Here is a 109,089-nt window from a genome sequence, read left to right on the forward strand (position 1 = left end):
CCTAGACTTCTGTTCATAGTTATGCTGTAACCCAGGATGTAAAGTTCTTTGGCATAATAAATATTACATATTAGTCACAGGGCAAGAACAAATGTTCTTTTAAAAATGTTAGCCTTACTGATAGCATTTGATTGCCAGCCATTAAGTGCTCCTGACTCACTTGTTTGATTTTTCTCAAATCAGGGCAAATGAGATTTCATTAAAGTGGTCTCATCACATTCCTGACAAATCCTGGGATCCCTTACATACATTTTTCCTGAGTTTCTTTCCTGCTATCAGCAGTAGTCATTGTTCTCAGAGCACCTTCACCTCTTTCTACTGATTAGCCTCAAGCTGGAGGTCTGTTTAAATTGTGATGATGTCTCAATTTTGCTTCTACTTTTCCACTTTTATTACTTCAAAATTGACAATTCCCCTGTCCTGCCTTTCACTATAAAACTTGGGTAGTATCTGAGGTGTTACTCTCTTCACATTCAGGATTTCAACTGCCTCTTGTTACTTGACCTCCCAAAATCTCTTTCAACGATTCCTTTCTTAAATCCTCATTCATTACTACAGTTCTCTTTTCTGGCCACCTCACTTTTCCACTTCCTTTCCAAACTACCTAACCACAGTATAGCGCTGTAGCTTCTTACTGCTCTGATCATATAGCAATTGTGAAACTTGTAATTGTTCTTTTCCTTTTCATATGAAGTTTGAATCCCATGTCCTTACGCAGCACAACTGCCCAACTGTACCTCAGTCCAAGTTTCAACATGTCTCTCTTCAGTTTTGTTTCCCCTTCCCTGTCTTTTTGTATCATGATCCTTGCACTACTTGAATTGTCTCCAAATCCTCAAGATCTTAAACCTTGAAGATCTCCAAGTTCATCCGATCCAAATCCAAAGTCAGCAGGATTTTGTTGGCTTCACATCCCAAATCTGCCAGCATTCTTCTCATACTTAATTGTGCAGGAAAGTATAGGCTCAGGTAATCAATAATGTAATCAATAATGTATTAATTTTAGTTCACAGTATGGACAAGCTGTGACTGTAACATCACTGTCTTGCTACCAATGCCACTTTCTGAAATGCTAATTTTGTTACCCATAACTAATGTGCTTGCTGCTCACATAATGTAAATTCAATTTACTTTCTTTTGCGATGCTTTATTCTAAGATTTTGAGATGTTCTCTCTCATTTCATTAACCTTAAAGATTATAAATTATCTGCCATTCATGTTTTCTTTTATTAGACCTCCTCCCTTCTTACTTCCTCTCTTCTTTCCCAAGGATATAGGGTATACACACCTCAGAGAGTTCTGGAGTTCAAACTATTCCTGCAGCAGACTATGCAAATTTTATGACATATGAGAAAGATATCTAGGCCAAGGTCCTAATTCTAATCTTTAAAGACTACAGGATAAGATTTGTAGCTGTTCCCGGAGTTGCTTGTCTCTCCATAAGCTGTGCAACAGCTGACCACTAAAGGGACAGTAAGGCCTTGTCTCCATTGAAAAGACCAATTGATTTCACTGTAGAGGGCAGAAGGCGGATTTGGACCTGGGAGGTTCAGCACTTGAGACAGCTGTTTCTTTGACAGCTGATAGCTGTCATAGCAATTTCCCTCAAGATTAATTTTAAGGCAGCACTAATGTAGATTGAAGTGATAATGTAGAGTCATGGCAAAACCTTAAACTAATGGAAGACAGATAGTGTGAACATAGTGGTGCTTCACCTCTTGCAAAATAACCGGCTGAAACACATTCGCCTTCCAAAAAGGCCAAAGGCTATCATAGCGAGGGATGACTCCCCTTGGGGCTGAGAAAGGCATTTTAGTAAAGGATATTCTGTAAGTGATGGAGATCAATTTTGTGACCGATAGGGTACAATGGTGGATTTACCATTTTACAAATGCCAGCCTCTATTAACAACAGCTGCACAATGACCTACTTATAAAAAAGACAAGTGAAAATTCCATTTCAGAAGACAGCTGCATAGAAATTAATATTTCCAAATTAATGTGGAGAGCCTAAATACTACTGCCTCAGGCACTTATGCCAGAAAGGTTAAGTGGCATGTTTAATAGATAATTTCTATGATTAATTTATCAGAAAGAACCAAGTGGCTAATTTCCCCTAATTGAAATTTTCTGACATGAGAAAAAATTTTCATATATAATTCCACTTCCATTTACATCCATTGTACTAACTTATTTTATTATATGAAAGCAAACAAAACTAGTCTGGAATCCTGCTTTCGTTTTCCACTAATAAAACAAAATACTGGAGTGGCCACAGAGAAAGTAGTAGAATGGATTCTTCTGAGGACTGGTAATAAAAAATGGGACCAGACTTTCAAATCCAGTCCCAGGTTTCAAATACAAAAAAAAAGGAGACAGATTTGCAGACTGCTTTATAGCCATCAGCTTTTCGTTTTAGCAGTGGGAGAAACCCGAATACATGCTCACTACACTGAATTGGATGGAACAGGGCTTACTCGGGTCAGCAAAGAAACGTACTTTATGAGACTGGAGCAGGCCTCAGGAAAAAAGCACATAGCAATCTGAGGTCAGGACTGACTGTGTCAAGGTGCTAATTCTGAAATATTTGAGCTGATCGTCTACACCTACATTTTAAAGTATTTCTAATAATTTTAAGTACCCTAAATTTTGAAGAAAGGGATGTCTTGCAAGGAGAGGTAATCTGTGATAGATAAGAACTCTTATTCAGATCTGGCACAGAGAAAGCAAACTTCATGCTAAAGACAGACAGGAAGAAATTGCTCATAATTTAACTTTGCTAGGTAAATAAGTTAAAGTTGAGGAAAAAAAAAGGGGTACCTGGCATCTCCAAGAGTAGAAGAAACTTGCAAGAGGAAAAGCGATATGGGTCTTATGCAGAACAGAGAACAGCAGTTACCCATTTCCTTTGGGCCACGAAGTGGTATGTGTGTGGAAATGTCAAAGTATTGTAAAATCAAAGTCTCCATTATAGCCATGTTTTTTATGCCCTGTCATTTTTGTTCCTTGGCTTGTCTTTTCAGAATACTTTAAAAGTCTTTCTTGATGGTCAGGACAGCAATCACAGGTGGTGATTACTTTGTTTAAGGCTCCCACTGCTCATTCTTTATGGAATTCTTTATGTTTTATGGAATTGATTTCTGTATGTAGTAATTGGTTAGTTGTAGTAATTGTATGGTTCATATAGTCCTCATAAGGACTTTTGGTTCATTAGATAAAAAAAAATTTTGTAATGTGCATGCTCAGGAAACATGGATATTGATGGATCTTGTGCAGAGGTATCAGATCTTGAATCCACTGTACAGATGCTTGGCACTCCTGAAACTTGCTGCAGAACATCTCAGCTTGACAGTGCTGAAGAAGTGGACCTCTGCATGGTTCTCTGAGGGTTTCCTAATGAGTCGTTGGAACTGGAACTCCACACTCCTGATTCCAGGTCTTGAGCTTTATCTTTTGTACTAAAATGTATTGCCGTTTATCAGATCGATGATACGCAAACACTTCTTGGCTAGGAAATAGAACTGTGTTTTTAATATACTTTTTATCCATCATAGGTTTTACAGGTTTTAAAATTCACACAGAGAAATTTGGCAGATTCCACTCCCTTCTCTTTACCCCTCGGAGAGGTGGAGGGGATTCTTAAATATTCCTGCTGCAGACCTGCCTGGTCTTTGCAGACTTTGCCCAGGGTAGTAGCTTCAGATGTGGAACAGGACCTGAAGCCAGCGCCCCCCTGTCCTGCCCAGCCAGTTCCGCAGCAACGCAGCAGTACAGATCAAATGCCCTGCCAAGGAAACGCAGCCTCTCAGAAGCAGAAAATAGGAATAATCTACAGCAACTCGGTGTGGCAGTTCATCGTCCAGGGCTTTGTAGCTGTTCCGCAGCTTTGCTGAGCACTCACCAACAGATGGCAATACTGCACTGGGTATTCGCTATCTGTCTGCCGCTCCATGGACTTCACCCTGTCCTTCCCAGGGAGTTCCAAAATGGGTTTTAAACTCCTCTCATAATGATGTCACACAAACATAACCGTTCTGAAAAAAAAGTTCTGAACATCACTTGTTTTGATGATTATACACAGAAGCAGTGCTTCTGAATGCCATCGGTGTGGCCCATCTCTTTACCCACTGAAGTTAATGGAAAATTCAGTAGTCTCATTTTTTGAAATATGTCACCCTTAAAATACTAGAGTTTTGTCCAAAGTACCAAATTATTTTTTTTTTACACATGTAAAACTCAAGTTTCAAACCTTTGAAATTACAGGGGTTTTTAATAAGACATCTTTCTCCTTTTAAGAAATAAATATGTGGGCCAAACCCCCCATAACGCAGGCATCCTGAGAACGTAAGTTGTACTATGGTGGGAAAAAAAATTCCAATTATGTCAGAGGCATGGTCCATAATAGAGAAATTTTCTATACGTTTCTTATTATTGCAGATAGAGTTTCATCTGTGAAAAAGGGAGCCACAGTATAAATGAGCATTAAGCCACCATATTGTAATTACTTGGTATTCTAAAATGGGTAATGGCAATAAGAGTTTAAAACACAGGTAGGAAATGGGCTAACTTTCTCAGAGACAAAAATTGTCAAACTAGATCTGAAAAGGGAGCAGCAAAATCTGTAGATGACAGGTTATTTATATTAAGATTAGAGAGGACTAGAAAAAACTTCAAAAGACCCAATTAGACAACATCACATGGGGAGACTGATGGCAAGCAAACTAAATTTTGATAGCAAAGTATTGTGCTATGGAAGGGAAGAAGAGGAGTTATTTTTGTGATTCACAGCATTCTAAAAAGTGTATCAGCTTAGAAAACAAACTGAGGTAATATTAAGCTGTGTCAGAACAAGTAAACAAAATGTTGGGATGCATTAAAAAAGGGATAATGAATAAGTTGAAGAGTGTTAGAGAAATCAATATTTATATCTTCTTCTGGAAGAAAGTGTAATTATATGGGCTGCAAAGATCTCAATAAGGGATACTGCAGAGCTAGACAAAATTAAAAGAAGGATTAGAAGAATGACTGGGGCCAGGGAAAAGGCAAACTGAAAGATACTTCATTTTTACCCTTAAAATGAATCAGGCCTGACAGGCCTATGATTAAAAGAACAAAAAAAAATTACAGAATATTACAGAAAAGGTGGATTTTGAACTTCAGTTCTTGCTGTCCTGTAACAGGAAAACAAGAGTAAATTTGTTCTGAAATGCAAAAATAACAATAATAAAATAAGCATGTAATTATATCACAAAACTTACTGTTAAGGGAAATAATTGAGACCAACAATTTCACAGGATTCAAAAAGACATTCAGTGGTTAAATTGTTACCAATAATACTTGAAAGCAGTGATTTCTCTGAGTAAAAAATTTTGGGAAGTATATGAAAATGCCATGCTTTGGGTTTTTAACATTCAAAACAGATTTAAGATTAAGTTGAGACTAGTGTGTACAGCAGATTATTCATTACCTATGGGTCTTCTACCCTTCCTCAAAATCACCTGCTGATGGCTTCTGTTGGAAACAAGACATTAGGCTAAATGTATATTAACTGAACAATTCCTATACCCACACTGCACAGAAATTCTGTTGTGAGTTGTATTCTGCAGCGATCATATTCTTGAATTATACTGAAATCACAAACAGATTTCAGCAAGCCTTTACAGAGATGCATTTTGATAGACCTAACAGTGGCTTCCTAATTTGCACATTATTTACCCTAGTTATAGCAGGCAACTTTTTGGAAAAAAAAAAAAAATTAAGTGACGCAAACCCTCACCTTCCTGCAGAACCGCCAACGGTGTCTCTGTTCTTTCCTTGAATATGCAACATCGTCAGATCCCTAAGAACACTGCCTGGCTTCTTACCTGTCATATTTGGTCTCCCAAGTGTCCAACACAAAGCTTCAGGCTGCATTAACGTCCTACTTTGGGTATGACTGAGGTTGTTCACAGTCTCTCCCAAAATTGTTCCTGCTCCTCTTGGACTAACTTGATGGAAGATCCATGGAGATCACTACCGCATAAGCAGTTAATGTCTTGGTAAATACCTGATAGGGAATACATGTGGAAGAGAACACCAATCTCATCCTTTCTGATGAACTTAATATTTCCATGCTTCAGTTATCAGCCCACAAAATGACTGTAATCCTAACAATTTACATGAATGGTAACTAGTTAATTAACATTTCTTAAAGTCCTGAAACCTCAGATTAATAGTGCTCTGGAGTATAAAGACATAATATTATTTCATCGAGCATTTGTCATTTTAAAAGCTCTATGCCTAAAGCTTTAATCAAACTCTAAGATGAGAGCAATTTCCTTTTTTGTCACATTTGGGTCTCTCGTCTCTGTTAAGATGCGTGTGTAGTTAAACTATGTATTTCTTTTAAGAGGAGCACAGGTACTACTGTTTATTCGATCATCAAAGCCAAATCTAACAGTAGAATCCCACAGTTGAGAGAGGTGTACAGTTCTTATATGAGTTCTTTTTAGAAGATACATTTCCTGAATTCACAAATTATGACACTATCACTTCTATTAGAACAGAAAAAAAATCTCTTCAGCTAACTATTGTTTTGCTAAAGCTACCAAGTCACAGTGTCTCTAAGATGTCTTGTTTCTAACAAAGACCTCTATTTTTTGTTATATGAAAGAATTACTGGCTGACAGATTTACATCTGTTTTTGTAGCACAGGAATACATTCATCTTGGGTACAGTCCCTCTATATATAATGGATTTTAACAAGGCAGGAAATTAATTTATAATTGACAATTATGTTATGTTAAATACTACAGAAAGCAAGGATATTCTTTTGAAAAGTGAGCAAAGAACCATGAATTTTCAGGAATGTCCACTGCTACAGAAATCAGGGCTTTTAATGGTGGTCAGGAACACTTACTTGAATAGTACAAAATAACTTCAGATATGTATGTGTGACTTGAGGCTAAAATTTCACTGTGCCATAAAGATTAATATAGGCACACAACTGAAAACGTTGAGACACCAATGACTTCAATGGCAATAAAATCAGGCCCCATGCAGTAGCTGTTTTCAAGCTGCAGATGACACTGTGGGGCATCAGACTGCTGACTTGGACCCCAGTTTAATGTCCATGCAAAAATCTTTCTATTTTCCAAAAGACCTGTAGCAAAAAAGATAATAGACAACAGACAATTGTTCTTCAAGCTTCATCACCTGGCTTAGCACATAGCATCAAAACATTGCTGCATGTACAGCGCAAACAGCAGCGAAGTCTGAGGCTGGGGGCATGGTGGGACTGCCCCGTTCAAAGGCAGCTCAGATTTCTGCTCGATCAGAAAGACTGCGTGATGACGGCCTGCAATCATCCAGGTTCCAGTGGCTACACAAAACCAGCTCTGAGCACACATAGTCTTCTTGTGTATTCTGGGAAGCCAACTGTATGCAGAAAGCTTTTTCTGCTTTTTTTTTTCTGTAACCAATACTGACAGGTAAATTCCTTATGAAGTATTTTTAGATATTACATATAAATCTCACCCAGTCTCTTGCAATTCAGTGTTTCTTTCCCTTTACAAGCAGAGAAGCTGAAATAAGATTTTTACTCTGAAAGGTGACTGGAAGAACAGCAATGGTGCCTCCTCTGATTTTTATATTACATTTGGTTTACAATTTCAGTAAAGATCTATCTATTTACCAGTTGTCAGCCTGGCAGTTACTATTGCTGACTTCAATATAAAAAATTAATAGAAATTCTGGAAGCACAATTAATAATTCTGCTAATGATGCAATGGCCGAGAAGCTTACTCTCCTGTAACTGCATTAGTGGTGTCACACTAATAATACAAACTAGCAGGAAAAATACTCATCTAAAAAGAAAGCAAGGAGATTTTTTTTCATGTAGAAGAATAGCAAAGTTGTTAAATTATGCATACTTTTGAACTATATTTGCAGTAAAAGCACTTGCCAAGCTCACAGAGGAAATCATTGCGCAAGCGTGGTGTGCAGGTCTGCGATCCAGCCATCATTGTCTCTTGTTTTCATAAGGTGAGCCAATCAGTTAAGTGAAACGCGATTCCACTGAAAACAATGGGATATTTATTTTGATGTTAGTGGAATTATGTCAGTTCCCATAACTATTACATTTTCAAGTAACTGTTATATTTATTATATATTAGATTAGCGTTAATTAAATGTTAATTATTACAATTATGTGAAATTATAATTACATAAATATTACATATTGTAGTTCTTTTGCATATATACTATACAATAGAGGGGAAGGGTCTTAAAACATACTGTTTAGAGAAAACGCTATGTATTTCCATGATAAAAGTACTTTTCATAATGGAAATGGTTTAATATAGACATTTAAGTTACTTTGGTTTCTAGAAAAATACATTTTTACAGTCATAGGGCCTGATCTACTCCCATTAAATTTACCACAAAGATTGTCGCTCATCTTAAAAGCCGCAGAACCAAGCTCTCGGAATATATTCTTTAAAATATGCTCACTACTTTAAATGTTCCTCATTGCTGCAGTGAATAGCATACATGTCTGAGGATTAGGAACTCGCAGTACCAAAACAGGAGGTGACTTTAACTTAGGCTGTTTTGGTCATGTGCCTATTCATTCACAGTTCTAGCAAATTCCCTATGTATGTTTTTTTGATTGTAAGTCGAGTCCTTAATGGGAAGCAAAACCAGCTTTAAAGTACCATTCACATGTAATTCTTGGCAGCTGACCCACTAACGCAGAGTTTTGAGAGTTGTGCTGAGCACCGCTATCATTTCTGTGACTCGTTTCCTTCCTCCCCTCTCAGTGGGGCTCCTGCTGGGAATGTAACACACATCACTGGAGTAAGCAGTGATGTGCCAGTCTGCATCTGCTACAAAGCAGCCTAAAAATAAAACGCAATTGGACAATGACATTTGGTGTACAGCAGCACATAGTCTAGTAACGTAAACCAGGCTGTCAGCAAAGATAAATGATTGTTCAGCTACATGCCAAACAAATCTCAGGGTCTTTAAAAACCCCAGAAACAATCAATTGATATTCATTTATCAACTTAATCTCTCAAGATTTATTATCATTGCAATTTAATGAATTTGCATCAGTGAAAGCATAATAAGAATGTCTCATCAAAATTTACTATTAATATTTTAAGAAATCAGTCAAGCTTGCAGCTTGTTTGAGTTCAAGGAAGTTCTCTGGTAATGCAGATTTTGTTTTAGAAGATGTTTACCCTTCAGGTTGACATTTTTTCCTGTGCATAGAGATAAGCTTGGTTCTTTTGCCAGTATCTCTCTTTAAAATCCCAGTTCTGTAGATTGAATGTTTTCGAATAGATCTACATGTTAATGTTGTTCTTTCTATAGCTTTGAAAATGCCTGTTTGTATTTTTTGCTTGTGTGTATTACCAGACTACTTGAATTTAAAAGGGTGTGGTCAGACAGAGGGCACAAGTGACTACAATGCAAATAATTGCAGGCTCTTAAATTACAGATACAACTTTGTTCCTCATCCTTCATGCTAGCATCTGATTTTGCAGGGGAAAACTCTCCAGATCTTTGCATTTTTGAGGTTTTCAAATTCCTATTGATTTACATTTTGAGGATATTTACGACTATTACTCTTAATTCATAAATTGCTGAGCTTAAAACAAATGCCCATATTTTCTTTATGTAAAATGGGAGTGAGGTTAGACACAGAATATTAACTGCAGGTCCTTGGCCTTCAATGAGATCTATGTATAAATGGATCTCACTGCAAGATCAGCCCCATGATTTTTAAAAACAGTAAGTAAATACATGACCAAAGCTAACAGGCTTTAAATATCTTTCATCACTGCTACTATAGTTATGGCTGGAAATCTCCAAATTACATGTATACCATTGTACAGCTCGAGAAATTAGTTTAACAGAGATTTCTGTTTATGTATTTTCAGAAAAATTATTACACACTCTGAAAAACACAGGGTATAAAACCACTACAGATTGAACTTCATTCTTATTATGTACTGTGCTGGTTTGCCAATTCTACATGCACAAAAACCACGAGAGAGTGTCCCAAAGTATTATGAGCTTGATTTTCTCAGGAAACCACCATTCTTAGAATTGTGAGACAAAGCAAAACATGAAGTTGCATGGAATTTGCAATCAGAGGGCCAAAATTAGCAACTCTGAAGACAGTCAGCATGTTATTTAATCTATACGAGGAGAAAATCAAAACTCCTGTCAGGAACAAACGTGTCTCATCTCCAAATCCTACTTTCCTGCAACCATAATTGGGGTCACCCTGTGTACATAGTTTGTTCGTTGGCACAGGGGTCAAGCTCACATGTTTGTGGGCAATTATTCCAGGAAACAGCAAATGATGTTACCTCAACAACTCCACAGGTTATTTGTTCTCCAGAAACAGTATTGAGTGGACTGGGGGATAGATGTGCATTTTGTACGTTTTAATTTAAGAGCACAATACTAGAAGTTCTTCACTACTTTTATGATTATTATCTGATACAGTCTCTATGACAGGGCAGAATTGTCTCCAAATTTGTACAGATGAGAAAATACAGATCTGCATTATGTCCCTAACTCAGAATGCTATTTATAAGCCCCAATGCTACTGCAGTTTATTTACCATATTCTTCTATTTGTAGCCTTCAGTAAGGTGAAAAACAAAGATAACTATGACAAATCAACTCTGTGTATTTTTATCATATCAGTATTTGCAAAACCAGGTGGTTTATGTCTCACAATATCTGTGGATATTAAATTAAAGATAAGCAAATACGTGTGTGTACCTGTGCAGGTACTTACGCGTTCCTTGGCATGCTTTAAGATTGTCATTGAGCTGGATAAAAGCTGATTATAACTAGCATTAGTGACATCAAAAATGATGGGCTTATCATTCTATATTACCTTTATTTCATATTGAGGCAGCATGTATTTAGCTTACTTAGAGGAAGCTGAGCATAAGCTACTTTATTGTGATAAATTCACAAAAGGTTCCCTCACTAATTAGTTCCCTAATTAGTTTTTAAATTTCCTATATGACTACGCATTTCAATGTCTTTTCTTCTCCTTTTTCTTTTATGCTACATCAAACGTCTGTCAACTACATCACCATGTCTGAAATAGTCTCCCATTAAAAAGGAAAAAGAGTATACTCTGTATCCTATTATTTATTGCCTTCTCATCTTCCTACTCTTGGAATTACAAAGATCCTTTAGATGTATGTACAGTATGTTGACACTCAATACTACTATCAAAGCTTAACTTTGAAAGATCTATATCATATCATATCATTTCCTCACTCTAACTCTCGGAATTCCAAAAGAAAACTAACATATGCAAAATCCAACAACAGAAAACAACTGATGTATAGAATTTGTATGGCCTACAGATTGCTTCACTACTCCCTTATCTTTTAGTAATTGTTGGCTTGATGTCATGTGCCTACAAGGATCTGAAGTATGTATGTTTGGGTTACAGTATCTTGATTCATCAGTGTGAAATTAAAAAAAAAAAATGCACCTCTAGGTACTGTTTATCTGCTTCTTGGAATTATTTAGCAGTGCACACACAAAGCTGAAAATCTTTCTTCCCCTCAAACCTCAGCTGTCAGTTGCTACAGGGCTACTGTCTCACAGTCCCTCACGCTGACAGATAACGATAACTCGCACAAGAGTTGCATACTGCATATTGTGCAGTTCTTGTGGGACTGATGTTTTTGTTCCCTACCTCTCACACCAGTGAGAACTGTGATACAGGCTTGGTAGCTTTTTACACCTCCTTTTACAATACTGCAATTGATGGGATGTCATGCAAAAGAGCTGGGAACCACAACTATCAATTGCAACAAAGCTACACGCAATTTATAGTAATGACAGATGAATCAGGACCTTTGGAGCCAAACAACAGTAGAGATTTGCATGTGCCTCTTGAAACAAGGAGGACATAGAGATTGAGAAAAGGGATGCAGAGAGCACCTTTAACTAGTCCACTCAAACCTAAAGAGCATCTATCTGCCTTAGATGCCCTGGCACGTTTGGAAGATGGTGAAGGATCTAAAATTATTGTGGGATGCCAGAGAAATAACTTCTGATAGCCCTTAAACTTCAAGCGAATGAATACCAAACCAAGGAATTTCTGGGCTGTGAAAAAGACAACAGTAGAGTAAACCATAAGCACTGTGAGACCTGCTCCTGCATGCTTGGCATGTGTCCGGCAGTGCAGGGTATTTGCATTAATAACACAGCCAGTTGTGCACCATTTTGGCTGAGGAAGTTTAAAAAGCAAGCAAGCAAGCAAACAAACAAACAAAAATCACTGGGCACTGTATCATCAGCTTTAGTTTAGTGATGAGGAGATTGAGCTGCTCAAACCTGATGTCAGATTTATCAAGGAGAACGAGGCCCAGGTGGAGAGCCACAACGCAAGCAAACCAAATACACTTTTGGCAGCAGTAACAGAGAACGTATGAAAGCACTAGAAGCTGACTAAACAAATCAAGAACCTGAAGCCAGCCACTGAGGTCAGCTACGTTGGCTTTCCAGTTGGAGCCAGAGGACAACGGTACTCAGCCAATCAAGCATTGCTAGCTGCACCGGTCCCTTGGAAAACAGACGAGACTGGGTTGCCAAGTTTTAGTAGATAAGTCCCACTCTTCTCTGTCAACATCCTAAATATCTTCTCAAGCATAGGACAGACAGGTGGCCAAAGCTCCATCATGGCCAAAGACTAGCTCACAGGCATCTCATATTTCATGATGTCACCCGGAGACCTGAACTGGTTGGGATAGGACACCCAAAGAAGGTACAGAGGAGTTTAGCAAGAGTAATTTATGAAGGGAGCTTGGAGTAATTTGTGAAGGGAGCTTTGTCCATCTCGTATTTTGTTGTTCCTGAGAAATGCCTTCCCTGTAAGTGTATTATTTAAATCCCAATCCCAGTCAAGGCCTTTGAGTATTTCTGTAATTAATGAAAAAACTCTAGAGGAAAGACTAGTTCATTCATGTGTCATGCCTGCATCAGATCACAGCTTTATCTACTACACTTCTCTGTATGTTATCAAGTAATTTACTAAACTTTCAACCATGAGATATTGGCTTACATGTTTCTCTGTTATCCTTCTGTTCAGCCTACTTTCATAATTCCGTGTTCTCCATTACAAAATTACTCCTTATTTGGCAATTTTCCAGAATACAAAATAATCTGTATAACCAAAAGGTAATAACAGTACCACTAAGGCAGCTGAAATTAAGTTCCCTTCGTTACAGTGCCCTAACAGAAACTAAGGCAATACAATAGCCTTCAGTCCCCTTGCAACAACCCTATGTTGCAGGAACTACCACATGGAAATTCTTTAAAACTACCGTTTAGGCTTCTTTCTAGACCGCTTTAAATATTCATATGTATTTACAAACATATATATTTTTTTTCTGTATTTATATAAACAGAAGTTAAAAGAAATAATCTAAAATTCACCATTCATATGGTAACATTTTTAGTATAGACTATTAAAATAAGAATTATATGTCCAAGATAAGACACTTACTAAAAAAGTAAAATTCTGTTATCTGAAACATATATGACACCTTATTGCAATCAGTCATACAAGGTCAAACAAACAAAACATGATTTGCCAGACAGCCTCTAATTTCAAACATTTAGTAAAAGGGACACTATTTTTCTATACCTGTTTATAAATCTTCTAGAATATTACGTTTCACTCTTAATCTCAACCTTACAATGGAATATGCTTAAATGCTATATTCATTTTTAAGTTAAAAAAAATCAGTCTAGTTCTCATTCACACATTTACAGCATATCTTAGAATTGTTTTATAACAGTCTTCTAAGATCTAGTATTAGAAAATGTGCACAATAGTTCTTTGTGTCTCACAAATATTCTCTCAACATGCCCATATTTGCTGCATACTTTGAACAGTTCTAAGCCAATTGCTAATGGCTAACTAACAATAAATTAATAATCATTTGCTCCTCATCAGAATAGTTTTTTTAAATATAAAAACTTCTCCAGTATTTAGATGGCCATGCAAACTATTTTACCACAGCTGGCTGAGAAGTACATTTTTGTGGTTTTGCAAGCTGATTCCTTTTTGTGAAAGTTTTCAGGAAAACAAGCAAAATGAGATCCCAGACATCTGAATCACCAGACTTTCAAAAAAAATGATACATATGTTTAAGTAGTTGACTTCCTGAAGCAGAAATATGAAATTCTAATGACCATTTTGTGCATGCAGTTGGGACTTCTCCATTCCTGTGCCCATCTAGCTGGTTGCAACAGGCAAAGAATTTATTTCAGAGTCTAGCCCTCCATTTCAGTACAACTGAAAGACAGATTTTTAAGCAGAACAGCAATTTAAAAACAAACACATCTTCTGCTTCATCTCTGGATTACAGACACTGACCTTAAAAATATCTGAAATTCTTCCACTGTCTAAAGAAAAATGGTCTGCAGGCTGTCACGATCATATGTCACTCCTACAAAACATTACTTGTTGGCTACTTTTTGGAAACGTTATTTGCTGTCAATCAAGTGACAAGTTCTGCTTATAATAATGGTGATGACATCAGACTCGTAGAAGAGAAGATTAGTATGGGGAGTCTAAATATATAAACTAGAAGGTCATGGGACACATCCAATGTCAAATGAAGTCGATGGCCTCCATTCACTTCGATCAAAACTGGACTGATCCATGTAGGATTAAGAGATTTATAGATATATATTTATTTTCCCTATAGCCAGTATCATTGACTTGCAGCCTAGGATTTTTTAAGGTGACCTGGATCTTTGATTCGTCTGACGAGAAAAGGTGATTGTCCCTATTTTTATTTTTAGGTGGCCATATATAGTCAGTCATGTTCACTCTTTCCGAAGTGGGACTTGCCCTGTGGAGCTAACGGGCAAGAATTTTTCCAAACAGCAGGCTGGGGGCTCTAACCACACATTTCTTTTGCCATTTGGTAGTGTTCACAAAGAAGCTGGGCAAGAAGCCAATTCTCATTTTAAGCCTCAGGTTGGACACAATGGTCGGTCAATGTTCTGAGGGGTATAAAGCATAGGTCAGCAGCTTTCCTGTCAGGCAGCAAATAACTAAATTTCACTTGTCTGAAATAGGATTTTAGTTGTCCAGAGCTGCAGGACAAAAGGACTGTTCTCACCCTGACAGCTGGAATGGATGATTTGTGAAATGTATTTTTAGAAGTCTTATTTGCCTACGTGTATGCCTGCATTGTCAAACATTCAGACAGCAAGAGCAAGCTAGGGTATGAGCCGCGAGGACTGTGACATACTGTACAAACTGTGTAACATATCTAGATCTAAACCTGCATTTTCATTACTTCTCACCCTTCAACTGCAAATTTACAGTCCAAATATTAATGCAACACTACTGCTGTTCTTCCTGTACTTCAACATACTATCACTATGGCATTCACAGTAATTAGCTACTACAAAGGGAAAATCACTGCTGATACAATATGACATTAGTGACCAAGTCTGTTTTCCAAAATCACCCTGGTTTTCCCCACATTTCCTTTTCCTAATCGTATCTCTATCTGATGAGCAGAAACAACAACCTCTTGTAAATTAGCTTTTTCCTTTTTCCTTTAACAAGACAACCCCCTCTTGAGGGATTTTATTACTAACATTCATCCTCCTAATCTTATTCCACACCTTGCTGATACGCATATCCTTATTAACATTTGTACATGGCTATTGTACCAGTGCTGCTTTTTTTCCGAGCTAATGACTTCTTCCTCCTGCAGCCCATGACATCAAGTTGCACTCATAATACATTTCAAAGCTGGTTTCCTCTCTCTAAACAACATTGTTACTTTTTTCTCTTTAAACAGTGCACTGGTTTCCTTCCCCTCTATTCAATGGAGGTCTTAGAAAGCACTTTTCACATATATGTAACATTGACAAGAAAATCAGAACTGAATACATCTACTCTATGCTGACTTACATACGACTTTACGAAATAGTTAATCATACTGTCTTTAAAAATATGTAGAGAGTTCACAAAATAAATAAATATAATATTCAGTATAAATATAGCATTGTAAGCATTGAGGAAAATAATTTTAAGGTACAATGTCACAATAGATATCTACAGTACATATTTTCTAGTCCTTAAGAGTTTCCTCTTGATTCTGCATTGGTTATTATGCACTTCTGCTGAACTGAATGTTTTCATACTCTCTTCATATTAAGACATGTGAACTTCCTATTTATTTCTCAGTCTGTCTTAATTTCCTACCATCTGGTCAAGACACACTAGCTTTAAGGCTAAGATTCTTACCAGTCTTCTGTGCCTTTATGCTCTTAATCTATAAGCTTCGTCTGTAATACATTTCCAATGAAATGTCTGATCTTTACAGCCAGTTATGTGTTAAAAGTTGTATACAGCACTGTAAAAAAAATTACAATAAGTAAATAAGTCCAGCAAGTCAAAATAAAAAATATGCTTATTGTGTGTAACTCTACTGTTGGTGTTGGCAGAACCAAATTCTGCACAGATCCACCAAATACAATTAAATCACTAGGATAATAAAATATGGAGCAGATTTTGACACCTCCTGAAAGTGTGGAATAACATATTTGTGCATTGTACTGAACTGTAAGACTAGGTCTGTAGAACAAATTTCTACCTGTGAATACAGTATGCTTTAGTCAGCGTGGCTTATAAAGCTTTGGGATCTATTGGTAAAACTGCATGTTGGTAAAACACAGAGCACTATTAGAAAAAGTTCTGGTGGATGGCCATCAGCTACAGCAATATCATTTGCCAGCTATTTATCAGGGCAGGAGATTGTTGTGATCCTTTTAATGCTGTATCATGCTCTTCAGATGACCAAGAACTACAAGGTATGTGGCTTGGAGAGCAGAAGGGTTTCTGGAGAGCAGGACAGTTTGCAGGTCGGAAATGTTAGTAGCTCACCAGGGGTTCTAGACTTCTTTTTGTGCAGGCCTGGACTGGACATACAACAAGACTCAACCCTGAGTTGTAATGTTTGCCTCAGTAACTCCTGATGGTTTGCTTCTTCCTGCAACAATCCCCAACACTGCTCTGCACTGGCTGAGAGACAATCTCAGCACAAGAACAACTCTTCTGCTCCTGGAGAGCTGCTTGCAGCTAAAAAGCTCCAGACTGGCCACCCTGCGTCCCAAGGACGGGAAATGTAAGCATCCCTAAAAATACGTCTGTTTGTGTGTGTTAATCTCTCTCTCTCTTAATTCCTTCAGAAAAAAAAACCCAAAACCCCAAACAACATAAAAACATAAAACCAAAAAATAGGCCATGTTTTGTGGGCTTCTTTGGATTACTTTTAAGATGCAGCCACAGTATCTTGCCTAGAAGGAAGGAAAATCCATCCCAGTATTTTATTTTCTCTTTCTCTTCCTCTTAGCTCCTTGTGGACTTCCTTTACACTCAGTTTTTCCAATTCACACCCATACTTCCTTCCAATCAAAAACCTGTTGAAACCTTAACAGTCTTTTTTGTCTTTTAAAAATCAATGTTTCATCTACCATTTAGTTAAAAGCAACAAACAAAAAAAAAAAAAAAAAAAAAAAAAGAAAGGTACCTTCTCCAGCCTTTATTGAGCTCTTCCAGTACAAAGAATACCCTGATGCTTCCCTCTCTTGAAGCAGCCAACAATATGACAGCCTTCTGTTCCCTTGCGTGCTTTCCAAGTATTTCCCAGGTATCTCTTAATTTGAGGACTAAATTTACTAGGAAGAGACACGCTTAGTAGACATGCAAAAATCAGAAAAGTTCGGAGGGAACGCACTGATGAGAAGCCCAGTCTGCCAGCAACCATCTGTTACGGAGAAGGAAACAAAGCCACAGATTGCTCCTAGGCAGCTCCCCACAGACACTGCTTGAGGACTATTTCTAGCTTGTGGCTAGAAGGTGTCCAATAAATTGACAATTTCACTTCTTCCCACAGAGTTTTCTGATTAGCAGCACTGAAAGCAGTGGAAATTACTCTTGTTTTCACTTTATTAGTATTATATCCAAGTGTGTGGGTTCGGGTTTTTTTTGGGGATGAATTAGAGCCAGATGATCAGATGCATAGCCCTATAGAAAAAAATGTTGCTTATATATATATATCAACATTTTAAAACTATTATATATTACCTTATTTTCTAACTTCTACCAGCCATTTCTGTATGTTATTAAATGTTTGTTCCATTTAAAATGTAAGATTCTAAATAAGCCTTGGAAATAAAAAATAATAACTTTCTACTAAGAGAGATGGGATTAACAGAAGATTATTTCTATGGAAATAGGATTTGAAAATACATTGCATTGCACAGCAAACTTTTCTGTTTAAAATCTGCATTAAATCTGAGAAATAATAACAAACCAGTTTAAACTTACACAGCAAAGCTATCATAGACCAGGCCTGCTCCTGAACAATTCCTAAAGCTGGTAGCACCACGACAATTTTGTCCAAGGGATCAATTTGAGGTAATTTTTGTGCATTTTACCTAATTCCCAAATAAATCCATTTAACAGCAGTGTTGAATCCTGCAGTTTCTCCAGGTAGGGATTTTGAAGGGAAGAGGAATACGGTACTGTGCAGGTGCCACTGGCGATCTCCATCACAAACTGCTGTACTGAGGAAGGACACCGCACCTGACCGCAACACAACAGAATGAGAAACCTCATTATTTTAGCCACATATAAAATATTAATTGATTTTTTTTTCCCCGTTCTCCCCTTTTCTTCTGCCTGGTGGTGCCTTATGCTGGTTCCCCTGCACCCCTCGCAGCCGGGGCCCGCCCCGGGAGGTCCCTGTCACCCCCTCACCGGGACAACCCCGCCTCGCCTCACCCCCCGTGCCCCGGCGGCCCCCCCTCCCCAGGGGACCCCCTGTACCGCCGCTGCCCGCCTCCCCCTCTTCCTCCTCGTCCCCACCGCGTCCCGCCCGCCGCCCCCTGTCCTTCCCTCACCCCTCCGCCGGCGGCCGCCCGCCCTCTCCCGCCTTCCCCTTCCCGCTGTCACTCGCGGCTCCGCCCGCCCCCTCGCCCGGCCCCTCCCCGGCGCCCGGCGGAGGAGCCGCCGTTTCCGGAGTACACAGAGCGGGGCTGGCCGCGCGGCGGGGGCTGTTGCGGGCAGGTGAGTGAGCGCTGCCGCCGCCGAGCCCCTGCTCCCGCCGGCCGGCCTTCCCCCAGCTCCGCCGCGACGGCTGTCCCCGGCCGCTGCCCGCCCGCGGGCGGGCGGGCGGGCGGCGGCAGCAGCAGCAGCAGCAGCAGCAGCCCCGCAGCCCGGCCGGCGGGGCCCTGGCGGTGCGAGGCACCGGGCTGGCATGGACGGCATTACCGCCGCTCCTCCCTCCCCGGGCGCTGAGGGGGCCGGGGCGCGGAGCAGGGCGGCCGGCGCCCTGCGGCCGCTCGGGGGAGCCCCCTGGGCCGCGGCGGGGGGGCGCCGGCGAGGACTGGGGCTGAGAGGAGCCGCCGGCGGCGCCTGCGGGGAGCCCCGGCCGGGAGGAGGGCGGCGGCGGTGCCCCGGGGCGCGGCTCGGGGGTTGTCGCCGCGCTCCCGCGGCGGGGCCGGCCCTGTAGCGGCGGGGGCAGCCTCGGCACGGCGCGGGCGCTCAGCTCGGGGCGGTGGCGAGGCTGCAGCCGCCCCCCCCTCACCTTCCCGCCGCCGTGACCCGTGTGCGGGCAGCGCGGCGCGGGCTGGGACTGCGCCTGCGGGAATTCCTGCGCACCTTCCTGCTAAATGGTGACCCGCGGCCGCCCGGGGCGCCAGCCTGCCCCGGCCCGGCAGCCAGACCCCGCCGCGGGGGCCTCGCCTCAGGGCGGCGCGGCGCTGCCCGGGCCCGGCCGGCTCCCGGCGGTGAGGCGGCCCCGTTGGCTGTGCGAGCCTCCCCCGGGCGGTGCCGGCGGGCCTTGCCCCTCGGTGGGGGTTGTGGCGTTGGCCTCCCGAGAGCACGCCTCGTCACGGTGCCCCCGGGGGGGTTTTCTTCACGGCCCCCGGCCCGGAGGCCTGCGGGCAGGAGCGCCTCTGCCTGGGCGGCCACTGCAGTGGGCTGTGTTTGTACGGGTTTTTCACCTGATGGTAACTGGAAGTGCTGTTTGTTGTTATCCAGCCTTATGCTTCGTGTGTTGTGTGCATATGGTAACTGTGAGCAGAAGAGGGTAACTCATTTGGGGGCGTAGCTTAAAACTTTACTGATATACATTTGCTTCTCACTGCTTGAGGGGTTGTATCCTCTGAACGGAGAGGAAATGGTGCAGGTACATATTTGTCAGGTGCATGTTGGCTTAGAAATTTTGAAGAAGTTGAAAGATCTTTGTTTGTTTTACCTGATATAAATCGGCCATTATTATCATCATTATTGGTTTTATAGAAGAACAGATGTCTAGGTGTCTTGAAGAGCAGTGTATGTCAGTCGTGTGTAGCTGCAGTAAACTTGCCTTTCAGAGTCCGTCAGCCTGTGGCTCCGGAGGCACACGCAGCTGGCAAAAGGTTGAGGCTTGGTTCCCAAAATGTCACTGCATCTTGTAACTGCCGGTGTGGCTGTTGGATAATCTCAAATCTAGAGGTTGGAGAAAAGGTCACTGTGGGTTTCAAGGCTATTGTTGCTTGCTGTTTCTGTTTTCTCACCCCAGTGCCATCTTGCAGAAGGGCAGCGGTGCTCTTGAGGAACTGTTGTTGTCTTCTGTGGGCGACGTGTGGCTGGAGCTCCCTTGGTACGCTCCCTGTCCCTCACCTCTCTGAGGTATGTGTCGTGTAGCTCCCAGCCACATGAAGGTTTTGGTATGCGGCTCATGGGATCAGGAGTGTTGGCCGATCTTGGTATGTGTACAGGTGCTATTTGAGTATGGGTGTCAACATGATTTTGCACTTGGCTGGAGTCTTCTGCTAGGCAACATTTCTACAGAAGATAAGCTGGACCCTTGTTCTATAAAGAATTGCTATTTTTCCAAGTTCAAGACTTGCACAAGGTTTTATTTTCTTTCCTGTATTTTCTGCTCTGTACTTTCCCTCCTAGAAGGAAGGACTTTCTAATTATTTAATCTATGGTTATTCACAAGGTGTGTTTCCAGTCAACATATGTGTTTCTGGTGCTTCATGGAACGTTCGGGGTGTGAGGAACCAGGCTGGAAGCAGCATGGAGTCACTACTTCGCATGCGTCTTGTGTTGCTTCCTAGGCCAGCGTAAGGCATAAAGCCTTCGGTCAGCCTTTCTCATTCTGAATCAGGAGTTACGTGGGGGTGTTAGGAAGCTAGAAATAATGCATACAGGGAATGTTTTTCTAGTCGAAAGTATCTTCTGAGACTGTGAAATTTGATTAACGTGTAAATAATCCTTCATACAAAGTAATAGGAAAATATCTGTTACAAATCCTTAAAAGAGAAGTCTAGCTTTCTTCCATTTCCTAGGCATCAACTTGGTTTTGATGATTGAAATCTTTCTGCACTTGAATCTTATTTTTCTGTGGGGTTTTTTTCCTGCTGTCTTCAGCCTGAGAGCTTTTTTCCCTACATCTTCCCACTGTTTTTTTACTTTTCAACACCTCTTCTTCCTCAGCGTACAAATGGTGGCTAGTTTTTCTTTGCGGGAGAACAACTGTATTTTTGCTGTCCTATAAGGTGTAAGTAAGCTTCCCTTTATATCCTGAATCGACTGTAGTTTTAAATGCTGTCACTTTGTCTCTCATTACTCCGAACAGGATTGTGTCGAGAGAAATTGTGCTGCTGCTTTTGTTTATATAGTAGTACTGTAATAGGAAAAGACTTTTTCTTCATACAATGAATGCTGGTACACCAGAAATCCTGCTAATGATAGTGATTAATGGGTGCTGCTCAAAATAGCAGCTGATATGACTAATTGTGCCCTATGAAAAGAGCTTTTTTATTCCCAGTAGTCTCAAGGTGTTTCTACAGTTTTAGAGAAATGCCTGATCTGTGCAGACAGATAAATGCACAGTGAAATGCAGAACTTGCAGTGAAGTATGGCAATTCTTTAAGAGCTTGCTGCTGCACTGCAAAACCACTTGGGGCTGAAAATGAAGAATATCTTCTTGTGGTTACTGTAGGTAGATAGAATATTATTACTGGAATTGGAGGTTAGCCAGAGCAACACCCTACATGTTGCAAACAATGCCAGGGTATTGTTAGTAGCTATAGAAGGGGTTTTATATCATACATGAAAGATGACATTTCCAGCAGCATGGGTAACCTCATCACAAAACATTGTGCTGGGGCTGGCTCAGAGGGCAACTGGCTCTGCTGGGCTTGACAGAATCTACATTATAATCGCACCGATCCTCCTAGAGCTTGGTGCTACGTCTGGATTAGTGTTTCTTAACCTTCATTGGCCTTTGGGTAACAAAAATTTATTAGTAACATGCTGCAGGCGGTCTTGTGCTCTCCCGGCAATATCGTGTTCTGGGTTCTGTTTAGGTTTTGTTTGTATTGTGGCTGAAAGCAATGCTGGAAGCTTATATGGGGACTGCAGATCTAAACCACAGAAGGTGCTTTTTCTCTAAAATCTGAAGTTCTGCCTGGTAGGATAAAAAAATATTTTGAAAGTTAGGTAGAATTTGTTAAACATGGGTTCCAAACTCACTGAGAAGAAGCTAGTAGTAGTTACGTTTTGTGCCTCTGGCTTTGCGTGTGTTTCTTCTCTTCTGCTATTTGTGTACCTCAAGATAATTTTATGGGAGGTGGGGTGCCATGAAACATTCATCCCTTCTGCCCCTGAAGAAACTGTTTGGGGGGGGGGGGGGGTCTGTGGGGCAGCAGGAGGCATTCATTTCATAAATACTACTTTGCAGGTTAATTGCTGATTTGGTCTGATATGATCCCGGTCTTCTAGGGTTCTGTAAATAAACCATTTTGGTCCAGTCCTTGAATTTTGTCGAAACAGTAATTAAAAAAGGAAAAAAAAATTCTATAAAACTTCAAAAAGATGATGTTGGTGTTAATGAGGTGTGTTTCACTTTGAAGTGCTCTAATGTGACAAGACAAATTATTTTGAGAGCTGTGGTCTTGAAATATAAATCTTGTCTTACTCTGCTGTAATTGATGAAGATCAGTGTGTTGATTACTTAAGATAAACTTGGGGCAACTGATCTGTGATTCCGTTAAGGTCATAAACCTTGCATGAGGCAAACTGAGTTCCAGGGACCCAAGTTGGAGCAGCCTTGGAGTGCAGGGGAAGGAGAAGGGGATGTGTGGGCAACAGCAGGACAGAGAGTCTAAAACTGCTGGTTACGATTTGAAAGGGGGAATGCAAAGTTCTTCAGGTATGGCTGGGGGGAATCCTGAGCTATCTGTGAGTGAAGATCAGTACGGATGTGATGGAGGCTCTGTGAGACTTTCAGGCGTGTTCAAGAGCCTTTGTAGCATGTCAGACGTTTTTCCAGCTGTGGTATCGCATACCATCGGTGATACAGTGGTTTCAATCTAATGATAACATACAACAGCTTATCAGAGCAAGCACCTATTACAACTTTTTGTTAAAACAATTCAAGTTTGAAGTGGGATATTCTAGAGCTTTGCTTTGAAGAACTGTTTTCATGAAGGAAATAAATATCCTCTCTGAAAGCCCTCATAGGAGAACATGGTAGCACTAGTAGATAGAATTTTTGCTATATTAGCTAAAAAACAGAACAAAAACTTTAAACAGTTTTTGCTGTAAAGTAGCTATCAGTGTATTTTAAAATATAGTTTTACCTTCTGTGTTTTTCCTGTTAGGGTCACATCAGAGAAAATAATTCCTTAGGAAACATCTTTACAATACCTCCCTAAATTGCGAGCAATTGCTGCTTATGTTTTTAGTAAAATTTTCTCCTTGAAATGACTGATGCATATTTTCTGGTTTAGGTTAGCTAGATTTTCGTTGTCTTGCAACACAGCTGTATTCCTTCTTTGTGGTCTTTCGTTTCTTGCTTTTCTAACAGTTTTTCTGCTTTTTCAAGTGGTTAGGGTTTTTTGGTCAATGTGACTCTGTTTTGTTTTGTTTTATCTAGTCATGTTTCAGTGGAGTACTTGTTAGATGCTAATGTTTTCTGGTAAGTATTTCTGTACAATAGTATTGCAAAAGACTGATTATTTGGAAAATTTCAACAGGAAGATCCCTCCACCACCTTGTCAGCTCCCTCTTCTCAGGTTTGGATATTTTTTTTTTTTTGTTCTTTCCTGACCCTACGTGTGTGTTGGTTAGAAAGTTACAAGGGAACATGTCACCTAGTTGTTTTACTAACAGTCTTTTTGAGTGTGATTTTTTTTTTTTGTTTAGTTGTATGCTCAAAGTTGACATTTCAATGATACTGTCCAATTATAGAAAATTCCTCAAAGGCTCTGTGCAGTGTACTCTGCAGTCTGAAAATGGAACAAAACTCCTCAACTTAAACAGTTTCTGAATGTAAGGGAAAATTTGTTTCCCTTGGTAGAAATAATAATATTTAATTTTGATTCTTTAATACTTTATTCTAACATACTGCATTTTTGGGAACTTTAAAACAGTGTGTGGAATGTGTTGTAGAGGAGAGGGTAGGAGAAGAGTAGGAGGAAAGGACTGTGATGGACCTCCACAGGCGTCCCTAGTGTGATTCATACATGTGAGAGTTGTCTAACAATGAAATATATCTTTAATCCTGTCAGTAACTGAGTGTTTTTAGTTTCCCAAGTAGATTACTTCACTGTGATAACTTATGTTTGTGAGTTTCTGGATGATATTGGGAATTCCTCTGGATTTACTGGGGTAAAATTAGATCCTTTAAAGCACGTCCACATGGTCTATCTGATACCAGAATATTCAGAGCAATGTTTCTAGGTTTTTTTGTTGTTGTTGTTTATGAAAGTTGAACTTCCTGCCTTCTGTACAGATTACAGAACTTGGCTGATTGTGCCGTAGAAGAGCAGTTTGAGTCTATGCACAAGAGCTTCCCTGGAGAAACATAAAGCACCTGAGTGCCTACAACTCACATTCCAGAAAAATCTGGAGATCTTTTAAGTGTTTTTTCCTAAGACTCTAAGTACAAGGTAATATTTTTTAAAGTTCCTTAAAAATACTTGAAGCTAGTAGTCTCATCCTGAGGAAGCTAGACATTCTTTTTATGTGGCCTAGCTGAATAGAAGTGCTGAAAACCAGTGAAAGCTGCAGTGACTAGAGAGGACAGACGCAGAAACACTCTTCTTGCTGTTGAAAGACTTCCCTTGTGTCTGCATCCTCACAAGTAAAAGACTTGAGTATCACAGGGGAAAGATCACTTTGGGTAAATGTAATTCTGTGCCAGACTCCAAAAGATTTGGGGAACGTAATCTCTTTCTGTTGAGTATTTCAAAATCTTTCTCAGAATGCTTCTTGCAAGTCTTGCACCAGATGGTATTTTGTAGAAGGACGAGGAATACAAGGAGGAAAAGGCTACCTAAAAAATTAATTATTGTAGTTCTACATGTTCTTCTGCATGCGTCTTGCAGGGTAACTTCAGTGTAGGATGAGTTCATCATCTCCAAATGCTCAGAAGAAACCATGTTTGTCAAATGAAGGTAAAAATGAATGCAAGTTTTCATCATTTGTTCAAGGCACCTGTGTTCAGTAAACGATGAAAAGATCCTGAGGATAGGAAACTTTTTTGGCAGGAGGGAAGAGGAGTAATATTGCCTGCTGTTGAATAGTTTGCAGTTCTTTGTCCAAGCAGGAATTGAAGGCCAGATGGTATAGAATAGTGTTAACTAAAAATGTGCAAATATGTTGTTACAGAATCCAGGTTCATCAGTGCATGTTTCGTAGCTCCAGAATAAACTTTATTTAGCCTCTTACCAAAGACATAGTAAGATATTTGTGGTTTTTTGGCTAAGAAAAACAGTTTGTAAGTATTTAAATAATGAGATATACCCTTTTTCCTACATGAGATGCATGTTTACAAGCAGATGATGTAATCAAGGACTTTACTATGGTGCTGGAAAATAGGTCTACTGCTAAATATGGATGTATCATGTAGAAAAGCTAAAACCTTTATTAAATATAAAGCAGAAGAGAATGAAAAAAATAGTGTAAGATTGGTAGTGATCAGAATTTTGTTTTACTGAGTTCAGTTCTGAGTAGTGCAAATGAAATCGAGACTGCCAGGTTGCCACTGTCAGTAGGAAAGCAGAAGTTTGAGTGGATACTTGTGCATTCTTCATCTACAGAGAGCAAACTGGATGTACTTTACTAACTCATAATGGAGTACAAATAAACTGTATTTCTACTAGTGTAGATACAGTAGTTAAGATATGAGCAAGGTTTTGGTAGTATTACAATTTGCACTTCTGTTTCAGCTCTTTTTGAAGACAAGTTGCTGAGGTTTTTGTATAGAAGAGCAGGATAGGTTAACTAAAAATTAAATTTCCTAAATTAATGCAAGTGTAAGTGGACTTTTAATTCTGTAGCTTATTTTTCTTAAGAGGCTTCTATGCTGATGAAAACTGCGTGGGGTGCTGGAAGGAAATGCCAGTTGTTGGAACAAAACCCTGAAAAAAAAAAGCACATATATTGTTACTGAGAATATGCTTGTTTCTGTATTAAAATGTTGGAAGAGTCCTTGCTCAAAGAACTTCCAGTCTTTCTGTCTGTCATGTGTTGCTTTCAGAAGAGAATGAAAACATTTTCTCTCAAGCAATCCTATTAGATCTTATAATAAACTTCTTTGTCTAAACATTGCAATAATTTCCAGGGCAACAGATTGTGATGTCACATTCAGCACTTTGACCTCATTTCAGGTCCAGAGAGGAGTGAGTATTGTAAAGTTTTAGACCAGTTACAAAATAACTTTGGTAATTAGCAAACTTTACATAAAATTTGTCCATGAATTTAACATGGACTTGTTCACAGGTTCTTCTTAGCAAAGGTATTCTACAGATCCAAGTTATCAACCCCAGTTTAAATGTTATTCTTCATATAATATTTGTTTTAAAAACTGAAATGGTAATTTGGGTCATGGGACAGCATATGGTCTAGTTTGGTAGTCTTTGGTCAAGTGCACTTACTGCTTTATCTGTGTGGAAAAGTGGTACATCTGACCTGTGCTATTTTGAAATTAATCTATTGCTTGGTTTTGTGGTTAGAAAAGATTCTCGTCTGGTTAAGTGAAATCTATTGCTCTGCAGATGTTGCTGGACATGAAATCTGTTGAAAACCACTAATGATACATTTTTTGTTTTTATATAGGAATGTTACATTTTTGTGGTGATGTGTTGGTATGATAGAGTATATCTGTAGTTGACACACAAGATTTAGGGAGATGTTTTCTGGGAAAAGTGCGTTTTCTTCCTTTGAAGACACAGCAGGGAAAGAGGTGTTTTTCTTTTTTCCATTTTAGTTTCTGGAACAGTTGCATTTCAGGAGGTTTGATTAGGATTATCTGATACAGTCAGACAAATGAATAACAGACCGTGACTTGCCTCTTAATTATGTTTCCCCCTGAACATGTGTTAAAAGATTCTAGCTCTTCTCTAATTCTGACTTCTCTTTTCATATCACGGTGACCATGAGGGCTGCAGAGGTCCCTTTCAAATCATAGTTTGTGTCTTTCAAGCATCAGGAGGTATTTTTATCACTGAATCTCTAATGCTATTTAAGTTGTCGCTGGTCAGATGTCAGTGTTACTACTCCAAAACCTTTCATGGTGTCTTTGATTCTGGATCCTTTTCTGAAGAGCATGCTTTAATTAGACATGCCGTTGGACTGAATACTGGGTGTGTGAATTGCTGTGGCTTACAGATACCAGACTTCATGGTTGACTAGCTTCTCTGACTTTAAAGGTACAATATATTAAGTATGATTTGTTCTTAAACAACTGCATCATTTGTTGATTGTGAAATACACTGACATTTGCGCCTTTTGTGACAATTTAGTGTGTTTCTAAACTAAACCTCTCAAGTCAGTTTCTGAGGAAATACCTATAGATCAGCATGTTGCTGTTGGTCTCTTCAGAATCCACCTTACCCTCTTATTAATTGTTCTGTGTTTTAATGTGTACTTCTACATCCCTTGCACTTTGGGGGATTTTTGATGGAAAATGTCTGTCTAGACTCTGCCTTCTCTTGTGTTTCAACACATTTTGCTATATTTGTTTTACTTGAAAGGCCTTCGTGGCCCTCAACTTTGTGTCTTGTGATAGATGGAGAAGACTACTGCTAATATGACTGATAAATTTTGACTCGACATAAACTCGTGGTTTTCTTATTTTTCCTGAGACATTCACATTTTTATGGGCTTTTTCAGCTTCACAGTGCAGCCAGGAGATGCTTTTCTCTGTCTGACACAGTATGTTGTTACTGATATTTTAAGTTGCATCCTGAAACAGGAGAAAATTATGTATTTCTGTCAGTGACTTTCTGCTAAAAAGTTGTATCTGTATTTTGTGCTGAAATTGTTTTAGTACAGATGAGGCAGTTTCTTTTCAAAAGCTCTTGTGGTTTCAGGGAAGTACTATATTGTGTGTTCCTTGCATATGCTATTTGATATATTCTATTCTGGAGCATGAGTTGCTCATCTCTGCACTGTTGTTTGTTTCCAACTGCACATTAAATCATATATCAAGAAAAACAAGGGTAAGTATGAAATTTCTACACTACATAATTATGCTCCTTTTGCTTTTAACTTCAGGTTTTGTAAGTGATACTTTCCTATCTACGCTTGTAATTACGAGGACTGTATGCTGTATTTTGATCCAGTTGTTCAGTGTATTGAGGAATAAATTATAATATAAATGCAGAGCATCTTGCATGCTATGCCTATGCTAAATATTTTTCTCTAAAATGATTCCTCATGTGAGCAAAGTTAAACTGGTGTAGCTTGGAACAATAGAGCAAATACGCAGCTAGATATGTGAATATTGATTATAGTGCTTGGCAGCATGTGAAAAACCCGATTGTGCCTCAAAGCACTGTTGACTTAGTGGACTTCTTATCCCTTATTTAGCTGTCTGTAAAGGTTTGTGTTCTGGGTTGTGTTTTTTTCTACTACTTTTATATCACGTCATTGACTTAAGACTTAGAGTTTGTTGGCTTTCACTTACCTTACGCTGTCACAGGCAGATAGCATTTTGGCCAAAGGATGGTGGTGTGAGGGACAGTACTCCGTCTGAAGACTCACTTAATATATTCTGAAAAAAAACAGGGAACAGTAATTCTAGTTGTAGAATACCCCTCAGGGAGAGGGAGCATTTGACAAGTTGACTTATATTTACCACTGTCTGTCCTCAAATGCAGGATACCCTTGTCTTGGAACTGTTGTGTATTCCAGCACTGCTGAGACCTTCTATATCTTTTAAATAACAAACAGCATTGTAGGCAGTAATACTTTGAAACTGATGCTTTGTAGTTGATGTGAAGGGAAGAATTGTTTTTTGTTTTCACTGGTGAAATTATTTTTTTTCTGAAAACTGCTACTTACTTTCTAGCATATGGAAGATATTGCCTCAGCTTGGACTGGTGGTAAGCTGTAGGTTGTGTGGCAGGTACTTGTGGTTTACTTGCACTTACATTGGAATGCTTCTCCTTCTACTTTCTTCTTTTCTTGTTTGTTTTCTTTTCTCTGTTCAAAGGTTTTGGTTTCTTGTTAAATACCTTCATATTGAAGACTATGGTAAGAAACATAGCAAAGCTACTACTCATAAACTCAATGAGTAATCATCAGTATTATTCAATGTAATCTTTTAAAATTAACACATAATTAGGTAAAACACTTTCCATTCAGTTGTGAATAATAAGCTTAAATCTGACACAAATGAGGGATAGATACCCAAATTTTTACAGCATTGGCATGTGGTAAAAACCTATATGCAGCAAGGCTTTTTCATTGATATTTTTTCTTGAGTAGTTATCTTCTAGGAACTTACTGGTATAGATTGTTTAGTACAGTACTGAAATTGCTTTTATTAGTAGTGAAGTAGTACCACTTCTGACCGCTAAAAATGTACTGTCTTGTCCACAATACGGACAAAGAAGCATCTATGTAAATGAGGTCTATGTGTTTCAACCTCAGAGGCAAAGAAATGCCAGCATAATCACCTGAAAGATATGAAAAGCAGTCCATGAAAGAATTTTCTATTCCAGGCAGAGAATAATACTTTAGCTGTAAGAGGAGATGAGACTCCATTTTGCAAGGGGCTGTACTGTTTAAAATTATTTGCTGATATGCATACAGCAACTCGGGCAGCAGAATGCCTTACTAATAGCATTTGAGAGCCCTAAAACGTAGCTTAATCTCCATTTTGAATGTCCTCCTATTGATACACTGTAAAGAAAAGCATCAGTTTCATTGTCAAGCCCACAATCATCTAATTTGTTACGCTGCTGAATCCAGTCACTCTCTTTTTCTCCCTGTGATTATTTTTTCCTGCTTTTACTGTTTTTTTTTTCCTGCTTTACTCTTTAAGTCACATTTTAAACTCTCCTGTTTGTATGTATTGCACAGTGAGGATTGGAATGTTAGCTGAAGGATGGGGAGAGAAATCTGCCGTGCTGAAAATGCGAAAGATTTCCTGTTGTTCTAAAGTCAGTTTGGTATGAGTGTTAGTGTCTGTGCAGCTGAAGCACTGCTTAAACTCTTCTGCTGCTCAGCAATACGTGAGTAGTCGTGGAGGATAAGAATCCCTTGATGTACCAAATAATATGCTGATTGTGGTTAATCCCAGTTCTGACTGCAGTACACACTGTTCCCAATAAAATAATAAATGCAAGAAGTGGCATGGTCTGCTCCAGCTGCATAGTGTTACTGGACACTTTGAAGGAAGGTAGTTATTTCTAGAATGGAGATTTTGAGAAAATGGCTCATTGAAATTCAAATCCCTTAATAAAGGAGAACATGCATCATATAATATGCACGTAACGGGTATTGTTAGGTGTATGCAGGAAATATATCTTTTGTGTTGTGGGTGAAAACAAGTAGTGTTACCTCAGCGTGCAGTAAGGATACATGTCTGATACTGTGTTTTTTTTTAAGCTTGCTGGAATGTATCTAAAAGTAGGAAAAATAAATTGAAAATAGAACCAATGCTTTTGAATTGAAAGCAAGAAAGATAGATGTATTTTTAGTGTTCAAAAATTGCGGGTAGCTACAGACTTGATATTGTAGTGAGGGGAGGGTGGGTTTAAAAGAAGATGCAAAAAATAAATGTAGCATGCCTATGTTTATTCATTGTAGTGTTCCCCGAGAGATTTCTACAGATATATATTTTTGGCTTATGCAGAATGTAGAAGTTGTAATTGCCTAGCAGAATAACTCTAAATATAGAGCAAGATCCTTATAGAGCGTTGGAAGGGAGGACTATTAGTAGGAGCAGGAACACAATTTGCTAGGTTTTTTGCATATAATGTTTTGGAGAACAGGAGTGGATGGAAATCCTTCCTGCAAAGGCGTGTTAGGTGTTTTGTTTGATTGTGCAGCAGTGATTTGCACTTCCTGCTGCCATCAATAATTCAGGAGCAGAGTACACACAAGTTCAGGTTTTTGTCAGAGCTTGCCTAACGGGGGAAAAATGTGGAAGAAGAGGTATTATCAGCAAATGGAGAATATAGTAAAGAATTATAGTGCAAGTTTGAGCCTTAGATCCTAGGGTCTGGCAGCAGGGTTCTTTCCAAGCAGTTAATTGTTCTGTGAGGGTCTATTACTGTTTTGTTTATCTTAAAACAGATATAAGGTGAACTTTTTGCCTAGGTAGTAATTTCACTTACTTTCTCCCAAGACATGTGTGGAAGGAGTTGCTTGCGTAATATTGATTATGAAGTAGTAGTGGGCATTGAGTTTTGCCGAGAATCGTGTCTCAGCATGTGATGGTTCCACTGGGATTGGGAGAACTCGGAGGCAGTGAATATGTGGGAATGTCTTAGACGAGATCTGTGTTCAAACAGAAGATCCTTGGCTGTGGTTCTTCAGAGGTGTTGATTGCAGTGGTGTCTGGCTGCTTGCAGGAGAGAGGTTTTGTAGCAGGGTACAGGCTCCCCTGGCAGGGAAACTGCGTGTGTGCTGAGTCAGATGTGTTGTGGAAGTTCGTGGCAGGTAGCAGACAGTCAGAAGGCACACTTTTTCTATTTTGGTTGCTAATTTTGTCTTAAATACAATATTTACTAGCCCATGTTAGTATTCTTTTAGATTGTGTTAATGTACTTAATATTTAAAATGGAATTGTTAAATTGATAACTGTTGTTTACACCGAACAAAACAATTAGCCATTATGATGGTCGGTGTTCGTTTCTTTACGCTGCAGTACTGACAGCATTAGTAACAGTATTGCTGTTAGCCCTATGACTTCACCTGGTGATGCTGATGGGCTATAAGTGCATTAGTTTTCAGAAATCCTTCTTGGATTTCCTTTCACAAATTTTAAAAAAGTTGCTGCATTTTCAGTGAGCTTAAAGGTTTTTGCAGATGCTGATTGGGTAATTTGAATGTTTCATATAAACTATTGTATGTTAAAAGGGTTGCTTTGCCTTAGTAGAATGTTTGTGTGCTTTATCCAAAACTAAGGCACAAATTATCATGCACCTTCAGCCTGCATCAGTGATTGTGTTCCAGGAGCCCTTTCCCTGTGAAGTAAGGATTTTAAAATGATATCAGGTACGGATTTACTTTGGTGCACGCTTGGTTTTCATTTTCTATGACTAATGAAGAATATCCTTACATGACTAAAACTACCTATACTGTGTTCCCACAAGTTTATGAAAGATGGGAGTAGAAACAGTTTTGAAAAAGTAAAGACTTTCTTAGTACTCTCCTCTTAGAGTTGCTTCTGTAACTTTTATACTAAAGTCAGAGACTCTGGGAAAACATTTTAAAAATTATATTCACATTGACAAGCAATATTAGTTCTTTAATTCTGTATTTTATGGACACCACAGTAATAAAACGCTTAATGGATTTAATATTTTGAAATAGTTGGGTTGTTGGACAGTGGTGGTGTGATACTCTTTTTCCGTTTGAATAACAGTATCCTTTTGAAAACATACTTGCAAATATTTTCCTAGTCCTATGATAAATTTTTGTGGCCATCGTTCATTGACTTGAGAATCTCAGTGAGGTTTTTTTGCGATGTGTATAGTCTTTGTTTTGGAGTGGGGTGGAGAAGCTTTCAAGCATTGACCCTTACGACTCAATGAAGTTACCATTCAAAATATGTTTTTTTATAACATCCTTTTTTTGCTGAGGGAAAGACAGTCCTGACTTGTAATTATCATTTATGTTGACAACGTAACTTTTTTTTTTTTTTTTAAATAAGGAAAGGAAGTATTGCTACTCCCTCAGTAGCTGCCTAGGAATGAATCTCGTGTTGGGCTACTTCTGATGGCACTGCTCCTGTTATTGTGCTAACTTTTGCTTCGTAGTATAAGTTGATCTGATAAGTAAGTTGGTGAGCTGACTCTTGACTTCACAATGTCTATATTGTTTTCCATTCCATTTAAAAATCCAGCTCTGCTACCTTAAAAAGTTCTCACACTTGTTTTTCTCTAGTGTGATTTGTGTTCACTTATCTGTTTTTATTCTTAATTGCTAGAGGCTGTCCTCTCACTTGCACTATTCAGTTTCTGTGAAACTACCAATAAATCCAAACGATGCCCTGCTGAGAATAGGGTGGAAGCTGAAGGAGTGGGAGAGAGAAAGGAGAACAAACTAACGGTGTTTACTAGAACTGCCTGTGCAGACCAATGCAAAACAAACCATATTTATTGTAAAAAATTTTGATAAGATATATATATTTAACAAAACACGTCATAACACTGCATGTATTAGTTCAAGGATTATTTTTCCTTTCCTAGTTTTGCTTGTGTGGTCAAATTGTCCCATAACTGATTATGTCTCAAATATAATTCAGGAAGTAATTTTGTGAAATACTAGGGGCAATTTCTTTGCTATTAGCCTCTTAGGCTGACTAATTTTCTGATTAATCAACAGAAAGTCATATCAATATAGTTGGCCTTGTTTTGAAAGGCTAACTACTAGCTTGGTATAAGCAATATAAATATTACATTAATATTTGTATAATAAGGATATATATCCTTATATGTAATAGAAGCAATATAAATAAATATAAATTATAAATGTGGGTACATTGGAATTCACTTTTTTATGTACTTTCACTGTGTGTAAGTGAAGATGTTCACTAATGCAGTGACCAAATCGGTTCCTCTCTGCAGGGTAAGCACACAGCCAGCTGAACTGTGACAGATGTTGCCTTCACGCTCCATTGGGATGTGTGTTCTGGGACTGAAATAGCTTATTTTGGGGTAGGCAGAATAGAGTTGGCGTGTGGCTGATGAAAACACAGACGTATGCTTGCAACTGTCTGAGAGGGCATGACTCTGTCCGACTGCAACCTCCAGGCTTGGGACGCATCCTGGAAACTTCTTGTTTTTCAGCACTTTGGAGACAGGAAAATATTTTTTCATTCTTCAGGGACCTGTTCTGTATCAAAGTGCTTTTGTGGGCAAATTTGCACATGAAGGAACATTTTGCCCTAGCAACTGCACAAATTTGGTATGATTGATAAAAATATGAGAGGTTCATGGATCGTGCTAATTAATTAAAAGTGGCCTAGATGGACATCTGATGTGGTAGGCCATTTTTATTTTAATTTGTGTGAGAAATGTTACAGAATCAAACAAACAACATGTTTTGTTATTGCAAAAAACCAAACAAGTTTAAGCACAGCCTTTCTCATAAATAGGTGGTGTCAGATGAGAAGACATCCTTTGTATTAAAACCCTGTAATTTGTAAGACTTCAGTTTAATGTCCACAGGTACTCTTCAAGTATCAGTATTTGCTGAAAGTTAATGCTTTGCTTTGCAAACTGCCCTGAAGTACAGATCTGTTGTATTTTTAAGTCTTATCTAAACCTTCTAACAAATAAAGCTATTTCATTACAGTGCAGTACTGACAGCAGTATTGAAAACCTCTTTGTCAGAGGAGGCTTTAAACCTATCTGCATAAATACTGTATGTTTCTAATGCTCTTAAAAGTAATTTAAAATTGTCCTCAACAAGAAACACATGGTTATAAATTTTGATGTGCTCTGTGTGCTATCCCGACTATAGGAAGCAGAGTCTGCAACATAGAGGGTATTTAATTTAAAAAAAAGAAATGGGATAAGGGTCGTGAATTGTATGCTAGAAATAGAAAATAAGATTAGAGGTTATGTTTCAGCCACGGAGCTGTCTCTGGGGGGGGGGAACAGAACAAGGTTACTTCAAGGTTTGGAGCCTGGTTGGGGGATGGGAAGAAGGGAGGAAATCCAACAGTGGCTAAAAGTGGTGCCTGGGGTGGGGGTTGTAGTAATATATGAAGTAGAAATTGCCAGGCGTCGCCTTGATGCTCAGCGTTGTGTATGGTAGCCTTCTTACCACCGCTTGCTGGTGCCAGATTAGTCATGGGCAGTGCTTGGTACCAGTGGGGTGGTCCTGGCTGTCAGCACGCCCTCTGCGCAAACAGCCCTGGTGGCGAAAAGGTCACTTTTTCCACTTCTAATACTTAGGAAATATATTTGAAAGGGGTCAGGCCAGATCTGTAATAGATGCATCAGCTGGTATTGAAACATTGCTTAAATGTATTTGGCATCTTTGCAGTGTCTTACGGCTGGCAGAGCTTTACTGTGTCGCAATTTCTGCTGCAGAAAGCCCTTTGTCAACATAAGTTGCTGGGAAGGACTGTCAGCATGGCTTAAATCACCTACACATCATTTAATGTAAGCCTAGTCTTTCATGTAGATAATAATTTTTAAATATAATTGACACATCAGAAGATACCACTTAAAATTTTAAATGTTTCTTTCCAGTCCTCATTTGTGAACAAAATTCAGCTTTGTTAATGAATATTGAGAGATGTCATTGCATGTACTTAATTAGGTGTGATGTTACGATCTTCCATGGGATGCATGCGTGTGATATCTTGGACTGTTGGTACTAGGTGCTTCAGGTGAGAACACGTGAGTTTGCAGAAAGATCTAACAAATAATAAAGTTTAAGCTTAAGTCTTCAGGTTTGCTTATCGATGTTTGATTTCTATTGAATAGATCAATTGCATCATGTTAATTTGTTTTATGGATTAAAACATAACATTATTTCTCTTTAAAGATGTATTATACCAGCATAAATATGCATTGTATCCTCTGCTGGGCAAAAATTTTCTTGCACAACTCAGTGCAGGAATTTTGGCACATGACCTGGTGACAAATCATGCCCATGATTGAGGGCTTAGTAGTTTATATAAAACTATCAGTACTTCTTCTTTCAGGATGTTGTAGGGTGGTGTAACTGTGCCTTATATGTTGTAAATTCGGATTGATGATTATTTAAGAATTGATAATTTTACTGGGAAATATTTGGAGAGTTCTTTGGGGAATAATTTTTAACCCAAGGACAATGCATTTTTTAAAGGAAAAACCGCATTACATCAGTCAAATCACATCGGGATTTATCTGAACATCAGTTTGACTGTTGTATGCCTTTCCATGCTGTATACTTGATGTAGCAGCTTAAGGCCGGAAGCTAGAAAAGCTATGCGTGCTGCTGAGACGTGCCGTCAGAATTGCACGTATGTATTTGTTAGCAATACAAAATGCAAAACCCCAGACACGAACTGCTTTTAAGACCAGAAATTTCTTACAGCTGTGTCAGTGTATGGAGTGGATGGAGAAGACCTAGGATTGCTCTAGCATTTCTCAGCCTTCAGCTTTTTGATTTTAAATTGACCTGTGGCCTATTTTGGCATTTACATTGTGTAGATAAAAGGCAACAAATTATTCTGTGAACTGACATAGAAAGCAGGATTACTGAAGCAGCTAAGGGAAGGCACTAGATACTGGAGTCTCGAAGATGTGAGCTGTTGCCATTGTGGTGAAGGTGGGGTGATGCTTGCTGGAATACAGGGGCTTGCTGAAGAAGGGCAAGAGAAAAATCCTTTTGTCTCTGGTGCTTGACTTAGGTTTGAACCAGTTGTTAATGGCATTTGCAGAAGATTGAGCAACTCAAGGAAGGATTTTTTTTTTTTAGTTGTCTGCTTTGTAAAGCAGGCAGAACAGTTGATAAGCACTAAGCTTTGGTTGTTCTTGAAGGGGGAAAGGTTATAGTTGGCAAGATTTGGCTATATTTTTCCTTTTGATTTATATTAGAGATTTAGAAACTGGAAGGGAGCTATATTTGATCTTATAACTAATCATGTTTTGACCTCAACTATGCAGGATGAGTAAGTGCTATTTAAAAAATCTCATCTATATTTAATTAAAACTTATAAATTTTGGTCTTAATGAGGATAAGAATGCTGTGCCCAAGACACACAAGCAGCTTTTTTGATTAGGAAAAATGAGGAAAGGTTATGAAGTATGCATGCTACTGTTTCTACTTTTTTAATCTTTATGATCTCAAATTACTTGCACCACTGTTCCTTCATCAGCTACAGAAATTGGTCCTACATAATCTAATATATTAAAAACTGTACACTTATTAGAAATAAAGCATTTTGACAGTTTCAAAAGTCTCCTGTTACAAAGATCTAGTTAAAGAATGATTTTTAGAATTAAGATTAAAACTATGCAACTACTACTATTTATGAAGTTGCTATTTACAGTTGTATTATATGGTGCTTTTGGAGTAGTATGTACACACTGATGTTTGGTTTCCTTATAGGAGGGAGAGTGTTATTCACACTGGGTTGCTCTGGTTTATTCATATCCTGTGACAGTGAATCAGATATTTCTGTCTATACAGGCTGAATTGCCAGCCAGCTTTGGGCCCAAATATGGTAAACATAATTATGTTCATTTGCTGTAAAAATACATTCTCCTCAGTTTAACATTTTCATGATTACAGTTTTCTGATAATTCATAATTTTCAACACGAGAGGGATATGAAAGGCCTAATCATCATGTCCCTCTCTTCAGTATAGAATACAGTTTGTTTTCCTGGGCAAAACTCCAGCTGTTCAGTGATGATTCTACTGCTGCTCAAATACAGTAAGCCCATAAACCGTTTGGAAAGTCTGCTCTCAGAACGCGGGAGTCGTGGTACAGAGACGTGAATCGCTGTATTAGCTAGATGACAAAGAGGCTCATGGCTGCAACTGTCATGAGACAGTAAGTGTGTGTGCTGATGTCAGTTTTTCTGATACGTACTCCTGTTTCCTATTTTTGGAAATGAATTTAATACAATTTTAGAATACTTAATACTTTTTGAGTAGAAGAGTTTGGAATGAATGAGTTGGGGGAGAAGGCAGACATTGAGATAGATAAAGCTTCTGCCGTGTACTGAAGAGAATAAATATATTAATGAAGAGTGGATTAGGTTTTAATTTTGGTCACAAAGAAACAGTATGGTAAAATACTTAATAAATACAAAAAAGTGAATAGTTTACATGTGGAAATGCGTGCTAATAATAGCCACTTCATTTATATGAGTGGGTTAGGATTAGTAGATTTAATACAATGAAGAAAACACATTTGTAGGGCTTTTTCTTTCTCTTTTTTTTTTTTTTTGATGCAGTCTAGTATAAAGAGAATGTTGTAGACTGTGGCAAGTGTTGAGAATTCAGAAGCAGCATAGTAATTTGGGAAAGGAAAGATTGTTGCTGTTGTGTTACTCCAAATGTTTTGAAAGCTTTCATCATTCTTGCTGCAAACAGGCCAAAAAAAAAGATGAAAAATCACATACAAGCTTTACAGGATTTTCAGTACATAATCTGTCTTATGTTTCTAGAACTCAAAACTTCCTTCTTCATAGAAAAGCTGTAAATGTGAAGATGATCTGTAATTTTCACTGTCTTGAAATACTACTCTGAGCTTGGGTTTTCTTTTTAAAGTTGCATAGCATCACAAACTCAGTTAAAACAGCCCAGAAGTTTGATTTAGGGATATTTATTTCAGTGGAAAAAATCAAATGTGTGTATGCTAACAAGTGTGAGAACTGCGGCATTCGTAAAATGTATCTATGTTTGCAAGAGCAGAATGGCTGGAAGCCTTGTCTAAAAATTAACAGCTGATTTATCAATGAGGGAATGCTGCTGTTTCCAGAGCAGCTGTAAACAGTATGTCATTGTGATATACTCCTTTCGATGATCATGAAGTTGGAGTGAATAAGAAGGTAAAAGTGGCCACTCTGATTCAGATTGCAAAATTGATCCGACTCAACCTTCTTTATCTCATGGAGGTTGTAAAGAGATACCTAGGGAAAGGCAAGAACAGGGTGAATTTGTGGGCTACACTAATTTAAAACTGTCTTCAGTGATTTGCTGCACATAGGATTTCCTGAGCCCGTGGTTAGTCTGTTTAGTAAGCCAAATGAGCCCCTCTGGAAGAAAGAGTGATAAGGAGACCAGAACTGCACGCTAAATTTGAAGTGTGGGTAAACCGTGGATTTATGCAGTGACATAATTTTGTTTCTGGCTTTCCCAATGCTGCTGCTCCCTTCCAAATTCCTTTACTAATAATTTGTAAAATAAGATTTACTCTTCTGACTCTACTATTCAGCATCAGGCTGACACTTTAGCAAAAACAGTCAGTTGTAACACAGAGATCATCTTCCTAAGTGGTAATAATCGGGCCAGAGCCCATCTTTTTGTATGTGAGGCTAGGATTGTTTTTCCATGTAGGAGTTGATAAATTTATCCATAATGAATCTGGTCTCTTATTTTAGTCCCTCAGTCCTGTAAAGTTATGCCATTCTTTGTATATGTGAATATATATTAGACACACACACGTGTGTGTATGTATATATATATATATATAAAAGTGCATGGAATGTGTCATGCCTAAACACTGTAAACATTTGACTTTGGCTCTTACTAGCACTTGTCTTTCCAAGTCTTGTTTAAGGTATGATTTGTTTGAGGCAATGAAAACTGCCTGAGAAGAACCCAGCTTTTGAAAGAAGATGTATTGAAGGTAGTGTTTATAGCATGTCTTTCAATTATTTCTCTAAGTACTTTGCCAAAGGGTGGGAATTATTCCTGTTTTTCTAGGTGCAGGAGATTTTTATGCAGTATTTGGGTCCATGGACAAATAATTTTAAGCCGGTAGGAATAAAGCTCTACATAGAGCTGTCTGCTTCGTTTCTTGATCTGTACTGACTCGGCAGTAACTGAGCTCTTCTAGGCAATTTCCTAAACCTCTTTTAGAAGTTTTAGTAGAAATTTTTAGCACATATTTTACAGTGTGTATTTAAAAACCTCTCTTCCCAGTGAATGATACTGGAAAATACATATGGCGTTTCCTTATGCTGGAAAGCTGCAATTCATGATTTGACCAAGGAGATTTAAGTCGCTTGAGTGTGTGAGAGACACCACTAACTTTATTGGATCTAATTGTATGCTGAAGTGAGCCCAAAGATTAAACTATTTCCAGGTTTAAGATGTCTGCTATGAGATTATACGATTGTAGGATTTTGGAGGTTTTTTGTTGTTTGTCGTATCATGTAACCCCCAACCATGTGAAAGCTGGTCTTTTGCAGAAACGTGGGAAATTGTGATTTTTGTAGTTGCCATTTCAGAACTGAGAAACAACTGAATTTTGTTTTCTTAATGCTTGTTTTCTGTGTTAAGTTTTAGCAAGGAAATACCATCCTAGACTCCTTGCGCTTACTGTATTTAGAAGTGAAACTGTGATCCGGAGTGACAGGGTGAAGAAGGATAGTCTAACGTAGGTGGCTTCTGCTGGAGCTTAGAAGGACTTTAAGTGCATGTTTGATCTGCTGGGTGGGTTTGCAAGGAAAGACTCGGGAGAGGGTGGGTGGAGGAGGCTTGTCTCAAATGGCCATAACTGGACCACGATGCTCAAGCCTGACCAAGTAATATTGCTGTTCCACACGTGCTTTAATTGAATCTATCTCGACTTCAGCCTTTTCTTCCTGCCTTCCCTTCAGCAGGAAATGAAATCTGTGGCTGAAAAAGGCCATTTATAGGAAGAGATGTTAACTTGTTTTCCAGACTTTTTTAGAAATTGTCAGCTCTCCATCCCTTCCCTGAAACTGTGGCCTTCAGTTCTCCACTACGTTTTGAAGAAAAGTGCCCTTTTTCTGATGACTGGCTGCAAGCAGCTGGCTTTCAGCGTGAGCAGGCATCTCTTCTCAAGCAGTTCTGCAGGTAGTGGCCAGCATCGAAGAATTCTGTAGGCAATCTATTCTGGGAGGCCGAGCTGTGCCTTTTCTGCAGAAAGTTTGTGCTGTTCGTGCTCACTGTCACTATGGTCCCATGAGTCTTTTCTTCATCTTAGCATGTTATACAGCTCTGAGAGAGCAAAAGAGAGTGTGCTTGTGGCTGATGTTAAGTGCATCCTTCTGGGAGATGGAGTCTTGAGTCTCCTCTGGCTGACAGTCACATTGCATGGGAATTTCTCATGCTGTGTGCAAATTGCTTTGTTAGGCTGCTGTATCAAAAGAATAGATGTTATTTTCTTTTCCTTCTCTTCTGCACCCACAGTGCCCTTTCAAAAGGGAACTGGTCCTGCTTTCAAAATAGATAACGTAAGCGCCTGTTGCCAAAGGAGGATTGAAGCAGTGATCCTGATCTGACACAGCCATCTATTTTTGACATTCAGGGAGGCACCGAAGTTTGAAACAAGGTCTAGTTTAACACATTCCTTTCACCAGCTTTTCCTTTTGCTGTCATATCTTATTGCTGAGACTTGAGTTAGTGCTATTTGGTGTGTTACGTGTTTTACTCCAAACAAAATCTAAGAGGTCTCCTGATGCGCTGACTGTAGGCTCTGCCTCGGAAAAATCCAACTTGGTATACAGAATCTGATTTGGAGATACCACCTTCCCTGTGTATTTCATAGGGAGCGCAGTTACACAGTTCAGTGCTTTGGATTCTTTTCTGAAGGGTTGAGTTTGAAGTGATGTGGGTAGTGCTGAGCAGCCAAGACCCTCGGTCCTCGCCTAGCTCAGAAATTTGGTGATCTTCAGCCATTTCCAGTTTTCTCTGCTTCTGAGTGGTTTTCATAACAAAGCCTTCAGTGATTTGGGTTTTTTTGGGCAGGACATGGAGGTATTTTTGTCTTTGCTTGTCATTTAGAGTATCTAGCATAGATGTGCCTCTAGAGGATTTGTCAGTGTAAGTGTGAAAGGCAGAAATTGGCACAAATAAGTTAATAGCTTTGTTTTAAGGAGAGTCATTTTGAAGGGAGAAAAGGCAGTAGACAAATACATAATAAATGAGTTTAGAGAGTGTCTGTAAATATTAGGTAAATAGTTCATCAGTGAAATTGGCCTTTGAGGGAATAAAACAAAGTTACTAGAGCCTTCCGCTTAGATTTAACAAATCTCCATGCTTCTGTATGTAATTGCCTCACTGGTAAATGAGATCAGTTTCCGTATTAATAAATAGGTCTGTTTAGATTTGTATATGTTTAAATGGGATGCTCAAGTTGGTGATTCTAGTTAAACTATGCTAATTACGGAGTCCATGTAGAGCATGTCCTGTGAGCTGTGGTCCCCAATTGGTGGGAGGGAAGACACTGATTTGGTTTTAAGACTGTGGCTATTGGCACCCATTTAACCCTGGAGTAGCCAGGAGAGCAGGCCAAAGCGTCTGGCGGGTTGGCGTTAGGAAGGGGAGACCCTGGAAAGAGGATGTTTCCAACAGGAGTTTCATGGGTTCACCAAGGATTGGCTTGCCTACTTTTTTTGTTTTGTTTTGTTTTTTCCTCCAACTGTTCTGGGCAGGCAGCCAAAAAGGAATCCCAAGAAGCAATTAATGAGCTAACAAGAACTAAAATGATACTGGTATAACAGGCTATTTCTGTCTTTCTTCCCTTTTCCCCTGTCCTCCTTTAATATGAGATTTCTGCAACTTGGATGACAAAAAAAAAAACACCCCACCCCTCAAAAAAAACACGAACCTGGACCTAAACAAAAAAAACCGCCACGAAATGAAAAAAAAAAACTTACAGGAGGTGCACAGGTCTTATAGTGGCTGCAGCCCACCCTATTAGAAAGGCTATCAGCCTTGAAAAGCGAGGTTGGTTTTCTTTTCTGGCTTTGTAGCTGAAGTACGGGCACCTGACCAAAAGCAATCAGGGTTTGGTGACGTGTGTTGCCTGCCAATAGACTGAGCTACCAGGACATGCGTCCTCTCCTTGCTGGCGTTGGCGGGCTGCTGGGGCTTTTTTGTGTGCCTGCATCCTGACAGCTGCGCGGAGCGAGTCCTGAGAAACTGTAAGCCTCGTTTGCCGTGATGGTGAAGATAATGATACTTGTCAACCCCTGTAAAAGCATTTGCATGCTTTAAGTATTTATGATGTGTTGGTATGAAATTACAGGTGCAAAATAACTTAGTCGATGTCAGAGATTAATGCATATTTTCTGCCAGTCAGCATTACTTGGAGGTGGCTGTTCTTGTCGACTGAGAAGTTCAGTTTTCAAAAGTTTCAGCTCTTGTATTGTTGTGAAAAGTTTTATGTCCAAGACAGCATTTAAAGATGAAAACAAATTTTAAAAGCCCCCACACTTAATTCTGTGCATTTTCTGTTTGTGGATGGATTGTATATATTATACAGATGTTGTTTTTAGGGAAGTTTTAATAGGTGTAGTGTATTAACTGAGAGTGGTGGAGATGATGCAGTTGAAGTCAGAATTTAATTTCTCAGGCTACAAGATTTGTTACTGAAATTATAATATTCTTTTATATTGAGTCTCTGATGTGTGGATTGCAATTTCTAGTATTTTTTTAATGGATATGGTCAATTTGTGCCCTGAGCACACTGGTACAAGGGCCCTATCTAGGACTCTCTTTCCATTTCTCCTGTTTGAGTACTGTGTCTGTGCTTTCATGTGGACTACTGGTTTGAAACCTTTTTATAGATGGGCCTCTCAGGGCTCCCTTCTCCAGAATCCCTTGCTGTTGTCACATCTGTCCTTCCTATCATTTTCTCCTTGCCTTCGCCCTTGCCAGTGTGGTGCTCAAGGTGATCAGAGTGGCAGAGCCTGTCCTGTGGTAGATACACTGCACACTCGGCTTTGGGTCTGAGCCGGATATCGTTCCCAGCCGGGAGTCACTGCTTTAGGCTGTTGAGTTTCCTTGGCCAGGACATTTGTAGTTGCTTGGGCCTTGGCTGGTAACTTTTTGAGTTCTGAGCTACTAGCTCGTGGTGGGGACAGGGCAGACTAGTCCTCAGGAAGTAGCGTACAGGCTTCCCCTGCAGTTCTGCTCCCAGTTTGCTGTTCAGATGTTGAAGACTGTTTGGGATATTGTTTGTTTGTTTTGGTTTTTTTTTCCTCAGGTACCCGTGTTTGGATTTTGGGTGGCCTGGCCAGGTGATGGATCTGCCGTACACATTAGTGACAGCAGAACTTGAAGGTGGAAGGATGCCTTTCATAGTGGAGTAACTTTTGGATTTGTATGAGATTTGAGTAACTAAATGTGAGAGGGAATTGGTGTGTTCTCAACAGGAGGCCCTTGGCTCTAGCAGCTTGCTGACCTTTTGGCCTTGCAGTAGGCTTTGTTTGTTCAGGCTTTTCCCTAGTAAGCAATCTGGCTGTTCTGGATTGTTTCTTTTGGAGTTACTTTTTTTGGAACATTAATTGAATTTAGTTGCTTTCATGTTTGTTTGTTTTACATGAATGGTGCTTGCAATGTTAAATTAATCCTGAGATTTGGAATCTGTATCTCATAAAATTAAAACCAGTGTACAATATCTGGAGGTGTTACTTTCAAAAAATTCAGCTCAGGCATTTTGGATCATCTTACTCATATATGTTGTTTTGCACATTCACTGAAAGGACACCACCATTCATAAAGAATACTCTTGCAAGCAGTTTTTTAAATTGAGATCAGAACCCTTTTTAAAGGGTTTAAAGGCAGTATGGCCTGCAAAGCATTCGTGTAGATAGCAAATGAAGTTGGCTGAAAGGAAGTTGATGGTGTGGGTAATTGTGTAACTACACTAACCAGTGACAGACCTGTACATTTTACTCGCTGCTTCCTCTGCTCAATTTCCTGTGTTGGTTCAGGGAAAAAGTTGCCTCTTCTAGCAGGGTAATCCCAAATGGGACAGATGGGGGATTAGACCCCTTGTTGCTGCTCCAAAGCAGAAGCTGGGAAATGCCAAATTCCACATGTCTGAAAGTCTTCCCTGTTAATTTGTCTCTTGCAATCAGCAAAGTTGGAGAAAATATGCTTTTCTGGGAAGTATATAAGGAAAAAAATTTGGATGTTACATTTTAAAAAAGAATAGTGAACTTGATTTGCATATGCACTAATTCTCATGCAATTTCTGTTTCCTGTATGTAAATGTGGCCATTTTTAGAGCAGCTCAGGCAGATGTCTGCTTGATTCTCTGTGGAAGTTCAAATAGTTCAAACTAGTAGCAGTTCCTTAACTATAGCATTAACTCCTTAAAGCAAGAACATAAACAATGTGGTGAGCTTTTTCAGTATTGTTTTACAGCTTTCAACAGGATAGTGTTCAGTGTGGAGCTTGTTTTCATACTATTTATAATGTTTAATGGTATATGAACAACACTGGTTTGGTCTTACATAAAGGAAGGAATAAAATTTCTTTATTTGTAGCAAGCTAACTTTTTTGATACTTTCTAGACTTGATTTCTGTGAATATTTCTATTTTCTGCAAAATGAAGTAGAAGCTTAAGGTTTATATTTTGGGCTGATAACATCCTGTTCTTGTATCACTGGAATGAAACATTTTGACACCCCCCTCCCACCCCCCCCACCCCCCAATATGGCAAGAGTTAGATTGGCATAAAGTTCATATAGTTACAGTACGGAGCACCCACTTTTAGTCCATGCACCAAGAGCAGTGGGGGAACTGTAGAGCTGGGAAAGGGATGGGAGAGCGTGGGAACATTCTCCACTTCACTTTTTCAGGAAAAGATGCAAAAGGAAGAATGTTTATTTTGTATGTAGCATGTTGGGGATCTCATTATAGAAAGTGTAAGATATGTAGCATTACCCACATGCCTAGGGTTGAGAAATGTTGAGAACTGTAGCTCTCCTCTCTCTAAATAAATGTCTCTTTAGATGCTGAAGATATAAGCTGTCCTCTTTAAGCTTTTATGTTTATTTTATTACAAGGGAATATTGAAGTTGAGGAATTTAGTAAGTACCTGCAGGTTTGACTGTGAAATAGTCTGAGTAAAACACAGTGATTTACCATGTTTACAGCTGTAGAGAATAGGACACTTTTTTCTATTAATTACATTTATATTCTTTTAGGATGGAGAAGTTTTATGTATTGGCTCAATATCAGACCATTTCAAATGATCAGTTCATTGTCCTAGTTTGATCCTGAAAGGCTCAGTGTGTAATCAGAATCACCAAATTGTAGCGCATCTCTAATAGGCTTGTCTAATTCAGAGCTGCATAGCTTGAAAACCCATTCTTCTTTGCTTTTTCTACTTCTGGCACTAATTAACATTTAGATGTTTCATCATCATTTCTTAAGTTCCTCTGCAATATGAAATTCATGTCTACTTAGGGAAAATAATCACCAATTTATTTATACAATGCATATAAATTAACAAACTTTTGTTATATGCTTTTATATGCAATCAAGAAAACCAATTTAATCATACTTTCTACTGTCAGGCACCATAGCTTGTAAAGCAAGGAGAAAACTATTTCCAGCTATGCATGATATCAAGACCTCCTAGAAAATTCCATTTTTAATGAGTTTATTACATTTTGACACATTTGGTGTGAATATGGAGAGACATATAAAGTAGTTAGGAAAGACAGTAATCAACTTAAAGTACTGTGAGATGCTGAAATGCATATGGGAGTTTCTGCTGTGTTTTTTTTCTGTTTATTGTGTTTTAAAAAGTGTGAATACAAAAGAAAATTTGCTCTAGATCTCAGAAGCAGAACCATCTGTAGCAATGACTTCCTGAAAAATGTGTGTCGTTTTAATGGGTGTGAGACTATCTGATTCTATATGTTGTTTTGTCCTGCTGTGTCTTGGCTGCTGCTTTATCTGTGGGATTTGTATATGATATGTATGTGCAAAAACACATTATGTGAATGAATTGCTGTCTTCAGACAGGTGGAAACAAGATATGTTGACTGAAGAGAAAAATCTTTCTTCCCCCAACCATTTTGACAATATTAATACAGATTTCATATCTCAAACTTAATAGCTAGAGGAACATTTTGTTGTTGAATTAAAGGGCTCCTTCCTGTTATCTGGATTAGTCTTTTAAGTGCTCAGGGAAAAAATCGTGTTATGGATTACTTCTTGATATTAGCTTGGTTCCTTGCAATTGCTGCTGTGAGGAAAAGAATGTCCTTATTTGATCAAATCGAGTTATGTGTATGTGTAGAAGAGGGAGAGAGTGGCCTAAAGTGTGATTAATAGCTAGGACTAGATAAACTGATTGAACAAATTGTATTTCTCCACATTATACTTTCTTTCTGATAATGTACTGACATTGTTAATTAGTGTCTTTTGCAGTCTCAAAAAATAGAACGTTTCCTCTCAAGCGAGGAACACTGTAGGAAGTTACCTGTTCAGGACACTGGTGTGGGCTTTCCTACCCTCACCTACCTGGTGGGATAAAAGGTAAATTAGGTCAATGCAGTTCTGACTGCCACAGAAGAAAGGAAAATGACTGAGGAGAGATTAATTAACAAGCTATAAATTCATAGTGCATTAAAAAAATCTCATCTCACACACGTGTATAAATATACATATATATGTGTGTGTGTTTATATAAAATGTGCATATAAAAGTTACGTAAATGAGCTCCTCGGAGAACTGTGACCATTATATGGACGTGTGACTCCAACCTGTAAACATGATCATGAGATGCCAAGCCAGTTAAGAGCTTGGTTTGTCCAGTTAAGAGTGGTGTTTGGCTAAGGGCAAGGGTTTAAAAATCTTTTTTTCCAGAAACTTCAGTTCCTTCAGCCTGGCCTTGAACATATCCTGCTGCAAACTGACACTTTCTCACTGCTGAGGCAGTGTTCACCTTCCTACAAATGCCTTCAATAAAGTGCCCTTGGCTCTTCAGCTGCACCAGTTTGCTAGCAGGTGCAGAGCAGTACTAGAAGCTGTATTTCCTCCCTACTTTCATGTCTGGTGAGAGTGTTTTTTAGGCCAATCTGTTAGGCAATTCTGCCTCATATAATACCTTTCACATGATAGATGCTGTCCGTCATCTGAAATGGGATGCGTATGTTGTATTTTTCAGCTAATCTTGGGATATAGACAGATTTGTCTGCTGTTGTACTGAAAAAAAAAATTAGGGACCTGTATCTGTTGATTTAGTAAATTAATAAAATGAATGGGAGTCTCAGATTTCTGCAGTAAATTATGGTGTGTGAAAAAAGGTTTCATTTGCTTAATTCTTAAATTATTTAAAAAAGGATAAGGTTAGAAAATATTACTCCCCCTGAGCTCTGCAATAATAGCCTTCCACAGTTCTTAACTGTGTAAGGGTTGCACTAGGGATTAATGATAGTCTTAAGTTTGTCAGTCTAGGATGGGAGAATTATTAAAAAATATTCAGCAGTGAGTTTAATAAAGGGATAACACCAACTTGTAACTGCTTTTAAAAAATTGTTAGTGCAACTTTCCCTTCCTTTTGATCTTGCGTATTGTTGACAACATATGCCTAGAGAAGTATACCAGGATGCTGCAGGAGTTAAAATCTTAAACCTTCTCATTATTCCATAACGTTTTAAACTTTTTTTTTTCTCCCCATTCACAGGAAATGACCTAGAGGCCTTACAAATACATTTGTGCATTTTTGTTCTGAGTGTACAGTTGAGAGCAAATGCAGTCTGGAAGCACCACTTCTTAATGTCACAACGGAAACAACTACCTCAACAAACAAGGAAAGGAGAAGGCTTGCAATAATAAACACTCTAATTTTTAATAGCTTATACTTGCAAAGTCTTCTGTAAACAGAGTCCAGATTTTCTTTTTCCCTCCAGTATTAAGAAGAGACACTACAAGTAAACTAATTTGGCAGACTGGATCTGTCACGACAATTGAAGATATTTGATCTGCTGACATAAGGATTTGCTTTTTCAAGGAAGGAGCCTCTGCACTGCTTTTATAATCGCTGTTGATCGGTGGTTTGCTCCACTCTTCCTGATATTATTAATGGGAAAATTGTATTAAGGGGTTGCTTCTAAAACTATTATTTGCATTGACAAAAATAACTTTTGTAGATTTAACAGCAAGTGACAATAATATGCTCATGAAGAAATCATAGCCGCTAACTTCTCTGCTCCAGCATTGCTTTTCTGTGTGCAGAGTGGAATACCAAACGAGACAGAGCATTATTAAGATACTTCGGCTTGCTGTTTTGAATACAGTTTATAACTGCAGCAGGGCTGCACTGAACACTGAAAATACAAAGTCAGCAAATCTGCTGCCTTTCTCACTGCTGATACAGATTATACAGACGCTTGCCTTTTTGAAATGCCTTTTGTGAAACCTATGTACACAGTCCTCCACTGTTACTGTACATAACCATATATTTGAGGAAGGAATTTGTCAAGTGATTGTTAATTCAAGAAATCTTTGGACAAGCACTCACTTATGTATTGCTGTAGTGCACAAGAAAGCAAAATGGACTATAAGCGGCGCTTTTTGCTTGGCGGGTCCAAGCAAAAAGTGCAGCAACACCAGCAGTATCAAATGCCTGAGCTAGGCAGGACCCTGAGCGCACCGCTGGCATCTACTACCCCAGCATCCCCTTTGGTCTCCTCAGCTGCTGCGGGCAGCTGCAACCACCCTGTGTCCCACACTACTCCGATCGCAGACATCCAGCAGGGAATCTCCAAATATCTGGATGCACTCAACGTGTTTTGCCGTACGAGCACTTTCCTTACAGACCTTTTCAGCAGTGTATTTAGGAACTCGCACTATTCTAAGGCAGCTATGCAACTGAAAGACGTGCAGGAACATGTCATGGAAGCAGCGAGTCGACTCACAGCAGCAATAAAACCCGAAATAGCAAAAATGCTGATGGAACTGAGTGCAGGAGCTGCAAACTTTAAAGATCAAAAAGAGTTCAGCCTACAAGACATTGAGGTAAGTTCCCTTGGGGGATACTGTTTTGCATATGAATTTGTGTCATTCCTTCTTAATTGGACTTCTCTTCAAAATAACTTATATGCCAAAAATTCTCTCTGCCTTACTTTGTATTTGTGGCAATGCCAGTTAAAAGAGAAGCTCTTCACTTCTTATGTTTTCTTCCTGAAAGTATTAAGTAATTTGTGGTGCCTGACTTTGAACTATGTTGAATGAAGCATTTAGTAGGTATTTCTGTGTAAGAACTTGTACTCCATTTAAAGATTTCACGAAATAACAAAAATGAGTTATAATTAAATTGTACTGCCTATATAATTCTAAATGGTAATCTTCTGTAGGATTTAAACTTATAACCAGCAATCCAACAACCTCTTTCTTCTTTGGAGAAACCGTGCTTAGTTTAAAAATAATAAACAGGGCAACATCCTGCCCCTCCAGACAAAGTAAATAAAGGTTTTAAACAATTTTTTGTTCTATGTTAGCTAGTACTTCTAACAATATTAAGCCATCGTATTCCAAATTAACCTATACTTTTCTTAGTATAATCTATTCTGACTGTAAACCTGAACGCCTGCGAGTGGTGTATTTTCATCAGTGTTTGTGTAAAACTGCGTATTAGTTGACTAATGATCAAAATTTGTGTGAAATAATGTTTTATTACTCTTCAAAACATTTCTGTCTTTTTGAGCTGTTGTACTTGAAAGGAAAATACCGTGCCAGCATGAGAGATTAGTGCTGTAATAATTTGTCATGACGTTGCTATAATTTCCATACGCTGGCAGCAAGTGCCCAACAGTCAGAATTCAGAGGTTTTAAGGCTGAGAGGATCCCCTTCTCTCATCATGCCTGGCTGGGTTTTCTAGGTATTTCTCCTCTAGTAAATGTCTTAATTATGTAACTGGCAGTGTTAAGTGATAAACACCAGGGATTCATATGTCAGTAAGTAGTTCCTCATGTTTTGACATATTTCTTTAGTTTACAGCGGTCTTTGCAAGGTTATTTCCACAGAATTCCATCTTGAGTGGAAAACTTACTTTTGAGTTCTCTTTTATTTTTAATTTAGATTTCAGGTAACTTTGAAGGATGAATGTTTTGCACACATGCTTATCAAGCATTATCTGCTTTCTGTGACTGCACAACTTATGGATGAAGTAGTTAAGTAGAATGCTATTTGTAGTACGTAACTGTAATGAGAAATATGACTGACAGTTGTATACTTAGTATAGAATGAATTAAGATTGGCTATATGTTTGTAAATGTCTTCTGTAGGCTGGTATTTTTGAAAGCAGTCCAATAACATTACTATGTTTAGCTAAGGCTGTAGGAAAAAATACCTTTCTAAAAATTTTTAAAATCAATGTGAGTTTATGTAATTAAAGACCTTGATAATACTTATGCTGAAAGACTTGTTTTAATTAAAAAAAAAAAAAAGCACAATCATATGAAGCACTGCCTGTCTGCTAGGGTTTTTGTGGACTTTGAAGCTCTGTCTTGCAAAGCGTTGGCAACTATCTGTGTACTGCTTTTATAACTAGTCGAGCAATTCCGGGTGCTAATTCATACCCTGCCCCACCCGTGGCGGGGAGAGTGCTTTTTCAGCACTGAGTGGAGTTCACCAGCAAAAGCAAAACATTGTTTGCATAAGTTTAAGCTGCCAGCCTAAAGCAAAGGTAGAGAAACTTGCTTTGGTCCCTACTTTGCCTGTGCAGACCTAACCTTTGTTCCTGAACTCCCTGTGCACCTGCAGTGCTCTCTTCACCAGGCAGCTCCGTCGCAGGAACAAATGTAAAGAGAGTGCAGGCAAAACAGCTGGATTGCTTGGTCATCTTGGGCATCTCTTGTGGAAATTGATCACTTGTCATCCTACTTTTCTTAGACCTTTCCTTAATTAAAACTGCATCTTGCACATAACTTCAAAAAAAGTCAGTATGCAGGATTTGTGGGAACTTTTGCATAATGAGATAAGTATTGCATTGTGCTTTTGCTTAAGAACCGGCAACATTTAGGGATTTGACGACTCACTTGGTTGTTTTATAAGTCAGGCAGGGAGCATGGTTTAGATGACTTGGGTGTATGGGCAAGCTAGTTGGATGATTGTGCCCTGTGATAACAGGGAACTGTTATCAGTCACTCGCTGTCGAAATGGACCTTGGCAGAGGTCAGGATAGAGAATACATTTCAGTTTGTAGGTGACTTGAAAGTACATGATATAAGTATGCTGAAATACCTGCTGAATTAAAAATAATCTTGAACTGAACAAATGAGTTTTCCAGTTTGGATGGAATTCAGAGGGGAAAACTGAATGTTATAATATTTCAATAGAAATTTTCAGCCTCACAAGTGGAGCCGGCTGGGCAGAAGTTCTGAAGAGCAGTTAGGGCTTATGGCAGTCTTATATTGGATAGGAGTCAGTGTTGTACAGTAGCAAATAATAAATTAATGTTGTTGCTCTTGTGCGAAGAGACAGTTGTCATGTATTTAACACGACTATAACTTGCAAGAACTGTGAAATAAGCATTAAACTCTCTTCACTTTGGTTATTATGGCCTTAAACGCAACAGTGCACCCATGCACCGCTGCTGTTGCACTTAGAGAAGTAGAGAGCAACTGGAGAGAGACCAGAGGAGAGTAGCAAGAGTAATCAGACATCCAGGAAATAGGACCTCAGAGGACAAATTAAAAAGGCTGACTCTGCAGAAGAGAAGACTAAGAAGGAAAATCAGAATTGTTCAGGTATGTAAGAAGCTGCCAGAAGACATGGCAGTGTTCTCTTCTTTACATTCACATAAGGTGGGACAAGAAGCAATGAACTTAAATTTCAGAAGGAAAGATTCATATTAGATGTTATGGAAATGCTTTGTAATGTTAGTGAAGCACTGATGTGAATTGCTGCAAAGGGTAGGGAGCCTCCATAATGAAGAACCTACAGAACAGGTTAAACCTGCATCTAGCAAAACTGACCCAGGTGAAATTGCTCCTTGCTTGGGACAGTAGGATGACCTTGTCAGAGTCTCTCCTCTGCTTTTCTGTGATTTGAAGACTGAGTTATTTATGCTGTAATTTTAATTTTAAAAGTGTGGCTTCGTTTTTTTCCCTGATCTGTAGAAAAGTTAACATTTCATAAGACGACCAGTAGGATTACAAACCTCACAATGGAAGCAGAAAAATGTAAAGGGCTTGCCAGACTTCATCAGAGTTCACTGACTGGGGGAAGTGGAGGAAAAGAGTGTGAGTGACTGTGTATTTTTTTTTTCCCTTGGAAGACACAGTAGTAGCTGAAGCTGCTTTTTGCTGCTTCTGTAGTAGAAGACTGAAAGAACTTACAGCTCTATCTGAGAAAGAATTGAGAGACAGTCAAAGTCTGAGCGGCAGCTCAGCAATATTTGATGAAGAGGTACTCCAGAGCCTCTTGCTTGAGGGATGGAATCTGGTATTATGGAAGCAGTGGGAGGTGAGTTGTAATTCACGGTGGAGTGGGAGGACAGAACCCCAGAGTCATGAGAAGGACGCAAGAATTAGGCTTTTTCTGTGCATGAGTCCAGCTAAGGAAACATACTTTTCCTAAGCCTTCCTCAACACAGCCTGTGTGTTTTGAGGAAGAATGAGCAACATAAGCAGAGCAGGTTTGGCTTTAGGAATTTAGAGAGAGCTGGAGCTCTTCTGAGGTGCCACACATTTTTTTATCTAGTGTGGTGGGCCCAGCCCCCATGGAAGGCAATATGAAGAAAACGTCAAGTTCTGATAAACATACACTTCCTTGCATTTGGACTAAAAACACTGGGCAATCTGGACTGTAGCAGCAGTGGGTGAGTTTTTAAATTTATTTATTGTTCTTAAGCAGAACAGGGCTTGCTGGTTTAGAGTGGTATGCCAAGATATGGAGCAAGGTGACTTCTCTTGATAAAAGTGTTGGTTTCAAATGGAGTTTCCCAAGGTTTCTTAATTTCAGAAATGCAAATGCTGATTTTTATTTTCTGCCTTCCCTTTTCCCCTTTCAAAAAACTTTGAATTCTCAGGTGTTTTGTTCCTGCGTGGGTGAGGAACAGCTTGGAAATCGGGGGGAACCAAGAGTGTGTTTTATGTTAAGTTTACTAGATCTGTTGTTAAAGTTTTGTAAGCTGGAAGAATGCAATAAAACTGTACTTCTGTTAGTAAAATCGTTAAAGGAAATCCTGGGGGGGAATTACAACTGGAAAAAAGTTTGTATATTTCCTCATCTTTTGTGAAGCTTCGCAGTAGCCTTAGTACTGCAAAATACAAAGGATGAATCTTGTTTTAGTCACACAGAGCTTGTGTATTGTCTTAAAAGTGGTAGTAAGGACAGACATGTACATGTTGCCTTCCTAAACAAAAGGAAAGCAGGAATGGGCACATGATATTTACTTGGATGCTCTGTTTTGTATTAAATTGATACAATTTTTGGCTTTTATGTGTATAAAATAACTGAAGATTTTTGAACAAGACGCTTGTGGGACAAAAATGTCTGAGTAAATATAAAATGTAGGCTTTCCTTAGCAAACATTTTAAAGCCCAATTTAAATATTATTTTGCTGTCTTCCCTGTGATTTGCAGGAATTGGCTTCAGACCTTTCTTAGTTGAGGAATGGTTAGCAGCAAAAAGCTCTTTCAGATCAGTAGAAAATGCGATGGCTTGCTGGAATGACATTGTACACTTGTTTTGGTCTGTAATTCAAGGTCTGCTCTCAGATCTGCTAACATTGTCTTTAGAAATATTTTGTATTGTGTCTTAATTTCTATTTTTTATTTTTAAAATGCTTAACACTGAAATGTGGGGGATTTGTTGTGTTGTTTTGTTTTGGTTTTTTTTTTTTTTCTAAGTGATAGTTAGCTTTTTAGTAGCTGTCAGTATCAGATTATCCCTACTGGGCTTTTAGTTTGACTGTTGGCAGAAATTAATCTGTTCAGTTGCCTGTGTCTCCTAATACTGTAGATGTAAATGTGCAACTTCTGCTGGAATCTAGTTTATCTTGTAGGTAACTCAGTGAGCAGGATCGTGCCTTCCCTTGGAGGTGTTTTGGTTGTGAGATCACTCTTCCGAACTGCAGGGCATTGCTACATAGTAAAAATGAATAATATTCTGCCCACCCTCGGTAATATGTGGGAAAGGGGGTTATCTCATAATCTGGCACACCAGTTTGAGTCATACCTCATTGTTAATTTCATTATATTGCTATTTTAATCTTGGCTCTTCAGTGGGTAGACCAGTTGTGCTCAGGGCTTATTGTTACCGAAGCCATTAAGAACTCTGTTAAGGGAAATGAGGGTAGTAGGAAACCACTGAATAAGCATGTTGCGGTGTTTTGGTTTTTTGAGGGTTTTGTTTGTTTAGGGAAATAGCCAAAAAAAAAAAAAATTGCAGGGCATCACTGTGTAGCAGTGAAATCTGGCAATTCTATGTATGCACTTTGCAAAATATTCCAAAGTTGATTGTGTGCCTCCAGTAGAAGAATAAAATGGGACAGAGTAACCTAACACCACATCTCCACCTGATGCTTCTGTTTGTATGTAACTAGTTTGATTAAACTCATGTTTAATCCTTGTCCCCAGAGACAAGGAAGTCTGAAGTGAGACCTCCCCAGAAAGTCCCACTGCTTCCAACTGCCTAAACAGGAAGACAGATTCCTTTAGGTAAGGTTATTCAGCTGCTGAGACAGAGAGCTGTCCTACCTCGTAACGGGTTAGGCAGGTCAAGGTACTAGGGCTGTATTTCTTGGGACAAAAAATTTGCAAGCTGAAGACCTCATTGCATATGCAATATAAAAGATTAAGAAAACATCACCACTACCCAAACAAACTTAGTAGTTGACACCTGTGATGATTCCAACTCATCTTTGATTACTGCATAGTCTCTAGGTTTTAGTTTTTTCTCATTATGGTCTAAAACAGGAGAGTCAGCTCTTTCACGTGGGCTAAGCAGGGAAAAAGAAACTCAAAAAAGAGACGGTGGTGTCTCCAACTGTGGAAAAAAATGCATCAATGTGCTAACATTGTTCTGTAGATTTTGCAACAGATATTTAGCATATGGCTTTTACGCACTGTGGTAATTACTGGCCAACTCTGGCTGTACTTGTTGAACTGGTGGCAGTTGTACTTCTTTCCCACAGTTAAGACACTTTCACCTCTTTAGAAGAAGATCTTAAAGAAATGAACTCTAAAGCAAAGTGAGTTTGGCATCTGCAGTGAGCGTTTAACAGTGCAAAAATCCTCCAGCACTTGGATTTTATTTAAGCAGTTAAAACCATCCTTACCAACTTCTGCAGAAGACTGAAGGAGGTTATTTTTCAAACAAAATAAAAGTTCAGTAAAGCAGATGTTACTATTTATCTTTACTGTTTAACATTGTAAATTATACTAGGAATGTGTGCTGCCACTTAAAAACTAAATCACTTGTTTATTTTGAACGTTATTCCCAGGCAGGGGAAACTTCAACCTCTGTACCTTAAATATTCTTTGAAACTTAATCAGCTTGAAATTCCTCATGAGTCCTAGTTTCTTCTTCCCCTGAGAACTGCCTTCTTTGTACACAGAAGTACTCAGATCGCCAGTTGTCTTTTCCCGCAGTTTTCTTATAAATCTCTCCAATCTTGTAGCCAGGAAAGTTGGGGTTTTATTCATTTTATCATTTGCTGAGTGCCTTTTTTTAATAAGGCAAACTCCACTTTCAGAGGTCAGTCAAAGTAGCAAAAATGTTTAATTTTATGCCTTGTACAAAGAAAGGAAGTGATTGAAGCAGAATGGAATGTGAAAAGGAGTCCAGATGCAATGGAAAAAAGTGTTGCCACCACTGGTTCTTCTGAAGTAGATAGTTAATGCATATAACTGTTCGTTTGACTGCGAAGTCTTGCCAGTAAGATCATTGTGTCTGAATATTTTTGTGCCAGAAGAATGTAGCTGAAAATAAGCCAGATGATTTATTTGCTCCACAACACGATGGTTTTGTACGTTATCTGTGTATTTTACGAATTATTCCTAAAATGGAATGAGTCTTTTTTTTTTAATAAATCAAAGTCAAATACACATTTTTAAACCACTTTGTGTGACAAACTCCTTGAAAGAAACAAAACACTTTGAATAGCTTTTAAATGCTTCCTGCAGTAACTTGGAAAGTACTTGATTCTTTGTTGTATTCCAGTTATGCTTTGTTGTAAGCTTTCCTCTGCTTAGGAGAGCATGGCCCTGAAGGTAGATGGAGCGCTTCTGTTCACGCTGCTTTGCTCTCCAGGTTGTCCTTCTGGATGGTTCTGTCTGTTCTTCCAGATGTGGTGTCTGCACCTGAATAGTCAGTTTGTGTGACTGGTTTTGTTTTGCTTGTAGTAATTAAGGCATATGTCTGTCTTTGGTCATAATTCTCCTTTGCATTGGTATGAGAGAGGGAGACAAATGGGGGATGGAAACGCGCAGGGGACAGAGGTCCAGGACATGGAGCCCAGCTCTGGCTGGCAGAGGTGGGCACCCCTTCCCCGGTGCGAGTATGGGGAGGGACTGGCAGCCCTTTGCTTCCCTGCCTTTCCTCGGGCTTTCCAAGTGAGTATTGCGTGACCCATTTCGGTGAAATATTCTGAAGGGATTTGTGCCAGCCTTAGCAGTTCCTGTCAGACAATGCAAGTGACAGGGCTGCAACTTTGTGTGTGTATTCTGCAGTCACTATTATATTCTAAAAATGGCACGATGTTGCCACTGTAGTATGTGGCAAAATGTTTCTGATGTTTATTACTGGTTACTTCTCTGCTTGGAAGATAAACTGCTGGATTGAACTTTTCTGATTTTTATGATAATATTTTAAAATTATTCAGATTTTTTTTTTTTGTTTAAGTGCTTTAGCATAAATTTAGCTACGTCTATGTGCAAGTGGGTTTTGCTGTTGACTGTGTGCTTGTGATAATATCATAGAATCACAGAATAGTTTGGGTTGGAAGGGACCTTTTAAAGGACATCCAGTCCAACCCCCCTGCAAGGAGCAGGGATATATGCTACTCCCATTTTTGTTTAGTTTCACGTGCTCGATATTGCTAGGGAATTTAACAAGCTTTTTGTTCTTCAAATAACCATAACTTGAGTGCAGAAGTAAAAATGACATGGGATCAGTCTGATCTCCCCTTAATTCACAGAAACCAATACTCACTCACTGTTTTATGTGTTGCTTAACTGAAGTGTTATTTTATTTAAAAAAAAAAAAAAAAATCTGAGGTTAACTTGGTTTTTTACCCCAAACACTGAACAAGAAGGAAGAAGGGGAACGTCCATGAGATCTTCTATTTGCTTGAAACCGTTTTTTTTTTTTTTTTTTCTTTTCTGGCAGGTACTTGGGCGGTGTTTCTTGACGGTGATGCAGGTCCACTTTCAGTTCCTGTCACAAGCTTTGCAGAAGGTCCAGCCAGTGGCACACTCTTGCTTTGCTGAAGCTGTAGCTCAGGAGAGAAAGAACGTTAGTGGGGCTGGAGCCTCAAATTTAAGCCCCACAAATGAGCTAGAAGATGCAATAAGATCATGGAGAGGAGCAGCAGAGGTATGGAGGTCTTGCTGTAGTGACATTATATTTAGTAGAGTGAGTGTTACATTTAGTGAAACCTAAATTCACGCTGGATGCCATACTAAAGGAAGAAAATCTCTGATTTTAAAGACATGCTACGTTTGAAGGGGGGAACATGGTGCTGTTAATTTCATATGCTCAAACTTGATTTACCTATTATACCTTGATTATACTGTCTTTGCCCTGTGTAAAGTTTTCTGTGTGATATGTTTGTACATAAAGTGTGCACAAACAGTGGAAACAGCTTTTTGTCATTAGTAATGAATTAACAATGTTCAAGTGTGGTTTGGCAGACAGAGGGAATTTTAAAAAACAACATACAATAAGCCTTTGCAAAACCAGCAAAATCTCGATGAAAAATAATTTAGATAATATCTATTTCTCTTAAATTTCAAGCATGAATTCTATTTTATGCTTAAAAATATTAACACTTTTGTCTTCATGCTGTTAAGCTTGATGTTGCTTGATCCATCAGTTGTTGGAACGTTAATCGTATTACTTAAATGTGCTGCTCTGTGGACTTGTATTTTCACAAACACTTGCCATCTGTGGAATCCTTACTTTTCCTTCTGAAAAAAGTACTTTACAAAGAAAATTAGTTTTATGAGCTTTTCTGCTTTCCCGCTTTCCCTTGCACTATGGAAGTCTGCAGACAGACATCAAAATGGATTCAAACACAGAGTGCGGGGTTTCCTTAAATTCAAGTAATTTGGAGCATGTGCTTTGGAAGGCTAATTTGGCAGCCCACACAAGCATGCTAATCATCTTGACTGGAAATCTTGTCAAGGTTTCCATTTATCAGCTAACATCTGCATGGTATATGAAAGCAAACAAGCTTCCTTTAGAACTATGAATGCACAGAAATTATTTGTAATTTTTATTGCAGCATAAATGTGTTTCACTGGATACAATAAAGATTTGGGAATGCTTTAGGTGTATTACAGAAAATCATAACAGGTCTAATGCTGGTATAGCTTTACTCTTTTTGCATAAAAATAGTTAATATTATGTTTAATATGCTTAGTTCCTTAAAACTGTGTTATAATTTCTAGAAATGCCCTGCAATTGCTATCAAGTTTGTGTAAAATGTGGTTAAAATTAAACTTGGGTGTGCAGAATCTGAGACCTTAACTTCCTTTTTTACCTCCTTAACAGCCTACTTCAGCTATGTCTGTTAATAAACCCTGTATTTTTAAATAGAGTTTAGTCCAAGTATTGCACTAATAAATCCTTTATTAAGCATACGTGGGGAGGAGAAGAGAAAAATAGATTCTCCCTACTTCCAGAGTAGCAATAGAAGAAGCTTCTCAATTTTTATGATTGACTAACGTAACTAATCTGAAGTAACTGTGAGGGGGTTTAGCATAATGTAAGAAAAATCTATGCTCTATAAAGAAAAAATCTTTCTCTCATAATTGTAGATAGGCTAATAGACAAGTCATTGTGACAGAAGGGAGATTTGAAATACCGAAATCTCTCCAAATTTTTACTTTGTGGAGAGGAAGGCAATCCATTATTTCTATATAAAAATAGCCTCTTTGGCAGGAGAATATATTGCTGTTTCAGAACAAAGTTTAAGATGATACTTTGACAGTAACTCAAAGCTATTTTTCCTTTTTAAGATTTTCACTTGGAAAGTGCTGTAATTTTGTATGTGTTGATGAGGTGAGCAATGTGTCTGTCCATTGGCTGTGGTATCAAAAATCCCCAGTTTGGACATCCTGCTGTAGAGCAAGACTCCTTCCTAGACTGAAAAATAAGCTGTGTCTGAGGCAGTTGAGAGAGTAGGTTTCTATTTGTTTCTCTCTGCTCAGTACTGTAATATTTTACGGTTAAAACTAGATATTTGGCTCATCCAAAACCATATTACATAAACCTATTCTCTCGCTAAGCTGATCTTAGTCTTGTGTGGCTCTTCTCAAATTGCGCTACAGTAATCACCCTTATATATCTTCTTATGTACACCGGCGTGTTTGTACACATGATTAAATCTATGTTCTGTTTCTGTGTCAAGTAATACCCTTATGTTGAAGTTTTAAGCCCCTCCTCTGGTAACCACAGTCGTCATGTGGCCCGTGTAACAGGATCCGGAGTCCTAAGAGGGAGCTGAAATAGTAACAGCAAACAATGTTGAATTAAGTTGCTAGCCAACACCTATATGCCATACAAATTACGTGAGATTTGTACTTTCAAAGTACCAGTAGAGCTTTAATAAGTTAGAATAAATAATCTCCAGATCCTTTCCACCAGCTGCTGCTTCTCATCTCCTTTATAATGTTTTAAACTCTGTGGGTTTTTTTATCTTTTTAAAAAATTTAATTAAGCTTAACCTGGTTTAATATTGAACCTCTTTACCTTGGATTTTAATTTGACATTACAGGCCACATCGCGACTGCGAGAAAGAGGCTGTGATGGATGTTTGGCAGGAATTGAAGTTCAGCAACTCTTCTGCTCACAGAGTGTGGCAATCCCCGAACATCAGCTCAAAGAGCTAAACATGAAAATTGACAGTGCTTTGCAGGTGAGTTTTCGAAGTCTGCTACTTCCATGTGCATGTAGCAGAGTCAGTGGGCCAAGGAGTGAAATGGGGAAGGAGTATATTAGTGTAGAAATACGTACCGCAGGCAGCCGTGAGGTATTTGAGAATGATAGTACTAGAATATTACATGATAATTGTGTGTATGCCATAGAGTAAAGCCATGTAACAATTCTTATATATGTATCCAGACAAAGTGGGTACATACATACACATGCGTGCTTACTTGCTGATAGCCTGTTCTGTCTCAACTTTTTGTTTCACGTCAGGCTTACAAAGCGGCTTTGGAGAGTTTAGGCCATTGTGAATATGCAATGAAGGCTGGCTTCCACTTGAACCCAAAAGCTATTGAAGCAAGTCTTCAGGTAGGATCTGCTAAACCTGTTCTCTTTCATCCCTCCTTACCGTGAAAATAACTTATAAAAAAATTGACTCGCATTAGGATTTTCTGCTCTGTTTCTTCTAATTGATCTGTTCTTTTGTATTTCAGGGCTGTTGCAGTGAAGCTGAAGCCCAGCAAACAGGAAGGAGACAGACTCCACCTCAGCCAATTCAGTGTGAACTGCCCACTGTACCTGTTCAGATAGGATCGCATTTTCTGAAAGGAATATCCTTTAATGAGTCTGCAGCAGAAAACCTGAAGCTGAAGACGGTAATAATCCTAAATCTAACTACAGAAGTGAAGAAAAAAGGAAAAAAAGAAAAAGAGTAGAACTCCTTAAAATTCAGAGAACGATTGCAATAGAAGTTCAGTGCCGAACTTGCATTTGAAAGTGTGTATTTTTAGCCTGACTTCCTGTGGAAACTAGATGTTGATAACATTGTAGGTCCACTCTTGCCTCTGATAATGTTTTAACCACCTGGGCAGATTCGGTCCAATCTGAGAGAAGCATAGAAGTCTAGGAGGTAATGAAGCTTCTGTGAACTTTTTGAAAATAGGTGGGTCAGGTATCAAGAAGAGCAGAGGAGAGTGAGCCCTTACAGATGCCCCAGCCAGGTGATGATGCACTTGAGCTTCTGTCTTCTTAGGTGCCAAAATAAGCCTGGCCCAGCCTAGTGCTAATGGAAGTACTTTAAAAAAATATTTTGTAACAAAGCTCCTTTTAACATCTTCTTACAAACTTTAATCAATTTCTTAAAAAAAATAATTCAAAATTGTGGAGAAGTGAGTTGTATTTTCAGTATAACGGCATGGAAAAGATGTCAATTCAGAAGGAATTTGGGCAACTTTAATCCGCATTTTCACTCTTTTTTTAAGATAAGCCCAGTTTCTTGCTCCTGAAAGAGTTGAAACCATCCACAGCTCAAAATGCTGCTTTTCTGTTGTCTTTGCCATGCTTTTTGTAGTTTAAATTAAAGGGGCTTGCAACAGTATAAGCAAAAATACTGTTTGTGATTTTGGAGCATTGTGTTCCAAATAGCAGAGACAGTAATCTGTATTTTTGTTCTGCAGTTGAGCTCTTCTAGTTATACAAGACTGTTTAGAGGTAACAGACATTATTATTGTTTGAAAAACATGTAGAACAATGATAAATAACTATGGGAGCATTGGTGTTAACATTTCTGAATCATACATTTAGTATGCCAAAGTTCTGATGGTGTGGTGTTTTTTGTTTTTTTGTTTTTTTGTTTTTTTTTTTTTTTTTGTGGGGTTTTTTGTGGGGTTTTTTTTTTTATTTTTTTTTTATTTTTTTTTTTTTTTAGCACACAATGCTGCAGTTGATTAAGGAAGCTGGATGCCATAATGGACTTACACCACGGGATGACTCTCCTGTTACTGAAGTACTAAATCAGGTTTGCCCTTCCACTTGGCGAGGAGCCTGCAAAACTGCTGTACAATTGTTATTTGGCCAAGCTGGACTGGTAAGTGACCATGAATAGGCTAAGCAAAAAAAAAGGCTACTTAAACATCCTGAAGATAAACTAGAGATTTTAAAGAGTTTGGAAATTTAATTTCCAGTGTCTTACTTTGTGTTTCTCCATTTTAACGCTGCAGCTAACTTGATTTATGACCAAAATGTATCCTTGCGGAATGCAAGTTCGTAGATGGGATCTGTAGTTGACAGGACCAGGAGAATGTACTGCGTGCTTTGTAGTCTCTGTTATTAGAGAGAACACAAGAAAAGAAACTTGTAATTAATTGTGACATAGAAAGATTTTCAAATCTCTAGATGACAATGTTAAAAAGAAACACCACCTCCCCCCCTTCTCTCAGATTTAGTTTTAAAAAACTGCCATTTTTTCGTTTCCTCTCTGCTTTGTATGGAAGCTGGGTTTCCTGCCCAACATAAACCGGGAAGTCCTCTGCACCAAGTAACGCTGCCAGCAATGGTAGTGGGAAGACGGTTGGACTAGATGATCTTATAGGTCCCATCCAACCATGTGATTCTATGATTCTATGATTCTATGACATGTCCAGCAGAGGACAGCACAAATAAATACCTTGCTGTAGATGTATGTGTTCTTCAGAAACAAAATCCATGGATTTTACAGTGTCTAAACAGTTGCTAAAAACAGATGCTGGGAACATACTCTTAATAAGAAAATGCATTTGTGCTCCCATAACTAATTCATTTGACTGGATAAATAAAATGGGGGCAAGAATGCAGTAAGATAGGAAGGAAATGCAAGCATAAAGGTACACCATAGCCTATGATAGTTTGTCACATATATTTTTTGAATCATCTTTAACCTACAGTGAGCTAAATGGTTCTTGTTGATTCATATTCTGATTCTTTGTTCAAGGTGATGGCAGGCCATCAGGACTTTGTAACTAACTGTAATTTCTGATTAAAAGATCCATATTGCTACATACTTTGTAAATACGACACTTTCCAAACAAATCACAGAGCTGGTTAAGTGACTTTGACCTTCTCTCCTAGTTGATTAAACCATATGCTGTATGTTTTTTGGTACTGTTAATAGGTTCTCTAATAATGGTGAGTGATTAATAAATTTGTTGGATATTTCTACTTTAGCATTCCTTTGATACTAGATACCAGACATTAGATATTCCCTTAATATTAAACATCTGTTAGAGAAGTAGGTTCAAATCATATTGGAACTGAGCTGACTTCTTAACATGAGAAGAAGGCCTAAAATCAGAGGGACGGGCCATCAATGCCAACAGCAGTGCACCTGCTATTGGTCCTTACTTCACTGTGGTACAGGGATTTAAGGATAGGAGATGGTAGTGCATTGACCACTTTGTATAAGGAAGTCTTCCAGGGGGGCCTAAGAAGGTGGTATCTCTGCAGAGACAGAAAGCAACCGTAGAATAGTAGGATTGATCTACTTAGGTGTTTTCAAGGAAAATGTGTATTGAATATAAAGAAATACAAGAAGAGCTAGAAATAAGGATATGGTTAAGTAGATTTGTGTCTTCACCTGCCATAGTTCATGGTAGGGAGCTGGGAGTCAGCAGCAACGTACAGGAAACGGGGCCAAGAAAGAAACTGTTTCTCAGCAGCTCTATGGGAGTGTGCTGCAACTTGGGAGGAGTTCTTGGCTCCTGAGCGTCTAGATGAAGAATGCCTTGGAGGGTGCTGCACCTCCTACCATTTCCTTTCCAGGGGGTTTCAGAGTTTTGCACACCCAAGTCCTGCCCTAATGAGATTTGGGGAGTGGCCCGAGGCACATTTGGACTCAGGAGTCTGGAAATCTCCTGGTGTCCCCCAGTCTAGACATAACTAGTTAGACCTGCTGGTAATTAAAGCGCTGATATTCTTCAGGTCTATTATAACATTTAGAGAGTTGTCAGCATAAAACTTACTTATACATACTCCCAGATGACAGTGCTGATGTAAGGAGTAGTACTTGTGTTGAATCATGAATGTCTGCAAAGATTTTTGCTTGAACCTCTGGTTCTGAAAGTAGCAGGTTTCTGTCTTCAAAGACACAGTAATGAGCTATGCTCATGACAAAATACTTGGGAGCCTTCTCTCCTTCATTCATTCTCACTTTGATTTGTTACAGTGTGGAAGGGTGTGAGGGTTGAGGTTTTTCTTTATGAACCATGTGCTGTAATTTTTTACACAATTCACTTATGCTTGTATGTAGCCTCATGCAATGATGAGAAATTGTAATTTCCTTCTTTAAAGTATTCTTTGGGTGGAGATGAGAGAGGAAACACCTGTAAAACAAGAACAATAGATGTCTGATGCACAGGAAGCTATCCTCCAAGCACCTACCAGGCGGGGAGGGAGAATGTGTTTATTTTAAGTTTATTTTGTGTAGAACTCAGATAAACGAATCATGGGACAATATTACGTAGTCTCTGGTTTAGTGCTTTTGGAAACTAGTGTCGGCATTAGTTCAGAATTGTGTGTAAAGTTGCCAGTTAAATGCCAAATTTAAAAGAGAACATTACTTGACAGACTCACTAGCTTTAGCCTGTCTTGCCATGTGCCTTTTAAGAAGAAACTCATTAAGAGTGGAAAGCGCAATGAGATGTGACTTCATTTGGTTATTTTAGGCTTTAGTTTTTTAACTTAAGAAGTTACTTTTAAAAGTGCAATTTTTTACCTTAGCATATATATTAAGAGTTGTATTTTCAGATTTGGGTCAGCTGAATAATCTGTTTGAACAAAAGCAACATGTATTGAAATAGTTGAATTCAGAGGATGAGTGGAAATAAAACTTTGGCCTCATGCAAAGTCATTAAGAGAAGGTTTAACTGAATCTCTGCCCACCTTTTTTGTGCTAATAGAACTTTCTGTAGCAAAAACCAACATGCATTTCAGAAGCACTAAATCTCCTAGCAGTGTTTAAATCCCAGATGTCATAACTCTGAACGTTGAGAAATGTAAAACTTTTTTTAAATGGAAGAAAGGTTGATTGAGGGCGTGTGAACACCCCCAACAAACCCAGACCATAAGTACTGCAATGCACCACTACCAGAAGCTGATCTAGGTCTGCACAAATCAGAATTTTAGTTCTGACTTACAAGTCTGAGATGCAGACAGTATTTTTCTTGAGAGCTGAGAACAATCACTCCTAAGTTCATCTCCTTTTATCTCACTTATAATTGCAATATACCTGAGTTGCAGATTACGGGAGTACAGAAAATTAAAATGATACAAATACAAGGAGAAAAGTAATGGAGTTGCCCTGTTATTAAATGAGAGGTACTTTAATGAGTGGATAATAGCACGGCATTTGGCATTTGTCACTGTGCTTAGATGTGTTTTACAAGTTTGAATAAACTCAGGCAAATGCTTAAAGTCAACTGAAGGAAAACTAAGGCCTTATGCTAAAATATCTAAGAGGTGGGAAATAGCGGTGTTCAAATGTCATTGGATCGTTTTGTTAAAACAGAGAGAGAAGAGGCTCTCTCAGCATTACTCATATTTCACATTTCTTCATAACCAGTAGTAGGCAACCAGTTAGAAGTAGAATCAGTGTAGGATGATTGCAAAAAAAAAGCCAGTAATATCCCTTGAGGCTTATTTATACCAGAGGACTTTTGCCATTTCAAGGATAAATGGTACGGCTAATCTGCTAGTCACTGAAGCAAGAATTGCTGACTGCTGCCAAAAAGCTGCTGGTTCAGCATGACCAAAATAGGAAATTATGGAAATGATCAAAAAGGCCAACCCATGCAGACTGGACAACAACAGAAAGCACGAACCAAATATGGAACTTACTATCACTGGTATTAAAGTTTAAATGAAACTGAAGGGAATCCATTCCTCCCCTGTTCCATAAAAAGAAAGGTTCATGACAGAAGGTTAATTTTCAGAACTTTCATCTTCCATATATCTTCATGGTGTCTTACAGAAGGCTCAGAATTCAACAAATTGAACATCACTTTTCTTTTCTTTATATAATCAGGACTTAATAATAGTACAGCTCCATTAAGTAGAACAGAGAAATGAGAAATGTTGGTGCGGAATTTTGTAACCTTAAAAGGAGGGGAAGGGGTGTTAAGAATTGTGAGCTATGTGAAGAGTTTCAGACTAAATACTACTTGTCTATCATACCATGCACTGCAGTTAAATTTTCAAAAGTATTATCATAAATAGGTGTTTGGGAGCCATTAAAGTAGTAACAGTGCCAAACCTCTCAAATGTAAGTGCTGTTATACGAAGCTATTGATAAATACCAGCTGTTAGGGAAAGCAGTTGGTAACTACGTAGCGATGCATGACTACAGTTTTAATTGAGAAGAATTAAGTCCTTGAAATATAGATTACTGTTTCAAACTAATCACTTTATATTTTTTCTTTTTTTTTTGATACTGAAATAGAAATAAACTCATAATGTGAGTTGATTTGTTTTTATCTGGTTATTTTTTGCATCTGTAGCCTGGCAGGGAGGTGAGACTGTTGCATCTTAATTACAGAGGTGGTAAAATACAACTAATTAAAAATAAATAACTAGATAAAATAACTAGAATTAATTCTTAAAATAATTTCCCTTTTTATTTTCATTTTATTTGCTAGGTGGTTGTGGACACAGCACAGATTGAAAATAAAGAAGCCTATGCTCCTCAGATAAGTTTAGAAGGATCCAGAATTGTGGTGCAAGTTCCATCAACTTGGTAAATAAAAATACTGTATTGCAGATTATACTGATAGCTGTGACTGAAGTATGTAAGGAAAAATACTGCAGTACAAATGGGAAAGAGAATATGGTGCAATTATGGCCTGTCTTAAGTTCCTTTATCTGGTTTGAATACCGCCATTCCTGACAGACTGACAGTCGTACTGTAGCTGCCTTTGTACTGCGCTGCCTCTCTTGGGAGCAATAGGAGAGAGGCAGTGCCGGGGCACCCAAACATACTTTTAAAGAAAAAGTAAAAGCTTGATGAAAGAGAAGGCTTTAAAAAATAAATAATCTAATAGTGTTCCTGTTATGCTGCCCCACAGCAGGTCCTCACAGCTGCTACATTGGGAAGGCCAGGAACTAAAGTGAGAGCTTTAGCTCTTTCTTCACTGAGCTGTTCTTTAAGTGCTGTCATGGACTGCAGAACTCTGTGGTCCAGGAGACACTTCCTACCAGTTTAGCTGACTGCCTAGGAAAGAATGGTAGGATTAGTCTGCAGTTTAGGTGAGGATTTCTTCCCTTTTGAAACAAGGATTTGGAGTTAGAACACTTACTTTCTCTCTTGCTTTGGAGAGAGCGCTGGGACTTTCAGTACAACACAGTTCATTCACGGAACCGTAGTGCGATGGTAGCCTGTTACTAATGGTACCCATGGTGCATCCAGACATACGAGTCAACTGAGAGTCTGTTTACCCAACTACATCTTTAATTCAGCTATAGAGTATAAACTGGCGCTTCTCTGCTGTCTTTATGTAAATTGCTCTATTATGAAAGAACTAAAAGAACGCAGCGTGGTTTGAGGCAGGCTTTGTGCGCTCTGGAAGAGCTCCGCCTGCTGACACGCCGTGGGAGTGCCTCTTTACTCCCCTCCGCTGGAAAGGCTCGTTAAGCACTTGACAAATGTGCTAATATTTAGATTTAAGTTATTCTGATTTCACCTCAAGTTCAGTCCTAAGCCTGTACCGTTAATGAGGGAAATTCACCAGTCCTGCATCTTCACAGCTCAGTAGAATCTTCCCCTTGGTTATGCTGAATCATTTTCCACAGGGAGTCTCTCAGGCTGCAGGTTCTTGGCACTGGACTCCAGCGTGCACCCATACGCTAGTGTTTTGTGTCAGGTTTGTTGCGTGCTCTTGCCATTTTCCAGAAATGGTCTTTGTGTATTTGTTATTTCTTACCTCAGCGCCTGAATTATGTCTGTTCAGCTGAAGAGCTAATAAGTAATCGTGATTTAAAAATAAATTATATAACTCTTAATTTTACAGTTAATGAGTTGTATATTCAACAGTAGAAAGAAACTGGGGCTGCAGGCGTAGTCGTTGGGAAGCCTCAGGCATTCACACATTACGCTGCCTTTTATTAGTTGCTCCTCTGTAGTAGTAGTAGTGCCTCAATTGGCCTTTTATTATCTGACTAGTATGGTAAAATTATTTAATGTAAAAAGTAAAAATTTTTATTTTTAAGTTAAACTTCATGATTACAGGTGTCTGAAAGAAGATCCAGCAACAATGTCTTTGCTACAGAGGAGTCTGGATCCAGAGAAGACTCTGGGACTAGTAGACGTGCTCTATACTGCTGTGTTTGACATACACCGGTGGAAGGAAGGAAGGTACATCTCCTCTTGAGCCTCGTGCTCTACTGTCCTAGTTTGAACAAAGCCATCATTGTTGGAAGGTCTGTACCGAGGAATTTGATAGTACCAGCTCATCAGAAGGGGAAAGCAGTAGTTAAACCAAGGGCAAGAAATTCGTAATGTGCATAGGTACTGTGTGGGTATGTACAGAGATACAGCAGTCTTCTTAAAAGCAAACAAGCAGCTTATCTTGAGTGTGCAAAAGTATTTTTCTCTCTTACAAAAATACTTGATTTATATTAAATTAGAATCCATTTAGGTCTTGAAGCACAATTAAATTTCTTTAGAAATTAAAAGTAGTTCATGCTATTGCAAGTACTAGTAATAATTTGCATTGTTACCGTAAGAAGTAGCCAATGAACTTGGCAATCCGGTTGTGATTCTTCCACTAGTTATTATCCAAATACAGATTTTTTTTTTTTCCTAAAAGGTACAAACTCAGTTATGTATTAAGTGGTTTGATATAGGTGTTTTTGTTGATGCAGGGAGCAAGCTTTGCCTTGTATTCAGATCCAGTTACAGCGTGAAATCTCAGACTTTGGGAATCAAGTTGACATGCCATCCGGAAATGGAAGCAAATCTTCAGGTGGTCTACAAAAGACATTCTCAAAACTGACTTCACGGTTTACAAAAAAAACTTCCTGCACCAGTACAAGTAATACTGGAAGTTATTCGATCCCCAGTACACCTTCCAAAAATGTCTTCATAAGTTCCAACTCGGAGGAGAAAGCTAAAATGCCCACTAACATAGATGCACGGTTACAAAGCATTTTGAACATCGGTAATTTTCCTAGGACCACAGATCCACTGCAGCCAATTCAGAGCACAAATAATCAGTTAGTGAATGGGTTTCTAGTTGAAAGACGGGACAACTTCTTCAAACTGGATGATGGCAAGGATGACAAAGGTATGAATTTACCAACTGATCAAGAAATGCAAGATGTTATAGATTTCTTGTCTGGTTTTAACATGGGCAAATCCCAGCAGACTTCTCCAATGGTGAAAAGAAGGAACTCTGTTGCATCCTCTACAGCAACAGAACAAAAATCAGGAACAGTACAACAGCAGCCGCAATCTGTGTCTCACACACCACTACATCCTTCTCAGCAAGGCTTGTCACAGCAACAACAGTCACAAAAGCAGCAGCAGCAGCAAATGCAGTATTACCAACACTTGCTTCAACCTATTGGACCACAGCAACGTGTACCTGCCAAATGGCTGACTAATTCTTCGCAGCAGCCAGCCCAAGCTGTTGGAGCTGGATTGTCTCATATAAACCAGTGGAACAATCCTGGTTTCTCAGATTTAAGCTCTGATTTGTACAGCTTGGGTCTTGTGAGCAGCTACATGGACAATATGATGTCAGAGATGTTAGGACAGAAACCGCAAGGACCTAGAAACAACACGTGGCCAAATCGTGACCAAACTGATGGAGTGTTTGGGATGTTGGGAGAAATCCTGCCTTTTGACCCTGCAGGTGTGTGTCTTTTCCTTTATTATGTTTTTTAATAAGGGTGCTTTTACCAAGAATATTGTTAAGTATTGCTAGCAATAACTGTCACTTCCTACTGCTGTCCACCAGATGCTAGGGTGCTTATAAAGCCAAGCAGGTATTTATATGTGTGCCTTTTTTCTTTTTTAACAGAGGTGAACTAAAGCACAAGCAACTCTTATTAATAAATAAGAATGAGAACAAATTCTTTGTTTCTTGTCCCAGTTGTAGTAGTTCTGACCTTTCCTATACGGACCACATCAAAGTACTGAAATAAATCCTTGCAGGTTACATCTCTCCTATTGTTAATTTGTAAAATTGTTTAAAACCAAACTCCTGAACTTGCATATTTTACCTCTTCCCAAAACGATCCTTCCTGCTCTTTGCCAGTCTTGCAGTCTGGAGATACAGCCAGATTGCATCTTTCCCATGTTCCTGCATTTCCCCTCCATAACTGTGCAAAATGGGAGTCATACTGATTCCTGTTCTACAGCTGTTCCTGCAGTGAAAACCATGGATGCTGAAAGATTAAACACTGAAGAGCAAGTGCCGTGTGGTTTGCCAGATGTTTGAATCGCCAAAAAAAAATTGTAAATGTAGAGGGATTATTGTCAAAGATGAAGTGAGATAAAATTTTACAGCCATAAGCAAATAGTGAAAGAGTAGGAAACTGACTGTAGAGTCTAAGAGGAGATTAATGAATTCTTCTGATAGTAGTACTGAGAACAACTTACAAATCTATTGTCTTGTAAATATAATTTCTGTTGGCCTGGAACATAGCTACAGAAACTTTGTAGCATGCATTTATGAAAACTGCCTGGAGGGAGGCGGCACGAGAACAGGAAAACCTTTTATCAAACCATGAATCCGTTTCCCACGCTCATTTGCACACGCGTGTGTGTTAGAACTGTGTAGGCGTCTCAGAAACCAGCTCATTTCAGCCATGATTTTTATAGTTATTTTGTCAACTTACGTGATACATTAGTGGAGTTTATAAGGCAAAAAATAGTTATAAAAATGTTATTAAATGCTTCTTAATGATTGTAAGTCTGAACTAGCATAATCTTATTTAAATTATACTTATGGTATATGCGTCAGGTTTATCACAACCTTTTAGGAAGGGTTACATTATTTTCAGCAAGCACCAATTACATGGATATGTGTGTGTGGGGGGGGAGCCTGTATACAAAGGACTGGCATTTTTAGCACTGTGAATGCGTTATGTTTCTGTAGAATTTTCCTTTCAATCTGCACAAAGGTACTTGGTTTGTTCCATTTGATCTGATGAACATCAAGGACTTTGAAAGTGATACTCTGAGAAGGTGACTTATTCAAGTTGATAAATGGCGCTTTGTGGATTAAGCTACGTGTTTTTTCAGTTGAAGTGATAAGTAAACAGTCTTTTCCACAGATCTGGAGTTTAAAAAAACCAAAACCAAACAAGAAAAACCCCTTCCAATCAAATAGATTTTTTCATTGGAAAGATAACTTCTTCATATACTTGGCAGGTTGAACTGATGTAGGAATTTTCAATTCAAGCTCTAGTTAGTGTAGTACAGAAAGCTTTAAAACACAAAATGCTCTTTCATTTCCAGACTTTCTTGGGACTTCGTACATTTATCATTTGAAACAAATGGCATTACTTTTTTGATAAATATTTTTAGAGCCTGAAAATTATGTCTCTTTTCAGATGCACATCTGCTAATTAAGAATTTATAAAGTTAATGGCTTTTATTGTCAAAGGCTTAACTAGCTACCAAAAATGTATTTTGCAGTCCTTTTATCATCTGTAAGAACTTGATGAAGGAATGCTGATACCTCCAGATCTTCTGAATTATTTTCAAAGATGTGAAAGAATAAAGTAAAAAACATATCTGATAAAAAGCTGTTTACCTGATATGTTTTTATTTAGGTAAAAAACAACACAGGTTGCTGTTTTGAATATAACAGAATTTAACACTTAATACTATCTACAGGAAAAAAAAAACTTGCATGCCCTTCAGAATCTGTGTAGACTCTGTCCTTAGATCTGAGGCTCTGTCTAGCTTCCAGCCTTATCTTAAATAAAGATATTTCTCAGAGAACAAGTGTTAGTGGGAATATTTTGTTTCTGTACAGCTGTCAGATAGCTGTGGCCCTTGCTTATATAATAAAGAATGTATAGAAACAAATTTATTTTCTTCATTGTCATTTTAATTTGCTTCCAACAAAACATTGTGGAGCACTTTTCTGAGAATGCAGCAAGTGAAAACGAGGAAACATTTTTTCTTCTAAATGCTGAAGAGAATATAGGGAAGCCATCACATGAAAGACTGCTTTCCAAGCTGTGCATGCTTGTTGGATGTTCTTCAGTCTTCACTCTTAATTTAAAATTGAGGCCAGCAGCTCTGTACTTCGTACTGCAATTAGTATGCAGGTAGTCTAGACACTTTCCATAAATCCAGTCAGACTGAGAAGTTTTCCCTCAAAAAAAAAAAAAAAGAAAAGAAAAAAACAACAAAAGAGCAAAAAGAAACAGAAGCTATGGAAACTCAATTACACTGACTCATTAACAGTGTTCTTTTTAATATATGAATTATTTGCTCTGATCAACTGAGCAAGATCACAGCATAGCTGGAAATCATGTTGCAATCTGGAATCAACTGTAATAATTGGTACGTTTTTTTTTCTCTGGGCTTGGATAAACGTACAGGCTTTAGTTCTGTCAGTGTCTGCTGACTGGATAGTGGACCTGTCAGTGTATAGACATGATCGTGACAGATACCATTTCCCCGATGGAATGCAAAGGACAGGTGTACTTCCATGTGAGAATTATTACCCACCATGTATGGATGCTGCATATCTACTTTTTAAAAACGTTTCCTGTTCAGTGTTCTCTGCTTCTCCATGAAAGACATGTTGTCTGTCTGTTGTCTGGCACTTATTATCAGTGAGGGAATTACTTTCTGTTGTGGGGTATGGTCAAGCCTAAAAAATTAAATGAGGGGGATAATTGCAGTAGAAATAGCTGAATGTCAGCAACTGACTTCTTGGTTTCTTTTCTTCAGTTGGCTCTGATCCAGAATTTGCCCGCTATGTTGCTGGAGTAAACCAGGCTATGCAACAAAAAAGGCAAGCACAGCATGTCCGTCGCCCAAGCAACACACACGGCAACTGGCTTCTTCCTGATGATCCTCATAAAACCTGGCCCTTTCCCGAGTATTTCACAGAAGGGTAAGAGATTGGACAGGCTACCTGTTTTTATTGTACATGGGTCTTTTTTACACACAAACTTGGCAGAATGTGGGGACACTGTGTTTTTTCCAGTTGCTGCTGCATCTCTGAAAGCTGCACTTCATTATGTCAGGAGTGAGAAATCTGAGCCCTTCCTGCTTTGCTGATACTGGAGCACCGACATTTGTTTGTCTTCTTTAGAGTGGAATGTATACTGACTTTGACTCGAACAGAGGAAATCAGGAATTTATAGCAGATTCATTCAGAACGGTTTTCTTTCTGTGTTTTGAAAACATTTAAGACCAGGTTTCGATGAAGTGATGCTATCAAAGTTGCAGTGCCTGACTGAATTCAGCTTTCCAGATTTTAGCCACTTAATGCTATAAGGCATGTACCTTACAGCAAGTACATTAGTAGTTTTTATCTCTTCTAAATAATAACTACTTATTACAGCAAAGTGTTTCAAGATCCTCTGTCCATTTGTCCATAATGTAAAAACCGTGATTCTTAAGCTTGCTTAACCAGTAGGACAAGTATGTGTTCTAGCTCAGTTTTGCAATGAAAAAGTCAAATGAAGAATCATTTCTTTCTTCTTCCTGTCTGAGAGGCAATTTTAACTAACTAGGGCATACAGTCCGGACCAGGCTCTATAAATACAAGGACTAATACAGCTTTTTGCCTTGCAGTGATGTGACAAATAGCTGGTCTGGTACTCAAGGAGACTCTGCCAGCTCAAGTGATGAGACCTCCTCAGCTAATGGAGACAGCTTGTTCTCCATGTTCTCAGGGCCAGACCTTGTTGCTGCTGTGAAGCAGAGAAGGTGAGCAAAATAAACAGAAATGCATACCCCTTCACAAGATTCTTCTTTTTCTGATAATTTCATTTGAGTAGCCGCACAAAGGAAATTCCTGCCGATTCAATGGTTATACGAACGCCAGTTTGTGTACTGCACTGATGATATGGATCAATGTATAGCACATCTGACTTCAATGCTGTGGATTCCCAAACTGAGTTATAGTAGTAGCTGTCTCCTTATACAAGTTAGCATCTGTGCAAATAGCCAGCTGATAGCTGAAATTCAGTATGTCTAGAAAAGAACTGATGCTTTCAGTCTTCTGAGATAATCTAATTTGGAGGCCACTGCTTTCTGAACTGCTGAGGCCTTAGCGGTCATCTTCAAATTGATTTTCTAAACTGTACTTTGCTGCAGCTTTGTCAGCCCCCTAATCTTGTGCGTTTTGATGTTTCCTGTCTTTTGGCTTGTACTGCAACTTCGTGACACTGAAGAAATACTGCTGATAATGTTGTGTAGACTTTTGTCTCACCTTGCCTACCACTGCTGTCCTTTATTTCTGATAATATGAAAAGGAGGCTTAATTGCATTCATAAATAAGCTTGGTAACTTAAAAGCTAAGCCAGCATTTTCAACTATGAACCATCCACTTGAAAGTACAGGTATGAATTACAACAGTTGCTTTCTGCTTTTCCAGAGGGCTGGAAGCCTGGTAACTTTGGAACCTCAGTGATTCCGTAGTAGAGGATAATTAAGAGAGAGGCACAAGATGAAGCATGAATTCCAACCCAATTCCAATCTGGGATCATTCTCTCCAACTACTTTTCAGAGCCTTTTCTAAAAATAAAATAAGCTAGTTCTGTGGCCAAATACTCTATTTTTGTTTAGATCACAGAATAATTCAGAGCCAATACATTTAGCTACAGGACTGTCTGTCTGCTCTTTGGTGCCAGGGTAAAAGTCAGTGGACGTACTACCATTTTCCTGCATATTTTACCTGGGTAGTTATTTTTATACGCATTACCAGAAAGGAAGTATACTGGAGTTGAAAATGATGAGACTAAGGCAAGTAGGTTGAAAGGAATTGACCAAAAGAGGAGCTGTTGTCTGAACCTCTACACTTACCAAGACTTTATATTATATAGAGAGGACCTGGATTGACCTTCAAGAAATGCTAAATTGAAATTAATGGAAGAGAGTTATCTAATAAGCAGTCACAGAAAAAGTAGTAATTATGTATGGGTTTTTTTAAAAAGAGGCAGGGAAGGAAAACACAATAAACTGCTATTGGGTGAATTAAATCTGCCAAGCCACCAGATATCCAGAGATTGATCATGGAGCAAGAAGAACAGAAGCTGTGCTTTATGTAGTTTTCAGAAGAGAACAGCAGAAGGAAGTTTCCAAAATGCGTGCCTCGTTAAATAAAAATTTAAGCTGAAGTAGCAGTACTACTGTCTCATGTTACTTTCAGAAAGAAGAAAATTCTACAAGCAAGGGCCTGACAAAATCCCATAGCTAAAACTGTACAGTAGGAGAAGGCAAAAGGGTTGAGCGTTCTAACGCTGACCTGCAAAGGACGGCTTACCTATGAGGGCCTCATGATTGGAGCATGGTGATATATATATATATATATATATATATATATATATCTTTTTATATATATATATTTTTTTTTTAAATTAAGGATGAAAGGATAAAAGATTCTGCTTTAATGTAAGCCTACCCACCTCAACCCCCACTCCCATAAAACCCCAAAACAAAAACCTTCCAGAATGCACCTGTTGGCAAGGACTTCTCTTTGATAATAAGTATCAGATCACAAACTTATACCAAAGGTATAACATTTCTCCCCAGTGAAGTCACTGTGCTTCAGCAGATGTTTCACTTGCTCAACTCTTTCTTTGTCTTGTCTGTAAAGTTATTTCAGAAAAGATGCTTTTTAAAAAAGATCCAAACAAGAGCAGATAACAGAAGAAAAAAAAGGCAATTTTGAGCAGACTTTTTCAAAGTGGGCAAAAGACTAGCCCACCTTCAAAAAATGTGTGCTTGTTGCTGAAGCTCAAAGAACCACTGCACTGTCAGGCTTGACAGTATCCAGTGGCCAGTTTCTTTCTGCATTGCTGCTTTTACCTGTACTGAGCAAAAATACACAAAACAAGATGAAATGTCAGCACAAGTTCTAGGCTGTTAAGTATGACAGACTAAAACTACAGAATGGTGTATGCTAGTGGCAGATTAATGTGGGTGACTTTTTTTTTTTTTTTTTAAAAAAAAAAAAGTAAACGTCTCTCTTTTTCTTGGGTAGGAAACACAGCAGTGGCGAGCAGGAACCTAGTACGCTGCCATCACCACCTCTGCTTTCTGCAGCAGATGACCGTAATCAGGTAAGCTGAAAATGGCTTTGCCTAGTCATGTCTGCTGTTTGCATTTTGGGGTAGTTTACAGTAGGAAAACAACTAGAATAGCATCTGTATCTCCAGATTGCTTACCTGAGCCAAAACCCAAATCATTTGCACTCAAGTAGTACTAGATGGTTTTATCAAAGTTACCAAGTTTAAATACTGAAATTGGAAGTCACTTAATTTTTTCCCTTGTGGCAGAAATTATCACAAAACCAAAGATTTCAAGTCAAGCTAAGAGGCAACACAGTCAATTTTAATTGTCTGTGCAGAGAAAACTAACGTATCCCCAGATCTACGATTACCTGTCTTACAGAAATTTTGACTTAGTGGGGCTACTGTGTGTCAAGCAAATGTGCTCAAGTAAATACAAAGCTTTTCTAATAGGCAGGTACTTTAAGAATTGAGGGTGCTATATGACCTTTAAAGGTCCCTTCCAACCCTACTCTGTGAGGCTATATACACGTGTCAGTTCTGCTTTCAAACATAAACTAATCTTCTGAAAAAGCCTTAAGGAGCGGATAAGATGATGTGTTAAGTATTGTCTCAAAAAAGGTGTGTTTTGGTATTAAAACAAAAACAAGCAAAAAACCCAACCCCCAAACCAACTAACTTTGTTTTCACAGGATAATAAAACCAAAACTTGGCCTCCAAAGGCACCCTGGCAGCATACATCCTCTGTCACGAACACGCTACCCAGTCAGAGTACATCTTTGTATCCTATGAGCAGCCCTGTCAGCCAGTGGAGCGACACGATGCAGATCCTCCAGTCGCCTGTGTGGGCGGCAGCCAGTGACTGTGCTCCAGGAGCAGGAATTTCCTCGAACTTTGCCTACGCGCAGCAGCAGCAATCACAACAGGCTTCCCAGCACAAACAGATGAATAAGGGCTTTAAATCTTTTCCAGTAAAGCACGAACGCAGAGCATCTTACCTGCATCAGTACTAACTGCTTTTCGTATTGGAAAGTGCAGCACAGGGCCAAACATGAATTCCGTATACTTTGTTTCACAATTGTGTATTGGCTGTACCCTGTTTATCTCATTAAATGTGCAACTGAGGGGTTTGGGTGAGATACACAAACTCTTGAATTCTGATGGACAGTGCTGAGCAAATATGGCTGATATGTTTGTTAAATGTACGTGAAACAGCCCAAAACTGTGATGTAGAAATGCTTTTAAAAATGTGTATATTGCCTTTACTTTCAAAACTTTTTTTTTTTTAAGAATTGCTGAAGGACTACCATACAAGAAACACTGTATTTTATAGCTATTTTTTCATATAGATTTATAGTTAAACATCTTACTGAAACACATTGAATATGTTGAAGCAAATATATAGTGGTCACTTTGCTCAACACTGTTTGTGATTCAATTTATAATGGACAAGCTGTAAAGCCTTTGTATTCTCCATAAATGGCCTGTGGGCAGCTTCTTTTTAAATTAAGTGCAACAGCAGCTCTGTGTGTGCCACACGAGTGAGTTCATTATGAAACTGTTGCAGAAACAGTTGCGAAATTGAGTTTGTGGTAGTTTCCTTGCTCTAAGTAAAGATCAGCAGAACCACTCAACCTTGTGTCACAAATGTTATCTGAGCTGCTTAAAGCAGGTGGCATCTGTGTGGATAATATGACACTGGTTTTCAGATAAATAAACCATTTCTTACTGCTTCATCTGGCCAAAGGCATTATCCACACAGTGCTCCTTAAGTGTGTGAAAGTATAGCCTAAAAGACTACTTGCATGTATTTAAAGTCTTATTTCAGATGCTACAGTTGATTAAAAATTGTGAGCTGGCTCAGAAGATACTAAACTGAAATGTGGGGTAGCAGTTAGTTAAAAGAACATTATTTTTTTTTAAGGAGATAAAGTAATTATTTGCAGTCAATATGTGCCATTAAGTGAACCTGTGGAATGAGGAATAATCTTCCAACCAAAGTGGATCCGGGAGAGTGACTGGTGCTTAAAAATTGAAGAACAATGGTAAATATATGTATAGCTATCCCACTGTATATTAATTGAGATTACAGAAGATTCTTTATATAGTTAGAGCTTATTTAAATTTTCATATTTCATCTTTGAAAGAGTCTAAAAACCACAATATTTTCTGGTATAAGAGTTTTGACAGTATTAATCTTATTTTTGTATTTTTCTTAAGTCATATCATTCTAATATGTTAACTACTAGTAAAATGGGTTATTAGTTCTAACTACATAATTTTTCAATGAAGATAAAGCACATTTGTTGTTTTTGTTTTTACAAACTAAGTACATCTATATCTAAAGATACCAAAAAAATAAATACGTTATATATATATATAAATAAAAAGTATACACAACACTAAAACTATTAAACATTTGGGTATTTAAAACCCATCCACCTTTTTGTTTGTATGGTGACGGGCTGTATTTGCAGGCCCAGATTGTTACCTTTTGTGCTGTTGATGCCAATGTTGCCTGTATTTATGATATTGTCACCATGTTTTCTGAAACTTCATACTTACCATGTTTACAAAGATTTGTTTGCTGTACATAGACTTTTTACAGTAATGTGCTTTGCACAATCAGTGTGGCTTCTGTCTGTAAATTGTCAATGGTCTGTACTACTATAATTTTGAAAACCCTCTGCTGAAAATGTTAGTGGTTATTTAACTTGATGAATGGTTTTGAGTTTCCTAAATCCTGTCATTTAGATCTAATATTAAATCCTAAATTTGGTTGTACTTACTGGTTATTCGTACTAAGACCAAAATGGAAGTCAATGAAAACACTTAATTTTGAACTTTTTCTAACAAGTGCCAAAATATTACTATAGTTTTTTGCAGTCTGTTCGTAATTACAAATGCTGGCAAGTTTCTGGACTTACAGAAGTGAATTGCGAAAACAAAGTCTGTCTGCATTTTGACCACGTAGGTGCTACTCTGTCCTTTGCTTCCGATTTGTTCTGAACACTGGTAATTTTAAGAATTGTTGCACTTGGCAAATGAGTCTTGCCATTAAACTTCACTTACACTGCCAAGTGCAAGGGTTTGGTGCTTAGTTAACTTACCCTTATTGCAGTGCTTCTTGTGAATAGCTAATGCTTCTGAACTGGAACTGTACATTTTGTATTTTAAAGCTTCTGTAAAAGTAAACTATTTGCTTTATTAAAGATACACATTTAATAGGTCATACTTGTTTAAAATATGCACCTTGCTGAAAATAAGCAGCACCTTAAACTGTAACTTTGGTTTGTAAACAGAGATCTTATTTCATTAACATGGGATTATTTAAGAGTTTGAAAATTGTCAACTGCCTACTTCCTGACTCATCATATAAAATCAAACTTTATGCACTGTACAATCTGAAGCATCTTTAAAGCTACTTTCTCAGGTAAATTGCACTGAAGAACATGAGACAGAAAATGCCTTAGCACTGTCTTTGAACAAGTATTGCTAAAACTTCAAGTAATTTGGTTTTAGCAATTACAGAGTAAATAATTTTTATGATAGTGAAAAGTTAACTCTACGCCCCCCAGCAGAACTCTTACCAGGGGTATTCGTTTAGCTTCTGTTAATCAAGCCACTGAAATGCACTATCCGAAGTGTGCAAGCTTTCTGACCATAAATGCTGACAAATACCCAGGAAGCATATGAATCCGTTTTGATTATGCGAGAATTTACTTGTTTACAGAGTCTGCAGTACAGAGCATTTCAAGCAAAAAAGGAAGAGTCTTGACACAACTGGGGCAAACACACAGCCTTCCCTCACTGAAATAAAGGCTCGATTTCTCCCTTGACCTTAATCGCTCCAAGTTATGCAAGTCCTGTCTTTCCTAGGAAAGTTAACATTTCTATTTCACTAAATCACTGAGCTGCTCCTTCATTAACATGTTACATTAATCCAGAATATACTATAATTTACAAAGAACATCTTTAGCTTATTAAGCACAATTCCTATGATACAAGATACAAAACAGTCTACTGCTATATTTATGGCAACGTATGACCAACTTTGTCATGCTGGAGGTAGAGAGAAGTTTCCTAGTTGATTTCTTAACCTATTATTATACAGCCTTCGGCATGAAACAGTCTCTGCTTCAGTGAGACTGCAGGAGTCCTCCAAAGGCATCGCTGGTAGTGCTGTCCTGACAACCAGGCTATTCTCAGAAGTATACTACCGTGGAGATTTTCAGGGAGAAAAAGAAAGATGTGCTTAAATTCAGCTTATGCTAATGGGGAAAAAACTAGCCTAATAATGACATCAAAAACTACAGTCACATTTTGAAAATGAAAGTATGGATGACCTCTTTTTACCTGCCTTTCAAGACCACACCTTCTCAGCTCTCAAAGTGTGACTCTAAACTAAGTACTTCTACAGATTCTTAAAGCATCACTCCTCGTGTCCAGGTATGCGCAGTCAGTCTACAGTCTTCTGTGTGCTGGGTGGTGTTGCGTCAGCAATTGTAGCTAAATAAATGAGGTTTCTATGGAGGATGTGCTGGTACCTACGAGAGGAAGAAACACATTATCTGGGAAATGTGGTCTTTTCTAGCAAACCGCTCACACTTACTAGTCACCTTTGTAATCTGATTGATATTTGCTGTTAGAAACGGCAAACTAAAAAGAATTTTAAAAAATTTCTGGGCAAACACGTCTATATCCTTATTTCTGCTCCAAGGCCCAGTACACTGCACTCTTCTACTTACCAACTCTGACAGTAAACATGCGCGTTAAGATCTCCGTATGATCAATACTGAAAAGCAGACCTGCAAGAGTTCCGCTCGGGCGGAGCAGACAAAGCTCCACTGCCGGGCTGGTCGGGACACGCAGGCAGCAGGCGCCCGGGCAGCCGCAGCCAGCCCGCCGCCAGCCAGGCGCCCGGGACCGGACGTGCTGCAGAGCCCGCGCCGACTGCCCTCCTCTCCCGTAAAGCCCGCTCTGCGTCTCACTCGCACTGCGGGGAAGGAAAACCTGCCCAGCAGAGCTGGTTTTCAACAAAAACCCTGACAAAAAGGAGCAGGCACCAAATTTATTCTATAGTGGCATTTCTGCTTTACAGGTAATTTTTGGGAAGCCTCTTTAAGCACAACCGCATTTTCTCCTTCACGGCAGGAACGCTCTGGAGAGCAGGGACCGCGCTTCGCTCTGCGGGGAAGCCGGGGCCTTTGAGGCTCTCCGGCTTCCGGGGTGGCCCGGAGCAGGCAGCGAGCGGCCGGGCCGGGCTCGGTGCCCGCCCGCCCCCCGCCGCCGGCCGCGCCCCGCTCACTTACTGCACACAGTCAGTGGCCCGGCCCTTGCTCTGGTACTCCACGATGCACCGGATCAGCTGGTCGTTCTCCTCCAGCAACTAGGGCACAGGAGCGCGCCGTCACCGCCCGCCTCACGCCCGCCGCGAGCCGCTCCCGCCCCCCGCCGCGGCCGGCAAGGCCGGCTCTACCTCAGCCGAGCCGGGAGGGCCCGGGCCGCCGCCGCCCCTCCCGCCCGCGCTCACCCGCTGCAGCGTCTCCTGGTTCACCTCCGCCTTCCCGCGCAGCCGCTCCGGCACGAACGCCACTGACATGGCGCCGCCGCCACCCCCACCCCGCGCCAGGGCTGACGGGAACAGGTGCCCCCGCCCCCCGCCGGCTCTGATTGGCTCCCAGGGGCCGCTCGCGCACGCCTCAGCCCCGCCGCCGGCGGCCGCCGCGCGCCGGCACGTCCCGTGCGTGGGCGGGCGGGCGCGAGAGAGGGGGCGGGGCCTCCCGCCCGTTCCAGCTCGAGGCGCGGCAGGAGGCCGCTCTCGCGCCGCCCGGGCGCCGCCCCGCTGCCAGCGGAGCCCTCGCGGTGCCCTCAGCCGGAGGGAAGAACTGCCCACAGACCGCTTTTATTGAACAGTTTATTCTGGTTTAAAATAAAATTAAAAAAAAACAAAACAAAACAAAAGATAAACCCTCACTTCCGTGGAGCAAGGTACGCCACGGCACGCTGCTGCTTCCCGGGCACAGGGCACCCCCGCCCACCCCACCGACGGGGGACAAAGCCAAATTCATCCCCGGCAGCGCCTACCCCGGGTATTTACAATGCATCGTGCTTAAATAAGCCTGGGACACCTCGTAGAGTACAGAGTTATTGCAACAGAACAGCACTGGCCTCTGCGGCCAAAAACCTCAACAGGTGCTCAGAACCATGATTCGCGCATCCCGAAAGGCGTTGTTGTTAACATGCAAAAAACATTACTAAACAATATTATCTAACTTCTACAGTTGCCAAATATTTGACCTTAATAAGGAAACCAATTACAAAATACTTCCTTGTAGTGCTATACAAAAGTTATAAAATTAAGATTCTATCAACCACTTTTAAATATTCCAATTTTCCAACAGTGCAGTTTTCCACATCTTTATCACCACTGAACATTTTGAACAGAAAATAAAGAAAAAAAACCCAGCAAATTAGATCAAAATGTTTTAATCTTTGGATCCCTTTATTCCTGTGGCCTTCATATACACATACAGACACAAATGACCAGGTTTCTATTTCAGCATATCAAAAAGTTGTAACTAGTCATTCAGAATTGGCAAAAAGTCCATACTATGTCATTTGTGACTTCACGGTCTTAGAAGCAGAGTCTTAATGTCTCCAAGCTATGGTCTATCAAAATGCAAACAACTTCAAACACTAAGAATTCTTTAAATTGCTTATGCCTACAGGTATTACAACAAAGTTAACATTTCAAGAATTGACAAATGGAGACGTACTTTTGTCCCAGGCATTCCAAGAGAATTACAAACTCGTGTGCCTGGTCCATTATTTTAAAAAGTTAATATTTATCACTAAGTAAAATTAATTGCAAGTTTTGACATAAGAAAATTTATTTTCTCCTTATTTGAAAATATCTCCTTAATTTGGTCAAATCCTGTGATATGCCAGAAACTACAAAATCAAATTCCTGCTAGAGAAGCAAAGAGTGTATCCAGTTTCGTGTAATGGAAGAACATTTTCAAATCTTCATTTTAGTCCAAATATAAAATCAAACATTTAAGCCTGAAAAGCTGCTAAAGAAAAAACCCAACTAATTCAGTGTTCTTCAGCCTATCAGCTTTTGCAATAACACAGTATGTTTGCCGACTTAAAAATGTTTATTCTTTAAAAAATTAGTTGCTTTTTATACAGCTATACAAAGTTTGTAATGTTTCTTTGGCAATGGGATATAATGGAATTTTACAACTATATAAAAAAAAGTTTCCTTTGCCTAAGAAACAGTATTTACTGTGTGTACATATTCGACTGACAAAGCAAGTTTTCTACTGTCCAGCACCCTAGTTGATAAAAGTACAACTATCTCAAAAGGGATATTACAGGATTTCCAAAAAACAACCTTCAGTGGATCAAAACGCTCACAGTATCGACGGCCTTCTGCATACAATTGTCCTTACAACTCGAAGCAATTATCAAATACAGTTTAGTAATAAGAAAAATCCTTTCAGTGATGAAAAAATACTTAAACTCCATCGAAGTACTGCTTTATAATTAACTATACATAAGAAATTACTCATCCTTCTGTCTCAAATATATTTAATGCTCACTGTTTTCAAAGATGGCCATTTTTCAAAAGTAACTGCGTTACACCCCTTTGAAATTAAATAGTTAAATCCCAGTGCTGGTGACAAGTATACAGCAAATTAACTTCATTCTTTGCAGAGATTGAAACTAATTATCTGGATCAAGAAGATCTAGACGTTCACCCGGTTTCAGCTTTCTTGTAGACTATGCAGCAACTTTGTTGTCTTTCTAGAGGGAACAACAGCAGAACATTAAAATTAATTTTGCAAAACAAAAGCCACAAATTATCTGGGCAGCAGCACTGGGAGAAGATGCACTGTGATGGCTACTCCCCATATCTCCAATAAGGAAACAGACCTCCCCGTGTGACCAGGTTTGCATCTGGTCAGAACACCCTCAGCCTGGCACACACGGCAGCAGCTGGGCACTTTGACCATGTGTGTGGCACAAACCCTCAGCTGTCACACTGCCTCCTACCCATCTGGAAGACTGTGAAATTATTTCCTTCAGAAATGCACATCTTTGATCTCCCCTTCATTTCAATTCATGCTCAGCTAACAAAGATTTCTTTAAATCACAGGACTAACTATTGCAAACTATTGAAGGAATAACTGAGGGACAGTCAGAAACCTGTGATTAGAAAAGCCTGTCCCCCTCTTTTAAAAAAATATTTTAAACAGAAAACAAAGATTTTGTGTTGCAAAACTCTTAACTGCTCAAGCAGTAAACTACTAGAAATAGTTCTTCTGTCCCAGTCAGAATTGTAAAAGCCTACATTTACTTGCAACAATCTGGTTAAATGTATTTGTTACTGATTCTTAATAGTATGCCAGTATCCTTTCTGTTCCTAACAAGCTCATGTTCAAGTTGAATATATACACTTAATGTCAAGAAAAATGGCTTGCACCAAAAAGATTTTGGTTTTGCAAGCAACTGAGCTCTGCTGATTTACATAATCTGTATAATCAATGACCTTTAAAAAAAAAAAAAAGTGCCCCTGAGATACCACTGGCTGGTAAGAAGAATAATTCAAGATCTTCAATAGGAAATAGAGAAATGGATGTCTTAATAGTGTTGTAAAAAGCAACAAATTGCATAACTATACTGTACTATTCTGCTTTTTAGCCATCACAGCTCTTGCAGAACAAATTACTATTGCTTTGCTTATGTGATTATGAAAGCATGTTTAAACGTCAGGTTACATCAGTTAGCAGGTTTACTTGGTGGCTTTTGCATAACGCTTAAAGGAAGTTTAAGCTTCATTCCTATTTAAATGAAGTAGTAGTACTTACGTTAATTTTTTTAAAAACACCTTCTCTATGGAATGGAAAAGGGACTTTTGAAGCTTTTATGCTGCATCTCCCACAGCTCCTTTTTACTGAATTACTGGCTGAAAAAAGTCAATCCTGCCTTAGCTTTCCCAACAGCTATTGCATATAACTACATAAAGTTTAGTTTAAAAAAACCAACAGTGTGAAATAGGACCTTACAGAACTCAAATATATTTTTTATCCTTTTTTTTTGCAAAAGGTCATTGCTACGCTTCAGTAACTTTAATTACTCTATTTTCAGGATTTTATAGGATCTTAGAAGTCTATAGGCTTTGTGCCAACTCATTCACAACTCAAGTCTGTTGCACACTAAAAGCAAGTTAAATTACTCCCTCTCAATCTCTACATTTTACAATATTGCTTAGAAAAATGCTTGCAATTCACATTTCTAACACTTGTATTCAATCTGCAGAACTTTTATTTCCCGCCTTCCACCTACAGAACAAATATTCAGGGCACACAAAGAAAGGCAGCTTTTAGTTTTGGTTGATGTTGATAGTAAAACAACGCTACATAACTAAAGTTTCAGCATCAATGGACTTTCAATTAAATAGTTCAGAGTACCTGCAAAATACTATTCAAGACATTCTAGTTCAACATCAAATCTAAAAGCAGGAGGTTTTTTTACCATTCGTTCCCAAGAACAGTGGATCACATCATAGTAAGATTAAACATATTTTACCCTATATTCAAAGTCAGCAAACTCCCTGCCTCCACGACCTCCTCTGAATCCACCACGAAATCCTCGGGGAGCAGTGAAGCCACCTCTTCCACCTCCTCGTCCTCTTCCACCTCGGAAGCCAATACTCCCTCTGCCTCTGTACCCTCCACGGCCACGATTGGGACGCAGTGGTATTCCGAAGGTCTCGGCATTTAATCTTCTTTCCTCAGCCCAGGTGGGTCGCCGTTCTCTGCCACACAAAAGGAGCAAGGATTGTTTTAAAACACAGTTCAGAAGGAAGACTGCCCAGCTTAGTTAGAGTTGCCAGAAAGCCCATGAAATGTAACATGATGTATTAGCCACACCATAAATCTCCACATTATCCCTTCTGCAAGAATCTAGGTGTCTGCCACAATTCATTTAACTCAAAAAGGGATGTTACAGTATCATTAATTACATATTAATAATGCTGTAAGTTTCGCATAGAATGATACAGCCTGTATCCTCTGCACACAGCATTGTATAATAAAATAAATAAAAGCTCTCTGCAAGTTAAAACAAGAAACAGAAAGGAAGAGTTTGCAGTTTCAGATGCCACTTCACCGAGCTGTCAGTACAACAAAACAATCATCCCCACTCCCGTAATCCAAAATAGGTCAGCAATCCACATCATCTTTTTAATTAAAAAAAAAGGGAAAAAAAAAAAAAAAAAGCTTTTGTTTTCCTGAAATGCTGTCTTCACATTCAAACAACACTACTGGCCAAGATAGTTATGTCATCTACTTAAAAACCATTACGAAAGCACAGTCATAATCAATTCAACTAAAGCAGTAATTTAGCAGCAAACAAAAGAAAAATCCCACTTCACTAAATCTGTAAAGGAGATTCTAGACTATGTACACAAAGTTCTAGAAGTGGGGTTCTAAACCAACATTTCAAATGTCTTCCTATTAACGTACTGCACTTGCCCACAAAGAAATTTTGTGCTTCATACTCCCATTTTATTTTTGCCCACTGCATGTGGAAATAAGCTTTACTCACTTTTGATTCAGAGCTGATTGTAATGGGTAGTGCTGACATCACCTTATGACATAAACATGCGTTAAGTAGACTAACAAGCTTCCCCTTGCAGGCCATACCTATTGTCATCACAGGAGATGTTATCAAAGAAGGATTTGGTTTTGTCATAGTAGCAGTTGGGTCCAAGCGGATCTTCCTCATCTGCATTCCCTTCGCTATTTTGGGTATCGACACCTGAGTCACCTTTGTCTTCTCCATTTACAGGCTTCTCTGGTTTCTCAAGTTTATCTTCTAGAAAATAAAAGTAAACAGAAGCCTTCCAGACCATCATACTAAAGAAAAAAGCACTGTTGACTTATTCACAGACAGAAACTATAATGAATGCTCAAAAATACAAAAAACCCTCCAAAATTTAATGTGAAAGTCAAATAATTTTACATAAATTAGGATGTTTTGCTCCTGCTGTCTGGTGGTTTGATATCCTCTATATTCTCTGTGGGTTTATTTAACAAAAATACCTGAGGTAGAACCTATTCGATAACCACCTATTTCTAACCCCCTAGCTGCCTCCTTTCCAGACTTAAAAGCCTCTACTCAGCCATTCCTCATAAAAGCCATTTCATGTTTTTCCTCATCCCCATTGCCCTTCTCCTTTGTCTTCTGGCTGTGCTGTTATTTCCTTTGAGATGCAGGGCCCACATTCAAAGTATTACACCATGAACTGATTTTATAATGTGTTTCTTTCCTAATAATGCCTGAAGTTCACCTTACTGTTTTGACTGGTACTGAAAAAGCTGACAGTTCATCAGAACTAGCTATTATGATCTTAATGCTTACAGCTTAAATCTCAGGATACTGTGCATAAACTTCAGATAACCAACTCAACCTTTCCACAACAGAGACATCAAAATTATCACTCTACCTCAAAATATTTCTATGTCTCTTTACAGTCAGCTTTACCTTTCCTCTTTATCATTCTGAAAAAAAAAACTGGTATCAACAACAAACCATCCATGAACTCATTTAAAAATGATCCAGAAAAACAGGCAAGCACCGGGGAACAACGCCTATGGGGACTTCACTGGTGTTTTTTCTCTATCCTGAAATCTGACCATTTATTCCTACCTTTTGTTTCTCAGCTTTTAGCCAATCATTTACTGAAATAGGGAGCTCCCTATTTTAACCTGTAACAATTTTGTCCAAAAATAGTAGCAGTAGTGTAACGAACAGGTGGCTGGTCACAAGAGAATGAGGTAATTAAAACAGAAGTCTGCTAGAAAACAGAAGTGCTGGCAGTATAGATTCAAACCACTCCTGCGCTTATCTGGAAGACCATAAAAGTGAAAAAATGCTAGGAACTTTCTTAAATTGAAACTCTCATGCATCCTCCAGCAAAGTTCTGATCCCAAACTCAGGTTTTTGTGATTGCTTTTGGTCTATTAATAATTGAAAACATAGAATACATGTTTTCATTTGTTGCATCTTTTCCAGAACCCAAAAGTAAACTTAGAACCATTGGAATTTCTGCTCAAGCAATCTGCACTTCTAACCAAGAGACCTATTAGAACACAATGTATGATATTCGCTAGTTAAAATTCGTTCAAAACTCAAATATTGACCCAAGTATTTAATTAAACAGATGATCCCAGTTTACCTGTTCATTGATTGTTTTTTTTCCCTTTAATGACTGCAAACAAGACTTAGTAGGATATGCCTTTTAAAAGTTGTTCTCCAGGGTAGGATTAAAACAAGACACAGTTTTTTCCACGCTCAAATCTAAAAGCAAAAATTGGTTTACCTTTTAGTTTAAGTTTATTATGAAATTCTCTATCAATTTCCTCCTTGTTGAATTGTGCATTTGCACTTTCAAAATCAAAGTCCTTCTCAAACTTCATTGGACCATCCCTCCTAATACCAAATCTTCCTCGGCCCCCTCTGTGACCTCCACGGCCTCTCCGTGCTGAAGGTCCACCTGGAACTGAAAAGAGGGATATTCTGTTTGGTTTTGTTTTGCGGTTTGTTTCTTCTTCCAGGGTAGTGCAGGTAGTTGGTTTTTTGGGTAGGGGTTTTGTTTTGGTTTTTGTTTGTTTGTTTGTTTTGTGGTTTTTTTTGTTGTTGTTGTTTTTTGGGAGGTTTTTTTTGTTTGTTTTTTTTTTTTTTTAATTCCTAGGGTAACAGGTTGGGACTTCATGCATCCTCCTCCTGCACTTCTGCTGTTGAAAGTCCTGTCAGAGCAGCTTGTAATTTGTCAACTCACTTACAATAGTTACAGCAGTAACACAGAAAGTATCACAGTACTAAACTTGGGTACTATAAGACTTTCTAGAAGTCATTAAAAGCTTCCAGAAGAGTTAAAATGTTAGTGGCTCTTCAAGCAAGTATTTCTGTAGAAAGTTAACAGGTTTTATTTCATGCTATTGTGTTTATAAGTCCATGAACACTGCTTGGTTTTGCATTTTTATTCAAATTGCTTAATACAGAGCAACTAGAAGAGATTTTTCTCTTTAATGCTGACTTTTTGTGCTTGTATTATTCTGACCCAATGTAAAGTTATTATTATCCACTAGAAACAATTATGTGAAAGCATTCTAAATACATAAATTCTTTATCACCGTAATCTGAATTGCAAGATTTCTGGACGTTACAGAAAGTCCTAGCATTTTGCAAAGTATACACAAAGCTGCATTTTTGCAGACTTTTAAAAAACTTAATGAAGTCTGAAAACAATTATAGCTATTTCTCAAAACAAGATTTACCAATTTGTCGTTTGTTTTCATTTCTGAGTTCATTTTCTGATCTTGAAACCTTGTGTGCTTCAGCTAAAGTTGGAAATAAAAAAAAATGTTTATCTAATTAGGTATTTTTGATCATACTTTTGTATATAGTTATATAGTTCAGATTTCAAAAAAAATCCAAACCTATAAAAGTATACCACAAGTTTAACTCACAGAAGGGAAAGAAAAAAAAAAAAGAAGAAAAAAAAAAAAGAGTAATTTATAATATACGTTTGACTTTAAAAATAAATATATATAATCCAGGTGTCTGCCAGCCAGTCTACTAGTAATGGACAGCAGGAAAGTTCCTACATGCTACCCTTAAAAAGAGCACTTCATATGTGTATGAAAGAAATAAGTCATATGAAAATTATCCCAAGCTACCTCGTCTGTGCTCCTGATTCTCTAACGATTTTTGGCTAGCAGAGACCAAAGGTCTGGCTGGTACAGGACTCCTCTTCCCAACTGGTGCTGGAGCAGGCAAGTGGGCTGAAGCTGTCTGTACTGCTTGTTCCATGGTGGGGCTCCTTCTCAAATGATCTATCTGAGGGCTTGAACGACCTAAGAAAAAACAAAAACAAAACCCAAACAGTTATTTCTCATCCACAAATTTGAGTTACTGGTCTCAACCAATCTAGACTGACAGGTTTATCTGCCTTACCAGTCAAGACAGCTGTGTCCAAAGAAGAAATAAATATTTCTCCACCCTCAGTTCCACTAATCCAGAATGAAGGATATTTAGCAATTCCCCTTCCCCTAGTCTAAAAGAAAAAAATGGGTAGGATAATTAATCCCTACCAACCCATTCATAATGTGTATTTAGCTGTGGAATGAATTTTTTGATTGATTGGAAGTAAAAATACTCTTTCTGCCTCCCTGGAAAGCCAAGTGGAAAGTGACTGCTCGGAAAGGCAGAGATACAGCTATGATACCGAAATTTCATTTCATGTAGTGCACTCTGTTGCACGATCACCACAAAATAAATTAAGAGTGATGGCTAGTGCCAGGCAAAATGCAGATGAAGGAGCTATGAAAGCTTGCCCACAAAGTGCTGTTCATACATTTCAATTTGCAGCATGAGCAACTAGAGCCAGAAGCATGTTTAGAATGGAGATATTTGATCTGGCCAGACAAGTTTATGACATCATATAGGTAAATCTACTAAGAAATTAAGAGTAAGACTCAAGTCCCAGTAAGTAAACAACAACTTCATAGCCCATTTAAAAAGCTGAACAAAAGAAGAAGAAGAAAAAAAAAAAACAAAAACCCAAATTAAAACTCCCAAATCAACCACATCACACTGACAGTCTACAAAGATGACAAATATTTTTAGAAGCAAACACACACACAAAAAAATTGTTGGTGCCCCAGAAGAAGTTCTGTGGCAGAATGTACGTTCATCTGGAATATATGTTGTACATTAAATCCAAGAATCATACAGGCTTTAATCTCACCTACAGAAAACTAAGCTACTCTTTCAACAGTGAAACAGTAGATGTCTAGCATACTTCTTTCCCCGTTCAACTAACGCAACAAAATAGAACCTGTTTTTGGTAATCCACTCAACTAATCCTAGAGAGCAGTGCTAACTAGTATACAAATCTCAGCTAGAATTTAGGAAAAAAAACCAAAAAACAAAAAACCAATCTGTTTTCTATAAGTAAAGTGTTTTGCCTTTTAACACAACTGCATAAACCTAAAAATAGCATTAGGAATATATCTTAGCTTACACTTTTACTTGCAGCAATGAAAAGTAGGAAATAATTTCTTTTGGATTTTGAGGAGCAATCTTAACACACCCGCATGAAAAGCGAGAGTGAAGGTGCTCGGCATTTAGTTTTTGCTTTGCCACTCAAAAAGCATCAAGAATTTCCTTTTTGCTTCTAATTCCCTTTTCCAATATTACACAAACTAGCTATGCAGTTTCTATTACTATCAAGCTGTCACTATCTCTACAGGCAATCAGGTCTGCTGTTTATATTATTTACCTAAATATACATTAACAACAACAAAAAAATACCATTAGGAATAAGAATTTAAAAATTGTAGGCTGAAAGACTTCACAATTCAATTAGTGTGAATATCTTGAGTTTTGTCATACTATCTATAAAACTAGATATTGAATTTCCATATGCACCTATTTGTTAACATTATTCAACTGAAATAAGTCCTACTCCTCAACATAGATGCTTTAAGGACAACAAATGCGTTGCTAACAGTTACCTACGCAGCACGCCAAGACATAGGAAAATACATTTAAAGAGCAAATACAAAGCCTATCAGTGCTTTCTGGTTTCAATATCAAGTGTTTTTGATGACAGAATTCAGCTGTTTGGTTAGTATTTCTGGCAACCACCTGAATCACAGGGGCATGATTACTCACATAAGATCAAAGAATTATTGAAAAAGATTTACCTTGAGACATCTGTGTTTTTAGTGATCTTGCATCTGTTGTAAATGCAGAACCAACTGCCGTACTTTGGGACATGTTAGCACTGGCTGAAGAGTCTGTTCCAAAAGATGTTAAAGAACCTCCTGCTTTGAAAGAAATAATATAGTTGTAAAACTTGGTTTACTGTTTTCTGCATTTTTTAAAAATTAGTACTAAATGATTAGTGAAGTCATATTAGGCAGTTATTCTAGAACACATGTAAGTCGGCCCTTCTCATACACTTTAAAATTAAAGTAATGTATGTATTCACAGCAAATTGATAACATTATATCTTGATGTTTTTAATCTAAAAAAAGAGCACTGCTAACTTTAGTATCACAAGTATTAACATAGCATAGTCATAATAGCATCTTACAGAGTAATAAATAAATGTTATTGGTGTATCTTTCCACCTAACATCTTTTAAACAAAAACATGACTGTCACATCTTATTAATTGATACCAAGTTATGGCCAATTCTACAGCCTTCCTTTCACATTGCTAACATTTCCAGTACCAGGAGTTAACACTGTCACCATAACAGCTGCAAGAACGTAAGTTCCTATATGAAAAACTTAAAGGTGAAATAAATTTTAAGGGGGGAATGAAAGTTGGTTGCCAAGTCTCAAAGAGTGCATCTAAAGTATAAAGGAACATCTAACCTACGCAGCTCACAAACACTTCAACCATGTACTTCATGCCAAGCTAAGGTCTCATGAATAGCTGCAGGGCTGCGTGGGCACGTGGACTGCTGAATAATCCAAATCCTTGATTAAGGCACACAGCACCTAGTCAGCCTGGGATACCAGATGTCCACAGCACAGCTATGAGGCTTTTGAGGAGAAGCTGCCTCTACCACTTGTGAAACACAATGAATACATAATGAATGTAATGAATATATATGAAACAGAATGATTCCATGAATACAGGAACCTTTCCCTACTTGTCCCTCGGAGACAGGGTGTTTAGTTCTCAATCACCATTGCTTTGATTTGAGCTGCAAATACTATGAAAAACTCCATACTCCTGTAGACAAACTGTGGGATTGGTACAGATTGAAGACTTTGGATCTGCCCTTAGGATAAGACACTGATGGAATTATAAGCACTGATTACTGTCTACACACACACAGGTGACTTCACTTACAGGAAACATCAAATAATAAAAGTGAACATACCAACTCCAACAGCACCAAACTGCTGCCCCACCAGCGGGCTTGGACTAAACTGACTGTATGCAGGCATTCTGCCAAAAGGACCATAGGACCCCACAGATTGGAATGAAGATGTAGTTGAAGATCCTAGTGAAGACTAAAAACAAAACACACTTGCAGAAATTCATGTTTACACAAAAAGTAGGAAATAGCTCTGCAAGGCAAGAAATGCAGAAACTTAAAGTATTTGTTAAATTTATCCTAACACTACCACTGTGGCTAGTATGTATACAAGACCTTAACATTCATAAAGTTGCTTCTTTAATATCAAGAATTTAACTGCATTAACACAGAAGCAAAGACAGCACAAAAGTAATTAATTACCCACACTACTCTGCGTGAAAACTCAAATCAGACAGCAGTTAGCAGAAGACATTTTCACAAGTATGCATGCAGTTTAGAAAGCACTTCTACCCTTTCAATATCACAAACACGTGAGAACAGTTCTATAAAATTTTCATAGAATCATAGAATGGTTAGAGTTGGAAGGGACTTTCAAAGGTCATCTAGTCCAACCCCCCTGCAAGGAGCAGGGACATCCCCAACTAAAGCATGCTTTTCCCTAGAATCTCAGACACTGGACTCTTGTGTCAAACGTGTATAAGCTGTTCGCAAACCTGGAAAATGTTTATCACCTTCTCTGAAGTTTCAAAAACTACACAAACAATGAAAGACCCAAACATACCAGAGGAGGGTGGAGTTATTACTATTATTGGGGTTAGCAGCAATGCAATTTCCCAGCTCTCAACTACCACTGACTGAAGGAGTAACACCAAATTTAGGAAAAGACCTTAGAGGATTGCAATGTTACTTTGTAAGGAATGATGAAGAATTTTATCTTACAGAGTTGTTAAACATTAGAAACGTAAACAATTACATGGAATTATCAAGTTCCATTTGAAACAAGAACTTCCATCTTGTTCCCAGGGATGATTTTAAGACAGCCCACAAGCACAATCAACAAGTCAACAAATTTCAGAGATCCGAAGTAACTCTATCAGTTCATTTAATACAAAATAACAGATTAATTAACCCTAAAGGCTTCAAGTTACAAGTTCCTTCCCCTTCAGCAACCAAATATTCCTTTTTCAAGTAACTGCCCTTTAGTATGAAGCATGTTAAAAACACACAGCTAGATGAAACACTTTTGAAGTCACAGCAAAAAAAGTTGAACATTAAAATCCAAAAGAAAACAAAAACAAACAAACAAAAAAATCACTAATGATTTGGAGAAGTTTCAGCATCTACCCCATGACTTATACAAAGTCTGATCTTTCCAAGAAGTCTTGCATAGCTGTTTTCTTAAGCCAAACACCTTTCAAAAAAAAGACATCAACATCTACCAAAAGTCATTAGTTGTTTTTGAAAAACTGGCAGCTTTAGTGTCCAGTACATTGTGCTGGAGTTTGATTTCAACCTTGATTTTCAAAAAGACCTGATTCAAAAGAAGAAAAAAAAAAAAAAATCTTGCCAGAGTTCTTTACACTGGGCTGTGAACTTAACAGCAACAAACATCTTAAACACTCAGCTAGAGAGCACTTAAAGCTACCAGGTTATACCTTCAGCAACAAACATCCAAAAATACGTTTTGACTTACCTGAACAATAGCAGGGTCCTGTGGCAAAGAACACTGAGGCTTTGGTGGCTCACAAACAGTTAGGTCTTTAATGTCACTGCCACGGAATATAATATACTCAAAGACTTCATCACGAGGTGGTATAGGTCTATCGGTTGGTCTATCTTCTGTACCAAAGGAGCGAACTGCAAAATTGGGAAGGGAGGGAAAAAAAAAAAAAAAAAAATCAAAACATGCCCACATTCAACAAAAAGGCTTCAAATATACTGCAGAGACCAACAGCCTTAAGTAAAAAGAATAAATTTTGTTAAACAAAAAACCTTATTAAATAGGCAGTGTGTTCTTTGCCATTATCAGCTGCTCAGACATAAACAAGTAAATTGATCTTACAAATTTCAGTTAAAAAACAAGCAGAAAGACACCTCTTATACCCCCTACTGAGACATCACTGATGCTATCACTCACAGGTTAAGATTTAAATAAAAATTTGGAATTCTGTGGCATATATATACAACTTTCACTAAGCAAAATGCATTCTTGCTGGTGTAAGGTTGCTATAATCTCTGTCAAATTAAGTATATTCACTGGGGCGTAACTATCTTCCTAAGTAGGTCTGCATAGTGTGCGACATACTAAGATATTAAATTTATTTGTATGTACTTCTAGGTCATTATTAAAGTGAAACAAACAAATCTGAAGAAATATGTCTCCAAGAGCTAGAGTTTTGTAAGTAAAAGCGAAACAATGAATTGAAGCCAGAGAAAATGTAAAAAATCATGATAAATCACATTCTGCTGAACATCACCTTGCCGCAGCTTTGATCCCTCATGACTGTCTTTGCTCTAGTCTTTTAAGAGATCTTTGTTTGCTTTGTAAGGTACAACAGATCACGTATATTTTGCTTTACTTTACCAGAATTAGTTTTCCCTGCATTTTCAGATGCATTAACAATTTGGAGACGTCATTAGGCACTTATTCACTGCCATATAACAGAGCTGTACAGTGTGATGATAGTCACTTCTCAGGCTGCACTAACCATCGTCCATCACTGTTGCTTCTTCTAGTATTGCATAAACAGAGCTTATCAGTCAAGTATTATAAATCTTTTTGAGAAGCATAATACAGGGGTAAAGAGATAAACTCCACACTACTATGAAAAATAACCTTAAGTGGTTATGCTTATTTTGTTTGTACTTATGTAATCTACTGAGCTGAATTTAATCAACTTGTCTATTTCTGTGCATCTGAAAGTCCGCTCTGAATGGCACTATAAAATGTAAGTGCTGTAAAAAGGCATATACTGCTAACTGAACTTAAGTCTTTGTTATAAGATAAACCTGTCTTGTCTCCTTCTTCTACAGAGAGAGATATCTGAAGCTGAAGAATTTGCAGAAATTAACTCAAAGTAATACACAACAGCTTAACAACATTATCAATGGGTCATGTGCATTACTGTAGTTCATTCTGTTGCTTTTTGTTCATCAGGCTTTTCTATTCCACTGTCTTGACCAAGGATCCACCTTCATTTTCTGGCCATCCTGTACTCTATTTATCAGATAACTAGTAAATTAACTTGGTCCTTCATTTCATCATTTCGTTCTGGCTCCCTCTATCCCACACTGAAATGGCTGCTCTAGTAGCCATTTTGTCTACAAAGGTGCATGAAAATGGTAAGAGTGTGATCAGTGAGTTACTGAAGTATTTTACTTTCTAGCTAAAGTGAAGGAACTAAGCACCACCACAAAGAAGGGTAGTAAACTCAAGGACCACATCTTATTGTTACATAGAAATAAAAATCTGACGAACTATGGAAGAAATCTGCTTTGAAAGTACTTCTCTTAAGCCAGAGCTATGCTGCATGGATAAGTATTTTACTATTAATACCAACATCACCTGACACATACAGGAACAATTTTAACACCTGGCAATTACCTTTCTCCATTCTAAACCAATTTTAAAAAGCAAACAACCCAACTCCATCTAATGACACCTTAAAAGAGGTAAACGGATTTTACTGTGTGTTGAAAAGAATGTCTTTCTCCTAATTAAGAAATGAATATTATCTATTAATTAAGAACACATCAAAAGGAAGCAGAATTAATTTTTAACAGATTCAGTTGTCTATACAATTAGATTAAGACACTGATAAGGTCATCAACGATTTTGCAATAAAACACATCAAGAGTTAGTACTAAGAGGTTGGGTTTCTCTCTCTACCTCTTCCCTCTCCCAAAACAAACTGGTTTTAGTGCAACTTTCTGCAAAACAAAGACATTTAGTCCAATGTAGATTAGCTCTCCTAGAGAGCGGTAAGCAATCTCCTCTGATTTGAGATTCAACCTTCTCCTCTCAACTCCAAGAAAAAAAAAAAAAAAAAAAATATATATATCCTGAGTCTAACTACCTTCTAAAGCAAGGAACCAGAACTGTATGTGCAGCAATCTAGGCTAACAGTTTAGGATAAAGGCCACTCAATGTTTTTGCAGTGTCTATCCCAACTAGATCCTTCAAATAGTAGTACAATATAAAGAGTTGAATGTTACTTTTAACAATTTGCAAAGGATAGCTCTCTTTAGTTTCTTCTTTCCTAGTCTGGATTAGGATTTAACATAATCTGAGCTCGTTAAAGTAGAAAGTCTAACAGTAAAGGTGGCCAGTACAATAAGATTTTAGAAAGAAATAGCTTTTACCATAGTTTTGCATAATCAGAAACACTAAGTTGCCAGAGTATCAAAAGGACAAGGTACTGGAGCAGCAGCAGTCTTAGAGCTCTATCCAGCTCTGTCTCTTGGGCTATTTCCTCAGACTATCCCTCTCCTGCAGAACAAGGTGCAGTGGTTCACATACAGCAAAATACTGAAGAGTGAGAAGAAATGAAAATAAGCACATGAAAGGTAATATAATCTTATAATACTTAACAGGACTATGGTAAATCCATTTAATCTTACCTTGTTATTTTTTTTTTAATGACCTAAACTGGCTTTATGTCTTGCAAACAAAAAGAAAAGTAACTAATGTCAAAAGCAAACTTTTTTTTTGTCAGTGTAAACATACATACTTAAATAGCCACCTAGAAAGAAACACTGTTGAACCTAACAGCATTCATGTATGTGACTTTATGCCCAAGTAATACCCACTAATTTCATATTAATGTGCTGTGAACAAATTTCTTTGCAGATTTTGACTGTATGACTATACTATATTTTAACGCATATTACTGTATTATACTACTATAGCAAGGAAAATATTGCAACTTTCCCTAAGAGTTAATAGAAATTATTACCTGTTGATTAACACTGAAAAATAAATCAGAAGCCAAGCTATATACCCTACCAGTAAGAGGACTCTGTTCCTATATAATGTGAATTACTTCAAATACATAGTTCAGTCTCTGTACGCAGCACTGACACAATCTTATCGGCCTTACTTCATACGTAGCACACATACACAGAAACCAGTCTTTCCCCACTCCTAAGGCACCCACGAGAAGCATGATTACAATGAGACCACCACTACCAGAACAAGTCATTTCAATTGCCATCTTTCTTCAAAACATCGCAACCCTTTCCCTAAAACATGCTCCGATGTTTGCACACCACATTACAGGAGAAGTATTAACGCGACGGAGCCAGCATGTGGTAGGGTCATACCTTCAGAACAATTCAGTCTGCATTCCCTTACTCGTAGGGGTGGTGAGTTAACAAGGAGTTAGATACGAGCAGAGTAGCCAGGAGTGTGTTTTGACAAGAGGAATTTTTCTGCTGTGACACACTATGCACAGGGTTAGTTTGGCACATGCCCTAAACTTCAAGACACTGAGGGAGCGTGTCACTTAACTGACTAAAAAAAACCAACTTCATAAAATTTCATAAAAATGTAACTGTTCCTGCTCTCACCCCGAACTATAGGAAATGCTCAAGTCTTCAAGAATTTAACTTTCCTCTGTCTACATTTGAGTCTTTCATGCAATTAATATTGTGTAGAAGTCTAGGAAAAAAAAAAAAAAAAAGGAAGTTCTCTTTCATCTGCCATTAGACTACGGAAAACACTATCACAGATGGTTGAAAGTGCCAGAAATGCTGGAACTTTAACTACTCCTTAAATTACTAAAAGCTATTTCACTACTGTCTATTAATTATAATGGTTCCAAATGCCAAATTCCAATTATAATGGTTCTCAATGGTCCAACAGCTGATAATTGAAATCTGATGCATTATACCAGAGAGCTAATATATAATTTTCTGCTTCTTATAGTCACATGCCTAAGGATTGCTACTGCTGGCAGGGAACAGAGCCTTTTCTGACCCAATACAGTTGTTCTTACACAGCTTACCTACATTAAAAATCCACCTCTCTAAATCAGTGCTTTGAAATACAAAGACATTATGTGTTACTAGCATGAAAGATCACACCTAGTTTTTAATGCCACAAGAAAGATCAAGCACAATCAGTCGTGATTATTCTACAACTGCCCCCAGGTAGGGCAGCAATCACTTTACAACAAGAAAATTTTACTCCTAATCGTGGCTTGCAAACACTCTATTCTTAAATTGGTCGGACTTCATGATGTTTAAAAAAAACTAAGTATGAATTAGAAGCATGAACTAAAAGGACATTCCAAGTTAATTTAACTTGAAGCTTTAGAAGAAGAGTGGGTGGGTTTTGGTTCCAAAAATAGCTCCGAAAAGCTGACAATCAAAAACAACGATATGCATCAATGACATAGAAAAACCTCAAATAATTGTATAGCTTGGTTAATATTTGGAATTTGATATAGATGGGAGTTTTGCCTGTTATTTAAATAAAACTTTAACACTTTGTGAAAGGATGTATTGCTTTCCTTTATCAGATTCCAGCTCAGAATAAAAATGTTATGCTTGTGATTTAAACAGTTGCTGTCTAACTCATGAGACAGAGGCCACAAGTTTTGTTAATGAAAGCATCACAGCTTTGTAAATAAAACGCCAATTAGAGAACTACAGGAGACTGCCCCTCAGTAACTGAAGACTATAATCAGTACCCTGTTAGCAACCCAAAAATCTTAGCTCTGTCTGAAATTCCAGAAGACTTAAGATAAATGAAGACATTCCACATGTGACAACTTCACCACACCAGTCTCAGGCTTCAGTTTAGCCCACTGAAGTCCTACTGTTAGGCAAATCTATAGTTATTAAAGAACAGATTCTACCTCTACTTTTGCTCTTTATAACACAAACAATTTCAGTGATTTCAGTTAGGAAATTGATAACAATAAGCCTCCCTGCACTCAACCCAGGAACAGTTACACAAAGCCAGCTACGTAGTGGAGCGACTGAAAGCATTGAGTCATCTTTTGGGGCTTTTTTGGGTCTCTTTTTCTGGCAGAAAACTTGACATTTGTGGTAAAGATCCACGATACACAGTTCTGGTTTGATTTCTGAACTCACCATGGAAGAAGAGGTAACTATTACCTGATCAACATATTTACAGCTACAGACGGTTCAGAACTAAGATCTGCTTCTTTCACATACAGACCTGGCCATATCTAACCACACTTGTCACCTTACATATATGCCATCATACCACATTCACACGACCGAAATCTTTATTTATTCAGAAACCTGAATACTCTATAGTTGAGCATTTTATTCATAAGCACAGTGTACTGTTTTACAGTCTAAAATGGTTGTTATCAGCTTCCAGATTAATCTCAAGATTTTTGGTTCCAGGTGGCCTAGAAATACTGGTTTATTCTCTTCTGAATCATGACACAATATTACAAAACACATTCTTCAGCTAACTCAGACAAGTTTTATTAAAGCAAATGTAATGGTTTAGATTTACATTTCTGAAGAGAGCTATGGTAAGAGAGTAGCTTAGATTCGTAACTGTAGTTTGATCTGTCTTACATATGTACACTTTGGCAGATATGCCATAACATGACTTAACCACTCTTGAGAAGTCATGCCAAATTGGCTTGGTCAGCACTAAATCTGTCTAATTTAGGGTAAGACTATCACAAGCTACTGAAGGACAGGTTCTTGTAAGTGTTTTTGTACAAACCTTAACAATCACAGTATGCAACTGGAATTCCTAAACATTTATCTTTAATCACAGTGCTCATCTTTTTCTCACATAAACAAATCCTAGCTGTCCTTTTTAAACAGATAATGCAATTCCGGCAACGTAATTTAACCTAAAAGCAACTTTAGAAATAAGTTAAAAAGTCACATCATGAAAGCTAAACGCCCTATAGATGAGCTATGCAAGTCTGGGACCAAATCTACTATAAGGTGTTTCAAAGCATACATATAAGAATTTACAAGACAAAGCAACCTATTTCTTAAATAATAATGGGAGGGGCGGGGAAGGAAGAAGAGAGCCTTAAAGCGACAAGACACACAAACAAGAATTACCACAAAGGCCAATGTAAGATGAAAGCAAACAAACTGCTACACGGTATCAACTCCAGAGAGCTGCTATTAAACATACCAACTATGTAAAAGATAACAGACCATCATTATGACAGAATGCTAAGCCTACCATATCAAACAGGAACTGAGGTTCAGAATACTCTCAGTCCCCTTAATTTACACAAGGAGAAATTTTTCCCTTTACTTAATGGCTGGATAAACTCTCTTCTTTTATATATGCATTTTAGACTATTTAGCAACAGTCAAGAAGTGTAAAATGAAGTGTAAACAGATTCAGTTTTGCAGAATCTATTTTAAAGAACTTATTAAAAAATTCTGACTTAATGTTTTACCTGATACTGCACTTTCACTGCCGTGGCTAACACACTTGTGTTCAGAGTGCATTATCATGCACTAGAAACAGCAGAGTCCTCTGGATACTCAGTTTCAAAGATCCTCTTTTTTACCCCCCGATCTCTGACTCTCTTCTCAGTAAACATATCTTCCTAACTTTCTTATATGTGCACACATATTATCCGGCCAATACATTCAGCATTTCTACTCAATTTCGATGTATACAGCGTCGTACAGCTACCTCACGAAATGAAAACACTCACAGGATCCTCTTTAGACCCAAGTTGTCTCCTACTCCAGGATGCCAAAGAGTTCAGGCATCCTGTACACTGTAGGTCGGGAATGCTCACGATGCAAAGAAATCCTGTTTCCAGCCTCTCCCTCCTACTCCCTTCTACGCATCAGCTCTGGACCCCTTCCACTGCTAAGGGCTTGATACTTTTACTCTACGGAGGACTCCTTTGACCAACCCCTAACTAGGTAACGTTCCCAGCTCCTTTTCGCGACGGGCCCTCCCGGCAGCCGGGCAACAGCCCGCTTGGCGGGAGCAGGGGCCCCCGCAGCGCTGTCGCGCTGCCACTCTCCCAGCCCCTCGCTCACTTCCACCTCCGCCGTGAGGCGTCGCGGGTGGCGACAGCCCCGCCGTGGACGATCCGTCGGGGAGAATGGCGGCACGACGCGCCTCCGGCCCAAACTACGCGGGCCTCTTACCAAAACTCCGCCAAGCTCCGTCGCAGCTACTGCTGGGCCCTCAGACGCTGCAGGCCTCCCCGTCCACCTCGGACCTCCTCATCGCCACAACGCCACGGACTACCCCGCCGCGGTTTCAGGTTATTGCTCGATCCCCGACGCGACCCCGACGGTCCCTGTGCCGCCGCAGGCAGCGCGGTCCCGCTCCCCTCCCGCCCCCTCCTCGAGGCGTTGCTGGGCCTCCAGGGCCCAGTCCTTACCCTTGGCCAGCGCCACAGTGGAGTTTTCGGTGTCGATGGTGTACAAGATCCCTTCATAGCGGATCTCAGCCTTGGAGATAAGGCTGATCTTACTCCCGATGTAGGGCGTCCCCCCGCTCATGGTGCTGGCTCCTCGGTCAGGGACACCCCCCGTCTCCCCTGCCGAGCACTCCTGAAGCCGGACACAAGCAACTAAACGAGTCCGGCTCGAGTCGTAACAGGCGCTTCTACTCCTCCCGCTTGGAGCCCGACCGCCTGCCGATCCTCCTTCGCCGGCTCTCCCTGCGCAGACTCCCTCAACACACCCCACACCAAAAGCTCCCTGAACCTCCCAACATGGCCGCCGCCTTCATCTTCCCTCAGAGCCGTCGCCCCCCCTCCTCCAGCCGCGAAATGGATGCCGGGAGTGGCGGTGATCTCGCGAGAAGTGGCGGCCGGGGGCGGGGGCCGCGGAGGGGCGGGGGCGGCCATTTGGGAAATCAAGTTCGCGGCCTCGGAGGTTCCCAGCGCCTTCCCGTGCGGAGCGCGGTTTTCTCGGCGGCAGTGCGGCTAGTACGACGCGTCGGGCTCGGCTGTGCCTCGTCCCGCTTTCCCTGCGTGGCCTAGGGGCGGTGTGCGGGGCATGCCGCCCAGCGCGCCGGGAGTTCGAGTTCGCAGCTCGGAAGCCCCACCCCTGCCGTAGGCCGTGAACGCCGGGGGATGTGAAAGTAGGTTTTTCGGGGTGTTTTTTTTTGAGAGGCCCAAGCTAGCTGTCATTTAACGCTAAATTCTTGTGAATCTTAATAAGCATCTTAGAATCTAGTCATGTGGAGAGCTGCAAAAATCTGGCTTATGATAACTTTAATTCGTATTACAAGGGGGATTCCATTTTACTCAGATCTTGCCAAGCAACAGTAAGCAATGCAACTGGTGATGAAATCTTAACTGAAATGTAGAATTAATCCTGAAAATAGTACCCTTTTAGTACAAATAAACACACACACAAAATAATGATTTTGTGATCACACTTAACTTGTACATCTTCAGTAAAAATCACAAATTAAGCCTTCTGTTGGAGCTTTCTCTGTTAAAACATCACACTGCCTCAGGCCCTCCTTTTTAATATTTGCAGCCTAGAAAATTACATGCAACAATAACTACCTTCTGGAAAGGGTACTTAATAGCTTTTGTTGCAGCAACTGGATGCTAATATGTTGCAAAGATGCAGGAAGTATTTTGTTCAGAATAGGGCTCTGAAACACAACAGCAAGCCTGATTTTTCTGGAAGGGCCTGCATGTTTCTAAATAGGAGCCATACTAGAGTTCTGGAAACTTTATGTCCAAGTTCAAGTGACTGTAAAGTCATGGAGGACTTGAGTGCCTAGGGAGCTTTACTGTGACATGCTTCTAGCATGTCCTGGGCTACTTGAAAGATTTTGGAACACGGTTCTGCAGTTAATGACTGGACGTTCATGGCCATATCAAGTCCATGGGAGATTACTGTTGAAAATGGGCATTTGTAACTCAGCTCTGTTACTAAGTAAAGCTACTGTTTAGAAAAATAACATAAAATACCTAGGTTATGTTACAAGGAAGGATAGAAGGAGTCTTCCTGACCGCTAGAGGTTGGTCTGTGGCTGCCTCTCAACCACAGCAAAAAAACATCTGTTGGAGAGCCTAGTAACAGTCTAGACGATCGGCTATAGTCTGTATTACATGGTTTTCCTGCTCCTGCTTCCTTACAGAAGGAGATGTGTCAGCTTCAGATATGGATGGGGCTTGGAAGAGGAAAGAAGCAGCTTTGAGGGAGGTTGCAGGGAAAATCGGGGACCCTGGCTGATGAAAAGAGAGGGTGCCATGAGGGGAAGGAAGAAGGGGTGTATCAAGGAGGCTTGCAATACTGCTGTAAGAGGAGAGAGAGGAGGAAGAGGAATACCTTGAAATAAAACCACTTGCCCCGATGATCCATATGGCTTTGCTTCTGGCCAACGTGTTCCTAAGTTTTGCCTCATCTGCCTCTCTCAGAATTGTAGTTGAAGACTCCCATTTATAGAACTAGGGTTTCCAGGTTGTGTGGTGGAACAGGAAATATAAATGGACATTTACTTGAGCTTGGGACATGGTAGATAAGTGTTTCAGGAGAGAATTCAAGCAGAAAACTGTCAGAGTTTGCTTTTAGGTTTTAACACTTGAAAGTTTATGAGAGAGAGAAGTAAGCCAGAATGAATAAAAGAAAAAAAAAAGCTAGGAATAGAAAAGTATCCCCTTGAAAAACTTTTTAAGGGTTAAATTGGAACCTTCTTGGATGTCAAATTTTCCCAACCCTCTCCATGAAATCCTGTCTAGGTGAGCACAGGCAAGTATTTATGATTACGATTAACTTCAAAACAAAAGCTCCTAAATTTCTATAAGCCATATACAAAAGAAATTCCATTGTAAGTGAAATACATGAAACTAAATTCAGACATATTTCTAGGAAAGCTGTTGGTTACTCTAGCTATCTTTATGCTCTCCAATTTGTGGAATTTATACTTTCTAATTCATATTTAAAATCAGCAGATGAAAGAAATTTTTTATAGTGTAAAGTGAATTTAAATTATATATGTAAAGAGTTGTGTACATTCACCTGATCTAGTTGGAGACGTCCCTGCTCCTTGGAGAGGGTTGGACTAGATGACCCTTGAGGGTCCCTTCCAACCCAAACCATTCTATGATTCTATGATTTTAAGAAGTTATCTCAAAATCTTATATAAACCAGGTAGGTACCATTTTAATGTTAAATTTAAACTTTGAATAGTTAAATTGTGTATTTGAATGCACTAAAAGTGTGTATTTGAAAGAAACCCATGTCACATACTAGGAGAACGGTGCTCCTTTCTAAGTGCTTTCCTTTCTTTAGATGACAAAAAGATACTTGTCTATGTGAACTTCTATTATTCCCTGCAGCTTAACATGGCAGTGGTACTTCTGTTGTGTGGCGAGTTATTAATAAAAAACTTAGGCTGGAAACAGGCTTTAACAGTGTTGATAACTGAACAGAAACTTAGTAAGTTTTGTGGTGGATTTTCTTTTCACAATTTTAAAACCATGGATGGAAGTTAACTTTCCCAGTAGACATTCTCTTCTTGAAACAAAAAATAATTCAGGAAAGATTGTATTTTAAGGGATCAGATGAGAAGATCACAGTCATCTCTTCTATTTTTTTTTTGTATTCTATACATATTTAACTCCTGAAGGAGCAACAAATATGTTCAGAACTATGTTTTCTATGATGAAAAGCATGTAAATATTTGGAAAAAAATGTAATAAAAGGAATTTAAAACTTCATAGAGATTCTGTACTTGAAGTCTCATTCCCTACCTAAAAGCATAAGCCCAAAGCCAGTTTCAGCAATAAGTTTATATACATTCTTATGTATGTTATCACTTCTTGACTTGAAAGGAGTCCAATGTGCATCAGTATACATCATATTTTATTAAATAAAATATTCTATTATACTTCCTTATTCTATGTGTTTATAAAATGGCTCAATTAAGAATAGGTGAGTGTGAAGAAATATGAATTAATGTTTTACAGATTACTCACCCACAAATGTACTTTAAAACTGTAATTAAAAGTAGGTAGTTTTTAAAGTTTTGAAACCTGTCACATAAATCATGACTTGCCATTTTCTCCTTCCAGTGGGAAGATTATTTTTTATTTTCTAAAATTACAAAGCAATAAAGTTTTCCTCCTGGGTGGTTTTTATGGAGACACCCAGTTTAATGAAACAGCATTAGAAAAATGTATACTAAAACTTTTTCATAGTCAGGACTAGTTGCAGATTCATGTCTAACTTTCCATTCTCTTATAAAAAACTGTGGAGATAGTGGTATGCAAATGAAGTCCAGCATCAAGGCAAATAAGTGAAGGAAACATGGAATCTTCCCTGATAAAATTAATATAATGTGGGACTCTTAACAAAGTAGTATTTGATAGATTCTGATATTTTTCCGCCCCAAATTAATATTCTTTATTTTTGTGCAATAGCAAATTGAGTAATAGTCTACTATGTTTTAATTAAATTTCCAGGTAGAAACATTTGTTACAAGTCCAAATTTAATTCAGCTGTAGCATTCCATAAAAGCAATACTCATTTGCTAAGCAAATTTTGATGTACAGATCTCCTACATACACTTAATACTGTCTTTCATAAGCACTACTGTGCTTTCACATTCACTTACTGCACCATCTCCCATTTATATGTGCTGACCACACCTTTGAGCCTTCAGTACTTCTACTGGCCATTTTATTTTAGAAATATGCACTGGTTTAATTTCAGGAGACATGTAAACGTAACCTAATTTTAAACTGGTGCAACCTATTTTTAATGCATTTTAAAAAGTGGTTTATTTTAATTCATTATAAACCTGCTTCTAAAGGTATAAACAGAAAAATCACAAAAAACTACCCTGAATAAAAATGTAACCTACATCGAGAGGAAATGGATGGTGACAAACCAGTTATTAGCAGTTTACTCTCGTGACTCAAGCAAGTCATACAGCGTATGACTTAACAGATTGAGTCTGGGAATGGAGAGGAGTTCTGTGCCTGCGTGCACTGTGACCCCTTCACTCATTTCCATCACTGCATTGTGCAAGTGAAGGTGAGTTATTCACTGACACACCTTTTTCAATTTTGTAGAAAATCCTGAAAATAACAAAATTAAGAATGAGTCACCATTTCAGGCCACAGAGCAGCAGCTCAAATACATCCAAGTTTGCAGACATTCATGCTATAGCAGGCCAGCGGAGACAGATAATGGAATCCAAGCTGCTTTCTGCTGGCAGCTTCACAAATCCATGGTGGTTATCACTTGCGTGCAAGAACAGATGCAATTAATTGTGGGCGATGGTTATTCACAGGAAAAAAATATTTATTTTGAAGGTCCCACCAAGGAAACTGTCCTGTCATTAGTCAAAGAAATGATGGGTTAGGACTACCGTCTTTCTCTTAAATGGTATTTCTGAATGCATGAGGCAAGCACTAATGGGAAAAGGGTGTACAGGAACGCAGCGGCAAAAGTGTTAGTAAACTACCTCCAATTTCCTGGGGGGATGCTGAGGGAAGACAGTTGCTGTTATGATGTCAAGAATCTTATTTTTGCTTTACAAGTCTTCTGTTAACAGTGTCCACATGAGGAAACTGTATTACTGCAGTCATTCATGTCTAGGTAAAGCAGCAGCTTTGAATGTAAATGTCTGCGACTCTAGAGCAGAACAGCAGTGCAAATATGAGTGCAGATACTCTGTGGGCAACCTAGGATTTCAAACAGCTTCAACAGCACTGGCGGTTGCCTTCTCTGAAGGAGTTAGTTTGTAAGGCAGCTGAGCCACTACAGCTGCCTACACGCGTGCTTTCAGTTCTCCCCAAGCACGAAAAAGACTGTGCTGGCTGCAGGTATCCTCACAGGCTAAGGGGTGTGAAGGCAAAGAGCACAATTACGGCAGCTTTGCTACCAAAAGACAACACGACTGCATGGCACTTAAATTCCCAACGGGGAAGCACACAGGACTCTGTACCAGGGCCGCAGGCCTTCTCCACGCCTCAGACCTCCTGGCTACAAGTCCCCACAGACCCAATTAACGGCACGCTCTTACCCCCCGCTTCCACCGCTGAGGCACCTGCCTGCGCACTTTGTCACCCCTCGGCTTCCCGAAGCGGGCGGGGAGCCGCCTAGCGCGTCCTCTCGCTAA

General features: G+C 38.9%; 3 protein-coding genes and 2 long non-coding RNA genes across 14 annotated transcripts; 1 reads left to right on the forward strand and 4 right to left on the reverse strand.

The window, feature by feature from the left end:
- Nucleotides 1–2,228: 2,228 nt before the first annotated feature.
- LOC147599092 (uncharacterized) lies at nt 2,229–18,925 on the reverse strand. 2 transcript variants are annotated; one of them, XR_015259973.1, is made up of 6 exons: nt 18,891–18,925; nt 18,500–18,647; nt 17,590–18,086; nt 5,776–6,045; nt 3,901–4,033; nt 2,229–3,803 (listed from the first exon to the last, which is right to left on the reverse strand). It is a non-coding gene; the product is annotated as an uncharacterized LOC147599092 (long non-coding RNA). The 2 variants fall into 2 exon arrangements; XR_015259972.1 differs by having other exon boundaries at nt 2,229–4,033.
- A 187-nt stretch (nt 18,926–19,112) lies between these two features.
- GARRE1 (granule associated Rac and RHOG effector 1) lies at nt 19,113–80,321 on the forward strand. 5 transcript variants are annotated; one of them, XM_086757808.1, is made up of 14 exons: nt 19,113–19,130; nt 48,659–49,992; nt 58,313–58,519; nt 60,924–61,064; nt 61,349–61,444; nt 61,570–61,731; nt 62,784–62,942; nt 67,522–67,619; nt 69,108–69,233; nt 69,743–70,734; nt 73,797–73,962; nt 74,649–74,783; nt 77,062–77,140; nt 77,782–80,321. In XM_086757808.1, the coding sequence occupies exons 2-14, from the start codon at nt 49,498–49,500 to the stop codon at nt 78,100–78,102; spliced, it is 3,177 nt and encodes a 1,058-aa protein (XP_086613934.1). In that variant the 5' UTR covers nt 19,113–19,130; nt 48,659–49,497; the 3' UTR covers nt 78,103–80,321. The 5 variants fall into 5 exon arrangements, with proteins under 5 accessions (XP_086613934.1, XP_086613933.1, XP_086613931.1 ...); XM_086757807.1 differs by lacking the exon at nt 19,113–19,130 and adding an exon at nt 20,646–20,738; XM_086757805.1 differs by lacking the exon at nt 19,113–19,130 and adding an exon at nt 24,992–25,012.
- On the reverse strand, nt 56,787–63,169 carry LOC147599093 (uncharacterized). The gene is made up of 3 exons (XR_015259974.1): nt 63,048–63,169; nt 58,219–58,415; nt 56,787–56,904 (listed from the first exon to the last, which is right to left on the reverse strand). It is a non-coding gene; the product is annotated as an uncharacterized LOC147599093 (long non-coding RNA).
- Nucleotides 80,322–80,786: 465 nt separating the features above from the next.
- SS18L2 (SS18 like 2) lies at nt 80,787–82,718 on the reverse strand. 2 transcript variants are annotated; one of them, XR_015259971.1, is made up of 4 exons: nt 82,623–82,718; nt 82,402–82,478; nt 81,446–81,636; nt 80,787–81,305 (listed from the first exon to the last, which is right to left on the reverse strand). XR_015259971.1 is itself a non-coding variant. In XM_086757809.1 (3 exons), the coding sequence occupies exons 1-3, from the start codon at nt 82,689–82,691 to the stop codon at nt 81,549–81,551; spliced, it is 234 nt and encodes a 77-aa protein (XP_086613935.1). In that variant the 5' UTR covers nt 82,692–82,718; the 3' UTR covers nt 80,787–81,548. The 2 variants fall into 2 exon arrangements, 1 of the variants encoding a protein (XP_086613935.1); XM_086757809.1 differs by having other exon boundaries at nt 80,787–81,636.
- An 844-nt stretch (nt 82,719–83,562) lies between these two features.
- On the reverse strand, nt 83,563–103,754 carry LSM14A (LSM14A mRNA processing body assembly factor). Of its 4 annotated transcripts, none has more exons than XM_086757842.1 (10): nt 103,376–103,753; nt 95,701–95,864; nt 94,068–94,200; nt 92,875–92,994; nt 90,844–91,020; nt 90,442–90,504; nt 89,484–89,663; nt 87,805–87,976; nt 86,687–86,915; nt 83,563–84,901 (listed from the first exon to the last, which is right to left on the reverse strand). In XM_086757842.1, exons 1-10 carry the CDS (start codon nt 103,494–103,496, stop codon nt 84,878–84,880), a joined length of 1,383 nt encoding a protein of 460 aa, XP_086613968.1. In that variant the 5' UTR covers nt 103,497–103,753; the 3' UTR covers nt 83,563–84,877. The 4 variants fall into 4 exon arrangements, with proteins under 4 accessions (XP_086613968.1, XP_086613967.1, XP_086613971.1 ...); XM_086757841.1 differs by having other exon boundaries at nt 92,875–92,997; XM_086757845.1 differs by lacking the exon at nt 103,376–103,753 and adding an exon at nt 98,370–98,517 and having other exon boundaries at nt 92,875–92,997.
- Nucleotides 103,755–109,089: the final 5,335 nt, after the last annotated feature.

The sequence above is a fragment of the Chlamydotis macqueenii genome, chromosome 13, assembly GCF_036417535.1.
Source record: "Chlamydotis macqueenii isolate bChlMac1 chromosome 13, bChlMac1.mat, whole genome shotgun sequence".
NCBI classification, from domain to species: Eukaryota; Metazoa; Chordata; class Aves; order Otidiformes; family Otididae; genus Chlamydotis; species Chlamydotis macqueenii.

Bases quoted from the DNA above. Each gene is read 5' to 3' on its own strand.
- GARRE1 (XM_086757808.1), top strand. From the start codon at position 49,498: ATGTATTGCTGTAGTGCACAAGAAAGCAAAATGGACTATAAGCGGCGC. The intron at 61,065-61,348 runs GTGAGTTTTCGA...GTTTCACGTCAG, and splicing joins AAATTGACAGTGCTTTGCAG to GCTTACAAAGCGGCTTTGGA. The intron at 69,234-69,742 runs GTACATCTCCTC...TTGTTGATGCAG, and splicing joins CACCGGTGGAAGGAAGGAAG to GGAGCAAGCTTTGCCTTGTA.
- SS18L2 (XM_086757809.1), bottom strand. From the start codon at position 82,691: ATGTCAGTGGCGTTCGTGCCGGAGCGGCTGCGCGGGAAGGCGGAGGTG. The intron at 82,479-82,622 runs GTGAGCGCGGGC...CCTGTGCCCTAG, and splicing joins ACCAGGAGACGCTGCAGCGG to TTGCTGGAGGAGAACGACCA. The intron at 81,637-82,401 runs GTAAGTGAGCGG...TTCCTCTCGTAG, and splicing joins CGGGCCACTGACTGTGTGCA to GTACCAGCACATCCTCCATA.
- LSM14A (XM_086757841.1), bottom strand. From the start codon at position 103,496: ATGAGCGGGGGGACGCCCTACATCGGGAGTAAGATCAGCCTTATCTCC. The intron at 92,998-94,067 runs GTATGTTCACTT...TTTCTTTCAAAG, and splicing joins GTTTGGTGCTGTTGGAGTTG to CAGGAGGTTCTTTAACATCT. The intron at 91,021-92,874 runs GTAAATCTTTTT...GTTTTTTCTTAG, and splicing joins AAAAACACAGATGTCTCAAG to GTCGTTCAAGCCCTCAGATA.